The 136,382-nt window shown below is 49.2% G+C and overlaps 5 protein-coding genes, 1 non-coding gene and 1 pseudogene across 15 annotated transcripts; 5 read left to right on the top strand and 2 right to left on the bottom strand.

Moving 5' to 3' along the window:
• Positions 1-2,626: 2,626 nt before the first annotated feature.
• CCDC65 (coiled-coil domain containing 65) lies at positions 2,627-29,131 on the bottom strand. Of its 3 annotated transcripts, XM_025403431.1 has the most exons (9): positions 28,771-29,131; positions 28,130-28,297; positions 19,029-19,198; positions 17,724-17,862; positions 16,360-16,557; positions 15,918-16,136; positions 13,406-13,558; positions 13,074-13,323; positions 2,627-3,050 (listed from the first exon to the last, which is right to left on the bottom strand). In XM_025403431.1, the coding sequence occupies exons 1-9, from the start codon at positions 28,900-28,902 to the stop codon at positions 2,989-2,991; spliced, it is 1,491 nt and encodes a 496-aa protein (XP_025259216.1). In that variant the 5' UTR covers positions 28,903-29,131; the 3' UTR covers positions 2,627-2,988. The 3 variants fall into 3 exon arrangements, with proteins under 3 accessions (XP_025259216.1, XP_025259217.1, XP_025259218.1); XM_025403432.1 differs by lacking the exon at positions 2,627-3,050 and having other exon boundaries at positions 12,914-13,323; XM_025403433.1 differs by lacking the exon at positions 2,627-3,050 and having other exon boundaries at positions 12,914-13,323; positions 28,130-28,279; positions 28,793-29,131.
• Positions 8,238-12,530, top strand: FKBP11 (FK506 binding protein 11). Of its 3 annotated transcripts, none has more exons than XM_025403440.1 (6): positions 8,238-9,189; positions 9,371-9,436; positions 9,834-9,921; positions 10,218-10,251; positions 10,624-10,694; positions 12,289-12,530. In XM_025403440.1, the coding sequence occupies exons 1-6, from the start codon at positions 9,058-9,060 to the stop codon at positions 12,504-12,506; spliced, it is 609 nt and encodes a 202-aa protein (XP_025259225.1). In that variant the 5' UTR covers positions 8,238-9,057; the 3' UTR covers positions 12,507-12,530. The 3 variants fall into 3 exon arrangements, with proteins under 3 accessions (XP_025259225.1, XP_025259226.1, XP_025259223.1); XM_025403441.1 differs by lacking the exon at positions 12,289-12,530 and adding an exon at positions 10,881-11,275 and having other exon boundaries at positions 10,624-10,711; XM_025403438.1 differs by having other exon boundaries at positions 8,814-9,708.
• LOC112634204 lies at positions 28,901-29,785 on the top strand (annotated as a pseudogene).
• A 13,451-nt stretch (positions 29,786-43,236) lies between these two features.
• On the top strand, positions 43,237-43,338 carry LOC112635626. Its single transcript, XR_003121971.1, has one exon. It is a non-coding gene; the product is annotated as a U6 spliceosomal RNA (small nuclear RNA).
• A 30,596-nt stretch (positions 43,339-73,934) lies between these two features.
• RND1 (Rho family GTPase 1) lies at positions 73,935-82,694 on the top strand. Its single transcript, XM_025402228.1, has 5 exons — positions 73,935-74,179; positions 74,958-75,045; positions 77,705-77,814; positions 78,695-78,829; positions 81,598-82,694. The coding sequence occupies exons 1-5, from the start codon at positions 74,060-74,062 to the stop codon at positions 81,841-81,843; spliced, it is 699 nt and encodes a 232-aa protein (XP_025258013.1). The 5' UTR covers positions 73,935-74,059; the 3' UTR covers positions 81,844-82,694.
• Positions 82,695-87,580: 4,886 nt separating this feature from the next.
• Positions 87,581-108,249, top strand: DDX23 (DEAD-box helicase 23). Of its 2 annotated transcripts, none has more exons than XM_025401184.1 (17): positions 87,581-87,678; positions 93,337-93,545; positions 95,201-95,311; positions 97,542-97,635; positions 97,742-97,807; positions 99,574-99,712; positions 99,997-100,130; positions 100,260-100,375; positions 100,618-100,761; positions 100,861-101,086; positions 101,389-101,534; positions 103,175-103,352; positions 104,162-104,404; positions 105,432-105,583; positions 105,819-105,927; positions 106,691-106,865; positions 107,315-108,249. In XM_025401184.1, the coding sequence occupies exons 2-17, from the start codon at positions 93,337-93,339 to the stop codon at positions 107,536-107,538; spliced, it is 2,466 nt and encodes an 821-aa protein (XP_025256969.1). In that variant the 5' UTR covers positions 87,581-87,678; the 3' UTR covers positions 107,539-108,249. The 2 variants fall into 2 exon arrangements, with proteins under 2 accessions (XP_025256969.1, XP_025256970.1); XM_025401185.1 differs by having other exon boundaries at positions 87,589-87,678; positions 100,263-100,375.
• An 812-nt stretch (positions 108,250-109,061) lies between these two features.
• Positions 109,062-123,595, bottom strand: CACNB3 (calcium voltage-gated channel auxiliary subunit beta 3). Of its 5 annotated transcripts, none has more exons than XM_025402472.1 (13): positions 123,480-123,595; positions 114,554-114,676; positions 114,217-114,339; positions 113,640-113,755; positions 113,271-113,335; positions 113,035-113,054; positions 112,759-112,839; positions 112,509-112,567; positions 112,233-112,342; positions 111,469-111,620; positions 111,151-111,246; positions 110,882-111,031; positions 109,062-110,416 (listed from the first exon to the last, which is right to left on the bottom strand). In XM_025402472.1, exons 1-13 carry the CDS (start codon positions 123,483-123,485, stop codon positions 110,102-110,104), a joined length of 1,416 nt encoding a protein of 471 aa, XP_025258257.1. In that variant the 5' UTR covers positions 123,486-123,595; the 3' UTR covers positions 109,062-110,101. The 5 variants fall into 5 exon arrangements, with proteins under 5 accessions (XP_025258257.1, XP_025258255.1, XP_025258254.1 ...); XM_025402470.1 differs by lacking the exon at positions 123,480-123,595 and adding an exon at positions 122,309-122,470; XM_025402469.1 differs by lacking the exon at positions 123,480-123,595 and adding an exon at positions 119,050-119,550.
• Between the last annotated feature and the right edge of the window lie 12,787 nt (positions 123,596-136,382).

Raw genomic sequence — 136,382 nt, 5'->3', positions numbered from 1 at the left:
GTCGCCCAGGCTGGAGTGCAGTGGCCGGATCTCAGCTCACTGCAAGCTCCGCCTCCCGGGTTCACGCCATTCTCCGGCCTCAGCCTCCCGAGTAGCTGGGACTACAGGTGCCCGCCACCTCACCCGGCTATTTTTTGTATTTCTTAGTAGAGACGGGGTTTCACCGTGTTAGCCAGGATGGTCTCGATCTCCTGACCTCGTGATCCGCCCATCTCGGCCTCCCAAAGTGCTGGGATTACAGGCTTGAGCCACCGCGCCCGGCCTTGTATTGTATTTTTAATAGAGATGGGTTTCTCCATGTTAGTGAGACTGGTCTTGAACTCCCGACCTCAGGTGATCTGCCCACCTCAGGCTCCCAAATTGCTAGGATTACAGATGTGAGCCACCACACCCGGCCAGGTGTTTTATTTCTATATTAGCAAATAGATATCTTTCAGAGCTACAACCTCTCATAATGATAATGGAGAGAACTTTAGCTGAATGGTGGGCCAGTGGGGGGTCTTTGGACCCCTGAACAACTTGGAGAAGAGGATGACCTATTCCCTTTTGTCCCTTAGTACTCAATTTAGAATGCTAGGAAGTTGAGGGGAGCCCTCTTGTGGCAGTTGCTGAAACCTTCCTGTTATTTTGAGGGGATGTGGGATGAAGAGGAGACTGAACCTGGGAGGTAAATGCTTAGCACCCAGCTCTTAGGACAAACAGCAACCGCATCTTCCAGAACATGCATAGCATCAGTCATGGTCTGGCAGAAGACTTGGACCCAGGGTCCACTTCAGGATAATTTGGGCAAGGGAGCTTCCCAAATGAGCCTGTAGAAAGCCAGTGGAAGGGCTTAGGTTGGCTAAGGTGGGATGGAGGGCAAAACCCTCCCCCTTCATTCCAGAGTATAGGGGCAGTGGTAGAGAATGAATGTATGTGTGGGTTTCTCAGTCTTAAGGTATAAGGTCTGAAGGCTCTGGGAATTCACTGCACACACCACTTGCAGTTCAAGTGCCTAGGTTGGTTACAGCAGGAAGTTGACAAGTGTGTATTTAGTATATTTGATGTTTTTAGGCATCTGCTAAAAGTAGGCATCTGCTAAAAGTAGGTCAAACCACTGAACTCAGGGAGGAGTCTGGGGATCCATTTCTGGGATGCTGTGAAATCCTTTTGGGATATCTGTAGTATACCACGTTGGGTAGTGAGAGTTGGGGGACACCCCTTCCATTGCTGCTGCTTAGTGTAGGGAGTGGTGTCTTTGGGCAACAGTCATATTATTAAGAAAAGGTTTTTTTTTTTTTTTGAGACACAGTCTCTGTCACCCAGGCCGAAATGCAGTGGCATGATCTCCGCTCACTGCAACCTCTGCCTCCCAGGTTGAAGCGATTCTTGTGCCTCAGCCTTTCCCGAGTTGCTGGGATTATGAGTGCACACGACAACTCCCTGCTAATTTTTTTTTTTTTTTTTTTTTTTTTTTTTTTTGAGACGGAGTTTCACTCTTGCCCAAGCTGGAGTGCAATGGTGTGATCTCAGCTCACCACAACCTCTACCTCTCAATTTCAAGCAATTCTCCTGCCTCAGCCTCTGAGTAGCTGGGACTACAGGTATGTGCCACCATGCCCAGCTGATTTTTGTATTTTTAGTAGAGATGGGGTTTCACCATGTTGGCCAGGTTTGTCTTGAACTTGTGACCTCAAGTGATTCACCCACCTTGGCCTCCCAAAGTGCTGGGATTATAGGCAGGAGCCACTGTGCCTGACAGAAAAGCTTCTTTTCCAGTTCTGAAGAATGTGAAGGTAGGAGAACCAGAATCCAGTTCTCTCACTTTCCAACTCAGTAGCTAGAGAGAGAAGAGTATCATGCTGGTCACTGGGGAGTGATAGGATCCGGATGCCTGGCTTTAGGTTATAGACAGGAGATGGAGAATCTGTTCTTGTCTTTGCCAAATCTTGCATTGATGGGATGATACCTCCTTGGTTAGAATAGCCATAGGGGAAGAGTGGAGGAAGGAAGTAACTGCTTCATTCTTGGATGAATGTGTGCATAAACATACCTGAAAGAAAACATCTAGTCAGCTGGGGTTATGCATACCCTTGAAAATACAACACCAGGCCAGGCACGGTGGCTCACTTCTGTAATCTCAGCACTTTGGGAGGCTGATGTGGGAGGATAGCTTGAGCCCAGGAGTTTGAGATCAACCTGGGCAATGTGGTGAGGCCCCATCTCTATATGAAAAAAAAAATATATATATATATATAAAATATATATATAATTATATATATGATATATATGTACAATTATATGCATATATATATTTTTTTTTTTTACTTTTATTTAAAAATATAGAGATGGGGTTTCACTGTGTTGCCCAGGCTGGTTTCAAACCCCTGGGCTCAAGCAGTCCTCCCACCCCAGCCTCCCAAAGTGCTGGAATTACAGGCGTGAGCCATTGTGCCCAGCCAAAAAAAATGTTTTTAATTAGTTGGGCATGGTGGCACGTGCCTGTGGTCCCAGCTACTCAGGAGGCTGAAGTAGGAGGATTGCTTGAGCCTGAGAGGTTGAGACTGCAGTGAGCCATGTTGCGCCACCGCACTGGTGACACAGCAAGACCTGTCTCAAAAAAAATCAAATTTTAAACCCAGATTTGTATATGCCGACTCAGGCTTTTACTTTATTAACAACCTGTTATAAATAAATACTTAAGAACATTTAAAGAGCAGTGTTCTGCTTACTCTTTGGCACATAATAGGCATGCAACCTTGATGAACAAATAGATGAATTAATAAACACCATTGTCTTTAATCAAGCTGGGCATGGTGGGTGCCCCATGAGTCTTGGAAGCTGGGGTACTGTGGTAGGGTTTCTTCTACACACTGACAGAGACACCTTTGAGGGTGGAGGCTTTTCTAGGAATGGTTCTGTGATTAAGTTGTATCTCCAGCCAGGGGTGGGTCAACTCTCCTACTTTTCCAGGAATCATGTCACCTTTCTCTGTTGTTTGGATTTCTTCTAACTTGATCCAAGGAAAAAACTCCTCTGGTCCCTCCAGGGTGCAGGTGGGCTTGTGCTGCCTGTGGGTGGATATTGTCTTTAATAGTTTTGCCCTTTCCATTTTTACTACCAGCCTCTCCTACTCTACTCCTCTTCCCCTTCAGGTTCCTCTTCCCCTTCAGAACAGAGCCTCAGACCTGGATGAGACAATAGCCTTCCACCTTCACGACACTGTTAGAGTCAGCTGATACATCAGTGCAGTATGCTGTGTCATCCTTCTGCTTAGAAACTTCCAATGTGTTCCCATTGCCTTAGTCTGACATTCAAGGTTCTTCATAACTAGCCCTTAATTCCCTCTCCAACCATCTCGCTCTAGACTCTGGCCAAATCCCTTACTTTAGACAAATCAGTCCATTAATTTTTCCCAAACATCTGGCCCTCTGCCTTTACCTCCTTTCTCACTTGTTTAAAAATCCCACTCCAAGATCTAGCTCGTTTCACCTCCTCCACAAAGCTGCCTGTGCCCCCTGCAACCACAAGGACTTTTATAGTTTTTCCCCACGTTGGCTCCTTTAGCTCTGTTAGCACAACTCATTTAACACCTCCCACTCATTCCCCTGTATCACTATATATCTTGTTTATCCATATAATATTTAATATTAAAAATTATTTTCATAACCTGAGAAGTAACACCTGAGCAGGAAAAAATTTATTTTTATAACCAAAGTAATTTTTATTGTAAAAGATCCAAACAATACAAAAATATACAGAGCAACATATGGGACATTCCCCTCTACTAGTCTTTCATGCCCAAACGTAACCATCCTCAGCTATTTGATGTGCATCCTTCTAGTTCCTTTTCTAAATGTATGTGCTGATACATGTTTGTGGAGGGGTTAAAATATAAATGGGCTCATATCGCATCTGTTATTCTGCTACTTGCTTTTTTTTACTTAGGGTATATATACATTTGTCTTAGATATTTTCTATATTAGTATAATTAGATCTTTTAATGCCTTCTCAGTATTTCATAGTATAATTTCTTCAAAATAAAACATACTGTCTAGAATCTATTATTCGGAGGGTATCGTGTAGCTAGTACTTAGCTCCAGACATGATTGCAAGCTTGACCTTGCCATCAGTTAGCTGGCTCTGGGAGAGATAGGAAGGGAGGAATGGGGCATACACAAATAACTGCAACAAAAGGAAAAATATAATAATATCCACAAGTGTATGCCTGGAGCTCCTAGCTAAGAGAATCAGGACTTCACAGAGGAAATGATATTCGAGCTTAGCCTGGAGGGAGCTTGATAGGTAAAAGAAGTGTATGTGTGCAGGCACAGAGATGGAAACAGAAAGATGTAGGTTTGTCTGATGCCAGACCACAGTCCTTGAGCAGGAAGGGAGTTTGGCTTAATTCACAAACATTTACTGAGCATTTATGTGTCAGACATTAATTATACTAGCAATGAAGATTTAGAAATGAGAAACATGAAGTTCCTGTCTCTAAAAGGGATTCAGTTTAATGGAATAAAAGCCAAGTTTGGAAAAGCAGATTAGGGCCGGATGACAAGCTTTCAGTTGTCATGTCAAGGAGTTGGAATTTTATTCACATGGGCAATGTGAAGCCATGGTAGGCTTTTTAGTGGGCAGATGATGGGACTGAAACTGTAGATAGCAGCAGTGTACACAATGGTCCAAAGTAGGGAGAGGCTAGGGATGAGGGGCTTATTTTTTGAGAGGAGGTCTCTGTCACCTAGGCTGGAGTGCAGTGGTGTGATCATGGCTTACTGCAGCCTTGATCTCCTGGGCACAAGTGATCCTCCCACCTTAGCCTCCTGAGTAGCTAAGACCACAGGAGCACACCACCATACCTAGCTAATTGTTAAATTATTTGTAGAGATAGGGTCTTGCCATGTTGCCCAGGCTGGTCTTGAGCTCCCTGGCCTCAAGCAATCCTCAAGTGATCCTCCTGCCTCAGCCTCCCAAAAATGTTGGGATTACAGGTATGAGCCACCACGCCAAGACTTTTCTTAAACAAGATAGAAGTTTAAAGGCCAGATGTGGTGGCTCACGCGTGTAATCCCAGCACTTTGGGAGGCCTAGGCAGGCGAATCACAAGGTCAGGAGATCAAGGCCATTCTGGCTAACACGGTGAAACCCCATCTTCGCTAAAAAGAAAAATACAAAAAATTAGCCGGGAGTGGTGGCGGGTGCCTGTAGTCCCAGCTACTTGGGAGGCTGAGGCAGGAGAATGGCGTGAACCCAGGGGGCGGAGCTTGCAGTGAACCGATATCGCGCCACTGCACTCCAGCCTGGGCGACAGAGCAAGACTCTGTCTCAAAAAAAAAAAAAAAAAAAGAAGTGTCTTTCTGCCTCAGTTAAAAGGTGTCTGGGGCTGTGCATGGTGGCTCACACCTGTGATCCCAGCACTTTGGGAGGCCGAGGCAGGTGGATCACCTGAGGTCAGGAGTTCGACACTGGCCTGGCCGACATGGTGAAACCACATCTTTACTAAAAATACAAAATTAGCCTGGTGTGGTGGCACACACCTGTAGTCCCAGCTATCCGGAGGCTGAAACAGGAGAATTGCTTGAACCTGGAGGCAGAGGCTGCAGTGAGCCACAATCGCAGCACTACACTCCCGCCTGGGCAAGACAGAGTGAGACTTCATCCAAATAAATAAAAATAAATAAAAATTAGCCAGATATGCTCGCTTGAACCCAGGAGGTGGAGGTTGCAGTGAGCCAAGATCACACCACTGCACTCCACCCTGGGCAACAGAGTGAGACTCTGTCAAAAGAAAAAAAAAAAATGGTGAGCTGGGCGTGGTGACTGACACCTGTAATCCCAGCACTTTAGGAAGCCGAAGTGGACAGAGATCACTTGAGTCCAGGTGTTCAAGGCCAGCCTGGGCAATATGGCGAAACTGCATCTCTACAAAAAATGTAAAAATTAGCTGAGTGTGGTGGCATGCCCCTGTGGTCCCAGCTACTTGGGAGGCTGAGGCAGGAGGATCACTTGAGCCTATGAGGTGGAGTTTGCAGTGAGCCAAGATTGCACCACTATACTCCAGCCTGACTGACAGAGACCCCCATCTCAAAACAAACAAAAAAAGTATCTAGCAGCTGGTCTGAAGATAGGCATCTCAATTGTTCACAGCCATTTACAGATCGAACTCCTCTTTCCCCCTTCTCACTACTGCACTTGACTAGACTTTTTTCCCCCCACAAAGAATGGGGCTTCAGATACAACTGAAAAATAAAAGTGTCTGGTGGTAGGCAATCCAGAACTGGCATGGTGGCTCTGCAGTTAACAAGGACTTATGCTTCTTTTTGCTTCACCATCCTAGCATGCAGCTTCCACCCTAATGGTCATCTCATGGTCTAATATGTCTTCTAGAGCTTAATTCATCTTATCTGCATTTCAGATAGCAGACAGAAGGAATGAAAGATGATTGGGGGAGGGAGAGGAGCACAGAAGGATGCTTCCTAGTTAACTCTTTAAAGGGCCTTCTTGGAAGTCCAAGACAATACTTCCAACACTTCGTTTATGTTCTCTTGGCCAGAACTTAGTCAGTTAGCCATATCCAGCTTTAAGGGAGACTTGGAGATGTAGTTTTGTGGTTTTTTTGTTTAACTTAAAAAATATTTTGATACGTAATTTGCAAACAGTGAAATGCACAGATCGTAAGTATACAGTTTGATAAGTTCTGACAAATGCATACACCCATGTAACCCACATCCCTCTGAAAATATAGAGCATTTCATCACCCCTAGAAATTCCCTCCTGCTGAGGGGCCTTTTTTTTTTTTTTAAACAATACAAATGAGAGATAATGAAGGCTTCTTATCCTGAGGTGGGAGGGTTGTAGCTATGGGAATAGAAGGGAGGAGCTGGAGAGACTGTGGAAGGAGAATCCAGAGTAGACCCGTTGGATGTGGGAGATGAAAGAAGAATGAATGCTGGTAGCAGAGCCACTAACAGAAACAGCAGATAGGGAGGAAGTCCGGGTTGTTACAGATGGATTGGAAGAATGAGTGCAGTTAAGACTGTTGGCCGGGCGCATTGGCTCACGCCTGTAATCCCAGCACTTTGGGAGGCTGAGGCGGCCACATCATGAGGTCAGGAGTTTGAGAGCAGTCTGGCCAACATGGCAAAACCCCATGTACTAAAAATACAAAAATTAGCCAGGCGTGGTGGTGGGTGCCTATAATCCCAGCTACTTGGGAGGCTGAGAAAGGAGAATCGCTTGAACCCGGGAGGTGGAGGTTGCAGTGAGCCAAGATCATGCCATTGCACTCCAGCCTGGGCGACAGGAGTGAAACTGTCTCAAAACAACAACAACAACAACAACAAACTGTTTTAAAAAGTGGGCTGGGCATGGTGGCTCACACCTGCAATCCCAGCACTTTGGAAGGCCGAGGCGGGTAGATCACCTGAGGTTGGGAATTTGAGACCAGCCTGACCGACGTGGAGAAACCCTGTCTTTACTAAAAATACAAAATTAGCCAGGCGTGGTGGCGCATGCCTGTAATCCCAGCTGCTCGGGAGGCTGAGGCAGGAGAATTGCTTGAACCCGGGAGTTAGAGGTTGTGGTGAGCCGAGATCGCACCATGGCACTCCAGCCTGGGCAGCAAGAGCAAAACTTCTCCTCCTAAAAAAAAAAGTGAAGTCTGGCCAGGCGTGGTGGCTCACGCCTGTAATCCCAGCCCTTTGAGAGACCGAGGCAGGCGGATCACCAAGATCAGGAGTTTGAGACCAGCCTGGCCAACATGGTGAAACCCTTATCTACTAAAAATACAAAAATTAGCCAGGCATGGTGGCGGGCGCCTGTGATCCCAGCTACTTGGGAGGCTGAGGCAGGAGAATCGCTTGAACCTGGGAGGCGGTGGTTGCAGTGAGTGGAAATCGCTCCACTGCACTCCAGCCTGGGCCACAGAGCGAGACTCCGTCTCAAAAAAAAAAAAAAAATGTGAAGTCGGCTGGGCACAGTGGCTCACACCTGTAATCTCAGCACTTTGGGAGGCCGAGGTGGGCGGATCACGAGGTCAGGAGATCGAGACCATCCTGGCTAACATGGTGAAACCCCCTCTCTTATAAAAATACCAGATTAGCCGGGCGTGGTGGTGGGCGCCTATAGTCCCAGCTACTCGGGAGACTGAGGCAGGAGAATGGCATGAACCCAGGAGGCGGAGCTTGCAGTGAGCCGAGATCGTGCCACTGCACTCCAGCCTCGGGGACAGAGCGAGACCCCGTCTCAAAAAAAAAAAAAAAAAGTGACGTCTTTACACAAACATAAAGGGGTTATGTGTGCTGTCCTTTGAGAAGTTTGTTGATGAAAGGAGAAAGAAGTAGTAGCACCAGAGGAAAAGGTCAGGGGTTTACCCTGTTCTTACAGGAAAACAGCGCCTTGCTCTTTTCAGCTAGCTTTTCAAAGGATAGGGATAGGACAGCTCCCTGCCCTCTTTCGGATATTTGGATCTATAACCTCCAGAAATTCAGGCTGAAGTAGTTGGAGGTCGGAGAGGAATGAGACAACTGCCTGGGTGGGGTGGGCCAGCCAGACACTGCCAGGATAGCCACAAGGAGACATAACTTAGAGGAAAGAGCAGACAGCAACCACGTTGGACTCAGGCAGTCCTGGGTTTGAATCCTGTCTGTATCACCACCTAGCCTGATGACCTTGGGCACATCCTGAGCACCCTGTGCCTTATCTGTAAAATGGAAACAATTATGCTGACCTTTTAGGTTGGTTTTGAGGATTAGAGACTAGCTCCTGACACACAGTAGGTAATCGTAAATGGGTGCTATTATTTGGCCCAACCCACATTATAGGACAGAACGTCTAATGAACGGGTCAGAACCTGCGCCCTCCGGATCTTGGAGGGTACAGAGGGCGCCCCTCGGCCTCCTCTCTTTCGGAGGTGGGGACAAGGTGGAGGAAGGGCTGCAGGAGGAGGAGCTCTAGCATCGCGACCCGCCCCGTCCCGTCCAGTCTGGCCTGGGCGCTGCGGGAACGCTGTCCTAGCCGCCGCCACCCGAACAACCTGTCCTGGTGCCCCGGCTCCCTGCCCCGCGCCCAGTCATGGCCCTGCGCCCCTCACTCCTCCCGCTCCATCTGCTGCTGCTGCTGCTGCTGCTCAGTGCGGCGGTGTGCCAGGCTGAGGCTGGGTTTGAAACTGAAAGTCCCGTCCGGACGCTCCAAGTGGAGACCCTGGTGAGGAGATAGTCCCAAACCTCAGCACCCGTGGGCCGAGCCTTGTGGGGTAACACAGGGATCTCAACGAATCTGGGAGCCGGGAAGGAAGTGCGGGAACTGAGTTGGGGGTGGTGCTGGGTCTAAGAGCGAGAACGGGATCTTTGGAAGAGCATCCGTGACCCCTGTAGTCCGATCGTAGGTGGAGCCCCTCGAACCATGTGCCGAGCCAGCTGCTTTTGGAGACACGCTCCACATACACTACACGGTGAGGGGTCTCGGGGGCCGGGGCGGGGCCTGGGAGGGGGTGGCGCCCTGCTGAAACACGTCAGCTTTGGCTTGGACACGTGGCAAGCGGTTCGGGAGAAGAAACTCGGGGCTCTGGGGTTGTCGAGCACATGGCGAGGGGAGAGGCGTTGCTCTTCCGTGCCTCTTTTTCCTCCTTGCTTTTCTGCCAGTTCCTACCTGGCACGGAGAAGTGCAGGGTGGAGAGATCTCCGAGAAGCGCCAGCCCTCTGGGGCTTCCTGTTCCTTACAGCGGTAAGGGGAAGGCTAGGCTGCCGCCCTAAGGGGGCTGCCGCCGCCCAGCGGTCCAGGTGTGTGTTGCGCGCCTGCTGGGAGGGAGAGGGTGCTAGGTGTATGCTCTTGATGCTCTCTCCCCCCAGGGAAGCTTGGTAGATGGACGTATTATTGACACCTCCCTGACCAGAGACCCTCTGGTTATAGAACTTGGCCAAAAGCAGGTGATTCCAGGTATGTGACCTGTGCCTCCCATTCTACCTCTTCACAACCTAAGCCCTTTCTTAGCCTCTTCAGCTCCAAAGCTGCCCTGGAAATTCCCCCTGAAATGAGTAAGACCCTAGGGCTCTACCAGTTACCTTCTGAGGTTCAAACCTCACTTCTAATACTCCACTTGTCCCAATTGGAAGCCAGAGATTTAAGAAGTGGGGGCAAGGCCTATTGAGGATGGAGGAGGAAGACTGGTGTTCATGTCATGGGATTTGGGGAAGGTGGATAGCTTCCAGTTCAGTTGTGTCTTCTTCCTCAAGGTCTGGAGCAGAGTCTTCTAGACATGTGTGTGGGGTGAGTATCTGGGCAGGGGTGGGCCTGGGTACCCTCTTTGCATGGGAAGAGGTTTTCTCTGCCATCCTTGCTCCTTAAGAAGCAGGAGAATGTGGAATAAAGGACCCTGCTTCCCACTGGACAGGTCCAGGTCAGTGGGAACCCTGAGGGCATCCAAAGCCTCTGTGCTTCTTGCGCTGTTGCTTTTGTTGGGGAGTTGAGGCACATGGGGAGATGGACACCTTTGCTGGCCAGCCTGTTTGGTGTTCAGGTGGAAAAGTTCGTGTTTTGGGTGTGAAGATCCAGAGGGTTTTGCTGGAGGAGCTTCAGCTGGACTGAGGCTGCTGGCCTAACTCTCCTGCCTCTGGCTGTGACTGACATTCCTTCCCTCAGAGAGAAGCGAAGGGCAATCATTCCTTCTCACTTGGCCTATGGAAAACGAGGATTTCCACCATCTGTCCCAGGTAATCTGACTAGGCCTGTCTCTCAGGCCATCGAAATACCCAGTCCCTAAGAGCTGTAAGGAGCTATATACTTTGTCTAATGCTTGAGAAGGTCCAGACCAAGTTTGTTTAGACAGACAGGAGTGGCTGGCGCCTCCATCTCCAGGGCCACTTTTTTCTTCCTCATATCACCAACAGGGACTAAAGACAAATAACCTGATGAGGCCACCTGGTGTGACCTCTAGCAGCCAGTAACTTGTTAGGGAAGAGAACTGCCTGTGCCACCACCTTTCCCAGAACACTGGGCTTCTTTCCTGCCCTTTTCTACAACTCTACGCTGTGTCAGCTGTACAGCTGCCCCCCGCCACCCTGCTTCCTTTCAGCCTCCATCAGGGAAGAGATAGTAAAAATAATCACAGTCAAGTAATTCAAAACAAAACAAAATGCAACTGTTAAAGCCAAGTCTACCCCATAACTTTAAAGGCCATCATAGGTCACTGCCAGTGTCTATTTTTGAAGGGTTGAGATGGACAGATTTCCCAAAATGCGTATCTTTTGCTTTCAGTTCTAACAAATGTTCTATTAGCTAAAATGTGTTGTACTCCACAGAGTGTTGGGCTCGTAATTCTTCTTCTTCTTCTTCTTTTTTTTTTTTTTTTTTTTTCTTTGAGACGGAGTTTCATTCTTGTTGCCCAGGCTGGAGTGCAGTGGCGCAATCTTCACTCGCCACAACCTCTGCCTCCTAGGTTCAAGCGATTCTCCTGCCTCAGCCTCCCGAGTAGCTGGGATTATAGGCGTGTGCCACCACGCCCAGCTAATTTTGTATTTTTAGTAGAGATGGGGCTTCTCCATGTTGGTCAGACTGGTCTCAAACTCTCAACCTCAGGTGATCCGCCTGCCTTGGCTTCCCAAAGTGCTGGGATTACAGGCATGAGCCACCGTGCCTGGCTGGGCTCATAATTTTTATTCTAGTTCCAGCTTAGAGGAAGGCCTGGAAGGAGGGTAGGGCAACCAAGGAGAAACTATTTTACCTAAAGCCCTATACCTCCCCATTCCCAGTGCTGCTTATTTGCGCCTCTTCCGCCCACTCATTTCTGTTCCACCTGCCCCTTTACTTCTTAAGCAGCATCCTCATCCTTCTTCCTCTTCAGTTCTTATGCTGAAACTCCTGTTATCTCATAATCACGTTGAATGTGCTCATTGGTTGGTTGATTTTTTGAAGTCTAGTTTAAATCCATTTAATTTCAGACCTGCAAAGACTCTATCCATGTGGTTATTTGGAAATACGATAAGTTAGTAGTTAGTATAGAGGGTTCTCCCACTTACAAATAGAGAAGAGTCTTACATTTCATATTCACAGAAAGTTTTCCTGCATTCAAAGACTTGTCACTGGACCCAAGCCACATGTGTAGTTGGGGTCAACATGACTATCACTGAACTCTGCTCATAATCCTCCTCTACTCTTGTCTAAAGGAATTCAACCCCACATTTAAATCTTGTCAGCTTCATAGTTGTTGGCTTTGCTGTGGCCTACCCTCCCTATTTTCATTCAGATTCTGAGCCCTGGATAAAATGCACTGAGAGTCTAACCCTCTCCACCCCTCTGCCTCTCTAGCGGATGCAGTGGTGCAGTATGACGTGGAGCTGATTGCACTAATCCGAGCCAACTACTGGCTAAAGCTGGTGAAGGGCATTTTGCCTCTGGTAGGGATGGCCATTGTGCCAGCCCTCCTGGGCCTCATTGGGTATCACCTATACAGAAAGGCCAACAGACCCAAAGTCTCCAAAAAGAAGCTCAAGGAAGAGAAACGAAACAAGAGCAAAAAGAAATAATAAATAATAAATTCTAAAAAACTTCTTTGCATTCTTCATCTGATACTTTCTGAGACTGCCTTTGAAAGTGGGAATGAGGTAAAGGGCTGAGGAAAAAAGCATTCTTAGTTGCATCTTGCCTGGCATGGGGGTGCTTGGAGGCCCTGGATCACCTCTTCCCCTGGCCTCTTCTTGCTGTCCTAACTGACTTTAAGGATCTGGTCTTGAGTCTTCCCATAGGATCTCTAAGTCCTTAAGGTATGGGTTTTGGCTCTCATGGCGCCCTGATTCTGAGGAGGGATGCTTAATTGAGCAGTGAGCCTCCTGGTAGTTGCCTGGCTGTTCTCTCTATTCCCTGGGACCACAGTGTTCCTAGTGTCCTCAAAGAGGACTGCTCTGTCCAATATGGAAAAGATACAAGGAGCTCATAAACTCCATGGAAATTTTTAATAGCAACATCCATACATCTCTCAAAAAAAAAAAAAAAATCTCAAGGAGTTGAAAGATTTTTTTCCTTAGATCACAGGTTGTGGAAGATCACGTGGGCTGCTTCAATTACATTTTAAGTGGTTGGATGTTGTTTATCACCTGGATGGGCTATAGGTATGGACAAGGGCTGGGGTAAATTGCTTTGATAGTTGACTATAAAGAGTGGGTTGAGCTGGCTCAGCACTTCGTCACTCACTGAGATGCCATCCAAGTACTGCTTCAGCATCTCCCGCAGCTTTCCATTGATATCTAGCAGCTGGGCTCGTCTGTGTTGGAGGCTCAGTTGCTCCAGTTTCACTTTGTTGTACCTTTTCCAGAAATTCTCCATTCCTGTGTAGTCCACCATCACCTGGGAGTGGAGTTGTAGGGAGGTGTGCAGCGAGACCCACTAGCAAATGCTGCCCAATGCCCCACCATCCCCCAGCCTTTACCTTGGCAAGCTCCTCAGTAAGCTCTTCTAGATTATTCTCCTCAATCCCCTCCTGCTCCTTAGGAGTCAATACTGATGAATAAAAAGGCAGCACCTTTTCTTCCTCAGTTTCAAATTTCCTACATATTTCAGCAAGTTTAAGGATCTTTTCACCCTATTTGAAGCAGGAAGAGAGTTTATATTAGGAAAGGGAGTGGAGAGGGAAGCTAGTGGAGTTGGTTCCCCTGTTTGAACCCAGGGAAGCTACTCATCCAAGTGGGAAACAATAGCAATAAATACATATAGCAAATAGAGGTTACCATGTAACACACACTATTCCAAGTATTTTCTATTCTTATTGTAAAATTAATTCATAGCCTGGGAAACATAGGAAGATCCCATCTCTACAAAAAAATTTGCAAAAGCCAGGTGTGGTGGCACATGCCTACAGTCTCAGCGACTGGGGAGGCTGAGGTGGAAGAATCACTTGAGCCCAGGAGGTAGAGGCTGGAGTGAGACGAGATGGTGCCACCACACTCTGGCCTGGGCAACTGAGTGAGACCCTGTCTCAAAAAAAAAAAAAAAAAATCATTCTTTCTTTTTAATTTCTTTTTTTTAAAAAAAAAAAAAAACTCCCTTTTTTTTTTTTTTTTTTTTTTTTGACAGAGTTTCACTATTGTTGCCCAGGCTGGAGTGCAGTGGTGCAGTCTTGGCACACTGCAACCTCTGCCTCCAGGGTTCAAGCGATTCTCCTGCCTCAGCTTCCCGAGTAGCTGGGATTACAGGCATGCACCACCATGCCCGGCTAATTTTGTATTTTTAGTAGAGATGGAATTTCTCCATGTTGGTCAGGCTGGTCTCGAACTCCCAACCTCAGGTGATCCGCCTGCCTTGGCCTCCCAAAGTGTTGGGATTACAGGTGTGAGCCACTGTGCCCAGCCAAAAACTCATTCATTATTAATTCATTTCTTTTGTCTTTTCTGTCCTTTTTTTTTTTGAGACAGGGTCTTACTCTGTCACCCAGGCTGGGGTACAGTGGTGCAGTCATAGCTCACTGCAGCCTCGATGTCCCAGGCTCAAGTGATCCTCCCATCTCAGCTTCCCAAGTATCTGGGCTCACAGGCGTGTGCCACTATGCCCAGCTTTTTTTTTTTTTTTTTTTGGTAGAGATGGGCTCTCCCTATGTTGCCCAGGGTGGTCTCAAACTCTTGGGCTCAAGCTATCCTCCCACCTTGGCCTCCCAAAGTGCTGGGATTACAGGCATGAGCCACCACGTCTGGCCAATTCATTTCAATTTAAAATGTAGACCAGACGCGGTGGCTTACACCTGTAATCCCAGCACTTGGGAAGCCAAGGTGGGTGGATCGCTGAGGTCAGGAGTTGGAGAATATCCTGGCCAACATGGTGAAATCCTGTCTCCACTGAAAATACAAAAATTAGCTGGGTGTGGTGGTGCGCACCTGTATCCCACCTACTCAGGAGGCTGAGGCAGGAGAATTGCTTGAACCGGGGAGGTGAAGGTTGCAGCGAGCCAAGATCATGCTACTTCACTCCAGCCAGGGCAACAGAGTAAGACTTCATCTCAAAAATAATAATAATAATTAATTAATTAAAATGTAAGAGGGGGCTCGATGCAGTGGCTCATGCCTGTAATCCCAGCGTTTTAGAAAGCCAGGGTGGGCCATGCGCAGTGGCTCAAGCCTGTAATCCCAGCACTTTGGGAGGCTGAGACGGGCAGATCACGAGGTCAAGAGATCGAGACCATCCTGGCTAACACGGTGAAACCCCGTCTCTACCAAAAAATACAAAACACTAGCTGGGCGAGGTGGCGGGCGCCTGTACTCCCAGCTACTCGGGAGGCTGAGGCAGGAGAATGGCATAAACCCGGGAGGCAGAGCTTGCAGTGAGCTGAGATCCGGCCACTGCACTCCAGCCTGGTCGACAGAGTGAGACTCCATCTCAAAAAAAAAAAAAAAAAAAAAGAAAGCCAGGGTGGGAAGATTGTCTGAGGCCAGGAGTTTGAGCCAGCCTGGGCAACATGGCGAAACCCCCTCTCTACAAAAAATACGAAAGTTAGCCATGCATTGGGGAGGCTGAGGCAGGAGGAACGCTTGAGCCCAGGAGGCAGAGGTTGCAGTGAGCCAAGATGGCGCCACTGCACTCCAGCCTGGGAGACAGAGTGAGACCCTGTCTTCACCAGAAAGAAAGAAAGAAAAAAAAAGTAGGAAGGGGCTCACCAGGGTGGCTCACACCTCTAATCTCAGCACTTTGGGAGGCCAAGGCAAGAGGACTGCTTGAGGCCAGGAGTTCATAACCATCCTGGGCAACACAGTGAGACCCCATCTGTAGAAATACATAAATAAATAAATTAATTTAATGTAAGAGGGGAGGAAACATGGAATAAAAAAGGTATTCCAAGTGTCCACTCAGCCGGGAAGCAGGAAGAAGCCTTCGCTATCCTTTCCAAATCCCTTTAACCTTGCAGGGAGCCAGGTTCCTTGACTTTGTTCTGACTGTCCTCTCCCTTATGTTACCTTATCAACAATCTTTCTCAGGGCCTTGAGGGTGGCATTACTTTCCAAGGTGAGTTTGACTAAGTTCTTCTGGGATGCTGCCCGGGCCTGAGTCCTTTGGGCCTTAAGTTTTCGCAGTTGTACAAGGACCAATTCCTTGTCGTTACGGATATACCGGTTCTCATCTTCACTCTCACGGCTGTGTATCATGATCTTGCCTTTTGAAATAGTTATGGCATCCTAGAGGAACAGATTAGGGGAAACACTTGGCCAAATGAGGGTCTTCAGTGAGACAGGTAAAAGGGCTGCCTGGGGACTGAAATCAGAGCATATCATCTTTTCCCAACCAATCAGTGATGAGGCCCAGGGGAAATGAGGGGAAGCAGAAGAGGGGATAATAGAGCAGTTAGAGCAGTGAGTATTTCACTGTGAGTAACTCACAGGTTAGTGAGTATACACTAACCTGTAGTTTCTGTATTTTTTTCATCTGTACTTCAATCTCTTTGGAGCTCTTCTCATCCTTCACCTGCAGGGTCTCAAAGGCAGCCTTTCGATCCTCTGTGGCATCAGTGTAATTCTTGAGTACATCCTGGAACTTTCTCCACAGATCTTCTACTATGTTCTCCAGGTGCAGCCTTAGAAAGTGCTTCTCTTCTAAATTCTAGCAAGTGACCCCAAAATAGCAAATGTTTGGAATTACCTCATTAGTGCCCTTTCACTTCCACCAGCAACCTCACCCTCTTGAACTGTTTGTAGCATAGTTTAGTACAGAGGTCTTCAATGAAAATGCCTACACAAGACCAGGCAGATGATATAAATAAGTTTTGTGGGCCGGGTGGGGCCTGTGGTGAACTGGAGAGGAAATGCTGCATTTGGGAAGAGGAGGGGCAGCCACTGAGCTCCACATGAGCCTTGCCATTTGGAAATGTGGCCCAGTGTTGCCAGATCTTTAAAATTTTCAAGGGAAGCTGAAAATTTGGATGTTTTTATGAAATCTCCAATTTTCAAGTGTAAGATGCTTATTCAAAAAATTTTATAAAACACTATGGGATAAATAAAAACAAAGAACTCCATACCCAAACCTAGGTCTGTGGGCTGCCTAAGTTTGCAACCTCGAGGACAATGGAAAGCACTTTGGATCAAGGGGCAGGAGACCTAGATTCTCCTGGTTCTACCACAGACCAGCAGCATGACTTTGGCAGGTCATTTTACCTATTGGGCCTTACTTTCTTCATCTGAAAATCACAGGGGTGAAGCCAGATGATCTCCTTGGTGCTTTTTAGCTCTAAAATGCATTCCCTTGACATTTTAGAATGGTCCTCCCTCCCAACCAATTTTCACAAAATTACAAAAAGCAGTAGGGATACCTACAGTGGCAATAGATATTTTATTCACTGTGTTGGCTAAAGGGGTCTCTTCTACCTCTAGTAGCCTTGAGCATTTTAATTTTTTAATTTTTTAATTTTTTTGAGAGAGGGTCTCGCTCTGTCACCCAGGCTGGAGGGCAGTGTTGCTATCACAGTTCACTACAGCCTCCGGCTTCTGGGCTCAAGCGATCATCCTACCTCAGCCTCCTAAGTAGCTTGGACCATAGGCACACACTACCACGCCTGGCTCTTTTTTTTTTTTTTTTTTTTTGGTTGGGGGGTAGAGATGGCAGTCTCTCTGTGTTGCCCAGGCTGGTCTTGAACTCCTAGTCTCAAGTGATCCTCCTGCCTTGGCCTACCAAGGTGCTGGGATTACAGGTGTAAGCCACTGTTCCCAGCCTCCTTGAGCATTTTTCTATCACCTCCTTCCACTTCTTGTCTATCTACTCTCCCTCCGTACCATGTTTTTGAGATCATTCCACATGCTCTGGAACTCCAGCTTGCTTTCATACTCAGAATCTATATAGTTCTGCTCCATGGCCATGAAGATATCTTGTAGATAGTGAATCTCTTTCTCATGTTGGTCAATAATTGTCTTCCTGTAGGAGACAAGACACTGTCCCTGCTCTGAGGGATACAGGATATTGACCAATAATGACAATTCAAAGCAGTATGTAATAAATCTATGTGAATGGTACAAACTCTCAGGTACTGATGGAGAACAGAGAGAGGGAAGGCTCTATTCTTTTTAGGACTAGAAAGAATGAATACAGTTATTTTATTTTGATTTCTGAATGGGTAATACATTCATGTACTTTCAAAAAAGTACAAAAGGTTACAGTGAGAAGTCTCTCTCCCATCGCTGTTCCCTGCCAAATGGGTAGGATTTTGATAGTTGAAAATAGGTAGTTGGGGCCGGGCGCGGTGGCTCAAGCCTGTAATCCCAGCACTTTGGGAGGCCGAGACGGGCGGATCACGAGGTCAGGAGATCGAGACCATCCTGGCTAACACAGTGAAACCCCGTCTCTACTAAAAATACAAAAACTTAGCCGGGCGAGGTGGCAGGCGCCTGTAGTCCCAGCTACTCGGGAGGCTGAGGCAGGAGAATGGCGTGAACCCGGGAGGCGGAGCTTGCAGTGAGCTGAGATCCCGCCACTGCACTCCAGCCTGGGTGACAGAGCCAGACTCCGTCTCAAAAAAAAAAAAAACAAAAAAAAAAAAAAAAAAGAAAATAGGTAGTTGGTAAAAGGAATTTGAGGAGTTAAACTTAAAAAGAAGAAAAAAAAAAGAGTTATTTTAAAAAAGTAAAACAATAACTTAGCCAGGTGAGGTGGCACGCACCTGTAGTCCCAGCTACTGGGGACACTGAGGCAGGAAAATTGCTTGAACCCAGGAGGCAGAGGTTGCAGTGAGCTGAGATCGCACCACTGCACTCCAGCCTGGACGGCAGAGCACGACTCCGTCTTGAAAAAACAAAACACAATAAAAATAAATAAAGAAAGAAAAAAATAGTGAAAGAAAAAAGAAGAAAGTGGGTGGTGAAGGCACACAGATAGGGGGCCTGATGTAAGTAAAGGGAAGCTAGAGCTGCAAACTTAAGCCAGAGTTTGTTTAAAAGGAACCAAGATATTCTTTGCTGGGGGTCCTGTGATAATCAATGTGGGATGCTCCAAGATACTAGCCACTTGCTTACAGGCAACTCCTTGACACAGACTCTGGACACTCCCCTGGATTCAATTCCCCATCTTCTCTTAGGCCCCCATACCTTTCTGTCTCAAACTCCTTGGTTAGGGCTTCCAGCTCCATGTTGTAACTTTCCTCCAGGAGACTGAGCCGGTGCCTCTGCAGGGCCAAAAGCTGGTCAACATTGTGCAAGTGGCTGCGCAGGGCACGGGCATACTGCTCCTCAGCTTCGGACAGATCTTTAGCTAAAGACTAGGCCAAAAAGAGAGAGTTACCATTCCAGCTGAATGGCATCTGTGTGAGAAAATAAAAATATATTCAGCTTGCAGTTTTTTATTTGTTCCTACTGCCAATTTGGCTTTAAGAATGCTAGTTGTCCTCCTCACTCGTGTAAAGCAAGAGTGATGGCAAGAGCTGAGCAAGGTGGCTCGCATCTGTAATCCCAGCATTTTGGGCAGCCAAGGTGGGAGGATTACATGAGCCTGGGAGCTCAAGACTAGCCTGGGCAACACAGTGAGACCCCCCAATCTCTACAAAAAAAAAAAAAAACAAAACACATAAAAATTACCCAGGCTGTAGTCCCAGCTACTCACAAGACTTGGGCAGGAGGATTGCTTAAGCCCAAGAGATCAAAGTTGCAGTGAGCTGAGATCATGCCACTGCACTCCAGCCTGGGTGACAGAACAAGACCCTGTCTCAAAAAAAAAAAAAAAAAAGGCCGGGCACAGTGGCTCACACCTGTAATCCCAGCACTTTGGGAGGCCAAAATCCCAGCACTTTGGGAGGCAGGCAGATCACAAAGTCTGGAGTTCAAGACCAGCCTGACCAACATGGCGAAGCCCCGTCTCTAGTAAAAATACAAAAATGCCGGGCGCGGTGGCACAAGCCTGTAATCCCAGCACTTTGGGAGGCCAAGGTGGGTGGATCATGAGGTCAACAGTTCGAGACCAGCCTGGCTAACACGGTGAAACCCCATCTCTACTAAAAATACAAAAAAAAAAAAAAAAATCCGACCATGGTGGCAGGCGCCTGTAATCCCAGCTACTTGGGAGGCTGAGGCAAGGAGAATTGCTTAAACCTAGGAGGCAGAGGTTGCAGTGAGCTGAGATTGCGCCACTGCACTCCAGCCTGGGTGACAGTGCGAGACTCTGTCTCAAAATAAATAAATAAATAATAAAAATACAAATATTAGTTGGGTGTGGTGGCGCGTGACTGTAATCCCAGCTACTCGGGAGGCTGAGGCGGGAAAATTCCTTGAACCCAGGAGGCCGAGGTTGCAGTGAGCTGAGATCATGCCACTGCACTCCAGCCTGGGCAAGAGAGCGAGACTCCGTCTCAAAGAAGAAGAAGAAAAAAAAAAGTGATAGCAAGGAGCCCCATGAAGCCAGCCAGTGTCCTGTGGATGACTAACATTTACAGTGATGTAGCCACCCCTGAAAGGGATCAGGGATTCTTGGAGAAATGAGTGCTTTGAGGTCTGATGCAGAAAATGAGTTGACCCTGGGGTATCTTTTTTTTTTTTTTTGAGATGGAGTCTCGCTCTGTCACCAGTCTGGAATGTGGTGGTGTGATCTTGGCTCATTGTAACCTCAGCCTGCTGGGTTCAAACGATTCCTGCCTCAGCTTCCTGAGTAGCTGGGACTACAGGCACCTGCCACCACGCCCAGCTAATTTTTTACATTTTTAGTAGAGACAGGGTTTCACCATGTTGGCCAGGATGGTCTTGATCTTATGATCCGCCTGACTCGGCCTCCCAAAGTGCTGGGATTACAGGCATGAGCCACCGCTCCAGGCAGAACCTGGAGTATCTTATCATAAAAGATAGCAAAGAAGCTATCAAAGACCAAAAGGGTCATGTCAGAAGGACCCAGGAACCAACATGAAGTGCCTCACTGAGGCAGATTTTCCAAAGAAAATCACAGCAATATCTCCCATCCTACGATTCTCTGCTATGTGACCTTGCCACTCCCCTATCAAAAGGTGGTGTCTCTTCTTCCAGCTCCTTGAATTTGGGCAGACCCTATGACTACATGGGTCAATAGAATACGGTGGAAGTGACACTATGCCAGTCCCAGGCATAACCCTTGGCTGGCCTGGCAGTTTCTGCTTCCTGCCCCTTAGAATGCTTGTTCTTAGGATGATCCCCCAGGAGCCTAACAGTCATTCTGTGAGAAGCCAAGTGCAATGAATTTTTATTTATTTATTTATTTTTATTTTTTATTTTTTATTTATTTATTTTTTTGAGATGGAGTCTTACTCTGTCACCCAGGCTGGAGTGCAGTGACACCATCTTGGCTCACTGCAACCTCCGCCCCCCAGGTTCAAGTGATTCTCCTGCCTTAGCCTCCCGGAGTAGCTGGAATTACACACTACACCCAGCTAACTTTTTGTATTTTTTAGTAGAGATGGGGTTTCACCATGTTAGTCAGGCTGGTCTTGAACTCCTGACCTCGTGATCCACCCGCCTCGGCCTCCTAAAGTGCTGGGATTACAGGTGTGAACCACCGCGCCCAGCCAGAAGGTTTTTTTTGTTTTGTTTTTTAATCAGTTATCACTGGAGGATACCAGACAACCAATTTTTTAAAAAACTGTTAAATAAAGGCAAGAGAAATAATCAAGCATTTATCTTGCTTTTCCTGTATAAACTATAGCTTTGAGTAATTGAATAGAAAATGAGGGGAAGTATCTCTTTTCAGAAATACTCAAGCTAATGAACAAAAAATGGGCCGGGCGCGGTGGCTCAAGCCTGTAATCCCAGCACTTTGGGAGGCCGAGACGGGCGGATCACGAGGTCAGGAGATCGAGACCATCCTGGCTAACACGGTGAAACCCCATCTCTACTAAAAATTACAAAAAACTAGCCGGGCGAGGTGGCGGGTGCCTGTAGTCCCAGCTACTCGGGAGGCTGAGGCAGGAGAATGGCGTGAACCCGGGAGGCGGAGCTTGCAGTGAGCCGAGATCCGGCCACTGCACTCCAGCCTGGGTGACAGAGCAAGACTCCGTCTCAAAAAAAAAAAAAAAAAAAAAAATGAACGATACTATTAGAAAATCAGGCCAGACACAGTGGCTCACACCTGTAATCCCAGATCTTTGGGAGGCTGAGGCAGGAAGATCATTTGAAGCAAGGGTTTGAGGCCAAGAGTTTGAGAATAACCTGGGCAACAGAGTGAGGGCCCTATCTCTATTTCTTTCTCTCTCTCTCTTTTTTTTTTTTTTTTTTTCCTTACTGGATCACTACATCTAGACCCCATCTCTATTTCTTTTTGTTTTGAGTCAGGGTCTTGTTCTGTCATCCAGGCTGGGTCAGGTGTCATGATCACAGCTTATTGTAGCCTCAATCTCCCAGGCTCAATTGATCCTCCACCTCAGCCCCCTGAGTAGCTGGGACTACAGGCACACACTACCATGCCCAGCTAATTTTTAAGTTTTTTTTAAACAGGGTTTCACCATGTTGCCCAGGCTGGTCTCGAACTCCAGGGCTCAAAGGATCTGCCTGCCTCAGCCTCCCAAAGTGTTGGGATTACAAGCATGAACCACTGTGCCTGGCCCCATCCCCATTTCTAAAATACAATTTAAACATTTTAAAAATAAGCATTTTTGCATCTCCCAATGATTTAATGGATCAACAGCTGCTAACATCACAAAAAGAGAGCTAGACAATATGTGTCTCTTGATACAACATCGCTAAGCATCTAAATCCAATTACCCAAATAAAAATACAGAGGAAAAAGTAATGTGGTAAACTGCAATACAGAATACTATGCAGTTGTAAAATAAGAAGCTCTTTACAGGAAAATATGGAACAATCTCATATATATGAGCACAATCTTGGCTCACTGCAACCTCTGCCTCCCAGGCTCATGTGATCCTCCTACCTCAGCCTCCCCAGTAGCTGGGACTATAGGCACATGCCACCACACCCAGCTAATTTTTATATTCTTAGTAGAGACAGGGTTTTACCATGTTGCCCAGGCCGATCTCGAACTCCTAGGCTCAAGCAATCCACCTGCATTGGCCTCCTAAAGTGCTGGGATTTCAGGCATGAGCCACCGTGCCCAGCCTCCAAGATACATTATTAAGTGAAAAAACCAAGGGGCAGAATAGTATATAATATGATCATTTATGTAAAGAAAAAAGAAAAAAGATTTCCTTATGAAACTAGAATTATTGGAAGGAACACTGGGTACCTGGAAGGCACTGGTGGGGAGGAACTTTTCTCTATATAACCTTTTTTTCTTTTGGATTTTGAATAATGTGAATGTACTACCTTCAAAAAAGTAAAACAAGATTAAACAGAAAAGCATTTATGGAATTGCCCACATGATCCAGGCACCTTGAGTCCACTCACTGTAAACTACCATGACCTCTACACAGAGATAGCTTTTACCTTATATGTTTACAATGATAAAAGGATCCTATGAAATAGGTTCTGATGATGGAAGACTATTCACTCACTGAGCAAATGTTTACCTAACCCCTGCTATGTACCAGCACTGTGCAGGATGTTCAGGATTCAGAGATAAAAAGATATGCCCACTGCTCCCAAAGGAGCTTACAGTCTAGTAGGAAGAGTTACATAAATAGAAAATCACAACATAACATGGAAATTGCTATAAGGTTGATGATTTATTGAGTGACAATGAATATAAAGGATTGAGTGCCTACATATGACTAAGCACTGGGAAAGCCTTCACCAAAGAGATGTCGTTTGTATCAACTCTTGAAGGAGGAATGAAAGTTTACCAGGATGGTCGGGCTCACTCCTGTAATCCCAGCACTTTGGGAGGCTGAGGCAGGTGGATCACCTGAGGTCACGAGTTCCACACCAACCTGACCAACATGGTGAAGCCCCATCTCTACTAAAAATACAAAAATCAGCCAGCATGGTGGCGCACACCTGTAGTCCCAGCCACTCAGGAGGCTGAGGCAGGAGGATCACTTGAACCTGGGAGGTGGAGATTGCAGTGAGCAGAGATTGCACCACTGCACTCCACCCTGGGCAACAGAATGAGACTCCATCTCAGAAAAAAAAAAAAAAAAAAAAGGGCAGAGTGCAGTGTGGTGTATAATCCCAGCATTTTGGGAGGCTGAAGTGGGCAGATCACTTGAGGTCAGGAGTTCAAGACCAGCTGGCCAACACGATGAAACCCTGTATCTACTAAAAATACAAAAATTAGCCGGGCGTGGTGGCGTGCACCTGTAATCCCAGCTACTTGGGAGGCTGAGGCAGGAGAATCGCTTGAACCCGGTAGGTGAAGGTCACAGTGAGCCAAGATCGCTCCACTGCACTCCAGCCTGGGAGACAGAATGAGACTCCGTCTCAAAAAAAATAAATAAATAAAAATAAAAATAATAAGAAAGTTTGTCTGGACGACTGGAGAAGAAATGGAGATGAGAATTCCAGACACAGGGAATAGCATATGCAAAGGCACAGGTAAGAAACAAGGCTGGCTGTATGAAAAGTACAGGTGGGCAGAGGCCGGGTGTGGTGGCTCACGCCTGTAATACTCAGCCTGGGCAACAAGAGCGAAACTCCATCTCAAAAAAAAAAAAGTACAGGTAGGAACCAGATCATGAAAGGCTTTGATGTTCTTACTATGGAGTTTGGATTTTTTCCTGTAGATGGGGGAACCACTAAGATTTAAGCAGTGGAGTGACAGGATTAGATTTCTGCTTTAGAAAGATAACCCTAGTACTCATGCCTATAATCCCAGCACTTTGGGAGGCCGAGGTAGTTGGATCACCTGAGGCCAGGAGTTAGAGACCAGCCTGGCCAACATGGCGAAAACCCGTCTCTACTAAAAATGCAGAAATTAGCTGGACACGGTGGCATGCACCTGTAATCCCAGCTACTCAGGAGGCTGAGGCAGGAGAATCACTTGAACCTAGGGGGCAGAGGTTGCAGTGAGCCAAGATTGTGCCACTGCACTCCTGCCTGGGTGACTCTGTCTAAAAATAAAATTAATAATAATAATAATAATTGTAGTAGTTCTGCAGAGAATCTAGAGGCAGTTGAATGTGAAGGGTGGAAAACAGGAAACAAATAGTTTAGGTTAGAGATGATGCCCAGGTCTCAACTACAGGAGGACAGTGGAAAAGGACAGCAGGGTATAGCTTTGAAAACTACTTTAAAGTAGACAACTTATACAACACTTAGTAACAGAGGTCAGGGTCAGATGCAAAATCTAGGATGGATTGGGCCCAGTGGCTCATGCCTGTAATACTAGCACTTTGAGAGGCCAAAGTGGGAGGACTGCTTGAGGCCAGGAGTTCAAGACCAGCATGGGCAACGTAACGAGACTACATCTCTACAAAAAATGTAAAAATTTGTTAGATGAGGTGGTGTGCACCTGTGGTCCCAGCTACTCCAGAGGGTGAGGTGGGAGGATCAGCCTGGGCAACACAGTGAGACCTTGTCTCTACTAAAAATTAAAAAATAATTCTAAAATTTAGCAATCATAAGCTGGGCGCGGTGCCTCACGCCTGTAATCCCAGCACTTTGGGAGGCCGAGGCGGGCAGATCACAAGGTCAAGAGTTCAAGACCAGCCTGACCAATATAGTGAAACCCCGTCTCTACTAAAAATACAAAAGTTAGCTGGGCGTAGTGGTGTGCGCCTGTAATCTCAGCTACTTGGGAGGCTGGGGCAGGAAAATCACTTGAACCCGGGAGGCGGAGGTTGCAGTGGGCCAAGATGGCACCACTGCATTCCAGCCTGGGCGACAGGGTGAGACTCCATCTCAAAAAAAAAAAAAAAAAAAAAAAAAAATTTAGCCAATCCTAGTGAGAGCCTGTAGTCCCAACTGCTCAGATGGGAGGATCACTTGAGCCCAGAAGCTTGAGTGTAGTGAGCTATGATTGTGCTATTGCACTTCAGCCTGGACAACAGTGAGACTGTCTCAAAAAATAAAATAAAATAAAATAAAATAAAGTCAGGGTAATATGTAAGATTGTCTAGCCCTAGAAAACTGGTTAAAGGGTGAGATGGCCAGACTCAGAAATCTGGGGAATGCTGAAGTTCAGAGGATGGAGAGAGGAAGATAAACTCACTGGAGTGAATGGTTTATGTCCCAGAGGTAGAAAAAATGACAGAATGGTGTCTTGCAAGCCAAAGGAGAGTTTCAAGACCCAGGGCATGACCAAGAATGTCAGTGCCATAGAGAGGTTAGGTTAGATAAAGACTAAATGATGAAAAGTAGTCACAATTCTGAACCGGTGGCCTTTACTTGAGCAGTTTCCTAGAGAAGGGTAGAAATCAGATGTTGTGGGATGCAGGGTAAAAGGGAAGTGAAGAAGTAGAGATAGTGAAGATCACTAACATTTCCACATTTAATATGTGTAGTCTTACTCAGGAATGACCCTGAAGGTGGTTAACATTAACAGTGTGTGATTTACCTAAGCAAGAACTGTTATCATAAGCTGAGAGGCTGCTGTGTAGGAAGAAGTTAATTGTGTCGGGGTGAACCTGGTCAACTACTCAGCTTCCCTTAACCCATTCATGCCTGAGGTTGCAAATATTTTTTGTGAAAAATCAGACCTTGGTGATGACCTTGAGCAGTACAAGATACATAACTCCCCAAAACTTAGCATTCCAATAATGGAACACTAGGCAATGAACACTGCTGTTCTTATCAAGTGTTTGATAACTTCCAATAAGTGTCTGAAAAAGCCTCTTAAAAATCCATAAGTTATGGGCCGGGCGCAGTGGCTAACGTCTGTAATCCCAGCACTTTGGGAAGCTGAGGTGGGTGGATCACCTAAGGTCAGGAGTTCCAGACCAGCCTGGCCAACATGGTGAAACCCTGTCTCTACTAAAAATATAAAAATTAGCTGGGCTTGGTGGTGGGCGCCTGTAATCCCAGCTATTCAGGAGGTTGAGTCAGGAGAATCACTTGAACCCAGGAGGCAGAGGTTGCAGTGAGCTGAGACCGGGCCTTTGCACTGCAGCCTGGGCAACAAGAGTGAAACTCCATCTCGAAAAAAGAAAAAAATCCGTAAGGTATAACTGGTGGGGTGTGAACTTCTAATGAATAATGGTTATTGCAAATTTGAGGACTCTTAATATATATCTCTGGAAGCTGCCCAAGGTCTGCTGAGCTTTTTCCCCAGGGGTTAGGCTATGAAAGAGAAATGTGTGTTTTCTAGAGGGGGAATACCATGTTGGCAATGTATATTTTGCTGTTACTGTGGGCTTTGTTTTGTTTACAATTGAAAAGACTCTGGCTGGGCGCAGTGGCTCACACCTGTAATCCCAGCACTTTGGGAGGCCAAGGCAGGTGGATCACGAGGTCAGGATATCAAGACCATCCTGGCCAACACGGTGAAACCCCATCTCTACTAAAAATACAAAAATTAGCCAAGCATGGTGGCACACGCCTATAGTTGCAGCTACTCGGGAGGCTGAGGCAGGAGAATCACTTGAACCCGGGAGGTGGAGGCTGCACTGAGCCGAGATCACAGCACTGCACTCCAGCCTGGCGACAGAGCAAGACTCCGTCTCAATAAATAAATAAATAAATAAATAAAAAGACTAAGGAGAAGGCAGTAAATGGAGGTAGACTATTAAAAGTAAGAAAAAAGAAGGGGTACAGAAAATCCCTTAGAAGAAAAGATAGGATGGAATCAAGAACTCAAGAACCTCCCAAGAGCATAAGGATGGCTGATTGAATTGCTTAGAAATCCAGAACTGCTCTTACCCATGGAGATCTTCTCAACCTTATCCAGGGCCACCGAAGTTGAATCAAGAGGCCAAACAATTTGGTTGAATGGAGCACTGCAGTGGGAATCAATAAACACAGGCTGGAGTCCTGGCTCTCTCACTGACTAGGTATGTGACCTTGGGCAAGTCAGTTCCCCTCTGGAACTGAGCCTTCTGACATTGAAATGAAGGTGTGGGACTCATTTCAAGTCACTGGGTGATGTCTACTGTGCCTTACAACTCTACTATTGGATAGTGCTGGTTTGGGGCAGCAGATTACAAGGAGAGTGGCTCCTCTAAGGGAGAGAGGGGTGAAAGATAGCCCCATATTCTATTTTTTATTTCTGTGAAAACCGTTGTTACCAATAGCCTGGCTTTCTCACAGCCTGTGTCTTGTGAGGGCTTAAAGATGGATTAATTCACTAGGATCATTCTATTAAGAGGTCAGGAAGCCATACTCAAGGTTTCCTTGGAAAGAGTGCCTACCTTGATGACATTGTCCTTACAGTCCACCACTCGTTCAAATGTTTGGCTGAGGATCTCAATGTCCTTATGAAGCTCTCTGGTCTTGACTTCCCTAAGGACAGTTCTCCACTGTGTGTTAATCTTATTAAGGTTCAAAGCACTGTTGTGTTCCTCCTTGGCCAGCTTGTCCTGTGTGAAGGAATAAATATACCTCCAGGAAGTCAGGGCCTTTCAGTACAACAAACAAGATCACTCTTAATTTATCAGCTGACACCTTACCCCTTTTCGATGGGAACGGCCTGATGGCATTTAGGGAGGGCAAGGGTGAATTTCCTTCAGGGTGGGAGCATCAGAGTAGGATGTTGTTTGTAATGACCCATCTCCAGGGAGAATATCAGCATTCCAGACAGCTGGGATAGCGGACAGGACCTAAGGTCCCAGTTCTGTGATTCAATAGAGACCGCCAAGCTGTATACCACGCACCCCCTCCATGCTTCGCGAACACCCCCGCCTCCCAAACAATGTTGCCTGAAATCTAAGTATATCTGGGTCTCAGGATTTCCGGAGGAGGGGAGGTCAGGATGAAAATGAGGTTTCCTCAGTGACAGGCCAGCGCAGCGGGTGGATGGGGTTGAGCAGGACATAATGCAAAAGGCCATCACCTTCAAGAACTGGCTGAGGAGCCTCTCTTTCTTTTTGGCCATCTCCTCCTCTGCCAGCAACTTCTGTTGAAACAAAAGCAGCTGCTCCTCATCGGACAGGGGGGTCTTGGCCTTTTTTTCTTTCTTAGGCATGGCGGGGCAGGGGATTGGATCCGGGAAAGAAGCTTCGGCCTGTCTCGACCCGCGTTACAGAGCGTAGAAGAAAAATGTCCCTAGAAAGGGGCCTTCCAGAACTGCCCCTGGTTGTGGGCGGTTGTGGGACCTGAGATCTCAGCTCTCGCACGAGAGAGACCCCGGACTATCAGTGAGGCTGAGCTCTCCCACGGTAAGACGCGTCTAGTCTCCTAGCAACGAGGATCTCGCTAATATAGAGAGGCAACGGCTAGAAGAGTCCATGTCTTGGAGCGCCCCCTACCCAGTGGAGGACCGCGGTCGATTTTTGAGAGGGTCCTTTTACCTCTCAAAAACCTGTCTCCTCAGTGCATTTTTTTTTTTTTTTTTTTTTTTTTGAGACCGAGTCTCGCTCTGTCGCCTAGGCTGGGCATGACCTCGGCTCACTCAACCTCCGCCTCCCCTGTTCAAGCAATTCTCCTGTCTCAACCTCCCCTCAGTGCACTTTTATAAACCTTCCTCAGACCCCGTGGGAAGCCCAAGATCGTCAAAAACAGAACCAAGAAGTCTGACCGATATGTCAAAATTAAGTGTAACTGGCGGAAACCCAGAGGTGTTGACAACAGAGTTCGTAGAAGGTTCAAGGGCTAGATCTTGATGCCCAACATTGGTTATGGGAGCAACAAAAAAACAAAGCACATGCTGCCCAGTGGCTTCCGGAAGTTCCTGGTCCACAACGTCAAGGAACTGGAAGTGCTGCTGTTGTGCAACGAATCTTACTGTGCTGAGATCGCTCACAATGTTTCCTCCAAGAACCGCAAAGCTATCGTGGAAAAGAGCTGCCCAGCTGGCCATCAGAGTCACCAACCCTAATCCCAGGCTGCACGGCAAAGAAAATGAGTAGACAGCTCATGTGCATGTTTTGTGTTTAAATAAAACTGTAAAAACTGAAAACAACAACAACAACAACAAAAACCTTTTTAAAAAAGGTAAGTGTTGGAGAGAATGTGGAGAAACGGGAACCCTCATATATTGGTGGTGGAAATGTAAAATGGTGTAGCCACTTTGGAAAACAGTTTGGCAATTTTTTTAAATGTTAAACATAAATTTACCATGTGACCCAATAATTTCACTCTTAGGGATCTGCCTAAGAGAAATGAAAGCATACATACACACAAAAACTTGCACAAGAATTTTCTTCTCTGTCTCACTCATAATAGCCCAATTGGAAAAATTAGAGACAACCTAAATGTCCATTAACATGTGAATGAGTAGACAAAATATGCTGTGTCCATACAATGGAATATTATTCAGAACAAACTACGGATACCAGCTACAATGTAGGTGAACCTCAAAAAGAATATGCAGGCTGGGCGCTCTGGCTCACACCTGTAATCCCAGCACTTTGAGGGGCCAAGGCGGGAGTATTGCTTTAGCCTAGGAGATCGAGACCAGCTTGAACAATGTGGCGAAATCCCTTCTCTACAAAAAATACAAAAGAAGTTAGCTGGGCGTGGTGGTGCACACCTGTTGTCCCAGCTACCCCAGGAGGCTGAGGTGAGAGGATCACCTAAGCCCCAGAGGTCAAGCCATAATCAAGCCATTGCGCTCCAACTGGGTGACAGAGCAGTCCTGTCTCAAAAAAGAAACAACAAAAACAAAACAAACAAACCCTTTTTTAGACTGGAGTCTCACTCTGTCACCTAGGCTGGAGCAGTGCATGATCTCAGCTCACTGCAACCTCCACCTCCCGGGTTCAAGAAATTATCCTGCCTCAGCTTCCCGAGTAGCTGGGACTACAGGTGTGCACCACCAAGGCTGCCTAATTTTTGTATTTTTAGTAGAGATAGGGTTTCACCATGTTAGCCAGGTTGGTCTCAAACTCCTGACCTCACATGATCCACCCACCTCGGTCTCCCAATGTGCTGGGATTACAGTCGTGAGCCACCATGCCCAGCCAAAAAAACCCTATGCTCGGCCGGGTGCGGTGGCTCAAGCCTGTAATCCAGCACTTTGGGAGGCCGAGGCGGGCGGATCACAAGGTCAGGAGATCAAGACCATCCTGGCTAACATGGTGAAACCCCGTCTCTACTAAAAAATACAAAAAAACTAGCCAGGCGAGGTGGCGGGCGCCTGTATTCCCAGCTACTCGGGAGGCTGAGGCAGAAGAATAGTGTAAACCTGGGAGGCAGAGCTTGCAGTGAGCTGAGATCTGGCCACTGCACTCCAGCCTGGGTGAGAGAGCGAGACTCCGTCTCAAAAAAAAAAAAACAAAAAAAAAACAAAATAAAAACTCTATGCTCAGTGAAATAAGCCAGATACAAGTGATTACATATTGTATGGCTCCATTTATATGAAATATCTGGAAAAGGCCAAGCTATAAAGACAGAAAGTAGATTACCTTCTTTCTTTTTTTCTTATTTTCTCTCCTTCTTTCTTTCTCTCTCTCTCTCTCTGTCTCTCTCTCTCTTTCTTTTTTTGGCTGAGTCTTGCTCAGTTGCCCAGGCTGGAGAGCAGTGGCACAGTCTCGGCTCACTGCAACCTGCACCTCCCAGGTTCAAGTGATTCTCCTGCCTCAGCTTCCCAAGTAGCTGGGATTACAGGCACTTGCTACCACGCCCGGCTAATTTTTGTATTTTTAGTAGAGATGGGGTTTCACCATGTTGGCCAGGCTAGTCTCAAACTCCTGGCCTCAAGTGATATACCTTGGCCTCCCAAAGTGCTAGGGTTACAGGTGTGAGCCACCGCACCCAGCCAGATTACCTTCTTTCTAACCCCCTAACCCCCAGTGGGAAATCCTAACCCCCAGTGGAATGATATTAGGTGGGGCCTTTGGGAGGTATTTAGGTTTAGACAGGTCATGAGAGTGGAGCTCCCATTATGGGATTAGTGTCCTTAGAAGAAGAGAAAGAGACTAGCATTGTCTCTCGGCTTTGTGAGGATATTGGGGAAAGACAGCCATGTGCAAACCAGGACGAGAGCCCTCACCAGACACCAGATCTGCCAGCACCTTGATCTTGGACTACCCAGGCTCCAGAGCTGTGAGAAATAAACATCTGTTGTTTAAGCCACCTAGTATATGGTATTATGTTATGGCAGCCTGAACTAAGACAATTTTCTATTATCTGTGGGAGGGGAGAGGAAGATAGTATAATAGTAAATGTGTATAAATATATATAGTAAATGTGCTTGAGGGATAATACTGGGATGTTGAAAATGCTCGAAAATGTATTTATGTTAAACAAGTTGATGAATTTGGTTTGAAAAGTCATTGAGCCAGATGCCATGGCTCACCCCTATAATCCTGGCACTTTGGGAGGCCAAGGAAGGAGGATCACTTGAGCCCAGAAGTTCAAGATCAGCCTGGGAAACATAGCGAGAACTTGTTTGTAAAAAATAAAAATAGTCTGGGCATGGTGGCTCACGCCTGTAATCTAAGCACTTTGGGAGGTTAAGGTGGGTGGATCACCAGCCTGGCCAACATGGTGAAACCCTGTAGCCAGGCGTGGGCATGGTGGCTCACACCTGTAATCCCAGCACTTTGGGAGGCCAAGGTGGGTGGATCACCTGAGGTCAGGAGTTCAAGACCAGCCTGACCAACATGGAGAAACCTTATCTCTACTAAAAATACAAAATTAGCTGGGCGTGGTGTCGCATGCCTGTAATCTCAGCTACTCAGGAGGCTGAGGCAGGAGAATCACTTGAACCTGGAAGGCAGAGGTTGCAATGAGCTGATATCGTGCCATTGCACTCCAGCCTGGGCAACAAGAGCAAAACTCTGTCTCGAAAAAAAAATAATAATAAAATAAAATTTAAAATAAAAATAAAAAGCCTGGTTGGGTGTGGTGGCTCATGCCTGTAATCCCAGCACTTTGGAAGGCTGAGGTGGGTGGATCACTTGAGGTCAGGAGTTCAAAACCAACCTGGCCAACATGGTTAAACCCTGTCTCTACTAAAAACACAACAATTAGCCCAGGTGTGGTGGCACACATCTGTAGTCCCAGCTACTTGCGTGGCTGAGGTATGAGGATTGCCTGAACCCAGGAAGGAGGTGGAGGTTGCCGTGAGCTGTGATCATGCCACTGCACTCCAGCCTGGGTGACAGAACAACCTAGTCTCAAAAAAAAAAAAGTCATCAAATTATACACTTTAAAAAAGTGAACTGGCCGGGCGCGGTGGCTCAAGCCTGTAATCCCAGCACTTTGGGAGGCCGAGACGGGCGGATCACGAGGTCAGGAGATCGAGACCATCCTGGCTAACACGGTGAAACCCCGTCTCTACTAAAAAATACAAAAACTAGCCGGGCGAAGTGGCGGGCGCCTGTAGTCCCAGCTACTCGGGAGGCTGAGGCAGGAGAATGGCGTGAACCCGGGAGGCGGAGCTTGCAGTGAGCTGAGATCCGGCCACCGCACTCCAGCCTGGGCGACAGAGCCAGACTCAGTCTCAAAAAAAAAAAAAAGTGAACTGGCCAGGTGCAGTGGCTCACGCCTGTAATCCCAGCACTTTGGGAGGCTGAGGAGGGCAGATCACCTAAGGTCGGGAGTTCGAGACCAGCCTGACCAACATGGAGAAACCACGTCGCTACTAAAAATACAAAATTAGCTGGGCGTGGTGGCGCATGCCTGTAATACTCATGACAATCATAGTCCTAGGTTCCGTAACTGGTCACGTGGTCATAGCTGGTATTAATAGCTACCTTTTTCTACTACTATCCTGTATTCCCTTTGCCTTCAGCAAGCACCTTAACAGGTGTTTACCTGTTTCTTTTCTTTTTTTTTTTTTTGAGATGGAGTCTTGCTCTGTCGCCCAGGCTGGAGTGCAGTGGCCGGATCTCAGCTCACTGCAAGCTCCGCCTCCCAGGTTTACGCCATTCTCCTGCCTCAGCCTCCTGAGTACCTGGGACTACAGGCAACCGCCATTATGCCCAGCTAATTTTTTTGTATTTTTAGTAGAGACGGGGTTTCACTGTGTTAGCCAGGATGGTCTCGATCTCCTGACCTCGTGATCCGCCCGTCTCGGCCTCCCAAAGTGCTGGGATTACAGGCTTGAGCCACCGCGCCCGGCCTTTACCTGTTTCTTTACCTGATGGACTGACTCAAAGCTTCATTTCTGAAGGCTCCGGGCCATTAGTAGTCCTGGATTGGTTTGTTCTAGTTTTCCATTTGACCTTAATCACAGGTCACAGTAATACTGAGATGACCTAAGGAATCGCCTGTAGTCTTGATATACTGATACTTACCTACACTGTGAGGTAATATTCCAATTTTTCTTTTTCTTTCTTCTTTTTCTTTTTTTTTTTTTTGACGGAGTCTCACTCTATCACCCAGGCTGAAGTGCAATGGTGCAATCTCAGCTCACTGCAACCTTGGTCTTCTGCTTCAGCTTCCCGAGTCACTGGAAATACAGGCGTGCACTACCATGCCTGGCTAATTTTTGTATATTTATTTATTTATTTATTTTTGTTGTTTGTTTGTTTCTTTTTTGAGACGAAGTCTTGCTCTGTCACCCAGGCTGGAGTGCAGTGGTGTGATCTTGGCTCATTGCAACCTCCACCTTCCCAGTTCAAGCGATTCTCCTGCCTCAGCCTCCCGAGTAGCTGGAATTACAGGTGCGCACCACCACGCCCAGCTAATTTTTGTATTTAGTAGAGATGGGGTTTCACCATGTTGGCCAGGCTGGTTGTGAACTTCTGACCTCAGGTGATCTGCCCACCTCGGCCTTCCAAAGTTCTGGGATTATAGGCATAAGCCACCACGCCCAGCCTCCAATTTTTCATTGCTAGTTAGGATCAATCACCCCAGCCAGCACAGTAACTTCTTTCTTCGCCTGCTGACTCAGAGCCATGAGGATCCCAAAGTGGCCTGGCTTCAGTCTATTCCACTTCAATGGAATCACTGTGTCTGTCTCCTGGTGGAAGCATTCTTCCCTTTGGAGCTAAGACCTCTAGGCCAGCAGAGCATGAGACTGGAAGAACAGGAAACAAAAATGTTGCTAGTGGGCCTCTAGTGGTGATTGTGCATTGTGCCATTCCCATTTCCATCCTTTAATTCCTGGACCTATGAATCCTGGCTGTGGAAGAAACAGCCCTATGTATTGAACACTGATTCAGAACATAGATAGTCTTCTAGAGATCCATGCTAAAAAAAAAAAAAAAAAAAGACGAGATCCATGCTCCAGCCTTGCAAGGTGTTGTGACCTAGCTGATAGCATAAATGTGTCTTCAAAAGGTCATTCCAGGCTGGGCGCGGTGGCTCACATCTGTAATCCCAGCACTTTGGGAGGCCGAGGTGGGTGGATCACCTGAGGTCAGGAGTTCGACACCAGCCTGACCAACATGGAGAAAACCCGTTGCTACTAAAAATACAAAATTAGCTGGGTGTGGTGGTGCATGCCTGTAATCCCAGCTACTCTCGAGGCTGAGGCAGGAGAATCATTTGAACCCGGGATGCAGAGGTTGTGGTGAGCTGAGATGGTGCCACTGCACTCCAGCCTGGGCAACAACAGTGAAATTCCGTCTCAAAAAAAAAAAAAAAAAAAAAAAAGCCATTCCATCATTCTGTCAAACCAGCTTCAAGTTGGTGGGGAACATGGTAAGACTAGTGAATTTATAAGCATGGGCCCATTGCCACACTTCATTTGCTGTAAAATGAATTCCTTGATCAGAAGCAATGCTGTGTGGAACACTATGAAGGTGAATGAAACATCCTGTAAATCCATGGATGGTAGTTTTGGCAGAAGCATTGTGTATAGAGAAGACAAATCCGGATTTGCTCGTTCTCATGTTTATTTGCCATTTGAACATCCTCTTTTGTAGTGTATCTAATCAAGTTCTTGCCAATTTTTATGTTAGATTGTATATCTTTTACTGATTTATAGGAATTCATTTTATACAGTATTCTGGATGTAAGTCTTTTATCAGTATATGTGTTTCAAATTTCTTTTCCCAGTCTATGGCTTACCTTTTCACTTTATTTTCTTTTTCAAAAATTTAATTCACATACCATAATATTCAACCTTTTTTTCACCTTTTTAATAATGTTTTGTTTGGTTTGGGCCAATAGAATATTTAAAACTTTTAATGTAGTAAATTACATGACTGTATTAGAACACGTCATGTACCCCATAAATATATACACCATGTACCCACAAAAATTTAAAATAATAATAATTTTTAAATGTAGTCAAGTATATCAGTCTTTTTCTTTAGGCTTACTATTTGGTTTTTGTATACTGTTTAAGAAATCGTTCCCAAAAAAAGATGTCTTTTTTCTATCCTAAGGTCATGAAGATAGGTTTCTACCTTATTTCTAGAGGCTTTATTGTTCTGCCTTTTACATTTATATATACAATTCACCTGGGTTGATTTTTGTTATTGTGATTTTATATATGCCTTCGAGATACTTCCTCACTGCTCTGCACTGTCGCCCCTTTTGTCATAAATCAAGTGTACATCTATGTGTGGGTTTGTGTTTGGATTTTTTATTCTATCCCATTGACCAACTTTTTTTCTTTTTTCTTTTTTCTTTCTTTTTTTTTTTTTTTTTTTTTTGAGACAGAGTCTTGCTCTGTTGCTCTGGATAGAATGCAATGGTGTAATCTTGGCTCACTGTAACCTTTGCCTCCTGGGTTCAAGAGATTCTCCTGCCTCAGCCTCCTGAGTAGCTGGGACTATAGGCACACGCCACCACGCCCAGGTAATTTTGTATTTTTAGTAGCAACGGGGTTTCACCATGTTGGTCAGGCTGGTCTCGAACTCCTGACCTCATGATCTGCCCGCCTGAGCCTTCCAAAGTGCTGGGATTACAGGCATGAGTCACTGTGCCTGGCTTTTTTTTTTTTTTTTTTTTTTTTTGAGACAGAGTATCACTCTTGCCCAGGCTGGAGCACAGTGGCAGGATCTTGGGTAACTGCAGCCTCCACCTCCTGGGTTCAAGCGATTCTCCTGCCTCAGCCTCCCAAGTACCTGGGATTACAGGCGTGCACTACGCCCAGCTGATTTTTGTATTCTTAGTAGAGATGGGGTTTCACCATGGTGGCCAGGCTGGTCTCAAACCCCGGATCTCATGTGATCCACCCACCTTGGCCTCCCAAAGTGCTGCGATTACAAGCATGAGCCACTGCGCCCGGCCTGTTAGAAAGTTTTTCTTTTTCTTTTTCTTTTTAATTTTTTGTTTTTTGGGTGTTTTTTTTTTGTTTTTTTTTTTTTTTGAGACGGAGTCTCGCTCTGTAACCCAGGCTGGAGTGCAGTGGCCGGATCTCAGCTCACTGCAAGCTTCGCCTCCCGGGTTCACGCCATTCTCCTGCCTCAGCCTCCCGAGTAGCTGGGACTACAGGCGCCCACCACCTCGCCTGGCTAGTTTTTTTGTATTTTTTAGTAGAAACGGGGTTTCACCGTGTTAGCCAGGATGGTCTCGATATCCTGACCTCGTGATCCGCCCGTCTCGGCTTCCCAAAGTGCTGGGATTACAGGCTTGAGCCACCGCGCCCGGCCGGGTTTTTTTTGTTTTTTGAGACGGAGTCTTGCTCTTGTCGCCCAGACTGGAGTGCAATGGTGCAATCTTGGTTCACTGCAACCTCCGCCTCCTGGGTTCAGGTGATTCTCCTGCCTCAGCCTCCCGAGTAGCTAAGATTACAGGTGTCTGCCACCACGCCCAGGGTAATTTTTGCATTTTTAGTAGAGACGGGGTTTCACCATGTTGGCCAAGTTGGTCTTGAACTCCTGACCTCAGCTAATCTGCCTGCCTTGGCCTCCCAAACTGCTGGGATTACAGGCGTGAACCACTGCCAAGCATGGTAAAGTTTTTCTTTATTTTTTTTCTTCCTTTCTTTTTTATGAGATGGAGTTTCACTCTTGTTGCCCAGGCTGGAGTGCAATGGCATGATCTCAGGTCACCGGAACCTCTGCCTTCCGGGTTCAAGCAATTCTCCTGCCTCAGCCTCCCGAGTAGCTGAGATTATAGGCATGTGCCACCATGCCTGGCTAATTTTGTATTTTTAGTAGAGATGAGGTTTCTCCATGTTGGTCAGGCTGGTGTTGCCCGGTAAAGTTTTTCTGCTAGATATCTTAAACATATTTTGTTAGAATTATTCTAAGGTACTTGATATTTTTATTCAAATGTAAATGGTATCTGTACAAAGTTCTGTTTGTTGCTGACATATGAGAATAAAATTGGCCAGGTGCAGTGGCTCACGCCTGTATTCCCAGCACTTTCGGAGGCTGAGGCAGGCAAATCACCTGAGGTCAGCAAATCACCTCAGTTTGAGACAAGCCTGACCAACATGGTGAAACCCAGTCTCTACTAAAAATACAAACATTAGCCAGGTGTGGTGGCGAGTGCCTGTAATCCCAGCTACTAGGGAGCCTAAGACAGGAGAATCACTTGAATCCCGGAGACAGAGGTTGCAGTGAGCCGAGATGGTGCCATTGCAGTCCAGCCTGGGTGACAGAGACTCTGTCTCAAAAATAAAATAAATAAAATGAAATAAAATAAAATAAATATAAAATAAAATGATATGAAATTGAAGCCAGCAAGTGAATCTGCCTATCTGAATGTGTTTCTGCAGAAATTTTTATTTATTTATTTCACTGTTTTGAGATAAGGTCTTGCTATCATCCAGGCTGGAGTGCAGTGGCATAATCACAGCTCAGTACCATCTAACTTCTGGGCTCAAGAGATCCTCCCGCTTTAGCCTCCCAAGTAGCTAGGACTATAGACTTGAACCTAAAAATATTTTTTATTTTATTTATTTTCTTTTTTTGAGATGGAGTCTTGCTCAGATGGAGTCAGCGCAATCTCAGCTCACTGCAAGCTCCGCCTCCCGGGTTCACCCCATTCTCCTGCCTCAGCCTCCCGTGTAGCTGGGACTACAGGTGCCTGCCACCACGCCCGGCTAATTTTTTTGTATTTTTAGTAGAGACGGGGTTTCACCGTGTTAGCCAGGATGGTCTCTATCTCCTGACCTCATGATCCATCTGTCTCGGCCTCCCAAAGTGCTGGGATTACAGGAGTGAGCCACTGGGCCTGGCCTAAAAATTTTTTTTTTTTTTTTGAGACGGAGTCTTGCTCTGCCGCCCAGGCTGGAGTACAGTGGCCGGATCTCAGCTCACTGCAAGCTCCGCCTCCCGGGTTCACGCCATTCTCCTGCCTCAGCCTCCCGAGTAGCTGGGACTACAGGCACCTGCCACCTCGCCCGGCTAGTTTTTTGTATTTTTAGTAGAGACGGAGTTTCACCATGTTAGCCAGGATGGTCTCGATCTCCTGACCTCGTGATCCGCCCATCTCGGCCTCCCAAAGTGCTGGGATTACAGGCTTGAGCCACCGCGCCCGGCCGCCTAAAAATATTTTTAAATTGGCTAATTAGAAAAAAAAAATCTTTTGTAGAGATGAGGTCTCACTATGTTGCCCAGGTTGGGAACTCTTGACCTCAAGCGATCCTCCTGCCTAAGCCTCCCAAAGTGCTGGGATTACATGTGTGAACCATTGTGCCCACCCCTCTTTCTTATAATGTCTTTATTGGATTTAATATCAAGGTTATGTTTGTCTAATAAAATGAATTGGGGAGAGTAGCCTTTTTTTTTTTTTCTGTCTTCTTTCTTTTTGTTTTCATTTTTCTTTTTGAGACAATCTCACTCTGTCACCCAAGCTGGAGTGCAATGGCACAATCATGGCTCACTGCAGCCTCAACCTCCCCTACTCAGGCACTCCTCCCAACTCAAGCCTCCCAAGTAGCTGGGACTACAGGTGCATGCCACCTGGCATGGCTAGTTCTTTGTATTTTTTTGTAGAGATCAGGTTTTACCATGTTGCCCAGGCTGGTCTCAAACTCCTGGGCTCAAGTGATCCACCTGCCTTGGCCTCCCAAAGAGCTGCTATTACAGGCATGAGCCACTGGGTCCAGCTGTTTATTTCTATTATTTGCAAGCATTTATGTCCAGTTGGCATTATTTCTTCCTTAAATGTTTGGTAGAATTCACTGGTGCCACATCTGGGCCTGGGATTTGATTTGTGTGAATTTAAAAAATAACAGCTGTATTGAGATGTAATTCACATGCCAAGCAAATCACCCACTTAAAATGTACGATTCTCGAACTTGTCTCAGAGGCGTGAAAAAAATGTACAATTGAATGATTTTTAGTTATTCACAGACTTGTGCAACCATCACCACAACCAAATTTACAACATTTAGAACATTTTCAAAGTTAGGACATAAAGAAAGCTTAGCCGCCGGGCGTGGTGGCTCACGCCTGTAATCCCAGCACTTTGGGAGGCCGAGGCGGGCGGATCACGAGGTCAGGAGATCGAGACCATCCTGGCTAACATGGTGAAACCCCGTCTCTACTAAAAATGCAAAAAATTAGCCGGGCGAAGCGGCGGGCGCCTGTAGTCCCAGCTACTCGGGAGGCTGAGGCAGGAGAATGGCGTGAACCCGGGAGGCGGAGCTTGCAGTGAGCCGAGATCGCGCCACTGCACTCCAGCCTGGGCGACTAAGCGAGACTCTGTCTCAAAAAAAAAAAAAAAAAAAAAGAAAGCTTAGCCATTAGCAGTCATTCCCCTTCTGTGGGATTTTTTTTTTTTTTTGAGACGGAGTCTCTTTCACAAAGGCTATTAAATCTATAATTAAAATATATTAATATTAAACTATTTATATATATATTAAAAATATTCCTGGTTGGGTGCAGTGGCTCATGCCTGTAATCCCAGCACTTTGAGAGGCTGAGGCAGGCGGATCACTTGAGGTCAGGAGTTTGAGACCAGCCTAGCCAACATGGTGGAACTCTGTCTCTCACTAAAAACACAAAAAATTAGCTGAGGGTGGTGACAGGCGCCTATAGTCCCAGCTACTCAGGAGGCTGAGGCAAGAGAATTGCTTGAACCTGGGAGGCAGAGGTTACAGTGAGCTAAGACTGCACCACTGCACTCCAGCCTGGGTGACAGAGCGAGACTCCGTCTCAAAAAACAAAACAAAAAAATTATAGATTTAATTAAGCATTTTCTCCTTCCTTCATGGTCAAACCCAAGTGCCTACATTTCAGGATTAGCTCTTCCCTGAGAGGTCTGCTCCACAGAATCAATGCCACCAAACAATGAGGTGCTGACTGGCACCAAACAATGATGAGGTGCTGACTGTTTGTGGCACCATGCTGGAAACAGAGACAGAGAAAGGATATAAGTTGATGGGGCACTGAATTCTGGCTCTATAGAACCCTAAAATTTAGCACCAGTTCAGAGACAAGCCTTTGAACAAGGTTAAATTCTGAATTTCTATCTTCATCTGCAAAGTGGGGTGAGTAATCCCTTCTGTATTTTTCAGGATTGGAGTGGGCCAAATGAGAGAATATGTGTAAAAGCACCTTGAAAATTGTTGTTTTTGTTTTTGTTTTTTTGAGACAGAGTCTCTGTCACGCAGGCTGGAGTGCAGTGGCACGATCTCAGCTCATGGCCACCTCTGCCTCCCTAATTCAAGCGATTCTCCTGCCTCAGCCTCCTGAGTAGCTGGGATTACAGGCCCATGCCACCACGCTCGGCTAATTTTTGTATTTTTTAGTAGAGACGGGGTTTCACCATGTTGGCTAGGCTGGTCTTAAACTCTTGACCTCAGAGATCCACCCGCCTCAGCCTCCCAAAGTGCTGGGATTACTGCACGCGGCCACACCTTGAAAATTGTAAGCCTAGGCTACAGGAGGAAACCCTGTCTCTACAAAAAGCACAAAAAATTAGCCAGGCATAGGGGCGTGCCTCTGTAGTCCCAGCCTCTTGGGAGGCTGAGGTGGGAGAATCACCTGAGCCTGGGAGGTCAAGGCTACAGTGAACCATGATAGCACCACTGCACTCCAGCCTGGGTGATAGAGTGAGACCCTGTCTTTAAACAAAGAAAGGGGCCAGGTGCCGTGGCTGCTGCCTGTAACTCCAGCACTTTGGGAGGCCGAGGCAGGAGGATCACAAGGTCAGGAGTTCGAGAGCAGCCTGGCCAACATAGTGAAACCCCATCTCTACTAAAAATATAAATTTTTTTTTTTTTTTTTTTGAGGCGGAGTCTCGCTCTGTCGCCCAGGCTGGAGTGCAGTGGCGCGATCTCGGCTCACTGCAAGCTCCGCCTCCCGGGTTCCCGCCATTCTCCTGCCTCAGCCTCCCAAGTAGCTGGGACTACAGGCGCCGCCACCACGCCCGGCTAATTTTTTTGTATTTTTAGTAGAGACGGGGTTTCATTGTGTTAGCCAGGATGGTCTCGATCTCCTGACCTCGTGATCCACCCGTCTCGGCCTCCCAAAGTGCTGGGATTACAGGCTTGAGCCACCGCGCCCGGCCTAAAAATATAAAAATTATCCAGGCATGGTGGCACGTGTCTGTAGTCCCAGCTACTCGGGAGGCTAAGGCAGGAGAATCACTTGAACCCTGGAGGTGGAGATTGCAGTGAGCCGAGATCACACCACTGCTCCACCTTGGGCAACGGAGTGAGACGTCATCTCAAAAAAAAAAAAAGATAAGAAAAGAAAAGAGGCCAGAGGCCAGGGCCGGGTGCAGTGGTTCACACCTGTAATCCCAGCACTTTGGGAGGCCAAGGCGGGCAGATCACGAGGTCAGGAGATCGAGAGACTATCCTGGCTAACACAGTGAAACCCCATCTCTACTAAAAACACAAAAAATTAGCGGGGTGTGGTGGCAGGTGCCTGTAGTCCCAGCTACTTTGGAGGCTGAGGCAGGAGAATGGCGGGAACCCGGGAGGCAGAGCTTGCAGTGAGCCGAGATCTGCGCCACTGCACTCCAGCCTGGGGGCAGAGCAATACTCAGTCTTTAAAAAAAAAAAAAAGAAAGAAAGAAAAGAAAAGAAAAGAAAAGAGGCCGGGTGTGGTGGCTCATGCCTGTAATCCTAGCACTTTGGGAGGCTAAGGCAGGTAGATCACTTGAGGTCAGGAGTTCAAGACCAGCCTGGCCAGCATGGTGAAATGCTGTTTCTACTAAAAATGTGAAAATTAGCTAGGCGTGGTGGCACATGCTGGTAATCCCAGTTATTTGACAGGCTGTGACAGGAGAATCACTTGAACCTGGGAGGCAGAGGTGGTTGCAGTAAGCTGAGATTACACCACTGCACTCCAGCCTGGTGACAGAGCAAGAGTGTCTCAAAAAAACAAGGAAGGAAGAAGACAGAGAGAAAAAACGAGAAAGAGAAAAAGAAAGAGAGAGAGAGAAAGGAAGGAAGGAAGGGAGGAAGGAAGGAAAGGAAGGAAGGAAAGGAAGGAAGGAAGGAAGAAAGGAAGGAAGGAAGGAAGGAAGGAAGGAAGGAAGGAAGGAAGGAAGGAAGGAAGGAAGGAAGGAAGGAAGGAAGGAAGAAAGGAAGGAAGGAAATTATAAAGTAGTGCTCACTTGGGCAGCACATATTCTAAAACTGGAATGATACAAAGAAGACTAGCATGGTCCCTGCACAAGGATGACATGATTTAAAAAATTCTAAAGTATGCCGGGCGCGGTGGCTCAAGCCTGTAATCCCAGCACTTTGGGAGGCCGAGGTGGGTGGATTACCTGAGGTCAGGAATTTGAGACCAGCCTGGCCAACATGGTGAAACCCTGTGTCTACTAAAAATAAACAATTAGTTGAGTGTGGTGGCATACGCCTGTTGTCCCAGCTACTCAGGAGGCTGAGGCAGGAGAATCACTTGAACTCAGGAGGCAGAGGTTGCAGTAAGCTGAGAAAAAAAATTCTAAAGTATTATTAAGGTATTATTATTGAAGAGCTGGCAATTGATTCAGCAGAGGAAAAATATAGAAATAACAGAAATCATTACTAAAGATACACAAGCATGTACAACCATAACTACATTTTTGAGCACTCGCTATGTGCTAAGCACTGTATTTTTTTTTTTTTTTTTTTTTTTTTTTTGAGATGGAGTCTCGCTCTGTCGCCCAGGCTGGAGCTCAGTGGCGCAGTCTCGGCTCACTGCAAGCTCCGCCTCGGGTTCATGCCATTCTCCTGCCTCAGCCTCCCAAGTAGCTGGGACTACAGGCACCCGCCACCACGCCCGGCTAATTTTTTTGTATTTTTAGTAGAGACAGGGTTTCACCGTGTTAGCCAGGATGGTCTCGATCTCCTGACCTCGTGATCCGCCCGTCTCGGCCTCCCAAAGTGCTGGGGGATTACAGGCGTAAGCCACCGCGCCCGGCCGCTAAGCACTGTATTAAGTGCTGTATATGAATCACCCCTCATTGATTTTTACAATAACCCTGTAGAGTGTTGCTATTATTTTTATTTTACAGATAAGAGAAGTGATGCTTAGAGGGGCTAAGTCACTCACTAAAGGTTACATGGCTACTAACTGACAGTCGGTGAGGAGGTTTGCACTATGAGAGGACTGCATTTATGGTCTGTCAGGGAAGTTGACCCTCTCCACAGGGTACCAGTTATTCAATAACCCTTATAGGCCGGGCGCGGTGGCTCAAGCCTGTAATCCCAGCACTTTGGGAGGCCGAGACGGGCGGATCACGAGGTCAGGAGATCGAGACCATCCTGGCTGACACGGTGAAACCCCGTCTCTACTAAAAAATACAAAAAACTAGCCGGGCGAGGTGGCGGCGCCTGTAGTCCCAGCTACTCGGGAGGCTGAGGCAGGAGAATGGTGAGAACCCGGGAGGAGGAGCTTGCAGTGAGCTGAGATCTGGCCACTGCACTCCAGCCTGGGCAACAGAGCGACACTGCGTCTCAAAATAAATAAATAAATTAATTAATTAATAAATTAATAAATAACCCTTATAAAGCAATCCCGCCCCTTCACCCAGATTTCTTTCTCTCTCTCTCTCCATATTTTCTCTGAACCTTTTCCCTTTTGCCCTTCGTTTATCTCTCTGTCCCCCCCCAACACACACACACACACACACACACACACACCCCTCCAGATTCTTCTCATAGCTTCACAGATCAGCTCTGGGATGGATGCAGAGGCTCCTGTTTCCATGGTGACGCGGGGAGGCTGGTACACCGCACGCCAAGTGTAGGCGAAGCAGAGAATTGGCCGAGGATCCAAAGGTGCCGGCAGTAACCAGGCTCTGGGAAAAGGGATCGATGAGAAAGCCAAGTCTGGATGACTGGACCTCCCTTGAGCTCCAGAAGGACCTCCACCCCCACCACGCCCCCTGCCCTCCCTAAGCTCCTAATTTGGAAGTCGAAGACGGGAGAATCGGGAAGAGAAGTGAGGGGGCTCCAAAGCAGAAGCCACCTCTAACTTGCTTTGAAGACAAAGCCTAATCGTCGGTGGGAAGGCTGCCCAGTGGGCGACGGCCCCCTCCCGAGGCGCCTCCGCCTCGCTCCCACCCTCTCCCGGCTCTGACCTCAGTCGGAGCCACTGGGCTCTCGGCCGGTCGCTGAAGGGGAGCTGGGTAACCAGCAGGGGGCAGAGCCCCCCGCATTAAAGGCGTGTGTGGGCCTGCTTCTCTGCTTCCACCTCGCCCCTGCCTTCACTGGGATTATTTTCAGCTGACAGGCTGCAAAGGCGCAGTAGGTGGATTTCAGAGCGGGAGATGGGTTCTGGCAGGGGCTGTGAGCTTATGAAGCGTTGGTCTTAAGCTGTGGGCCCCATTGAGGAGCCGCCTATTAAGGACCACAGAGTCAAGGGCTGAAGCAAGGGGCACTTTAACTTTTTCTGGCAAAGGTTTCTTCTGAGGTTTTTCTCGATCCACTGAAAACATTTAAAACACTCTAATTGTGAAGAGGAGGCTTATTCATTCGTTCAATAATGTTTATTGAGTATCACCTATTATTGTCATGATGGATGCATCCAGTCAAAAAAGAGTATTTACAGAAAGCTTACACACACTGATTCTTAACCTTTTTTAGGGGGCAGGGGTGTCACATATCCTTTGAGAGTATGATATAAAAAATACAGATTATATCCCAAAAAGAATGCACTATAAGCATACAAACATTTTCATGTGATTTTGGGAGCGTCATGAACCCCTGGCAGCTAATCCACGGGCCCCAGGGCATAAACCCTGGTCTATTTTGAGCCAAGCTCTGGGCTAGGCACTAGGGATGCAACAGCAAATTAGATAAGCATAGTCCCTGCCCTGCCTGGGTTCTGTAGGCAAGTGGGAGGCACAAAGAGATGCTTAAAATATAGCGCCAGTGCCTGTGCTGGAAGACCCCAAAGGAGGGCCACTTACCTAGACCCAGGGGCTTCATGGAAGGCTTCCTGGAGTGACAGGTAAGCTGAGAGACCTGAAGAAGGAGTAGGAGCTGGCCAGGCGAGGACCTGGGGAGGAGCACTTTGGGCAGGAGGGAAGCACCTGGAAAGGCCCTGAGAGGGAACAGCAGACCTGAGAAGCTGACAGCAAGCCCTCGTGGCTGGCTCAGAGATGCCAGGAGCAGGACTGGTGAGAAATGAAGCTAGAGCCATAAGTGCCATATGTAGGCCCTGGGATGCAACAGAGAACAGGCAGACAGCTGCTCTCCTCAAGGACACTGACGAGAAAGCCGGTGGTTATGATGCAGAAGTGTTAAGCTCCACATCGGGAATGAGCATTGGGTGGTATGGGAGTATGTGGATGAGCACCGAACTCAGCCATGGGGATCAGGACCAAGGCTCAGAAAGCGGGGCTCTAGATGCAGGTGAATTAGTGATATATTTAGTGTATTCAGAATACTCTCAGCCTCTGAAAACAGCTGGAGGGAAGAGGTGAGGGGAGAGGAGGAGGGAGAGAGAAGGAAGGGGAGTCACCAATACACCTTGATTTGACTGCAACCAACCATTAGGAACATCTTTTATTCTGGTGGTGAGGAGGGCTGAGTGGGGATGAGCTCAGCTCTACCTATTCCCTCTTTTATGTTGCCCAGGCTAAACTCAAACTCCTGGGCTCAAATGATCCTCTCCACTTAGCCTCTTGAGTAGCTGGGACTACGGGTGCATGCCACCACACGTGGCTGTTTTTTTTAAGTACCAGAGTTGTGACCAGAGGAAGCCTTGGACAAAAAAATGGGTGAGTAGAAAGAACAGCAAGCTGGGCCTCTTGCTCCCTGCTGTAGACCTAGGGGTGGGACTGGGAGAGCATGGGATGAGCTAGGAAAATAGGAGATGTTGTAGTGATTTATTGCTGGTGATTTCATTTAAGAAACAGTCTGAGTCGGGCACAGTGGCTCATGCCTGTAATCCCAGCACTTCGGGAGGCCAATGCAGGAGGATCACTTGAGCCCAGGAGTTTGAGACCAGCCTGGGCAAATAGTGAGATCCTGCCTCCAAAAAAAAAAAAAGAAAAAAAAACACTCATAAACAGTAGCCCCTTCTTGTCCATGGTCTTCTCTTCCATAGTTTCAGTTACACGGATGAAAAGGGGCTACTGGCCGGGCGCAGTGCCTCACACCTGTAATCCCAGCACTTTGGGAGGCCGAGGCGGGTGGATCACAAGGTCAGGAGATCGAGACTATCCTGGCTAATACGGTGAAACCCCGTCTCTACTAAAAAAATACAAAAAAACTAGCCGGGCGTGGTGGTGGGCGCCTGTAGTCCCAGCTACTCAGGAGGCTGAGTCAGGAGAATGGCGTGAACCCGGGAGGCAGAGCTTGCAGTGAGCCGAGATCGCACCACTGCACTCCAGCCTGGGCGACAGAGCGAGACTCTGCCCAAAAAATAAAAAAAAAAATAAGAAAAGGGGCTACTGTATGTCTATGTATGTGGTCTCACCTTCTGTGGTCAATCACGGTTTGAAAACATTAAATGAGGCTGGGCACCGTGGCACATGCCTGTAATCCCAGCACTTTGGGAGGCTGAGGCAGGTGGATCACCTGAGGTTGGGAATTCAAGACCAGCCTGACCAACATGGAGAAACCCTGTCTCTACCAAAAATACAAAATTAGCTGGTGTGGTGGCGCATGCCTGTAATCCCAGTTATTTGGGAGGCTGAGGCAGGAGAAAGGCTTGAACCCGGGAGGCGGAGGTTGCGGTGCGCCAAGAATACGCCATTGCACTCCAGCCTGGCCAAGAAGAGTGAAACTGTATCTCAAAAAAGAAAAAAGAAAACATTAAATGGAAAATTCCAGAAATAAACAATTCATAAGTTTTAAATTGCCACCATTCTGAGTAGTGTGATGAAATCTCACACCATCCCACTGCTGCCCGGAATGTGAATCATCTCTTTGTCCAGCGTAGCCACACTTTAGATGCTACCCACCCATTATCACTTAGTAGCCATCTCAGTTATCAGATCCACTGCCTTGGTATCGCAGTGCTTGTGTTCAAGTAACCTTTATTTTGGCCAGGCGTAGTGGCACACACCTGTAATCCCAGCTAATCCGGAGGCTGAGGCACGAGAATCACTTGAACCCAGGAGGCGAAGGTTGCAGTGAGCCAAGATCGCACCACTGCACTCCAGCCTGGGTGAAAGAGCGAGACTCTGTCTCAAAAAAAAAAAAAAACAACTCTTATTTTACTTTATAATGGCTCCAAAGCACAAGGGTAGTGATACTGATATGTCATCATAATTGTTCTAGTTTATTATTAGTTATTGTTGGTAATCTCTTACTGTACCTAATTTAAAAATTAAACTCTAAGCCGGACATGGTGGCTCATGCCTGTAATCCCAGCACTTTGGGAGGCCAAGATGGGCAGATCACAAGGTCAGGCATTTGAGACCAGCCTGGCCAACATAGTGAAATCCTGTCTCTACTAAAAATTCAAAAATTAGCCGGGCATGGTGGCACGTGCCTGTAATCCCAGCTACTCAGGAGTCAGAGGCAGGAGAATCGCTTGAACCCTGGAGGCAGAGGTTGCAGTGAGCCAAGATCACGCCACTGCACTCTAGCCTAGGCGACAGAGCAAGACTCCGTCTCAAAAAAAAAAAAAAAGAAATTAAACTTGGCCAGGCACGGTGACTCAGGCCTGTAATCCCAGCAGTTTGGGAGGCCAAGATGGGCAGATCACGAGGTCAGAGCAAGACCATCCTGGCCAACACGGTGAAACCCCGTCTCTACTAAAAATACAAAAAATTAGCCAGGCGTGGTGGCACACACCTGTAGTCCCAGCTACTCGGGAGGTTGAGGCAAGAGAATCACTTGAACCTGGGAGGTGGAGGTTGCAGTGAGCCGAGATTGCGCCACTGCACTCCAGCCTGGGCAACAGAGTGAGACTCCATCTCAAAAAAATAAATAAATAAAATTAAACTTTATCATAGGTATGTATGTATAGAATGAAAAAAAACATGGTCCATATATAATTCGGTACTATCTGCAGTTTCAGGCATCCACTGGGGGTCTTGGAATGTATCCCCTGAAGATAAGGGGGGATTATTCTAGTACTTATATGCCAGGCTCTGTCCTAAACACTTAGCAAATATTACCTTATAACACTCCTAGGAGATAAGCATGGTCCTCATTTTACATATGAGGCATGGTCAGTAACTTGGCAAGGTCAAGCAGCAAGTAAGTGACAAAGCCACTATCTGAACACAGGCAGTCTGGCTCCAGAGTTTGTGCTTTCACTACCAAACTGCACTACCTCTTGAGAGGGAAGGCCTTTGCAAAGGCAATGAATTGAACCTGAATGTCCCACACAAGACATGAGAATTCTACCACTCCACCTCCTGGGGACACTCATAAGGTACAAGGAGCACCTGCTACTATGAAGAGGTCCTGGGGAAGTGGCAGGAGCCATGGGGGAATGGTTGAGGCCTAGCAACTGCAGGGAGCTGCTGGAGACCAAGGCCTAGAGGCCTAGGACTGGAGAGGGGCAGCTAGTTAAGAGACAAGGTCAGGCCGGCGTGGTGACTCACACCTATAATCCCAGCACTTTGGGAGGCCAAGGCTGGTGGATCACCTGAGGTCAGGAGTTGGAGGCCAGCCTGGCCAACATGGTGAAACTCTGTCTCTACTAAATACAAAAAATTAGCTGGGCGTGGTGGTGAGTGCCTATAATCCCAGCTATTCAGGAAGGAGGCTGAGGCAAAAGAATCGCTTGAACCTGGAAGGTGGAGGTTGCGGTGGGCCAAGATTGCGCCATCGCACTCCAGCCTGGGCAACAAGAGTGAAACTCCGTCTCAAAAAAAAAAAAAAAAAAAAGAAACAAAAAAAGAGATAAGGTCAAGTTGGGCATGGTGACACATGCCTGTAGTTCTAGCTACTTGGGGGCTGAGGCAGGAGGATCGCTTGAAGCCAGGAGTTTAAGGCTGTAATGTGCTATGATTGCACCTGTGAATAGCCACTGCATTCTAGCCTGGGCAACACAGTGAGACCCTCCCCCGACATTTCCAAATATTAAAAAAAAGAGAGAAAAAAATTGTCAGGGTATTAGGCAGCATGGAAGCTCCTACTGTCACCTATGAGATCTAGCCCTGCCTCACTTGTCAGTGTCATCTCTTGCTGCTCTCCCCTCACTCACAATTTTCCAGTCACACTGTTCTTTCCTGCCCTGGGGCCTTCTTCCTTGACGTTGCTTCTACCCTGAACCCTTCCCTATAAACATAAACATACACCTGCCCTTTTCCAGGCTGACCCCCCTCATCCTCCAGATCTCAGCCTCACTGTCAGTTCCTCAAAGAGTCTCTCTAGATTAGATCCCTTCTCTTAGTCTCTCACAGTAGTGCCCTATTATTTTCCACTGTACTCTGTATCACAATTTGAAATTATGCATTTAGTTGTGGGCTAGGTGTGGTGGCTCATGCCTATAATCCCAGCACTTTGGGAGGCCAAGACAAGAGGATTGCTTGAGGCCAGAAGTTTGAAACTAGACTGGGGAACATAGCCAAGACCCCTGTCACTAAAAAATAAATACGTAAATATAAAAATGTATAGGCCGGCACAGTGGCTCAAGCCTGTAATCCCAGCACTTTGGGAGGCCGAGACGGGTGGATCACAAGGTCAGGAGATCGAGACCATCCTGGCTAACATGGTGAAACCCCATCTCTACTAAAAAATACAAAAAACTAGCCGGGCGAGGTGGCGGGCCCCTGTAGTCCCAGCTACTCAGGAGGCTGAGGCAGGAGAATGGCATAAACCCGGGAGGCAGAGCTTGCAGTGAGCTGAGATCCGGCCACTGCACTCCAGCCTGGGCGACAGAGCAAGACTCTGTCTCAAAAAATATATATATATATAGATATAGATATAGATATAGATATTTTCAGTTGTGTTTATTCAATGCTTGACTCTTCCATTAGACTATAAGCTCTATGAGGGGAAGAATCCCTGCTATAAGCTTTGTTTCTGGCATAGTGCTGGGCACATGTAGATACTATATAACATTTTGCTAAATGGGCTTATAAATTTAGAGAAATCTTAGAAGTCTACTGGTCCAATGCTTCTTTCTTTTCACCATATGTTCAATAGGCTATTTACCTTCTCCTTGAATATTCCCATAAGCAGAGCACTCACTACTTCATCAAGAGGCTCATTTACTTTTGGAGACATTTAATAGTTAGAAAGTTCTTCTTATTGAAGAAAACTCTGATCATCTGTCACCCCTCAGTCCTAGACTGGCCCTCTGGAATTGTGTCCTTGAAATGGATGCAGACAGCTGTCCTGCTGGCCTCTCCCTCTGCCCTCAGCTTTCACTGTGCCATCTCAATAGTTCTTTCAGCTTAGGAAGGCTTGGATTCTCAACCCTTTCCTTCCCTTCTCAAGAAACTCCCTTCTCAACCTTTCTTGTCGTTCTTTTTTATTTTATTTTTATTTATTTATTTATTTTGACATGGAATCTCGCTCTGTCGCCCAGGCTAGAGTGCAGTGGCACGATCTCGGATCACTGCAACCTCCACCTGTAGGGTTCAAGCAATTCTCCTGTCTCAGCCTCCCGAGTAGCTGCGACTACAGGTGCCTGCCACCAAGCCTGGATAAATTTTGTATTTTTATTTTTATTTATTTTTATTTATTTTTTTTTTTTTGAGACGGAGTCTCGCTCTGTCGCCCAGGCTGGAGTGCAGTGGCGCGATCTCGGCTCACTGCAAGCTCCGCCTCCCGGGCTTACGCCATTCTCCTGCCTCAGCCTCCCGAGTAGCTGGGACCACAGGCGCCCGCCAACTCGCCCGGCTAGTTTTTTTTTTTTTTTTTTGTATTTTTTAGTAGAGACGGGGTTTCACCGTGTTCGCCAGGATGGTCTCGATCTTCTGACCTCGTGATCCACCCGTCTCGGCCTCCCAAAGTGCTGGGATTACAGGCTTGAGCCACCGCGCCCGGCCTAAATTTTGTATTTTTAGTAGAGATGGGGTTTCACTGTGTTGGTCAGTCTTGTCTCAAACTCCTGACCTCTGGTGATCCGCCTGCCTTGGCCTCCCAAAGGGCTGGGATTACAGGCATGAGCCACCGCACCCGGCCTCTACCCTTCTTATTTACCCTTCTCAAGAAACCCCCCGCCGGGTGCGGTGGCTCAAGCCTGTAATCCCAGCCCTTTGGGAGGCTGAGACGGGTGAATCACGAGGTCAGGAGATCGAGACCATCCTGGCTAACACGGTGAAACCCCGTCTCTACTAAAAAATACAAAAAAAAAAACTAGCCGGGTGAGGTGGCGGGCGCCTGTAGTCCCAGCTACTCGGGAGGCTGAGGCAGGAGAATGGCGTAAACCCGGGAGGTGGAGCTTGCAGTGAGCTGAGATCTGCCTACTGCGCTCCAGCCTGGGAGACAGAGCGAGACTCCGTCTCAAAAAAAAAAAAAAAAAAAAAAAGAAACTCCCTTTGGTCAGCACCAGATTTGCCATCTATTCTTATTTCCCCAGGCACTCCAGCAACTGCAATACAGATGTGGCAGGATAAGGGAGGAGAAAGTGAGAAAAGAACGCTGTTTCTTTCTCACTGTCTAACCAGATATATTTCCCAGAAAACACTATTAGTACTGACGGTTGGGTCCCCAGGCTATTCCTGAGCTAGATGTAGCATTGTTGGTTACATCCTGGGTCAAGTGGCCTTTCTGGACCCATTTAACATTTTTTTTTTTTTTAGATGGATTCTTGCTCTATAACCCAGGCTGTAATACAGTGGTACGATCTCTGCTCACCGCAACCTCCACCTCCTAGGTTCAAGCGATTCTCTTGCCTCAGCCTCCCGAGTAGCTGATATTACAAGTGTGTGCCACCACTCCTGACTACTTTTTTATATTTTTAGTACAGACGGGGTTTCATCATGTTGACCAGGTTGGTCTCGAAATCCTGAACTCGTGATCCGCCCACCTCTTAGTGGTGGATCTCAAACTCCTGACCTCAGGTGATCCGCCTGCCTTGGCCTCCCAAAGTGTGGGGATTACAGGCGTGAGCCACTGTGCCCGGCCCATTTAACATTTTGTCTCTGGGAAAAATGTGTATGGGTTCCAAACAACCAAGTTATATATAGACCCTTTAAATAACCAGCTTGCAAATTGGGAACTGCTTCTAGAGAAGTATTTAGGTAACACCGAGTGGGAGAGGGAAGGGAGAGAACAGAGTGGGCTCTCTCAGAAAAGTTTCCAAGAAGTTTTTGAAGCAAATGTAGGAAAAATGGGAAAAGTCAGACAAACCTGGGTTTAATCCCAGCTCTTCCACTTACCAGCTGTGAGTGCGTGCCTGATTTACCTAAGTTCCCCTCAGATTCCTCTCTCTAGTAAAAGAGGACAGTCATTTTTACCTCACAGAGTTGTAGGGGGCATTAAGCTAGAGACTGTATTGCCTTCAGCACAGTGCCCGGCATGTAAGTGAATGATCTGTGTTGTGATGTTTTCCAAATGAGGGTCTCTCCTCTCAAAGTGAGGTAACAGGATCTATGACCTGACGTCCCTGAACCCTGCATGCAGCTCTGGGAGCCCACGCTCATGAAAGAGAGGACTGTCCTCTGCCTTCCATAAACATTCCAAAGAAGGGAGACTAACGGGCTCCAGAGGAGAGGCTGGGAACAAAGGAGCAGGGGATCTGAGTGTCTTCAAAGACCATTGTTTCTGTAGGAACACCTATGTGTCCTGTGTGATCACTGTGACTGTGTGTGTCAGTGTGGCAATGTATGCAGGCCTGCTGCATGTCCTGCCTGTCAGTGGGACCACGGAGATTCCCCTCGTCTCTGGGGCTCCATTACTCAGCTCTCTGCGGTCCCAGGCCTTATCACTTAGCCGTCTGCCCTCTGGCCTCTTCCCTTTGTTTACCAACTTGGCTGGCTTTCTCCTCTGGAAACAAAGGAGGTGTTTAGTTCTGGGCAGTGCCTGGCTCCAGCTCCCCGCCCCCATCACCTCCCCTTTCCAGGAGGGTTGCTCCTGTCTCAGACCCCTTGGCTCTGACAGGCCCCTTCCCACAGCTCCAGGAGAGAGGAGGCTGAGCTCCTCAGTTGGCACCCCCTTTTTTCTCACCCTCTGGCCCCATTCCTGTCCCCAGAAAGGCCCCTGAAGCTTCACTCCTCTAGGCTGGAGACAGCTCCTCTCCCCATTGTCTGGCCAGGATTTGGAAGCTCTGGTTTCCATAGCAACCCCTGGGCATTTAATTAAGGGAGGAGGCCTTCATCCCTTCCAGGCTGGGCAGTTCCAAATCTCAACCCGAAAAAGGATACCCTGAGGGGGTGAGGAAGAAGTGTGTTCCTCCAGTATAGCACAATTCCGGCTTCCCCACAAAGTCTGTTATGGCTTTCCCAGCCCACCCCCTCCCAGCTGCCACCCCGATCACCACCTCATGCCAGAGCAGGCTGGGGAGGCCTTTCAAATCAGCTAGGGCAAAACCCAGGTCCCAGGCCAATAGAGGTTTCAAGGAAGGGATGCTGTGCAATTGCTGTAAGTGCCCCCCATATGCACTGTTGCTTTGTTTACTGGACTGTGGGGTCAGGGATAAGGGTGGGAGATCATTCAATGCTGGCCTACAGTCCAATTTCTTTGCCATGGAATGGGCTTTGGGGCTCTTTGATCTCCCTGAAATTGAATGTAATATGTGTAAGTTCATTATAAGGCTTTTTCCTAGGTACTGGGTACATAGCTTTCATTAGATCCTCAGGAAAGGGCTCTGTGATATCAGAAAGGCACAGCCAGCCATTTGCTGGCTGTGAGACCTCAGTCAAATTGCTTGACCTCTCTGTGTCTCTGTGTCCTCATCTATAAAGTGGAGATGATACTACTTCACAAGACTGTTGGCATCTTAGTAAGGGGTTGTTGTTAAGATAGTTATGATTACTCTGAGTGTGGGCTAAATAGTGGGTCCCCACCTTATCCATCCTATACCTACATTCCCTGGAGGTGACAGGTCTGCTCTCTCAATCGGGTGCATTCACCTCCTCCTGACTCCTTCCCTTATTCCCTCTCTGCTCCACCTCAGGCTGCTGGAAAGAGCTCCAGACACTGATGGGAAGCAGTTGCTCTCCAGAGACTCGTCACACGGTGGAATTTCCAAGCTCAGGTCACCGAGTTATCCCAGTTCCTGAAATTCTTGTCTCAGATTTCTCAGCTGTCGCTGTGACCACTTTTCCCCATTTCTGGTTAGGTCAGTTTGTGTGTGTGTTTCCTTTTCACTGTATTTTTAGTCTTTGGAAAAAATAAACACATTTCACATGCTAGCACCTTACTGATGTTTCAGTTCTCCGCAGGCGGCGGGGTGGGGCCACTTCTTCCCCTGACCTTTCTTCAACCCTGTCTCCTGTTCCCAGACTTCCACCCTCCAGCACACATCCTTACCTTCTGTTGAGAATTCCAGGACTTACCCCACCCTCCTCCCATCTCTCTGTCTCTCCTGTCCCCTCAGTACTGAGTATATCCCTACGTAAGCTGGACTGATATATGCAGATTGTGACACAATTCTGAGTCTCTGGGTTCCTTATCCTTTTTTTTTTTTTTTTTGAGACGGAGTCTTGCTCTGTCGCCCAGGCTGGAGTGCAGTGGCGCAATCTCGGCTCACTGCAAGCTCTGCCTCCCGGGTTCACGCCATTCTCCTGCCTCAGCCTCCTGAGTAGCTGGGACTACAGGCGCCCGCCACCACGCCCGGCTAATTTTTTTTGTATTTTAGTAGACACGGAGTTTCACCGTGTTAGCCAGGATGGTCTCGATCTCCTGACCTCGTGATCTGCCCGCCTCAGCCTCCCAAAGCGCTGGGATTACAGGCGTGAGCCACCGTGCCCGGCCCCTTATCCTTTTTATCTTGTTTCCCTTCTAGAAATTCCTCCTCCTTTTTCACTGTGACATTTTCCCCCTGTTTCAGAAAAGGCAACTCTATCTCTGCGGTTCTGGCTTGTCCCACTGCAGTAGCACCCTGATTCAAACGAGCTGTGAAGTTGTTGCCGGAAAAAGGGGTCCTCATCCAAACCACAAGAGAGGATTCTTGGATCTCGTGCAGGAAGGAATTCAGGCAAGCCACAGGGCGCAGTGAGAAGAGATAGTTGATTGAAAGCTACTCAGTTACAGAGTAGGGCATCCTTAGAAGGCAAGAGGAGGAGGCAATCCCAGCACTTTGGGAGGCCGAGGCGGGAGGATCACGAGGTTAGGAGATGAAGACCATCCTGGCTAACATGGTGAAACCCCGTCTCTACTAAAAATACAAAAAAATTAGCTGGGCGTAGTGGCGGGCGCCTGTAGTCCCAGTTACTTGGGAGGCTGAGGCAGGAGAATGGCGAGAACCCGGGAGGCAGAGCTTGCAGTGAGCCGAGATTGCGCCACTGCACTCCAGCCTGGGTGACAGAGCCGAGACTCCCTCTCAATTAAAAAAATAACAAAAAATTGCCGGGCGCGGTGGCTCAAGCCTGTAATCCCAGCACTTTGGGAGGCCGAGATGGGCGGATCACGAGGTCAGGAGATCGAGACCATCCTGGCTAACACGGTGAAACCCCGTCTCTACTAAGAAATACAAAAAATAGCCGGGCGAGGTGGCAGCGCCTGTAGTCCCAGCTACTCGGGAGGCTGAGGCCGGAGAATGGCGTGAAGCCGGGAGGCGGAGCTTGCAGTGAGCTGAGATCCGGCCACTGCACTCCAGCCTGGGCGACAGCGCCAGACTCCGTCTCAAAAAAAATAAATAAATAAAAAATAAAAAAAAGACAAAAAATTAAAAAAAAAAAAAAAAAAAAAGAAAGAAAGAGGAGGAGGAATGTGCTGACTCTTCTTCTTCTTCTTCTTTTTTTTTTTTTTTTTTTTTTTTGAGACCGAGTTTCACTCTTGTCACCCAGGCTGGAGTGCAGTGGCCTGATCTCGGCTCACTGCAACCTCCACCTCCCGGGTTCAAGTGATTCTCCTGTCTCAGCCTCCCAAGTAGCTGGGATTACAAGTGTGCATCACCACGCCCAGCTAATTCTTTTCGTATTTTTTGTAGAGACGGGGTTTCACCATGTTGGCCAGGCTGGTCTTAAATCCCTGACCTCAAGTGATCCGCCTGCCTCAGCCTCCCAAAGTGCTGGGATTATAGGCATGAGGCACCACGCCCGGTGGACTCTTCTTATATAGGGATCTTATCTATGTAAAAACTAAGCTATGTCTACCTATGGGTGGGCTGATAGCATGGCAAAATGTGTTATTCTGTTGATTTAAAGAAAACTATCCTTATTATTATTACTTTTTTAGGGCATAAGTACATAAAAGCATAACTATGACTATCTTACAAGCATAATTGTTATGCAGTCTCAGGGTATCCAGATATTCTGTTGTGATAGGAGTTTGTCCTTGCAGGCATTATTAAGCTGCTTCCTTAGTCATAAACATCTTATGACCATGGGTTGTGACTGGCAAGGAATGTGCCTTAATAGTTTTATTTTTATTTATTTATTTATTTATTGAGACAGGGTCCATTCTGTCATTCAGGCTGGAGTGCAATGGCGTGATTTTAGCACACTGCAGCCTCTGCCTCCTGGGTTCAAGTGATTCTCCTGCCTTAGCCTCCCAAGTAGCTGGGATTACAGGCGCCTGCCACCACGCCCGGCTCATTTTTGTATTTTTATGGAGATGAGGTTTCACCATGTTGGCCACGTTGGTCTCTAACCTCTGACCTCAAATGATCTGCCCCCCTTGACTTCCTAAGGTGCTGGGATTACAGGTGTGAGCCACCGCGCCTGGTCCATGCCTGGCTAGTTTTAATATGGAGTTGATTTTAAAATGGTGTCACCCTGGTTCTCCTATGCTGTTTCCCTAACAGAGTCAGATGAACCCAGAACCCTGTACCCCACCAATTATGTTTAGGTTTCATCATTAATACAATAGTATTATATTTAGTAGAGTTGCAGAAAGGTATACATGAGATCATACAAGGAGGGCACTGTAGGGGCTACGAGAAACTTTTCCCTTCTTCCTCTAAGGGTTCGCTGAAAAATCAAATCACAAAAGGCAAATTAATTGGAGGAAAAGCATACAAATGTATTTAACACATGTACATGAGGAGAATCATGGTGATTGCCCACTCCCTGATGGGATTCAGGAGCTTGTATACCATCCTGGCAAAAGAGGATGGGAGGCAGAAGAGGAATTCTGTTGAGGAGATTTCTACGGAGAAGGAATGCATCCGGGAAACAGAAACTAACCTGTACATTATCTTGCGAAAGGGTCTGTTCAGGTGTGGTTACTTACATTCTTGTTCTTACAGAAAGGGGAAGAAAAAACAGTGGTTCCTTTTGGTGGGTCTGGATCTTAGGCAGATAAAGGAAGTTCACTTTGGGAGACAGTGGGTGGGGAGAGGGTCAGAGACACCTTGAAGCTTCTTCGGTTCAGCATGACAAAACACTGTATTTTGGGATATTGGTTTCTGAGCCCCAAGAGCACTTAGCACAATGCCTTCCAGGTGGCAATGACCTCAGGAATGGAGCCCATGATTCCCTGGACCTGAGAGGTCTGAGGGACACAGGGTTATTTCTCAGCCCTCTTGCTCAATTCAGTTCAAACCCCAGCCAAAGGGGTGAAGCTGGACTTGGTGTTGTCAGTGTCAGAAGACACAGGTGATACAGAGAGGTGGCAAAGGACAGATGTGGGAAAGGACTGAGAGAATTAGATTTGTGAGAGGAAGAGAGGGATTTTTTGGCTGGGCGCAGTGGCTCATGCCTGTAATCCCAGCACTTTGGGAGGCCAAGGCAGGAGGATCATCTGAAGTCAGGAGTTCAAGACCAACCTGGTCAACATGGTGAAACCCCATCTCTACTAAAAATACAAAAATTAGCCAGGCGTGGTGGCAAACACCTGTAATTCCAGCTACTCGGGAGGCTGAGGCAGGAGAATCGCTTGAACCTGAGCCGAGATTGTACCACTGCACTTCAGCCTGGGCGACAAGAGTGAAACTCTGTATCAAAAAAAAAAAGAAAAAGAAAGAAAGAAAAAGGAAAAAAAAGAAAGGGTTTTCATTATTCAACCTGGAGAAAGTTGGAAGAGGGAAAAAAAAGTTTTTTTTTTTTTTTTTTTTTGAGACAGAGTTTCACTCTTGTCTCCCAGGCTGGAGTGCAATGGCACGATCTTGGCTCTCTGCAACCTCCACCTTCCCAGTTCAAGTGATTCTCCTGTCTCAGTCTCCCAAGTAGCTGGGATTACAGGTGCCTGCCACCATGCTTGGCTAATTTTTGTATTTTTCGTAGAGAGTAGAGATGGGGTTTCAGGTTTCACCATGTTGGCCAAGCTGGTTTTGAACTCCTTCCCTCAGGTGATCCAGCCACCTCGGCCTCCCAAAGTCCTGAGATTACAGGGATGAGCCACCAAGCCCAGCAGATTTTTTTTTTTAAAAAACAGGGTCTCACTCTGTCATCCAGGCTGGAGTACAATGGTGCCATCATGGCTCACTGCACTCTCAACCTCCTGGGCTCAAGTGATCCCCCTGCCTCAGCCTCCTGAGTAACTGGGACCACAGGTGCTCACCACCATGCCTGGCTAATTATTTTATTTTTTGTAGAGACAAAGTCTCCCTATGTTGCCCAGGCTGATCACAAACTCCTGGGCTCGAGCCATCCACCCGCGTCAGCCCCTCAAAGTGTTGGAATTAAGAATCTTGGCCAAGCCACTACTCCTGGCCAAGATTCTTAGTGATAACAGAGTTAGGGCTCTTTGTGGCAATTCTGTTTCCTCTCCTTCAGGGAAGAGAAAATGTTGAGGTAGGGGAGACTGAGGCTGGCTGTCAGAACATTCCAGCTATGGATAAAACCCTGGCTCAGGAAATCCTAAGTCCTTGTAAGAAAACTGAGGTTCCCAGAGGTTGTGGCTTATCTAAGGTCACAAGTTAGATAAGTGCTGATCTCTGGACTCAGAACTCAGCTTTGAGCCTTCCAATTGGCAAACTGTACTCAGAGGCCAGCAGCCCACGGGATGGAAGCCAATGGGAGATTCCAAGTTTGTTTAGCATTACTAATCCCCAGGAAAGCTTTCCAGAAATGTGCCGGAAAGAGCATGAGTTAATGCAAAATGCAATGAATGCACCCCCATTAAGACATAAGAAAGCTCAGGCTGGGTGTTGTGGCTCACGCCTGTAATCCCAGCAGTCTGGGTGGCTGAGGTGGGCAGATCACTTGAGGTCAGGAGTTCGAGGCCAGTCTGGCCAACATGGCGAAACCCCATCTCTACTAAAAATACAAAAATTAGCTGGGCGTGGTAGTGCTCACCTATAGTCCCAGCTACTTGGGAGGCTGAGGCATGAGAATTGTTTGAACCTGGAAGGTGGAGGTTGCAGTGAGCTGAGCTCACACCACTGCACTCCAGCCTGGGTGACAGAGTGAGTGAGACTCCATCTCAAAAAAAAATAAGTAAATAAAATAAAAAAGAAAAAAAGAAAAAAGACATAAGAAAGCGTAGTGAGGACTGGCGTGGTGGCTCACGCCTGTAATCCCAGCACTTTGGGAGGCCGAAGCGGGTGGATCACAAGGTCAGGAATTTGAGACCAGCCTGGTCAACGTGGTGAAACAATGTCTCTACTAAAGATACAAAAAATTAGCCGAGCGTGGTGGCATGAGCCTGTAATCCCAGCTACTCGGGAGGCCGAGGCAGGAGAATAGCTTGAACCCAGGAGACGGAGGTTGCAGTGAGCTGAGATCACACCATTGCACTCCAGCCTGGGCAACAGGGCGAGACTCAGTCTCAAAAAAAAAAGGACGGTGAGAGGTTGAGTGATTTACTCAAAGTCATATAAGTAGTAACTGGCAGGGCTAGGATTCAAACCCAGGCATTGTGGCCCAAGCCTGCATTCTCCACCTGTGCAAGTGTTGTAGTCAGGTTTTGAATCTGATCTGGCTGACTTCGGAGCCAGAATGCATCATGATGTCCGGTACCACCTCTTCCACCCTCAGAGGACCAAGCATTGAATGAGACGATGCAGGCAGAGCACACAGGAAGTACATCAACACGGTTGTCTTCATGATGTCCGGCTGGCTCCAGTTCTGCCTTTCCATTCTTTGTTTTGTGCCTGGGTTTATATCCTTGGCCTTCAGCAGCCTGGAAGCAAGGCCCCCTCTCAGTATCTGGCCTCAGTTAACTGCTTGGCCATCTCTGTCCCACCTACTGGCCCAACCCTGGGTTTCTGGAGCACATCCTCTGGTGTTTCTTGGAAAACTGGATTGATAGAGCTGGAGGGGCTCTTGGGGAGTGGCTCCGACCTCACACTGTATAGAGGAGAATGCCGAGGCCCAAAGAGTGCAAGAGTCTTGACTAGGCCCATTCCCACAGTCTACTAATAATACTGAATACCTGCTGTTTCCAGGCACTGTTCTAGTTATCACACCAAAGTGAGAAGGTCACTGCACCTACAGAGTCCACCTTATCATAGCGAGGGAGAAAGACAATCAACAAAAAAATAGGTCAACAAAAAAAATAAAGTAGAAAAATATCAGAGTGATAAAGACCACACTGAGCAGATGAAAGAGAAGGATCAGGTGGCTACTTCAGGCTGGGTGACTTCTCTGGGCAGGAGACGCTTAACCTGAGATCTAAAGGATGAAAAGGTGCCAATGGGGGCAGTCAAGGGGAAGGGCATTGTTGGTAGAGGGAACAGCCAGTGAAAAGGCCCTGAGTATAAGCTTGGTGTGTGAGCACAGTGGATAGTGAAATCGATTTAGTGAGTCCTGACAAGCATTCAAAAAATGAAGTGGCTGGGCGCAGTGGCTCACACCTGTAATCCCAGCACTTTGGGAGGCTGAGGCAGGCGGATCACGAGGTCAGGAGATGAAGACCATCCAAGCCAAAATGGTAAAACCCCGTCTCTACTAAAAATACAAAATTTAGCTGGGCATGGTGGCGCACTCCTGGAGTCCCAGCTACTTGGGAGGCTGAGGCAGGAGGAGGTTGCAGTGAGCCAAGATCGTGCCACTGCACTCCAGCCTGGTGACAGAACAAGACTCCGTCTTAAAAAAAAAAAAAGAAAGAAAATAAAAAGAAGTAGAAAAGAAAACATCAGTGTGCATTGTAAAGGTAAATGAGGAAACTTTAGGAGATATATATATATATGTCTGTGTGTGTGTATATATATGTATGCAGAGATACATATAGCATGATGCATGATATATATTGGTATATCTATATCTGTAAATATAATATGAGTGTATGTTTTGGTTTGTGATATAACATGAATTTCTGACTGTGGCTTGTGAACAGAAAAGTTTTAAAGCCATTATTGGAGGAATTTTAAAAAGTTCAATGTGGTTGGAGACAGAAGAACTGCAGGAGATGAGGTCAGCCAAGGGGCAAGCATAGGTCATGTAGGGCTCTAGGAACCAGGATAAGAAGCTGGATTTTGTTCAAAATGGACTTGATGGCTGGGCTTAGTGGCTCACGCCTGTAATCCCAGCATTTTTGGTGGCCGAGGTGGGCAGATTGCTTGAGACCAGGAGTTCAAGACCAGTCTGGGCAACATAGGGAGACCTCTGTCTCTACAAAAAATACATTAAAAAATGAGCCAGTCATAGTGGCTCATGCCTTTAAGTCCCAGCTACTCAGGAGGCTGAGGTAGGCAGATTGATTGAACCCAGGAAGTTGAGGCTTCAGTGAGCCATGATCGCACCATTGGACTCAAGCCTGGATGGCAGAGTGAGACCCTGTCTCAATTGAAAAAAAAAAAAAAAAGCCAGGCAAAGTGGTTTAGGCCTGTAATCCCAGCAATTTGGGAGGCCAAGGTGGGAGATCCCTTGAGCCCAGGAGTTCAAGACTAGCCTGGGCAACATAGTGAGACCCCATCTCTACAAAAAATACAAAAATTAGCCAAGTTTGCTGGTGCACGTCTGTGGTCCCAGCTGCTTGGGAAGTTGAGGTGGGAGGATCACTTGAGCTCAGGAGGTGGAGGCTGCAGTGAGCCGTAATCAAGCCACTGCACTCCAGCCTAGGTGACAGAGTGAGACTGTCTGAAAAAAAAAAGTTGATACCACAGGAAGACTAAGCAGAGGATGAACATTATCTATGTAGTTTCTTGTGCTTTGTTTGTTTGTTTGTTTGTTTGTTTGAGACAGAGTCTTGCTCTGTCACCCCAGGTACAAGTGATTCTCCTGCCTCAGCCTCCGGAATAGCTGGGATAACAGGCACATGCCACCATGCCCAGCTAATTTTTTTTATTTTTAGTAGGGGTTTAGCTGGGATTATAGGCATGAGCCACCGCGCCCAGCCTCTTGTGTTTGTTTTTACCTAGCCATTTAGAAATAGAGAAACTACCTCTCCTTATAGTCATTTTCCTATCATAACTAGTTTACCTCACTTTTGCAGGCGAAAAATCCAGGGATGGGCAGGGGAGGCTTAGACTTATGTCCACCTTGCCAGATCAAGAAAGACCTCCCAGAGGGGCCCAGGAGAGTAAATGCAAGAACATCCCCAGGAAGGCTGTCACAGGTAGTGAGAAGGAGAAGGATCAAAAGAGAGTAAAACAGAAGCTGGGCGTGGTGGCTCACGCCTGTAATCCCAGCACTTTGGGAGGCCAAGGTGGGTGGATCACCTGAGGTCGGGAGTTCAAGACCAGCCTGACCAACATGGAGAAACCTTGTCTCTACTAAAAATACAAAATTAGCCAGGGTGGTGGCGCATGCCTGTAATCCCAGCTACTCAGGAGGCTGAGGCAAGAGAATCGCTTGAACCCGGGAGGCGGAGGTTGCGGTGAGCCAAGATCGCGCCATTGCACTCCAGCCTGGGCAAAAAGAGCGAAACTCTGCCTTAAAAAAAAAAAAAAAAAAGAAGGTAAAACAGGCCGAGCACGGTGGCTCACACCTGTAATCCCAGCACTTTGGGAGGCCAAGGCAGGTGGATCACCTGAGGCGAGGAGTTCAAGACCAGTCTGGCCAACATGGTGAAACCCCATCTCTACTAAAAATACAAAAATTAGCCGGGCGTGGTGGCGCCTGCCTGTTATCCCAGCTACTGGGGAAGCTGAGACAGGAGAATCGCTTGAACCCGGGAGGTGGAGGTTGCAGTGAGCCAAGATTGTGCCACTGCACTCCAGCCTGGGCGACAGAGCGAGACCATCTGAAGAAAAAAAGAGGGTAAAACAGGCTGAAGGAATTGCTGCTACCTGGGAGGATGAGGAGGAGGGAACTGGAGAGGAAGCAGGCCTGGCTCAGGGTCCACATCATTTCCCAACTCACTCCTGTGCTCCTGAGGTCCTTTCATGCCTTGGAATTACTGTTTCCCACTCACCCAGCAAGTGTTCACCTTAGTCTTGGCCAAGCCCTGGGGTAGTGGCAAGAGATGGCAGGAAGGCCTGCATGTGTGGTCTCCGGTCTCCTGACTCCAAGTGTGGCTACTCTAAGCTCCCTTCAGCTGCCCTCTGCTCCTCTCTGTGCTTCCATTCCCTACCCCCAACTGAGCTGGAACCAGACAGAATACAGGCTTCTTCACCACCACTATCTTCACCGCCTTCTTCTGTTTTTTTTTGTTGTTGTTGTTTAATTTAATTTTATTTTTTGAGACAGGGTCTTGCTCTGTCACCCAGGTTGGAGTGCAGTGGTTCTATCACAGCTCACTGCAGCCTCGATCTCTTGGGCCCAAGTGATCCTCCCACCTCAGCCTCCTGAGTAGCTGGGACTACAGGTGCATGCACCACCATGCCGGCAAGGTTTTCATTTTTTAATTTTGTAGAGACGGGTCTTACTAGGTTGATCAGGCTGGTTTCCAACTCCTGGGTTCAAGCGACCCTCCTGCCTTGGCCTCCCAAAATGTTGGGATTACAGGCGTGAGCCACTGCACCTGGCCCCTTCCTCTATTTTCACTCTGGCCCCATCCTTGGCCACCTCTGTACCTCCCTCCTGATTCTCTCTCTCTTTTTTTTAGTTTGAGAAGGCTCCAGTCTTCCCTCCTCCCCCTTCTCCTCCTCCTCCTCCTCCTCCTCCTCCTCCTTCTTCTTCTTCCTCTTCTTCTTCTTCTTCTGAAACAGAGTCTCACTCTATTGCCCAGTCTGGAGTGCCGTGGTGCAATCTCAGCTCACTGCAACCTCTGCCTCCCGGGTTCAAGGGATTGTCCTGCCTCATCCTCCGGAGCAGCTGGGATTACAGGCGCACACACCATACCTGGCTAATTTTTGTATTTTTAGTAGAGACAGGGTTTTTCTGTGTTGGCCAGGTTTTAAACTCCTGACCTCAGGTGATCTGCCCGTCTTGGCCTCGCAAAGTGCTGGGAATACAGGTGTGAGTCACCGTGCCCAGCCTCCCTCCCCATTCTTAGTCCAGCTCAGGTGGCTTGTTTTGTTTTGTTTTTTTCTCCTCCTATTCACACATGCATACATACACATGCACTGGTCCTCTTCCCCAGGCCTCCTCCTGCTTCCAAGCTGCCCCATTCTCCTAGAACATTCCCTGTACTCTGGCCCAACTCTCAGCCTTCTATTCTTGCTTTGCCTCATAGCTCAGTGCTACTTTTTCCAGAAAGTTTTCCTGGAAAAATTCTCTTTCTTTTTGTTTTTCCTTTAGCTCTCTCACCACTTATGTAACAATGCCCAGCTCCCAGGAAGAGGAGCAGAAGAGGAGCTGAGAAGGAGAAAGCAGCTCCCGGCAGTCAGGAACTTGCCTGGCACTCTCAGCAATGCTTTGGTTTTCTCATAAGCATTTCACAGAATACCAGCATCAGGCAAGGCCACACTGTGACCGACCTCAAGAGATCCAGACAGAAACAAGATCTCTCAGTAATCATATCTGAACAAAGACAGAAACAAGAACATTGTCCAAACCACAAGAATAACCAACCATCCATGCATCCAAGCTAACATGAGCCCATGCTGCTTCTTTACCACACTTAGCCTTGCTTCATTCCTCCCACCTTGTACAGGACAGAAGATTTATTGATACTCCACTTTCTTTTTCTTTCTTTTCTTTCTTTCTTTCTTTTTTTTTTTTTTTCTTGAGTTGGAGTCTCGCTCTGTTGCCCAGGCTACAGTGCAGTGGCACAATCTCAGCTTACTGCAGCCTCTGCCTCCTGGATACTTAACTTTCTGACCAGCATCCAATCCTGAGAAAAGCCTCACTTCCTTGACCTCTTCGCCAAATCACCAAATGTAAGCTCAGATCCTAAGTCCTTTCTAACACTCATTTATTGGATGTGCCACAGTTCCACCATGGCAAATGTTCTTATTGAAATTAGTCTGCCAGGCACAATGGCTCCCACCTCTAATCACAGTACTTTGGGAGGCTGAGGCAGGAGGATCACTTGAGCCCCAGAGTTCAAGGCTGTAGTAAGCTATGATCTCACCACTGCATCACTCTAGGCTGGGCGACAAATTGAGACCCAGTTTTTTTTTTTTTTTTTCTTCAGCTAAAAGAGCGGAAGAGGTGATTTATTTTAGGGTTGTTACACTCGGCCACAAATAAACACAGAAATAGTCCAGAATGTCACAAGTCCAGGGCAGAGGACCAACATGGGTAGTTTCGTTTATGAGCAAGGTGGGTCTCAGAGGTGATCGGCGATCAGAGGGCGATGAAGTTCTAGATCCATTGAGACAAGCTCTAGACAGTAGCATGCAGTCCCACAACTTGTACCAGCATCCCCAGCGCCTGGCATTCCACGTTTCTGCTCCTGTGGCCTCCACGATGCAACAAGCTAGCGGTTTACTTGGACCTCTGCCTCATCTTTCTTCTTTTGCGCTTCAGCCTGCGCATTTGCTTCTTCCTCCACTTGGCTCTCATGGCGCAGAGGTTTCCAGAAAAATGGCGCTAAGGCCGAGAGCCCAGTTTTTGTTTTTTGTTTTTTTTTTGAGATGGAGTCTCGCTCTGTCACCCAGGCTAGAGTGCAATGACACGATTTTGGCTCACCGCAACCTCTGCCTCCCGGGTTCACATGATTCTCTTGCCTCAGCCTCTTGAGTAGCTGGGATTGCAGGCAAGTGTCACCAGGCCCGGCTAACTTTTGTATTTTTAGTAGAGACAGGGTTTCACCATGTTGGTCAGGCTGGTCTCGAACTCCTGACCTCAGGTGATCCGCCTGCCTCAGCCTCCCAAAGTGCTGGGATTACAGATGTGAGCCACCACGCCCAGCCTTTGAAGTGCTTTTACAGATATTTTAGCCAGTCGCAGTGACTCACGCCTGTAATCCCAGAATTTTGGGAGGCTGAGGCGGGCGGATTATCTGAGGTTGGGAGTTTGAGACCAGCCTGACCAACATGGAGAAATCCCGTCTTTACTAAAATTACAAAATCACCGGGTGTGGTGGCACATGCCTGTAATCCCAGCTACTTGGGAGGCTGAGGCAGGAGAATCACTTGAACCCGGGAGGTGAAGGTTGTGGTGAGCCAAGATCGTGCCATTGCACTCTAGCCTGGACAACAAAAGCAAAACTCCGTCTCAAAAAAAAAAAAAAAAAAAAAAAATTACAGTAGATTTTTTTTTTCTTTTCTTTTCTTTCTTTTTTTTTTTTTGAGAGGGAGTCTCTCTCTGTTGCCCAGGCTGGAGTGCAGTGGCGTGATCTTGGCTCACCACAACCTCCGCCTCTTGGGTTCAAGTGATTCTCCTGCTTCAGCCTTCCAGTAGCTGAGACTATAGGCATCTGCCACCATGCCTGGCTAATTTCTGTGTTTTAGTAGAGAAAGGGGTTTTACCATGTTGGCCAGGCTGGTCTCGAACTCCTAACCTCAAGTGATTCACCCGCCTTTGCCTCCCAAAGTGCTAGGATCATAGGCGTGAGCCACTGCTCCTGGCCTGCTTCTTTCTTGTCTCCCTGCTTAACTGTAAACTCCCCCAAGGCAGGACTGTGTCTTAGAGTGCTCAGTTAAAAGATCAGCAGTCAAAAGGTCAGGTGTTCCCAGGTGCCAGGGACCAGAGACCCCTGAGATCACAAGTTATTGCTTAGGACTGAGGAGTGCAGCACCTGCGTCATATGAAGGGAAGGGGATAATGGGCCTTGTTCTGGGAGATGCAGGTGGCAGTGTGCCTGGGGGCTCTTTGCAAAGAATCCCTAGGGCAGAGAAAGTATGAGGCTTGTGTATTCTCTAGTACAAGTCAGCATGAATTTTAATTTGTTACAACCCTGAACATCTTTGTATATTATGCCACTGTCCCAGATAGGGAATTTATCAGAGTAATCAGAACCAAAAAAGATAGGGCAGCCCTGAACTTTGAGCATGTGGTATACACACACATATTTGTGCTAGAGGGTATTATCCAGACCAGTAGTTTTATTTTATTTTATTTTGAGACAGGGTCACACTTGGTTGCCCAAGCTGGAGTGAGGTGGCATGATCACGGCTCACTGCAGCCTCAACCTCCCCAGGCTCAAGCAATCCTCCCTCCTTAGCCTCCGGAGTAGCTAAGACCACTGGCACATGCCACCACGCCCAGCTAATTTTTGTATTTTTTGTAGATCCAGAGTTTCACCATGTTGCCCAGGCTGGTCTTGAACTCCTGAGCTCAAGCAATCTGCCTGCATCAGCCTCCCAAAGTGTTGGATTACAAGCATGAACCACTGTGCCTATCCTGAATTCACCGGTTTGAACTATACAATTTGATGATTTTTCAGTCACTCCCCGTTTCCTCCTCAACTCCACAGACCTAGGCAACTATTAGTCTACTTTCTGTTTTTTCAGATTTGCCTATTCTGGACATTTCATATAAATGGACACAGTCTATATGGTCTTTTGTGGTTGGCTTCTTTCACCTTGGCATAATGTTTTCAACTATAACCTTATTTTAAATTTTTCTGATCTTGATAGGGAAGAGCCACCTTTGCTTTTTTTGTTTGTTTGCTTGTTTGTTTGTTTTTTTGAGACAGCATCTCCCTCGGTCGCCCAGGCTGGAGTGCAGTGGCGCAGTTTCAGCTCACTGCAACCTCTGCCTCCTGAGGTTCAAGCTATTTTCCTGCCTCACCCTCCCGAGTAGCTGGGATTACAGGCACCTGTCACCAGCCTGGCTAATTTTTGTATTTTTAGTAGAGATGGGGTTTCACCATGTTGGCCAGGCTGGTCTCGAACTCTTGATCACAAGTGATCCACCCACCTCAGCCTCCCAAAGTGCTGGGATTACAGGTGTGAGCCACTGTGCCTGACCCAGAAGAGACACTTTAATGTATTAATCTGGCTACAGACTTTTATTTGATTTTTTTTTTTTTTTTTTTTTTTTTTTGAGACGGAGTCTTGCTCTGTCGCCCGAGCTGGAGTGCAGTGGCCGGATCTCAGCTCACTGCAAGCTCCGCCTCCCGGGTTTACGCCATTCTCCTGCCTCAGCCTCCCGAGTAGCTGGGACTACAGGCACCAGCCACCTCGCCCGGCTAGCTTTTTGTATTTTTTAGTAGAGACAGGGTTTCACCGTGTTAGCCAGGATGGTCTCAAACTCCTGACCTCGTGATCCGCCCGTCTCGGCCTCCCAAAGTGCTGGGATTACAGGCTTGAGCCACCGCGCCCGGCCTTATTTGATTTTTAAATTTTTCTTGTAGAGATGGGGTCTCACTCCATTGCCCAAGCTGGTCTTGAACTCCTGGTCTCAAGTGATCCTCCCACCTCAGCCACCCCAAATCCTGGGATTATAGGTGTGAGCCACCACACCTGGTCTTGGCTATGGAGTTTGAAATAAAGTTATTTAAAAGAGGTTTAAACAAATTTGGAGAAGCGAGTCTAACCGCTAAATAATAATAATAATAATAACAACATCTAGACTAAGCGTGCTGGTTCACACCTGTAATCCCAGCACTTTGGGAGGCCAAGGCTGGTGGATCACCTGACGTCTGGAGTTTGAGACCAGCCTGACCAACATGGAGAAACCCCATCTCTACTAAAAATATAAAAATTAGCTGGGCGTGGTGGTGCATGCCTGTAATCCCAGCTACTCAGGAGGCTGAGACAGGAGAATTGCTTGAATCTGGGAGGTGGAGGTTGCAGTGAGCCAAGATCGTGCCATTGCACTCCAGCCTGGGCAACAAGAGTGAAACTCTGTCTCAAAAAAAATTAATTAATTAATTAAATAACATCTAAAAACTCCTTCTCTAGTTAAATCCATCACACTGCATTTAAGGAAATAGGCACCCAGAGAGGGAAGTAACTTACTCAAAGGCACACGGTTTGTTAAAGGCAGAGCAAGGTCCAAGGCCTAGACCCGCTAAACTTTAGTTCCATCCTTTTCCTGTTACATCCCTGCCACTTGATCTAACACACACACTTTCACACACATAACACGTTTTCCACCAAAACTCATAAACATATGACCCACAAAATATCTTTGGAGACACATCTTGGGCCTCGGCCGTGGTGGAGGCTGCTCTGTATAATGGTTCGGGCCTTCTGCTACTTGACCCTGAAATGCAGTCACCCAGGGAAGAATCAGTGTTGGCACCAGCTCTCAGAATTTCTGTCTGGGAGGAGCTCAGGAATGGCAATGTTCTTAGAAGCCAGAAGAAGCTGTTTGTTTAGCAGGAACAGTTTTTACTTATTCTGAAAGTTTATTTGGAGTAGTGGATGAATGGTGTGTGTAGGGGGAGGCTGGTAGAGAACATGGAGAGAAGGCTAACTCCTGTGGGGCTGTGATTGGAGGGAACTCAGTTAAGAGTTAAGAGGATGTATGGGGGACTGGGCGAGGTGGCTCACGCCTGTAATCCCAGCACTTTGGGAGGCCGAGGTGGGCGGATCACAAGGTCAAGAGTTTGAGAGCAGCCTGGCCAACATGGTGAAACCCTGTCTCTACTAAGAATACAAAAATTTGCTGGGCGTGGTTGCATGTGCCTGTAATCCCAGCTACTTGGGAGGCTGAGGCAGGAGAATTGCTTGAACCCAGGACGTGGAAGTTGCAGTGAGCAGAGATCATGCCTCTGCACTCCAGCCTGAGCAACAGAGCAAGACTCTGTCTTGAAAAAGAAAAAAAAAAAAAAAAAAAAAGAGTATGTATGGGAACTCTACTGATGCTTCCAGAACTAAGTCCAGATGAGACTGAAGGTAGGGGACAGGAGGATACAGAAGGAGAAGGTCAGGCTGTGGGAAAGGATTCCAGATTGAGGCAGTTCATGATCTTATAGCTGTTCCTGGAACTCTCCCAAACCCCACTTATATACAGCTCAGAGAGGCTGTCAGGCTGCTGGAAAAGGGCAAGAAGAGGACGAATTCTATCAACAGAACATTATCTGAGGGCGGAGGATGAGGGGAGGTAAAGGGCAGAAACCTTCAGAAAGCCTGGGAGAAGAGGCAGCCAGCTAATGGCAACACCTGGATAATGCCCTTTCCACCCTGAAGTTTCCCTCAGGCCATTACCCATCCCAGGAAGTGAATGGAGCTTAGGATAGGGGTGGAGAGCAGGTGTAGGCCTTGGCCCCAGAGGTACGAGGTTTGACTGGAGGAACACTGGCTAGGCTGTATTCTCAAAACAACATCCACTCTCCTACTGCCTATAGTGGGCACTGGAAATCTCACTCTTACAGATCTGTCCCTTTGGGTCTGTGGAAGGCTTTCAGGCATCCTTTATCATAGGGAAACTATCCCTGGGTGGGGCAGCAATGACTATGAATTAAGAGTAAAGCTCAGGCTGGGGCACAGTGGTTCATGCCTGTAATCCCAGCACTTTGGGATTTGAGGCAGGTGGATCACCTAAGGTCAGGAGTTTACGACAAGCCTGGCCAACATAGCGACACCCCATCTCTACTAAAAATACAAAAATTAGCCGGGCATGGTGGCAGGCACCTGTAATCCCAGCTACTCGGAAGGCTGAGGTAGGAGAATCGCTTGAACCTGGGAGGCAGAGGTTGCAGTGAGCCAAGATCACGCCACTGCACTCCAGCCTGGGTGACAGAGCAAGACTCTGTATATATATATATAAAAAGTAAAGCTCAGGTGAAACAAGGCCCAGGTCATGCTCCAGAGACACTGGGCTTGACAAGGGAAAGGGACTACTCTCAATTTTGCCCAAAGTTGGTCTTCCTTCAATCACAAATCCCTTGGAATCCTTATTTGGACAGTCTTGATTCCTGGACAATCAGTGGTTTATTTAAGCTGTGGACAGCCCATAGTTCCCTCTAGTAGAGAGCCTCCCCAAAATTCAGGGGCCCCACGGGACAGGGCTGTTAAGAAGTTATGAAGCTCAGCTGGGCGCGGTGGCTCATGCTTGTAATCCCAGCACTTTGGGAGGCTGAGGTGGGTGGATCACCTAAGGTCAGGAGTTCGAGACCAGCCTGACCAATATAGTGAAACCCTGTTTCTACTGAAAATACAAAAATTAGCCAGGCATGGTGATGTGTGCCTGTAGTCTCAGCTACTCAGGAGGCTGAGACAGGAGAATTGCTTGAACCCAGGAGGCAGAGGTTGCAGTGAGCTGAGATTGAGCCACTGCACTCCAGCCTGGGTAACAGAGTGAGACTCCATCTCAAAAAAAAAAAAAAAAAAAAAAAAAAAAAGTTATGTAGTTCATCTCAACCTTAGATTGTCCTCCAGCTTCTAATCCCAAAATCCTGGGTCCAGTCTGAACTTTAACCAGGTGACACAATTAGTGCGTCAGTTTCAGTGGGCGTTAACATGGAACTGGACCTGTGCCTGATTCATCCAGGAAGCTGAGCCTAGGCCACAGAACAAACACCCCTAAGCAGCTTCTGCTAGGCATGGGTGAGAGGCTGTCTGGCCAAACAGTGAGTGTGTTTGCTTTGTCTTCTTCCTCTCTCCCATCCCCACTTGCCAGAGTCCCTCATTTCTCTCTACCCATCACTGCGTCAGGTGCTGTGTGTTTTTTTCTGGACGACTCTAGAAAGCTTTCTTTCTTTCTTTTCTTTCTTTCTTTCTCTCTCTCTGTCTCTCTCTTTTTGGTGGCGAAGGTGATTCTTGAAGAAGAGAAGGCTTTAAAGGGGGCACTGGCCAGGCAGGCATGGTGACTCACACCTATAATCCCAGCACTTTGGGAGGCCAAGGTGGGCGGATTACCTGAGGTCGGGAGCTTGAGACCAGCCTGACCAACATGGAGAAACCCCGTCTCTACCAAAAATACAAAAATTAGCAGGGCATCGAGGTGGGTGCCTGTAATCCCAGCTCCTCAGGAGGCTGAGGCAGGAGAATTGCTTCAACCAGGGAGGTGGAGGTTGCAGTGAGCTGAGATCGCGCCATTGCACTCCAGCCTGGGCAACAAGAGCGATACTCCATCTCAAAATGAATGAATAAATAAACACACAAATAAAAATAAAAATAAAAGAGGTACAGCAGGAGCTGATATTGGGAAGGGAAATAAGGGGAAGCAAGAACTAGTTTGGATGGGAGTTAGAAAAAACAAAAAAGTCAGACATCAGGCCAGATGCTGTGGCTCATGTCTGTAGTCCCAGCACTTTGGGAGGCTGAGACAGGCGGATTGCTTGAGCCCAGAGATTCAAGACCAGTCTGGGCAACATGGTGAGACCCCTGTCTCTACTTAAAACAAAAGATGTAAGGAAAAAAAAAAGAAAAAAAAAATGTCAGAGAAGCTCTGGGCCACCTCCCCCACCCCCCACTCCTCCAACACACACACATGCACCTGTCTATAGTCTAAGCAGGTCCTGCTCTTCTAACCCACCCGGGACAGTCCCTGCAACTCCAGCCTGACCTCACTTCCTGCTTCCATAGCTAGTTTGTTTTTTTGACACTTATTGGTAGACACTCCAGATCATTTCATTTTGCTTCCAGTATCCTTTCCCCTTCCTAATACAAATGCAAAACAACGTGGGAATCCCCTTTCTGGGGGAAGCAACGGTGCAGCTTTAAGAGAAAGGGAAGGGAGGAAGGGGGCGCTGACTCAGATCCTCAGATCCATTGGCTGCTGGAGGGAATCCCACCTCAGGGATTGGGCGTAACAGAGTCCGCCTCCTCTTGTGATTGGCTCAACCAGAGAAATAAAAGGCGGCTGTGCCGGCCTCCTCCACAGTTGGAGGGAGGCAGGGAATCCGGCTGGGTTGGCGTGCCGAGACGCACCTGGCGCAACCCTCCCTTCTGAATCGAAATTCAAGTCCCGCGGACACTGCAACCATGAAAGAGAGACGGGCCCCCCAGCCAGTCGTGGCCAGATGTAAGCTCGTTCTGGTCGGGGACGTGCAGTGTGGGAAGACCGCGATGTTACAAGTGTTAGCGAAGGATTGCTATCCGGAGGTGAGCTGCCCGCCCGCCCGCTGGCCGGCTTTTCTCCCTGCCAGCCCGACTTGGGGTAGATTTCCACCTGCCCAGGAGACGTGGCTCCCCCAGCCCCAGCCCATCCTCAGCCGCTTTCTGAGGCTTTCCCATCCTCCGCTGCTTTTTGGCTGGAGGACTGCCCTGCCTTAGCTTCCCCTGAGACCTGTTCCACTTCTGCCGCCCCGCTGGCTCCTCCTCACCTCTTCACCCAAAGGCCCCATCAGATCCCCTCCACCTTCCTGCGTCCCTGGAGTCTGCTCTCAGGAGAGGGCACTGGAGGCATTTGAGTCTGGGGTTTCTTCTTGACGTAATCCCTGCCTATCCGCTCACCTGCTCCTCAAAGGCTCTATGCCAGTGCCTCCAGGCAGGCTTCTGCAGCCCTCTGTTCACCATGCTGGAGGGGTTTGAGAGGAGATGAGCTAGGATTGGCTTTGGCCTGTGGCTCTCTCAAATTGGGAAACACAAATCTGGGGATGGGAAGAATCTGTGTGTGTTTGTGTGTCCCTAATCGTCTAGGATATGAGGGGATTACCCCTGGTGCGGTGGTGGTGGTGGGGGGTGTCATTCACATTTCTCACTGCCACAGAGCAAAGTGCCCGGTCCCCCACATTCCCTTCCCTCCTGACCCAGGCATCTCCTCTGGTTTCTTGTCTCCTGTGACTTTACTGTCTCTCTGGTGAGTGCGCGTGTAGCCAGCACTAACCAGGGTATCTGAGGGTAGGGGGGCCCGGGGTGAATGTTTCCTCTCTTTTCACAGACCTATGTGCCCACCGTGTTCGAAAATTACACAGCCTGTTTGGAGACAGAGGAACAGAGGGTGGAGCTTAGTCTCTGGGATACCTCAGGTAAGAATTCGGCTCCAAATGCCCCTTTCCCACCCCCACTGGTCTGCTGTGTAGCTGCTGTCTTCTAGAAGTTGTTTTCCCCTTTGGTGGGGAGAAGTGAAAGAAGAGAATCTGAAGACTCCTTAGTTGTGGGGAAGGGTGACAGTTGGTCGACTCAGTTGCATGGTCCAAGGGTGCAGAGTAGGTGAAGCCCAGGAGCTACTCTCTTCCCTGCGTCTAGTTCCACCCTTTAGAGGGCTGGGATGGTGAGGTGAAGGGATCCATGAATATTCCTGGGGTGGGAGGGCAGTAAAACAGGACTTCTTTTCCTTCCCTGCCACCCAACGTGTGGGGGCGCGCGCGCGCGCGCGCGCACACACACACACACACACACACACACACACACACACTTTTTACTTCCCCAGAGCAAAGCCAAATAAGAGGCAAGAGGCAGTGCTGCTGGAGGCAGTGTGGTTGGGGCGGGGAGACAAGTCTGCTTTGGGGAAAGATTGCTCAGACTCAGTTTCGTCTCCTGCATTCATTCCACCTTGGGCCACTGCTGTCCTCCTGCCGCAGCTCAGCCCCACTCGTCACACCGCTGCAGCTCAGGGATGAAGCGATGCATCATCGATGTTTTGGAGGGTGGGGGAGATGGCTTAATATAGGGCATAGTCAGTTGTGAATAGTGGCCAGCAGGGCAGAGGGGAGGTTGGCTCTGCCTGTTTTCCCTCTACTGGGGTGAGGTAGAAGATGCCCTGTCTCTCTAGAATGTAGAAACAATGTTTTTCCAGCCTCTCAGCCCCAAGCCCTTAGTGCTAGGCTATCCTTTGCCTTAATTCTGACCCCTTCCCATTATCTCTTTACCCCGTATCATTTTCAAAGGACTGGCTCAGAGTCATAATAAAGGAGTAAAAGCCAGGAATAGGAGAAAGAAAATAAAATCTGCCCCTCCCCAAAAATGCATATTCAGGCTGAGTTTTAAAAGGGACCATAAATCACTGGGTGTTTCCTGCTACATAATAAATATGCTGTCCTGCTCCTCCAACAGTTGTTGTTCCCATGCTCCAGTTCTGAGGTCTGAAAAGATTGGGGCTAGGGGATGGTTAGACAGACAATGAGCCTTTCCTCCCCAAACAAAAATTCCCCAACCTGGTGTGCTTTTCCCCTGTTGCAGTTTCAGGGCTTGGGAGGCAGGGTTCTGGTTCTCCTGGGCTGTGCTACGCTGGCTAGATTGGACTAGAATGCAGTTTGACTGCATGATGTATAATTTTTTGGTTTTTCATCTGCTGTACCCTCCCACCATCCAATCTTCCCAGAATCTTACTGCAGCTCATCTCTTTTCACTACCACCGCCCAAACCCCCTCCCCCCACCTCCTCCCTCCTTCCACAGTCAGAATGCAGCCCTCAAATCCCAAACCAGATCATGGAAAATCAGCAAGTATAGTCTCTATTCCCTGTGTCACACCTCCAACCCCCAATTTCCAAAAGGATAAAGGCTGTCAGTTATTCTCAAACTCCCTCTTTCAGATTAGGTTCCCATAAGGAAGGAGGAAGTGGCCATGGTGTGTGGGATAGGGTTTCCCAATGTTGGGGTCAGGGTTGACCCTGTTCCCATTATTCACTTGCTGGTCTTAAGGGAGGGGGATTGCTTGGAGCCAAAATGGAGGCCTCCTCCCCTCCCCCTTCCCCAATGCTGCAGTGCTTCCGCTCCTCAGTGCTGCAGTGGTAAGACCCCACCTCAGAAAGGGATGGGGGAGGCTTGCTAAAGGAGCAGGCAGCTATCCCAACTCCCCTGTATTCCTTTTTTTTAATGATCAACATCCCCCCACCAGCTTGGATTCCCCCCAGTTTCCATGGCGATTGCGGTGCAGGGAGAGGGGCTGCTTGCTATTCTGAGCACGGATTGTCTGGGTTCCAAATCCGCTACTGCTCCTTCCCCAGGGTGGAGGGGGTAGGCTCAGCCCCTAGCATTCTCCCATACGGGACCAACTGGGTCTGCATTGCCTGTTTCCCCCCCAACGAAGGACTCTTGCTCTAGCCTCTAAATCCCCAGCCATCGGTGCTGCTGTCTTTGAGACTGCCTTTCTGAGATGTGGGGGGGTCAGGGGGTACAGCTTTCCTTTTGCCCTTTTCAGTGTAAGCCGATCTGGGTGGGTGGAGAAGTGGGGCACTGAACCCTTGATTCTTTCCCTCCCCTGCTAGCCTCCTAAAGTTCTGACCCCATGGCAAAGCAGCAGCCAGGTTACGTAACAGGCAGGTTTGTCTCTTCACTGGGGAGACCCTGGAGCAGAGGGGAGTGAAATTGGGCAGCAGGCAGGCTCTAGAAGAGAGGAACCCTGAAATAAGCACTGTCTCTCTGCAGGGCTGGAAGCATCTTCTGGGACTCAGAAAACTAGTAGATGTCCAATTAAGCTGCTGTAGGAGACCCGGACAGGGCCAAATTATACTCCACCCACTTTATTTTGCCTTCTTTCCCTTTTTCTGGACCAAGGGGGATGATATTCTTGCATGACCTTCTGGCAGACGGTCAGGTCTCAAGCTTCCAGCCATAGCACATTCCCCCGGGAGATGAGTGGATCCTCAGGGATCGTGGGTGGTATTCCCAGGGCTTTAGGGCTTAGGCCTATTGGGGAAGGAAAGCACCGTGGCTCACCATCAACTTTTTCTGGCCTACACCAGGATCTCCCTACTACGATAATGTCCGTCCACTCTGCTACAGCGACTCGGACGCAGTATTACTATGTTTTGACATCAGCCGTCCAGAGACAGTGGACAGCGCACTCAAGAAGGTAAGACTAGATCAACTCTCCAATCTCTAACTCAGCATGAGGACCAAGAAGGAATCGTGGGGACCTTGTCATGAATGCCCTCTTGTATAACATCAAGAAACGGAAGCCCAGGAAGGAAGAGATTTGCCCAAGGCCACACCATTAGCTACAGCTCTGGGACTGGAACTTGGGTCTGCTTACCCCGCTGCCTCCCACCCTTTTTGTTATCCCATGCTGCCTTGCCAGAGGCCCCACAGGGGAGGGTGGTGTTGAAGACTCAGGAAGCAGAGGACAGAGAGTCAGAGAACCTTTAAGTGATATGGTATGAGGGTCAGGCATGGGATCTTTGGAGGCAGCTTCTATAGACCCTGGTCCCAGTCCCACTGAGAATGGGCAAGCTAGGCAGGTCTGAGCTGAGCTGCTGGTATGAAATGCTTGGGTCTGGGCAGATCCGCCAATGCTGAGGAGTCCTAGGAAACCTTGTGTATCTAGTAGAGTATAGAAGATGCTGGGATCACCTTCTTCCCTTGGGAAGAGACTGGTTGGCTTCCCCCTGGCATTCTGGACTTGTGAGGCCCTTTGGGGTGAGGGGGCAGATCCTTGCTCTGTATGCTTGGCAGAGAGTGGGAGGAGAATTGCCCTTGCGCTCTCTCTGGTGACTGGGCCATAGACTGGGGGAACAGGCTCCTGGGTCAGCACTCTGGGGGCCCCAAAGGCCTCATGGGCAGGAAGATGATGTAATTAGTGCAGTGGCGATGCTGTGACTCATAGGGAGGACTGGGCTGGTGATAAGCGAGGTGATGTGTGTAATGTTGCCAGCCAAGCTTCTCCTGGTATCTGTCTACCACTAACTCTCCTCCCTTCCTCCTTCTCCTTCCCTTCTTCCTGCTCAACCCCTCAGTGGAGGACAGAAATCCTAGATTATTGTCCCAGTACCCGCGTTTTGCTCATTGGCTGCAAGACAGACCTGCGAACAGACCTAAGTACTCTGATGGAGCTGTCCCACCAGAAGCAGGCGCCCATCTCCTATGAGCAGGTATGTGCATGTGCAAATGCGTGTTGTAGGTTGAAGTGAGGAAGGCTAGAGGCAGACAGCTTGAAATATGGCCCTGGCTCAAACTCTTCCACTATGGCAAGAGACAACTGCTGTAATAATTAGCAAATGAGTCACCTGGAGAGAGGTGGTGGGTACCTGCTTACCCAGATGTATGCTGTCAGTTAGCAGGCGAGTTATTCCTGTGTGTGCCCACATTTCTAAGACTGTATTCTGACCACCTGCATTAGAATCATTAGAGGTGTTCATTAGAATTTCACACACACACAAAAAGAGACCCTGTCTCAAAAAAAAAAAAAAAAAAAAGGAGGAGGGGCACTGTGCACGGTGGCTCACACCTGTAATCCCAGCACTTTGGGAGGCTGAGGCCGATGGATCACTTGAGCTCAGGAATTCAGGACTAGCCTGGCCAACATGGCAAAACCCTGTCTCTACTAAAAATACCAAAATTAGCAGGTTGTGGTGGCATGCACCTGTAATCCCAGCTACTCGGGAGGCTGAGGCAGGAGAATTGCTTGAACATGGGAGATGGAGGTTGCAGTTAGCTGAGAATGTGCCACTGCACTCCAGCCTGGGTGACGGAATGAAAGACTCTGTCTCTAGGGGAAAAAAAAAAAAAAGAGCCAGGTGTGGTAGCTCACGCCTGTAATCCCAGCACTTTGGGAGACCGAGGCAGGTGGATCACTTGAGGTCAGGAGTTCAAGACCAGCCTGGTCAACATGGTGAAATCCCGTCTCTACAAAAAATACAAAAAATTAGCCAGGGATGGTGGTGCACACTTGTAACAGAGTGAGACTCGGTTTCAAGAAATAAAAGAAGTGATCTGCCTAGGCTGGAGTGCAGTCACATAATAGTTGTTTATGCAGCCTTGGCCTCCCGGACTCAAGTGATCCTCCCTCCTGTCTCCCTAGTAGCTGGGACTATAGGTACGGGCCCCATACCTAGCTAATCTTTAACATTTTTTGTAGAGACAAGGTCTCATTATGTTTCCCAGGTTGTTCTTGAACTCCTGACATCAACTGATTCTCCCACCTTGGCCTCCCAAAGTGCCGGGATTACAGGTGTGAGTCACCACACCTGGCCTGGAATCTGCGTTTTTGATAAGACCCCTGGATAATTTCTTTTTTTTTTTTTTTTTTTGAGACGGAGTCTCGCTCTGTCGCCCAGGCTGGAGTGCAGTGGCCGGATCTCAGCTCACTGCAAGCTCCGCCTCCCGGGTTGATGCCATTCTCCTGCCTCAGCCTCCCGAGTAGCTGGGACTACAGGCGCCCGCCACCTCACCCGGCTAGTTTTTTGTATTTTTTAGTAGAGACGGGGTTTCACCGGGTTAGCCAGGATGGTCTCGATCTCCTGACCTCGTGATCCACCCGTCTCGGCCTCCCAAAGTGCTGAGATTACAGGCTTGAGCCACCGCGCCCGGCCAACCCCTGGATAATTTCTTATGTGCATGAGAGCATAGGGTTGGGGGACGGAGTTTCGCTCTTGTCACCCAGGCTGGAGTGCAGTGGTGTGATCTCAGCTCACTCCAACCTTTGCCTCCTGGGTTCAAGCGATTCGCCTGCCTCAGCCTCCCAAGTAGCTGGGATTACAGGTGTCTGCCAACACACCCGGCTAATTTTTGTTATTTTTAGTAGAGATGGGGTTTCACCATGTTGGCCAGGCTGGTCTCGAACTCCTGACCTCAGGTGATCCACCTGCCTTGGCCTCCACTGCACCTGACCTGGGGAGCTCTTAAGAATACTAATGCTGGCTGGGTGCGGTGGCTCACACCTATAATCCCAGCACTTTGGGAGGCTGAGGCGGGTGGATAACAAGGTCAGGAGATCGAGACCATCCTGTTTAACATGGTGAAACCCTGTCTCTACCAAAAATACAAAAAATTAGCCGGGCGTGGTGGTGGGCGCCTGTAGTCCCAGCTACTCAGGAGGCTGAGACGTGAGAATGGCGTGAACCCAGGAGGTGGAGCTTGTAGTGAGCTGAGATTGTGCCGCTGCACTTCAGCCTGGGCACAGAGCAAGACTCTGTCTCAAAAAAGAAAAAAGAAAAAGAATACTAATGCCTTGGCTCTATACCCAGAATTTTTTTTTCCTTTTCCTTTTTTTTTTTTTCTCCCAGAGACAGGGTCTTACTCTGTCACCCAGAATGAAGTGTAGTGGTATGATCCGAGCTCACTGCAGGGTAGAACTCCTGGTCTCAAGGGATCCTCCCTAGTATTTGAGACTATAGTTTTGTGCCCACTTCCAGCGAATGTTTAAACATTTTTTAAAAGTTTTTATTATTTTATTATTTTATTATTTTTATTTTTGAGATTTATTTTTGTAACCCCAAAGTGCTGGGATTACGGGTATGAGCCACCGCGCCTGGCCGCCTAGGCTGGTCTTGAACTCCTGGCCTCCTCAAGTGATCCTCCTACCACAGCCTCCTGAGTAGTTGAGATTAGAGGCACTAGCCACTGCCCCAGCTATCCCCAGGAATTCTGATTTAGTTTGGCATCAATATAGTTTTAAGAGCATTCCAGGTGATTTATAATGTGCAGTCACACATCGTCTTAAGAAAAAGAGGCATCATCAGACAGGGTGTATGCCAAAAAAAAAAAAAAAAGACAAGACAATCGAATAATCGGCAGAGGGTGGTATTTGGAGATTGGCAGCTGGGTCCCCTCTGGAGTGGCCCTGGGGAGTGACACACAAGAGGCAGGGTCTCAGAGCCATTGTGGCCCACTGCATTAATGCCCTCATCCCCTCCTGCAGGGCTGTGCAATAGCCAAGCAGCTGGGTGCAGAAATCTACCTGGAAGGTTCGGCTTTCACCTCAGAAAAGAGCATCCACAGCATCTTTCGGATGGCTTCCATGGTGTGTCTGAACAAGCCTAGCCCACTACCCCAGAAGAGCCCTGTCCGAAGCCTCTCCAAACGACTGCTCCACCTCCCCAGTCGCTCTGAACTCATCTCTTCTACCTTCAAGAAGGAAAAGGCCAAAAGCTGTTCCATTATGTGAAGTGGAAATTGGAGGGGGGAGACAACCCCCTACTTCCTCCCTTGGGGTGCAGAGGCACGGGGAGAGGGAGGATGAGACAATTTAGGACACTGGACATGAGTTTTTCAGATGGCCACGGTGAGGGCTTGGAAGGAGACAGGAATGGGGCGAGGAAGGAGCCAGGCCCGGCATGAGGACCTGATGCTGAGATAGAACCATCATACCCCAAGCTAGGCACTAGGTTGTGGAGGGGGCGGCTACCCCAGTGCCCCCCCGCTCCAGAGGAAGGAAAGCTGTGGGGGACGGGGGGCATGCTGGCCTCCTGGGCTTGGAGGCCTACAGCAGCCTCACCTTCAGCATCATGCCTCTTCCACACAGCGTTTCCATGCAGGCCAGGGGATGGGAGGGGTCCCAGAGCCCTTCCCTTCCCCTCTAAGGAGGCAGCAGTTGAACAGAGTGGGGAAGCCGAGTGGCAGCTCCCTTGGGGGTTTAGCCCAGGTGCTTCGTAAATGCAATTGGAAGTGCAGGAGCTGGTCAGAGCCAATGAGAAGGAAACCTCATCTTTGCATAGCCCATGCCTCATGGAGAGGTGACATCATACATTCACATGCTTCTCACCTAAGTCCCCAGGGTCCAAGGGAGAAGCCCCAGACCCCCTTCTCTTGCAGAGTGTGGGGGTGGTGGTGCTGCAGGGGCAGGGCTGGGTGGGGGTCACCAGACTTTTTCTGCCCTTAGGGCAGTACAGCTGGCATTTGTTTTATAGACTCTTGTCTTTGGAATTGGGGGGAGGGGGGAGTGTTTCAATCTGTTATATGTTCTGTGTTTAATGAAGAAAACCTATTTATTAATGAAAAATATAATACATATAAAGAGTTTGGCTCCGCATTTTTTTCTGTTTTCTTTAGTTGTTACAATCGGTATTTTTTTGTGTGTGTCTTTTTTTTTTTTTTTTTCCTTTTCGTGGAGCACGGGGTCTCCCTATATTGCTCAGGCAGGTCTCGAACTCCTGGGCTCAAGCTATTCTCACATCTCTGCCTCCCTAAGAGCTGGGATTACGGGCATGAGCCACTGTGCTGAGCCCTCTGATTGATGATAATGAGAGAAAAGCTGTCCTGGGGCCCTTTCTGTGGGTTGCAGAAGGGCTGCCTCTACCATTCCCCAGCTCCTCCAAGAAGGAGCTTCTCTCCTCCCCCATCCCCCTACCCTAGCCCCGCCCAAGACCTGCCAAACCAAGGAAGGGTTCCTTAGCCCTAGAGCAGGGGTACAGGGGTTCTCAACCCTGGAACTATTGACATTTTGAACTGGATAATGCTTTGTTGTGAGGGACTGTCCTATGCAGCCCAAGATGTTTAGCAGTGTCCCTGACATCTGGTGGATGCTAGAAGACAGCACCCCACTCTCCAGCTATCACACCCAAAAATGTCTCCAGACATTGCTAAATGACCCCTGTGGAAAAATTCTGGTTGAGAACCACTGCCCTGGAGAGTCTAGAGGAGAGAAAAAGGTTTGATGAAATAATCAGTAGACAATCCAAACTGCTGAGATCCCACTCCACATAGGTGGACAGACTAAGCCAAAGCTGGGGGAGGCTCCTGGGATTCTGGTTTCCTCTGAGTTCGAGGAGAGGTGACATTGCCTTCATGACCTTCCAATTCCGATGCCTACTGATGGCAGCTCAGGGACCTTAACTCTTCCTTTCTCAGTGACTTATAGCTCTTGTTTTCCAAGTGCCATAGTGTAGTGCTAGTGCTAGAAATAAAGTTAACATGTACTAGGTCGGGCGCAGTGGCTCACGCTCATAATCCCAGCACTTTGGAAGGGTGAGGCGGGTGGATCACAAGGTCAGGAGATCGAGACCATCCTGGCTAACACGGTGAAACCCCATCTCTACTAAAATACAAAAAATTAGCTGGGCATGGTGGCATGTGCCTGTAAGCTGAGGCAGGAGAATTGCTTAAACCCAGGAGGCAAAGTGCAGTGAGCTGAGATGGCACCACTGCACTCCAGCCTGGGCAAAAGAGGGAGACTCTGTCTCTAAATAAATAAATAAAGTTAGCATGTACTTAATGAGTGTTCAGCACTGTGCACTGTGTTGAGGGCTTTATATGATCATGTTTAGCCTCATAAATGATAAGAGCTAACATTTGTTCAATGTTTACTATGGGTCGGGGGCATTTACGAGATTTTTATTTTTTTTGGAGACAGGGTCTCACTCTGTCGCCCATGCTGGAGTACAGTGGCATGACTACTGCTCACTGCAACCTCACCCTCCTGGTTCAACTGATCCTCCTATCTCACCCTCCTGGGTAGCTAGGACTACAGGAGTACCACAGTAGTCTATTTTTTGTAGAGATGGGGTTTCACCATGTTGTCCAGGCTGTTCTCAAATTTCTGGGCTCAAGTGATCCTCCTGCCTCGGCCTCCCAAAGTGCTGGGATTACAGGCATAAGCCACGGTGCCCGGCCCCACTTATGAGTTCTTTCTATGTTATTTATTCCTGTGATAACCCTACGAGCCTATGAGGTGCTATTTTTTTTTTTTTTTTTTTTTGGATGGAGTTTCACCCTGGCTGGAGTGCAATGGCGTGATCTTGGCTCACCATAACCTCTGCCTCCTGGGTTCAAGTGATTCTCCTGCCTCAGCCTCCCAAGTAGCTGGGACTACAGGCACGCACCACCATGCCTGGCTAATTCTGTTTTCTTTTTTCTTTTTCTTTTCTTTTTTTTTTTTTTAGTAGAGATGAGGTTTCTCCATGTTGGTCAGGCTGGTTTCGAACTCCTGACCTCAGGTGATCCACCCACCTCAGCCTCCCAAAGTGCTGGGATTACAGGCGTGAGCCACAGTGCCCGGCCACTATCTACTTCATTTTAAAGAAAAAGAAGACCGAGGTTCAGAGAGATTAGGTAATGTGCACAAGGTCACACAGCTAGAAAGTGGCTGAACATGGATACAAATCCAGGCAATCTGGCTGCACATCATGCACTCTAACCTGCTCTGCTGTCCTGTCCTGTGAGGGAAGTGGTACTATCTCTGTTTTGTAAATGAGGAAAGAGAAAAGCCAGAGATGCCATATAATTTGCACAAGATCACAGTACTAGTAAGTAATTGAGCCAAGATTCAAACCAGATCTCACTGTTAACCAAAATGCTATGGACCCCTTACTGGTAGGCATGTTGTACCTAAATAGGTATCTCCAGTTATGGTTCTTACTAGAACACCATTCCTCTGTCTCCATCTCCAAAGATGATGGTTTGGGTGCGGTGACTGATGCCTGTAGTTCCAGCACTTTGAGAGGATGAGCCGGGCGGATTGCTTGAGACCAGGAATTTGAGATCAGACTGGACAACATTGCAAGACCCTGACTCTACAGAAAATAAAACGATTAGCCAGGCGTGATGGGGTGCACCTGTGGTCCCAGCTACTTGGGAGGATGAGGCAGGAGGATCGCTTGAACCCAAGTCAGGGCTGCAGTGAGCTGTTTGTGCCACTCCACTTCAACCTGGGCAACAAAGTGAAATCCTGTCTCAAAAATAAATGAGTAAATAAGCTGGGCGCGGTGGCTCACACCTGTAATCCCAGCACTTTGGGAGGCTGAGGCAGGTGCATCACGAGGTCAGGAGATCGAGACCATCCTGGCCAACATGATGAAACCCCTTCCCTACTGAAAATACAAAAATTAGCTGGGCATGGTGGCACATGCCTGTAATCCCAGCTACTTGGGAGGTTGAGGCAGGAGAATCGCTTGAACCAGGGAGTTGGAGATTGCATTGAGCCGAGATTGCACCACTGCACTCCAGCCTGGTGACAGAGCGAGACTCCATCTCAAAAATAAATAAATAAAATAAAATAAAAATACAAACAAATAAGAAAACAAAGATGCACGTTTATGAGAAAACTAGTGGGGCAAGACAAATAACAAGTATCCTTGAAGCCCTACATGTGTCATGAGAGGTGTGCACACGTACTAGAGGAACTCTGCCACTATGAACTGGGACAAGCTTTATCACCCTCCAGGAGCTCAGTTTACTCATCTTTAAAGAGAGTTAAGATGGCAGTCTGAAAACGGGGAAAGGTAATGGACTCTGAAGTTAAATGAACCTGAATTTTGGCTCCATTCTTTTCTTTTTTCTTTCTTTCTTTTTTTTTTTCCAGTCAGGGTTTTGCTCTGTCACCCAGGCTGTAGTGCAGTGGCACAAGCATGGCTCACTGCAACCTCGACCTCCTGGGCTCAAGCGGTCCTCCTGCCTTGGCCTCCCAAAGTGCTGAGATACAAGCGTGAGCCACCTCACCCGGCCCATTCTTTTAACTATGTGGCCTTTGAAGGCATAATTACTCTTTCTGGGCCGCAATCTCCTTAGCAGTAAAATGGAGATAGCACTCATCTCATACTGCTATGAGAACTAAGTAAAACAAATAAGGTAGATTAAGTGTCCAGCCCAGAGTTGAGCACTTAGAAGATTCTCAACAAAAAGTGGCTGCAGTTTTTGAAGATTCTGGCCTACCATGGTTGGTCTGATTTTTAGTTGAATCTGTGAATCTGTGAGTCGAGCGCCCTCTCGTGCTTTCGTGGTGACTTACACCTAACAGATCTCAGAGCTCTCTTCTTTCCCTTCCGTTCTCTCTGGAGTAGAAGCAGGGAGGTGAAAGGCTGCAGGTTCTAAGAGAAGTGTATGTCTCCAAGGGTTACTTCGGGCCAGTGTGCATGATGCTCAGGGCTTTAGGATTACTTGCGTCTATCCTGAGGCTCTGCTTGAGAGCTTAAGGCATATTCGGAGAGAAAAGCCAGACCTACAGCCATGTGGAATTCAAGCAACAAACCTGCTGCTGGGAAAATGGGAAGGGAGGTCCAAGATACTTCCGGTTATCTAAACAGTTTCCGCAATTGCAGTGTTTTGTTTTGTTTTGAGGGAAAGAGTTATGAACCCATAAGAACAAACAGAAACACAAAGTTAACTTACGATTTGGGGTTAAAACAACAACAAAACTCAGTGGAAGACTGAAGTAGGGGAATCTGGGGGAAGAAAGAAGCAAATATACCAAGACAGCTCAACAATTGGTCACATTCCAAAGGGAAAAAAATTGAGGAAACCAGGGTTCTATCTGGAATGTTGAGAAAACAGGTGCTAGAGCCCAGGAGATACCATCCTTCCGGGAGGACTTTAGAGTCCATTGTGTGGGCTCATTTGGAGCTGTAACAATAACTGGGGGTTGTTACGGCATTCACCCGGCTGCAGGGGCCAAGGTTGCTAAAAGGTCCTCCTAAGCCTGGGATAGTTCCACACACAATGGAGAATTGCAACACCCTCCTTGTGAACCTACTCCTGTAACCTAATCTTTAGTTTGTCCAACTGTAAAATGGGACTAGCCCCATTCTCACAGAATTGTTATAAAAACCGCTTTTCCACGAATGGTATTTATTGTTGTTACTGCAGTTATTAGCTATAATTACATGCTACAGATATCTCAGGATGCCCTTAAATTCCTCCACTGTAAGCCACGGGCAACGACTGTCATCGACTGTAGTTTCTAGGAAGACCAGCCAATTCCAAGAAGGATGCTCGGCGGGAGAACCTAATGCCGGAAGCCTATTCGCGAAAAACTCTTCCTTCCCGGACGCTAAAGTCTGGCAAACCACATTGCCCGGCAGACCCCGCAGCCTAGGGCCGGCGCTCAAGCCGTGCATTCTGGGATTGGTAGTTCCCGGGCCTCAGTGTCGGCCTGCGCGCCCAGCTTCAGGAACTCGCCTTCCCAGCTTGCCTTGCGGCCGGGGGGGTTCATTGCCGCGACCAGGAAACGGGAAAGATGGCGACGGCTCCTCGACGTTGAGGCCGCGTTGGGCGGTTCAGACTCAGGGTGGTGAGTCCCGGGCGGTGGGGGCGGTTCCCACGAGCTTACAGAGAGGGCGAGAGTCGGGGCACAGCGGTGGCCCCTGCCTCCTGGACGAGGCGGGAAAGAACGCCTCAGAAAAGGGGCATGAACCCGGGAAGCTCGGGCGGGCAGGAGTGAAGGGGCGCAGGCCCCAGGGGTAGTGTTGGCTCCTCCGAGCACAGGCCACGTCCCTGCACGATATTTTCCTCCCAGGACTCTGCCCATGGGCGCAGCGCCTCTGATACCCCCAGTCTGACCTTATTCTTTCATGCTTCAAGTAGCCTTTGCTGCAGCCAAACTGAAACTTAGGCTTTTCTCTCGCAATCAGTCCATGTTTTCCCGCCTCTGCTCCGCCTCTATTATTTCTTTTGCCGGGAATGACTTCTTTTCCGCGTCCTTAATTACATATCTTCAAATTCTACTTATACTTAAAGGCTCAAGCGTCACTTCCTCTACCAAGCCTTCCACGTCACCTTTTACAAGTGAAAGGAAACGCCTTTGAACACCTGTATTACTACATCTGAGCCTTGATACTCTTCTTGGTATGTGTCTCATACCCCCTATTGTTCTTTTTTTTTTTTGAGACGGAGTCTCGCTCTGTCGCCCAGGCTGGAGTGCAATGGCGCGATCTCTGCTCACTGCAACCTCCGCCTCCCGAGTTCAAGCGATTCTCCTGTCTCAGCCTCCCGAGTAGCTGGGATTACAGGCGCACGTCGCCACGCCCTGCTAATTTTTTGTATTTTTAGTAGAGACGGGGTTTCACCGTGTTCCCCAGGCTGGTCTCGAACTCCTGAGCTCAGGCATTCCACCTGCCTCGGTCTCTTAGTGTTAGGATTACAGGTGTGAGCCACCGCGTCCGGCCTGATAACCCCTGTTGTTCTAAAAATTTCCTGTGAACAGAATTTGTTTTTGTGACTCACATAGCACCTAGCACTGTGCCTTGCATACAGTAGATGCTTGGTAAATATGTCATTGAATGAAAAAAAAGAATGTGCCCCTGCCCTGCAAGAACTGAGGACCTGAAGATCTGGAGGTTTGAGAGAAGGCTGCTGGAAAGCATGGCCAGAGTCAGCCTGGTTATTTGGCCTTTGTGATAATAGAACCTGTGATAAAAGTTGCCTGTATTTACTGTCTCCTCATTCTTCATTCTCTTCCAAACTCATTCCACTTGGGCTTCCATTACCTCAATGCTACTGAAACAGCTCTTGTCAAGGTCACCAGTAATCTCCATTTTTCCAAATTCAGTGGTTGCTTCTCTGTCCCTTATTCCCTCTCCACTTCGCTGGTACTTGATTCCGTTGACCCCTCTCTCCTTGAAACATGTTTTTGGCTTCTTCGTTGCCATACTTTTCTTTGTCCTTTCTCGCTGGCTGCTGGTTCTTTCCATTCTTTTTCTGTGGTTCATCCCGTGGCTAACTCCTGTTAAAGTGTTCCAGAGCTCAATCCTGGAGCTGCTTCTCTATTTTTTTCTTTCACTATGCTGCCTACTTAGGTAATATCATTTAGTGTCCCATGGCTTTAAAAGCTATCTGTGTATTGGTGACTCAGGTTTTTGTCTATTGACCCTCTTCCCTAAGTTCCAGATTTGCATTTCTACTTGCCTTCTGGGAATCTCCACTTGGTTGTCTTACTGACATCTCACATTTAACCTGGCCAAAATGAAACGTTTGATTTCTTCTTAAATCTATTCCTTCCCTAGTCTTTTCCAGTTTGTTTGCTATGGCACCGCAAACTATTAGGTTGCTGAAACTATAAATTTAGGAGCTATCTTTGTGTCTCTTCTTTCTGTATCTCCCTTCAGTAAGTCCTGTCAGCTTTGCCTCCAAAATATGCTCTGACACTGCCTACTTCTTTCCATCTCCATTGCCACCTTCCTAGAACAAGCCACTGCCATCTCTTGCCTAGAGTACCATAATAGCACTCTCAGTGGTTTTGTTTTCACTCTGCCTCTCTGCTATATATTTTCTTGCAAGTCACCAAAGTATTAGATTGCTTCCTGTATAAAGCTCTTCTAAGATCCCCATTGCAGTTAAAATCCAATTTACTCTGACCTGTAACACATTTTCGTTATCTGACTCCTGCCCAGCTCACTGAACTCATCTTGAATCAGTATTTCCCCTGCATCAGTGCTTCCCAGGCTCAAGAAGTCTTCCCACCTCAGCCTGGGCTCAGGTGATCCTCCCCAGGTAGGAGCAAAGGAGCATGGGCCCCATAGGTAGTATTGGCTTCTAGGGGTACAAGCCGTGTTCCTGGATGATATTTTCCTTTATTTTCCTCCGAGGCCTCTGCCTATGAGCTCTTGAACACTTTTGAACTCAAGCATTCCACCCACCCTCAGCCTCCCAAAGTGCTAGGATTACAAGTGTGAATCACCACACCTGGCTGATTTTTCTTTTTTTTTCCTCGAGACAGAGGGAGTCTTGCTCTGTCACCCAGGCTGGAGTGCAGTGGCGCTATCTTGGCTCAAAACAACCCCCACCTCCTGGGTTCAAGCAGTTCTGCCTCAGCCTTCCGAGTACCTGGGATTACGGATGCCCGACACCATGCCTGGCTAATTTTTGTATTTTTAGTAGAGATAGGGTTTCACCCTGTTGGCCAGGCTGGTCTCAAACTCCTGACCTCATGATCCGCCTACCTCAGCCTCCCAAAGTGCTGAGATTACAGGCGTGAGCCACTGCACCCAGCCTCTGGCTGATTTTTATAAATGTAAAATTTTATTTTTCAAAATAGACGGGTAGTCTTACTATACTATCCTGGCTGGTCTTGAACTCCGGAGCTCAAATCCTCCCGCCTTGGCCTCCCAAGGTGCTGGTACTACAGGCATGAGCCATCAGGCCTGGCCACACAAATATGTTTTTAACTGACAAACGTGCAGTTGGGCTCACACCTGTAATACCAGCACTTTGGGAGGCTGAGGCAGAAGGATCCCTTGAGCCCAGGAGTTCAAGACTAGCCTGGACAACAAATTGAGACCTTGTCTCTAATAAAAATTTTAAAAATTAGTTGGGGGCGGGCACAGTGGCTCATGCTTGTAATCTCAGCACTTTGGGCACTCAGGGCGGATCACCTGAGGTCAGGAGTTTGAGACTAGCCTGGCCAACATGGTGAAACTCCGCCTCTACTAAAAATACAAAAATTAGCCAGGCGTGGTGGCACGTGCCTGTAATCCCAACTACTCGGGAGGCTGAGGCAGGAGAATCACTTGAACCTGGGAGGTGGAGGTTGCAGTGAGCTGAGATCGTTCCATTGTGCTCCAGGCTGGGCGACAGAGCAAGACTCTGTCTCAAAAAAAAAAAATGGGTCGGGTGTGGTGGCATGCGCCTATAGTCCCAACTACTTGGGAGGTTGAGGCAGGAGGATGGCTTGAGCCTGGGAAGTCAAGGCTGCAGTGTGCCATGATTGTGCCCTGCCCTCCATCCTGGGTGAGAGGGTGAGACCCTGTCTCAACAACAACAACAACAACAAAAAACAAACCTGACGAACATGCTAAGCTAGTTCCTGCCCCAGTTTCCTAGTACTCACATCTCTTCTATCTAATAAGGGTTTTTTACCCTGATCTTTTCATGGCCCTCTTTCCCATCATTCAAGTCTCAGCTTAAATGTCAACTAAAACTTCTACCCTGAGCCATCTATCTGTTGTTTATACCCTTACCAATCATATCACTCTTTTATTCTCTTCATTAGCATTCATTACTATTTAAAATCCTTTCTGCTACACTAGAATTTATGTTTTATGAAGTAGGAGACTTTGTTTTCTTTACTGCTTTGTCTCCATTACCTACAACAATTTCTGGTACCTTGTAGGTGCTCAGTGAATATTTGTTGAAAGAATGAATGATATCCAGGATGCTGTACAGAGAAAATAGCCCTCCTTTGGGATTATTTTCTTAGGGCTACAAGTGTTCTTTTTTTTTTTTTTGAAACAGGGTTTTGCCCTGTTGCCCAGGCTGGGGTGCAGTGGCGTGATCTCGGCTCACTGCAGCCTCCGCCTCCCAGGTTCAAGCGATTCTCCTGCCTCAGCCTCCTGAGTAGCTGGGACTACAGGCACGCACCACCACGCCCAGCTAACTTTTTTATTTTTAGTAGAGACGGGGTTTCACCATGTTTGCCAGGATGGTCTCGATCTCCTGACCTCGTGATCTGCCTGCCTCGGCCTCCCAAAGTGCTGGGATTACAGGTGTGAGCCACCACGCCCAGCCTAAGACATAGCTATTTCTATGTGATATGCATGATGTACTGATACAGAACAGTCAGTCACTTCTCAGGTGATTGTGAGATCAAATGGGTTGTCCTCACATTTTGAAAGTGCTTCTTGTACATTTTTCTTTTCTTATCTTTATACAATCTTCCTTAAGGATATATGGCGAGGAATGGCATAAGAAAGGGGACTTGTAAGCTAAAGCTTAAGGAACTATTTGAGCTGAACCATCTGGGGATAAAATAAGTTGCGAGAAATGTATCCCAAGTCTTTGGGATGATGATGAGGTGGTTGCAGATTCAGGATTGCTGCAGTTTTAGCTCCTGGCTGAACTAGATTTCATAGTCCAAAGAATAGTTGACAGTGTGGGAGTGGTGTTCGGTGTCTCCCAGGTAGGAGGGAGACAGAAAACATTCCTGCTGAAACCTTTCACAAAACTGGGTTATGCAGATGACCAAGGTTGTGAAAATCTGAATAGGGAATGTCAGTCAGGACTTCTGCAACCTTTAGTTTTGGATATTTAAAAAATATATATTTTGAAATAATTATAGTTTCACAGGTGTTAAAAAATGTGTGTAGAGGTCCTGTGTACCCTTCACCAAATTTTTCCCATTGCATAACTAGAGGTACATTTCTTTTAATCTGAGTAAAAGTATGTTTCTCCACTTAAATTCAGGTTTTCCTTGTGGTGCTAATTATAATATGATCCAGATCTCAAAGTTAAACTTTTTTCTCCATTGAGCTCTCTTTATGAGCTGGAGGAACGTCTCTCTCAGATGTGTGTGTGCTGACTGATCCTGGTGGGTTGGCAGACCTAATAAACTTCAAAGTAAGCAATGTAGGATGTTTCTAGAAGCGGTACACTCTTCATACACTAACACTTCTTTTAATACTCTTTTGCAGTCTAATTACAAAAATATGGTATATTCACTGTACATATCTAGAAATGAATATATAAAAAGGAATCGGCCAGGCACTGTGGCTCACGCCTGTAATCTCAGCCTTTTAGAGGCTGAGGCAGGAGGATTGCTTAAGGTCAGGAATTTAAGACCAGCCTGGGCAACATGGTGAGACCCTGTCTCTACAAAAAATAAATTAGCCAGGTGAGGCAGGAGGATGGCTTGAGCCCAGGAAGTTGAAGCTGCAGTGACCTATGATTGCACCACTGCACTCCAGCCTGGGTGACAGAGTGAGACCCTGAAAGGAATTACAGGGAGACAGTATAGTATAGTGAGTAACAATGGTCTGTGGAGCCAGACTGCCTGCAACTCTGCCACTACCTGTCTGCCCTCAGACAAGTTCCTTTATATACCTGAGCTTCAGTCTTCTCATCTGTAGACATACTAATATATCCACCTCATAGGATTTTTTTGAGGGTAAGTGAATTATGTATAAGCAATTTACAGCACTGCCTAGTACATTGTAAGTACTCTTCCTACTCATTACAGATGGCAGGAGAGCTGGTTGACAAAAAGGACCGTGATGCATCACCTTCCAAGGAGGAAAGGAAGCGATCACGGACTCCTGACAGAGAGCGGGATAGAGACCGGGACCGGAAGTCTTCCCCATCTAAAGATAGAAAGCGGCATCGTTCAAGGGATAGACGTCGAGGAGGCAGCCGTTCTCGCTCTCGTTCCCGTTCCAAATCTGCAGAAAGGTAAAGTAACTTTGTTACATGGAAAGGGAGAGTACATTTCAGATTTTTTCCTTGTTGGTTCTTCTGATGCCTCCAGTATTAGGCATTTTTTTTTTTTTTTTTTTTTCCTGAAACGGAGTCTCGCTCTGTCGCCCAGGCTGGAGTGCAGTGGCTTGATCTCAGCTGACTGCAAGCTCCACCTCCTGGGTTCACACCATTCTCCTGCCTCAGCCTCCCGAGTTGCTGGGACTACAGGCACCCGCCACCATGCCTGGCTAATTTTTGTATTTTTAGTAGAGACAGAGTTTCACCGTGTTAGCCAGGATGGTCTCATCTCCTGACCTCATGATCCGCCCACCTTGGCCTCCCAAAGTGCTGGGATTATAGGCGTGAGCCACTGCGCCCGGCCTTTTTTTTTTTTTTTTTGAGACGGAGTCTCGCTCTGTCGCCCAGGCTGGAGTGCAGTGGCCAGATCTCAGCTCACTGCAAGCTCCGCCTCCCAGGTTTATGCCATCCTCCTGCCTCAGCCTCCCAAGTAGCTGGGACTACAGGCGCCCATCACCTCGCCCGGCTAGTTTTTTTGTATTTTTTAGTAGAGACGGGGTTTCACCGTGTTAGCCAGGATGGTCTCGATCTCCTGACCTCGTGATCCGCCCATCTTGGCCTCCCAAAGTGCTAGGATTACAGGCTTGAGCCACCGCGCCCGGCTGTTTTTTTTTTTTTTTAAAAGATGGAGTTTCACTCTTGTTGCCTAGGCTGGAGTGCAATGGCACGATCTTGGCTCACTGCAACCTCTGCCTCCTGGGTTCAAGCAATTCTCATGCCTCAGCCTCCCGAATAGCTGGGATTACAGGCACCCACCACACCCAGCTAATTTTGTAATTTTAGTAGAGACGGGGTTTCTCCACATTGGTCAGGCTGATCTCGATCTCCTGACCTCAGGTGATCCACCCACCTCAGCCTCCCAAAGTACTGGGATTACAGTGTGAGCCACTGTGCCCGGCTAGGCATCTACTTTTTGTACATTAATCTACTCCTATCCCAGTTGGACCTGCAGGTGTTTTCAGTTTTCCTCAGTGACCCAACTCTTAAAAGTTGAGAGGGAACTTGTAAGAGGAAGGTCCGGGTTATCAAGGAAGGTTCATTTGTGGCTGGGTGTGGTGGCTCATACCTGTAATCCCAGCACTTTGTGAGGCCGAGGTGGGTGGATTACTTGAGGTGAGGAGTTTGAGACCAGCCTGGCCAACATGGCAAAACACTGTCTCTTCTAAAAATATAAAAATTAGCCAGGTCTGGTGGTGCATGTCTGTATTCCCAGCTATTCGGGAGGCTGAGGCATGACAATTCCTTGAACCCGGGAGGCGGGGGCTGCAGTGAGCCGAGATCGCACCACTGCACTCCAGTCTAGGCGACAGAGCGAGACTCCATCTCAAAAAAATAAAAAAGGAAGTTTCATCTGTTCACATAGTCAATGACCTGTCATTGCCATTAATACTTAACAGTACATCTCTGATCTATAGAAGCTTCTTAGAATTCCCTCGTTATTTCCGTGAGAGATACATTCTCTAATTTGTAAAACATTACTTTGGCACAAGAGTATAGGAACTTTCTCAGGGCTGCAGTGAAGCAAGATACTTTGGAAATACCAGTGAATTCTTAAATTTGTGGTCTTCCAGAGAACGACGGCACAAAGAACGAGAACGAGATAAGGAGCGGGATCGGAATAAGAAGGACCGAGATCGAGACAAGGATGGACACAGACGGGACAAGGACCGGAAACGATCCAGGTATATGAAGGAATGAGGGGGCTTTAGGGGAATGCTCCCATTTCTTCTCTGCACCTGAGTTGACTCAGCTTCTTATGAAAGTAGATTTCTCTTAACAGATTCTGTTGGTAGTTATTACAGAGCTCTTTTTCTTATTTATTTTTATTTTATTTATTTTTTTAAAGCAGAGTCTCACTTTCTTGCCCAGCCTGCAGTGCAGTGGTGTGATCACAGCTTACTGCAGCCTTGACTTCCCCAGGCTTAGGTGATTCACCCACCTCAGCCTCCTGAGTAGCTGGACTACAGGCATCTGCCACCAGATTTTGGTTTGTTTTTGTTTTTTTTTTGAGACAGAGTTTTTGTCCTGTTGCCCAGGCTAGAGTGCAATGGCACGATCTCAGCTCATTGCAACCTCCGCCTCTTGGGTTCAGACAGTTTTCCTGCCTCAGCCTCCCGAGTAGCTGGGAATACAGGCATGCGCCACCACGCCTGGCTAATTTTTGTATTTTTAGTAGAGACAGGGTTTCTCCATGTTGGCCAGGCTGGTCTCAAACTCCCGACCGCAGGTGATCCACCCACCTCGGCCTCGCAAAGCAAAGTGCTGGGATTACAGGCATGAGCCACCGTGCCCGGCCTCTTTTTTTTTTTTTTTTTTTTGAGACGGAATCTTTCTCTGTCACCCAGGCTGAGTGCGGTGGCACAATCTCACTGCAACCTCCACCTCCTGGGTTCAAGCGATTCTGCTGCTTCAGCTCCCCGAGTAGTGGGGATTACAGGCACACGCCACCACACCTGGCTAATTTTTGTATTTTTAGTAGAGACGGAGTTTCGCCTGTTGGCCAGGCTGGTCTCGAACTCCTGACCTTAGGTGATCTGGCCACCTCGGCCTCTCAAAGTGCTGGGATTACAGGCATGAGCCACTGTGCCTGTCCTGTATACAAAGTTCTTATCAGGCCCTGAAAGTATAGGTTAGAATTCAAGGCAGAGGACAGAATGCTCCTAACAGAAACTCAGTGGGGTTGTTTGAATTCTCTTGTAGATTAAGCTTAGATCAGGTATGGGGAAAGATTGTTGGGATTGATGGGAATGAAAAATGATGAGGGAATATAGATAACAATATCTTCTTGGCTCGTGGTGGGGTGGCCATGTAGGCTAAATTCATTGTGTATGAAAGAGTTAAGGAGGGACGGGCACCGTGGCTCACACCTACAATCCTAGCACTTTGGGTGGCCGAGGTGGCTATATCACCTGAGGTCAAGAGTTCGAGACCAGCCTGACCAACATGGTGAACCCTCGTCTCTACTAAAAATTTTAAAAATTAGGCCGGGCGCGGTGGCTCACGCCTGTAATCCCAGCACTTTGGGAGGCCGAGGTGGGCAGATCACGAGGTCAGGAGAGTGACACCATCCTGGAGAACATGGCGAAACCCCGTCTCTACTAAAAATACGAAAAAAAATTAGCTGGGCATGGTGGCGGGCGCCTGTAGTCCCAGCTTCTCGGGAGGCTGAGGCAGGAGAATGGCGTGAACCCGGGAGGCGACAGAGCTTGCAGTGAGCAGAGATCACGCCACTGCACTCCAGCCTGGGCGACAGAGTGAGACTCTGTCTCAAAAAAAAAAAAAAAAAATTAGCCAGTGGTGGCAGTACGAACCTGTAGTCCTAGCTACTCGGGAAGTCCCAGCTACTCAGGAGGCTAAGGCAGAATTGCTTGAACTCAGGAGGGAGAGGTTGCAGTGAGCTGAGATCACACCATTGCACTCCAGCTGGGGCAACAGAGTGACACTGCGTCTCCAAAAAAAAAAAAAAATTTTTTAAACAGCCACACCTGGCTAATTTTTGTGTTTTTAGCAGAGACAGGGTTTTGCCATGTTGGCCAGGCTGGTCTTGAACTCCTGACCTCAGGTGACCCACCTGCCTTGGCCTCCCAAAGTGCTGGGATTACAGGCATGAGACACTGCGCCTGGCCTAGAGGAAATATTTTTGACATCAGTAGTAAAGTCCCACTTCCCAAAGGAGATTAGTCTCAAAAGGAGATTTGGGTAGAAAGGGGCCAAGACAGGGCCATAATTAGGTTTCAGAGCTGGCAGAATGACCATGCCTGCTAAGAGAGTTTCAAGACATGATAGATGACTGTGAGCCAGTCTTGTTGAGTCATGGGGAAACTTCCATTCTGTTTTTGGGGCTTAACTTGAACCTCATCCAGGGGCTGAAGTAAGAGTGATGTGGACCTTTCTTGTTCCTTTTCCTCAAAGCTTATCTCCTGGCCGAGGAAAAGACTTTAAATCTCGGAAGGACAGAGACTCTAAGAAGGATGAAGAGGATGAACATGGTGATAAGAAGCCTAAGGTGAAGGAGAGGAAGGATATTTTTCATCTTCAACTCGTGCGTTGCTTTGTTGATCTTTAAAGCGAAGAGAGCCTTTATAGACTAAAGTTCTGTGTTTTATCTTCAGGCCCAGCCATTATCCCTGGAGGAACTTCTGGCCAAGAAAAAGGCTGAGGAAGAAGCTGAGGCTAAGGTAAGTACGTGGGGGTCTCCATTCATCTGCTCAGGCTGCCATAACAAAATACCACAGACTGGGTGACTTCAACAACAGAAATTAATTTTCTCATAGTTCTGGAGGCTGGAAGTCTGAGAGCGGAGTGTCAGCAGGGTTGTTTCTTCTGAGGCCTCTCTCCTTGGCTTATAAGACTGTCTTCTTCCTCGGCTCTTCACATGGTCTTCCTTGTGTACACATGTACCCCTTGTGTTGGATTAGGGCTCACCCTAAAAGGCCTTTTTTTTTTTTTTTTTTTTTTTTTGAGACAGAGTCTCACTCTGTCACCCGGGATGGAGTACAGTGGCGTGATATTGGCTCACTTCAACCTCCGCCTCCCAGGCTGAAGCAATCCTCCCACCTCAGCCCCCCAAATATCTGGGACTACAGGTGCGTGCCACAACGCCCAGCTAATTTTTGTATTTTTTGTAGAGTCAGGATTTCACCATGTTGCCCAGGCTGGTCTCGAACCCCTGGGCTCAAGTGATCTGCCCTCCTTGGCCTCACAAAGTGCTGGGATTACAGGCATGAGCCACTGTGCCCAGCCTAATGGGCTCATTTTAACTTAATCACCTCTTTACATGCCCTGTCTCCACATACAGTCACATTCTGAGATACTAGGGGTTAGGGCTTCCACATATGAATTTTGAGCTGGGTACAGTGGCTCACACCTGTAATCCCAATACTTTGGAAGGCCAAGATGGGAGGATCACTTGAGCCAGGGATTTTTAGACCAGCCTGGGCAACGTGGTAAAAACCCATCTCTATCAAATTTAAAAAATTAGCCATCTGTGGTAGCATGCATGTGTAGTCCCAGCTACTTAGGAGGCTGAGGCAAGGATATTGCTTGAGCCCAGGAGGTTGAAGCTGTAGTGAGCCATGATGACACCACTGAACTGCAGCTTGGGCAACAGAGCAAGAGTCTGTCACAAAAAATATATATAACATGTGTATTTTTTGTTTGTTTGTTTGTTTTGAGATGGAGTCTCACTCTGTTGCCCAGGCTGGAGTGCAGTGGCACGATCTCGGCTCACTGGAACCTCCGTCTCCCAGGTTCAGGCAGTTCTCCTGCCCCAGCCTCCAGAGTAGCTGGGACTATAGGCATGCACCACCATGCCCGGCTAATTTTTTGTATTTTTTAGTAGAGATAGGGTTTCACTGTGCTGGCCAGGCTTGTCTCGAACTCCTGACCTCGTGATCTGTCCGCCTCGGCCTCCCAAAGTGCTGGGATTTATAGGCACAAGCCACTGTGCCCGGTCACATTTTTTTTTTTTTTTTAGAGATAAGGTCTTGGTTTTTTGCCCAGGCTGAAGTACAGTGGTGCAATCACAGCTCACTATAACCTCAAACTCCTGAGCTCTTATGATTTTCCTGCCTCAGCCTCCTGAGTAGCTGGGACTATAGGCACATGCCATCATGTCTGGCTGAGTTTTTTTATTTTTGTAGAAACAAGGTCTTGCTATGTTGCCCAGGCTGGTCTTGAATTCCTGGCCTCAAGCAATCCTCCCATCTAGGTCTCCCAAAGCACTGGGATTACAGGCATGCGCCACCACGTCCAGCCTGAAAAAACACAGAATTCTGTAGGGGACGTAGTTCAGTCCATAACCGAGTCCAAGGCCTATTTATGTTTTCCTCAACAGGCTTAATGCTTGAGCAAATATTTTTGGGTTCCATGCCATCTCCCCATTAGTGACGTGATTGTACCCTGCTCCCAGATCCTTTGTTGACAGTTCCAATCTGTTTTGTAGCCCAAGTTCCTCTCCAAAGCAGAACGAGAGGCTGAAGCTCTAAAGCGACGGCAGCAGGAGGTGGAAGAGCGGCAGAGGATGCTTGAAGAAGAGAGGAAGAAAAGGAAACAGTTCCAAGACTTGGGCAGGAAGATGTTGGGTTCGTTATTCTACCCTGTGTAGCCACTAGATGGAAGAGGAAAGAGTGGGATGAGATACGGTGTCTCTTAGGAGAGATAGAAACCTGTTCACTCTGGAGTTTGGAAAAGGGAAGGATGGTGGGAGTTTATGAGAAAACATTTTTCTGTTAGATCTCCATTTACCCCATATCATAAGTCTAGCCCTTTTTTTCTTCATTTGATGTTCCTCATCTGGATTCCCTCCATTCCCTCTCCTCTTTTCTTCCATGAGCTCTTCTGCAGCTTTGCTTTCTTTGATCTGCAGAAGATCCTCAGGAACGGGAACGTCGGGAACGCAGGGAGAGGATGGAACGGGAGACCAATGGAAATGAGGATGAGGAAGGTCGGCAGAAGATCCGGGAAGAGAAGGATAAGAGCAAGGAACTGCATGCCATTAAGGTGCAGGCCTTGGATCCATCTTCATTTCTCTCCCACACACAAAAATGAGGTTTAGTTATTTGGCCATTGTGATCTCTGCATGTGAGAATTGGGCCTCAAGGCTCATGTGCTTTGTGTTCCCTCCCTGAGCAGGAACGTTACCTGGGTGGCATCAAAAAACGGCGCCGAACGAGACATCTCAATGACCGAAAATTTGTTTTTGAGTGGGATGCATCTGAAGACACATCCATCGACTACAACCCCCTGTGAGTGGCTTCAGGCCTGAATTCTAGGTCTTTTCCACTAGACAGTCCTAGAGAGCTGATGACTACAGAGGTGGAGGAAGTAAGACAAGCCGGGATGGAAAATTGGTAGACTGGTAGTCAGCCAGCCCTCTGGTGGAAGAAAGACCCTGTCCAGGAGGAACTGTTTCATATTAGTAGTCTGCCCTTCCCTCCTACTGCTGTAACAGCTCCTTCTTTTTTCTTTTCCTCTGTCTCAATCCTAGGTATAAAGAACGGCACCAGGTGCAGTTGTTAGGGCGAGGCTTCATTGCAGGCATTGACCTCAAGCAGCAGAAACGAGAGCAGTCACGTTTCTATGGAGACCTAATGGAGAAAAGGCGAACCCTGGAAGAAAAGGAGCAGGAGGAGTGAGTGATCAAGGCTAGGGTGGCTGGACAGAGCCCAGAGACTCTACAGAAAGGAGTTGGAGGGCACTGATTCTACTTACTCCTCACATCCTGCTCCAGGGCAAGACTCCGTAAACTTCGTAAGAAGGAAGCCAAGCAGCGCTGGGATGATCGTCATTGGTCTCAGAAAAAGTTAGATGAGATGACGGACAGGGACTGGCGGATCTTCCGTGAGGACTACAGCATCACCACCAAAGGTGGCAAGATCCCCAATCCCATCCGATCCTGGAAAGACTCTTCTCTGCCCCCACACATCTTGGAGGTCATTGATAAGTGTGGCTATAAGGTAAGGAGGGGTAGATTGGCCCAAAAGATCTGAAATGTTCCTGCACTAGTTTGGGAATAGAGAACTTTGTTCCTTGACTATTTGGAGCCATCCCTGCTATTGGGTACCAATGTGACCTTTTCTGTCACTTTCTAGTAGAAGCGTCAGCTTTTAGTGATTATGTTTCTTCTTGGGGTCCCCATTTCTGTGCACTGTACTTGGCATCCTTCCATTGCACTAGCAGATATGCTTACTACTATCAGTGGTAGCCCAGGTTGTATAATTCTGCCTGTACCTATTACTCTTTCTCGGGGTCACTGCAGGAACCAACACCTATCCAGCGTCAGGCAATTCCCATTGGGCTACAGAATCGTGACATCATTGGTGTGGCTGAGACTGGCAGCGGCAAGACAGCAGCCTTCCTCATCCCACTGCTGGTCTGGATCACCACACTTCCCAAAATTGACAGGTGGGGTCAGCTGGCACCAGCTGGAGTGGGTTTGTCTGGGTAGGAAAGGTGAAAGTGGCAAAAGAATGTTTGTTTTTTGTTTCACGTCTATAATCGGAAGCTTGCTTCTTTATTCTTGGTTCAATATTAGGGAATAATTGGATCATGATATCAAAGAAGTATATGTTGCTGGCAAAGACCTGGAGAACTTTGCTATCCTGGAGTCTCTGATTTTTATTTTTTTATTTTATTATATTTATTTTTTTGAGACAGAGTCTCACTCTGTCACCCAGGCTGGAGTGCAGTGGCACGATCTCAGCTCACTGCAACTTCTGCCTCCCAGGTTCAGGTGATTTTCCTGCCTCATCCTCCTGAGTACCTGGGAATTACAGGCATGTGCCACCACACCCAGCTAACTTTTGTTTTTTTGTTTTGTTTTGTTTTTTTGAGATGGAGTTTCGCTCTTGTTGCCCAGGCTGGAGTGCAGTGGCGCAGTCTCGGCTTACTGCAACCTCCTCCTCCCAGGTTCAAGTGATTCTCCTCCCTCAGCCTCCTGAGTAGCTGGGATTATAGGCACCCGTCACCACGCCCGGCTAATTTTTTTGTATTTTTAGTAGAGATGGGGTCTCCATGTTGTTCAGGCTGGTCTCTTAACTCCTGACCTCAGGTGATCCACCTGCCTCAGCCTCCCAAAGTGTTGGGATTACAGGCGTGAGCCACTGCGCCTGTCCTTAATTTTTGTATTTTTAGTAGAGATGAGGTTTCACCATGTTGGCCAGGTTGGTCTCAAACTCCTGATTTCAAGTGATCTGCCTGCCTTGGCCTCCCAAAGTGCTGGGATTACAGGCGTGAACCACTGCACCTGGCCGAATCTCTGATTTTTATTTATTTATTTATTATTTATTTTTGTTTTTTTGAAATGGAGTCACGCTTTGTTGACCAGGCTGGAGTGCAGTGGTGTGATCTTGGCTTACTGCAACCGTTGCCTCCCAGGCGCAGATCCTCCCACCTCAGCCTCCCAAGTAGCTGGGATTACAGGTGTGTTCCAACATGCCCAGCTAATTTTTGTATTTTTTGTAGAAAGAGAGTTTTACCATGTTGCCTAGGCTGGTCTCAAATTCCTGGGCTCAAGTGATTCACCCACCTCAGCCTCCCAAAGTGCTGGGATTATAGGCTTGTACCATCTTGCCTGGCCTCTGGACTTACTTTCTTTTTTTTTTTTTTTTTTTTTGAGACAGAGTGTCTCTGTTAGGCTGGAGTACAGTGGCACGATCTCAGCTCACTGCAACCTCCATCTCCTGGGTTCAAGCGATTCTCCTGCCTCAGCCTCCCGAGTAGCTGGTATTACAGGCGCCGGCCACCACCCCTGGCTAATTTTTGTATTTTTATTAGAGGCAGAGTTTCACCATGTTGGCCAGGGTGGTCTCAAACTCCTGACCTCAGGTGATCCGCCTGCCTCAGCCTCCCACAGTTCTGGGATTACAGGTGTGAGCCATAGCGCCCAGCCCTGGCCTCTGATTTTTGAGTGAGATCATGGCATTCTTTTCTCATCATCCTCCCCATTCCCATCGCTTCCCATAAGAGTGACTTTGTCTTGCTCTGGCTTGTGGTTGGATAAGAACCAAAGCTCACGAAGCTGTGGGATGCCCCATTTACCACAGAATCGAAGAGTCAGACCAAGGCCCTTATGCCATCATCCTGGCTCCCACCCGTGAGTTGGCTCAACAGATTGAGGAAGAGACCATCAAGTTTGGGAAGCCGCTAGGTATCCGCACTGTGGCTGTCATTGGTGGCATCTCCAGAGAAGACCAGGGCTTCAGGCTGCGCATGGGTTGTGAGGTTTGTTTTTCTATCTAGCAGCCAGCCTGCTGTCTGGGAAGGCTATCCTGGGGCTTTGTTTCTAGTTTCTGGAATAGATGTGCAGTAGAATGAAGAAAGGAGCTGGTTTATATGTATGTGCTATTTATTGAGAACTTAGCACCAAAGTTTATATTACAAATAGTATATATCGTATATATTAGCTCATTAATTCTCACAATAATGTGTGAGAGTAGGTAGTGATATTTCCTTGTTATAGATCAAGCTGAGGTTCAGGTTAATAACTGCCTGAAGTCACAAACAGCTGGCAATGGGCAGAGCTGAGATTCTTATCCATAGCCTGTGCTTTTAGTTACTCTTTACTCTGCCAGACCAAATCTTTGACTTTGTGCATTGCGTTCATCTCGGGAAAGTGGAGGAGAGCTTTTTATGAGAAATCTGCTGTAGAAATTTAGAGTTTTTACATTTTTTTTTTTTTAATTTAGTCTTTATACAACCCCCTTCATGGTATCCCTTAGTCTCTCCCATCTAAGAAAGTTCCTTCTTCAGGATCTGAAATGATTTGCCAAAAAAAAAAAAAGTTTCTACTGATTTTGCCTCCTCTGTCTAATCCCTGCATCTTACTCAGAGACCTCATTCGTTCCTGAGAAAATCCAGGCAACAAGTGATTTCATGCTGGTTTGCAGGAGCCTTTACTGCTAAACATAACCAGAGGTTGGGGTCCAAGTTCCTCAGCATTGGAGGTCTGTCACCCAAGTGGGTGGATAGTTCACAGGAAAGAAAAGAAGGGGCACCTGCTGGGCTGTAAATGATTATACTGTACTACTCAGATTGTGATCGCTACCCCTGGGCGTTTGATTGATGTGCTGGAGAACCGCTACCTGGTGCTGAGCCGCTGTACCTATGTGGTTCTGGATGAGGCAGATAGGATGATTGACATGGGCTTTGAGCCAGATGTCCAGAAGATCCTGGAGCACATGCCTGTCAGCAACCAGAAGCCAGACACGGATGAGGCTGAGGACCCTGAGAAGATGCTGGCCAACTTTGAGTCGGGAAAACATAAGTACCGCCAAGTAAGGCAGCTTCTCTGGGCTGGGAAAAGTGGGACAGGCCAAGGCGGGTGGATCACTTGAGCTCAGGAGTTTGAGACAGCCTGGGCAACATGGCGAAACTCCATCTCTACAAAAATTACAAAAATTAGCTGGGCATGGTGGTGCGCACCTGTGGTCCCAGCCACTCCGGAGGCTGAGGTGGGAGGACCTCTTAAGCCTGGGAGGCCGAGGTTGCAGTGAGCTGAGGTCGTGTCACTGTTCCACTCCAACCTGGGCAACAGAGTGAGGCCCTGTCTCAAAAAAAAAAAAAAAAAGGAAAAGTTGTACAAGTTTGCCAACCTCCTGTTGGGCCTTTCTTGCCTTAGGTGGGCTCAGAGTACATGTTTCTAGAATGAAGTGTGCCTAGGTATGGTCCTCTGACAGTCCTAAGGGTGGAGCCGTTTAGCTTAGCCCTGGAAAAACGATTCCAAAGACTTACGCTGCTACCGGGACCACAGGTGCTAGCAAATGCTCTCAGGCCTTCCTGTCATCATAAGATGGAAAGTGCCTTGATGAACGGGTACTGGGGAAGGATGGGAATTCAGAGGACACTATTTTCTTTTTTTTTTTTTTTTTTTTTTTTGAGACAGAGTCTCGCTCTGTCGCCCAGGCTGGAGTGCAGTGGCCGGATCTCAGCTCACTGCAAGCTCCGCCTCCCGGGTTCACGCCATTCTTCTGCCTCAGCCTCCCGAGTAGCTGGGACTACAGGCGCCCGCCACCTCGCCCTGCTAGTTTTTTCTATTTCTTAGTAGAGACGGGGTTTCACCGTGTTAGCCAGGATGGTCTCGATCTCCCGACCTCGTGATCCGCCCGTCTCGGCCTCCCAAAGTGCTGGGATTACAGGCTTGAGCCACCGCGCCCGGCCTGGAGGACACTATTTTCTAAGGTGGTGGCTATCAAAGCCTATACTGCGGCACATTTTAGATTCTTTCGTCTGGGCTGGGTTGGTGACAGTGGGATATGTAATTATGCCTGCCTGGGTGCAGGGCTGAGCCTCTTGTTTTCGTAGACAGTCATGTTCACGGCCACCATGCCCCCAGCGGTGGAGCGTCTGGCCAGGAGCTATCTTCGGCGACCTGCTGTGGTGTACATTGGCTCCGCAGGCAAGCCCCATGAGCGTGTGGAACAGAAAGTCTTCCTCATGTCAGAGTCAGAAAAGAGGTACGAGGGCACCTGAGCCAGGGGAAACAGGGTGGAGAATGAAATGGCTCTCAGAACTTTTTTCAGTGCAAGTGCAGGGCAGGGCAATTGCTTTGCTGTGTTGAGCTGCTGTTTTCTTGAGCAGAATGTCATGGGCATTGAAGACCCTGAAAGTAGTGTTCACAGATCAGGGTTGGGCATTTCACTTGGAGCGGGAGGTATTATGCATCTCACGTCTTTCTCCTCTTCCCTCCAGGAAAAAGCTGCTGGCAATCTTGGAGCAAGGCTTTGACCCACCCATCATTATTTTTGTCAACCAGAAGAAGGGCTGTGACGTATTGGCCAAATCCCTGGAGAAGATGGGGGTATGTCTGGCAGGGGAGAACAAAATCTGGCCTCTGTGGCACTGCTTTCTGAATCTAGCAAGGCCCCCTAGGCTCTTCCTTTCGATTCTCACCCTTTCTTTAACCTGTCCAGCAATCAACAAGTCAGGACCAGGGTAAAGGGTGGTTTGAGGGAATAAAAAGAATGGAGTCAATTGCCGGGACTCCCTGTCTGCTGCAGTAATGCCAGCCAAAGCTGCCTTAGGTCTTCATCCTGGTGAGGTGGAGCCAGGGAAAGGTTTGAGACCCATATCCTGGCAGAGTCTGAGGATCTAGAAAAGAGTAGGTGAAAACTGTGCTTAGATATGTTGAGGAGAGGAGGTGATGGGGTCAGAAGGGAGCTGATAATCAGTGTCCTTTACTCCTGTTACTGGTGCTTGAGGGGAAGGGTGTGTCCCCGCCACTCAGCTCTTCAACTTCCTTAAACTTCTTGATCCCTGCTTTCTACCCTGATCTTGCCCCTAATTCTCTGAGGACTTCTCATCTGTCTGGCTCCACAGCTCTCCCAGCTGCTTTGCTTTTGACCTTACTCTGTGTGTCCCTGCCACACCACACCTTTTTCTCTCGTCCGTCTCTTCAGCTCGCTTGTTCTCTCCTTCCTTTCACTGCAGTCATTCTTTCTCTTGCCTCCTTCCCTTTCTCCTACCCTGCTGCCCTCTCTAACCCTCCTCTGTGTCTGTCCCATTCCTCTGAACTCCTGTGTCTCTCCTTGATCGCATTGCTCACTCTACCATTCTTCCAACAGTACAATGCTTGCACACTGCATGGTGGAAAAGGCCAGGAGCAGCGAGAGTTTGCATTGTCCAACCTCAAGGCTGGGGCCAAGGATATTTTGGTGGCTACAGATGTAGCTGGTCGTGGTATTGATATCCAAGATGTGTCTATGGTTGTCAACTATGATATGGCCAAAAATATTGAAGGTAAGTTCCAGGGAAAGCAGCTTCAATCCAGGGTGAAGTCAGATTCCTTATGGTGTCCCACTCAAAGTCAGGGTGCTGTCCATGGGGGGCTGTTACTGCCTTCCTCAGCTCCAAGTCTGGGATTGTTTGCTCCCATGAGAAGCGCTCCTGTCTTTTATCTTACCTGGGTTTGTTGTCCCAGCAGCTGGGATGACACTTGTGTCCTCAAGAGTGTGAAGAATGAAGCTAGGCAGCTGTGGGTCTTAGTGTGGTGGGGACTACAGTCAGTAGGAGGACAGGGGAGATGGGCACCTGGAGAGGGCACTGGGGGCACCTCAGGTTCAGGCAGGACGTGCTGTATTCCCGCCTTTGGAGATGGGGTGGGAAGGATGCCTCTAGAAGTGGAGGCATCAGACACGGCTCCCCCGGGCATCTGGGCTGTGCTGAGTGACATTCTTCCCATTCCCCAGATTACATCCACCGCATTGGCCGCACGGGACGAGCAGGCAAGAGTGGGGTGGCCATCACCTTCCTCACAAAAGAGGACTCTGCTGTGTTCTACGAGCTGAAGCAAGCCATCCTGGAAAGCCCAGTGTCTTCCTGTCCCCCCGAACTAGCCAACCACCCAGATGCCCAGCATAAGCCAGGCACCATCCTCACCAAGAAGCGCCGGGAAGAGACCATCTTTGCCTGACACAGCACTCTTCCTGTGGTCTGAGGGCATCTCCAAAGCTGCCTGATGCCTGTTCTTCAGAAACCTCACATCCCTCTTTCCAGGTCCTCACTCCTGGGTTACGGGGGCTTAGGAAAACAGTCAGACTCCCTAGCCCAGACCCTCAGGTCGGGAGGCCTGCATGTGGGGCTGCAAAAGGAGAGGACGATGCTGTCGGAGGCAGGGAGAGGAAATTACCACAGCTTTTTGGCTCAGCTCTGCCCTTCTTTGCTTTGGGATTGCACTGGGCCATCAGCTCATGCCAGGCTATGGGGGCAGCCAGTTGGCATTGCTCCCCAGACTGAACAGAAACCTGGCTGCCTGATGGGACCTCCTTTGGCACAGACTTGACTGTGTAACTGTATAAACTGCAGCAGCGTCGTTGCCCTAGATGCCCCAGGGGACCTGGCACCATGAGGATTACAGACAGTGGAATCTTACTGTCATCTGGACAGCTGTTTTCCTGTTTGGATGGTAAAGAAAGTCGAGCGCCTTTAGACCTGTGCACAGTCCCGCACCAAGGGGTGCTGTGTGCTCTAGGCATCCCCTCCCCCAGGGGATTTTCTGAGTAGATGGAGGGACAGGGTGAACTGGCTGTGTCCATCTTTGTCACTGAGTGAAATCTCTGTTTTCTATTCTCTGAGAAGATAAGTTTGTATGTTCTGAGAATAAATACGTGAATACTAAGGCTGTGTCTAGTTCTAGCTTATTTCCCAGCTTCTCCCTGGCAGGGGGGACACCACTGGGTGCAGGGTGGGTTGGCTTGGAAAATGAGACAGTCACATTAAGAGCAGAGCAGAGGGTCTCTGCTGATGATCTTGAGAGCATAGGCGGACTTGAGGGGAGATGCAGAAGCCATGCAGGACTGTAATGCATCTTCCGCCCCTGTTGTAGCCTGGCGGAATGTGTGGCCCTGGCCTGGACACCCGCTAGGAAGCTTTAGGCCAAGGTGAGAAAGGAAAGCAGTTGTGAAATTTTGGCAGGTGAGGCAGTTGGAACCACTCTGCCACTGTGTGCCCAAGGCCTGGTCTCAGCATCTTTGCTTGCGGCTCCCTAGTTGGACCCATTGCTCCTGGGAGGGGATGGTGCAGGACGGGTGGATTCAGCTGTATCAGGCTGTGGTGATAGGAACGCAGGGCTGCAGTCCTCCCCCCGTACCCCTCTTGTTCACATGCTCTTCTTACCCCACAGAAAGAGTTGGCCTAGTACACGGAGTTCAAGTTGTAGCTGCTTCTAGGGCCTTTTTGGCCTGGCACAAGGATAGTGTAAAGCCGTGACCAAGTGTCTTCTTCCCCACATCCCAGGACAAGCTCCTTTCATGCTGCTGGATGTCTCCCTCTTGACACCTGGGCATGAGGAGTGGGGATGCCTGGGAGTGGAGTGCCTCCCCAGCTCTGCCTTTGTCCCCTTCCCGCTGGACAGATTCTCTGAGAGAAGGGCGGCCTGAACACATCTTTCCCTCCATCAGACTTGGGCCGCATCACAGACAGAACAGAAGCCTGAGGGACTGTGTATGATGTTTATTAGTGATGACAGTGAGGTGAGGCAGGGGCTTGTGGAGCATGCTCTGTAGGTCACACACTAGAGCCATAAGGCGAGAGTAGCCAGGGAGACAGGTCCTCTGTGCCCTGTCTCTCCCCATCTAACCCTAACCTAACAAGCGGCAGCTGAGTCAGGCAACAAAGTCTGGAGCCCGGTTCTCCCAGGATGTATGAGGGACAAGAACAGAAATGACAGGATGCAGGGCAAAAGAATGAGAAAGGCAAGGAGGCCCCCGTAAGTTCTCTGCTACACACACCCTCCTTCCCCAAACCCCCATCCAGGTTAACTCCCGTCTGCCACTTGGCTTCACCATGCTCCTGGCCCCTGGTCCCGTCACATGTTAAGAAGCTTCCTGGCAGAGTGAGGAGAGCCCTTCCCTCCAAGAGCTTCGGCTGTGAGCTCTCTCTGGCCCGAGTGTGGCCAGCCTGCTGCTCCAGTCTTGGATGTGGATGCCCCACCCCAGCAGACGGATAGGTGTGCCACCCCGGGGGGACTTTGATTGTCTCATTTCTAATATGTGGCAGTGAGGTGACTGGAGGCCCTCGGATGCCAAAGCAGTCCCTTGACTGTCAGGACTTGCACCTGCTCAGGGACCTTGTTTCTTCCTCATGCCATGGTGCCCACACCCCACCTTTTTGTCACTTTGATGGGGCATCCCTTCCCTGAGTCTGGTGGGAAGGCCCCTGCTAAGGGGATCCTGGCTTGAGGGCACTGCCCAGTGGGCAGCTTCCTGTGTGGGAGAAGAGGAAGGTGCCAGGGGTACAGAACACACAGCTAGTACCTGGAATGGGAGCCTAGTAGGGGTCACTGCCCAGGAGGTGAGGGGGCCCCCTGTTTCTCCCAGAACCTTGGGACCACAGGCAGCCCTGAAGCTGGGGCTGAGCAGGGGGTTTTGGGGGCTGAGCCTAATGCCAGCCTAATGCCAGTCTAACGCCACCCTGCCTGGAGTGGGCCCCCCAGCCAGCTGTGCCTGTGCCTGCCAGGGTAGGGCAGCAGGAGGCTGTCAGTAGCTATCCTTGGGCCAAGGCCGGTTGCGCTGCCAGTTCCGGTCATTGTGGTTGTGCTCCGAGTCCTGGGCTAGAAGCCGGTCTTGGGGGTCATGCCCGTTAGCACTAGGCAGCCCCGAGGTGTGTTGGCGGTGAGGCTGGTACAGGTCCTGGTAGGCATCCGCATAGTCCTCCTCCAGGTGGCGGGAGCTACGCTGTGAAGATCCTGTCCAGGCTTGGCGGGAGCTCTCGCTGGCCTCATCGGAGGGCATCAAGCTGTCCCGCTCGAGGGGGGAGTGCTCCTCGCCACGCTCCCCGAGCAGCTGCTGGTTCTGGGGGCCACACAACAGCTCTGAGTGAGGCAGTACAGACCTCACCTTGTCCTCTGGTGAGGTGTGAGATTCTTCCCCCCTCACCTCTCAATTCCCCGGTACAGGAATCAGTGCAAGGAAGAAGCATGCTGGAGCATTTTTCCTCTTCCAAGAGAGAAAACTGGAGCTTCGACTCCCGCAAAATTCAGGCTTGGCCTTCAAGGCAGCCTGGGAGAAGATTTGGAGATTGTGTTTCTTTTGACCCCTAGGAAACTAATCTCTGATGTATCCATCTCATTGATTGATTCCCTCTCTCCTCAGGAAGCTCCTTTGCCCGTCTGCACTAGCTCTGTACAGCAGAGCTGAGAGTTCTACAATCCTTTGGCATGCTGAACTGGAGGCCAAGGACAGTCCTCTGAGCAGGGAGGGGCAGGCAGTGCTTTGGCTGGCTTAGCTTGAGCATCTCTGCCCACTGGAAATGGTTACCTGAAGTCCGGGGATGACACTGGGAGGACCCAGAAGTCCAGGGCCAGGGGCTGGGTGGTGCGTAGCCCGCCAGTAAACCTCCAGGTACTCGGCCAGGTGCTCACAGGCATCCTCCAGCTGGTTCTCATCCAGAATCACATCAAACGACTCCTGAGGAGGGGGAGGAAGGTGCAACATTGGTTTCCCCTCAGCAGCAGCCCCCAACCCATCTCTGTCACTGCTGCGGCCCTGGGGGAGTGGGCACAGGAGCAGCTGACCCAGGCACTCACCGGTGGACACTGAACCAGCTTATCGTATGCCATCATCTGTACGGTCAGGTGCTTCATCTGTGACTTCCCCCGGGAGCGAATGAGACGCTGGAGTACCTAAGCGGGGAGGGCAGAGCTAGGCCTAGAGTCTCTCAGGACTCTGGGTAGAGCTAGGCATTTCCTCCACTTGTGGCATCAGTAGCAGGTGAGGATGACTCAGAGTCATGTTAAGGGCAGCAGGAAAAGGGAACTCAGGTGCCAAGCAGGGACCAAGTAGAGTCGTGCCACATTCTAGTAGGGTAGCCCTGTGGGCCTCCTCCATGACCCCAGCTGACTTACCTTTGGTGAGGACACTTTGACAAAAACGATGATGGGGGCCAGCGAGGTCTTGGCCAGCTGTGCTGGGTGGTTGATGGTGTCAGCGTCCAACACTACTAGCTGCAGGGATTTGGCCAGCTCAAATATGCGCTCGATCTCACTCTGCACTTCCGCTATGGAGGGAGGCAGCAGCAGTGCTCACCAGGAGCTCTGCCCCACTGCTCACTCCAGCAGACTTTGAGGGCTCCCAAATGGTGGACAGGAAGGAATTGGAGAGAAAGGGCATTCATCGAAGCCTGGGCAGGCAGAAGAATGGGAATTGAGGAGGAGGGGTGTGTTCTTGCCAATCCTGGGGGCAGGTAGAGGAGTTGGGCAGAAAGACAAGGAGGCAAGGAAGAGAAAAGGAGGAGGGGCCAGGCATGGTGGCTCATGCCTGCAATCTCAGCATTTTGGGAGGCGAAGGTGGGCCAATCACTTGAGGTCAGGAGTTAGAGATCAGCCTGGCCAAACCCTGTGTCTACTAAAAATGCAAAAATTAGCCAGGCATGGTGGTGGGCACCTGTAGTCCCAGCTACTCAGGAGGCTGAGGTGGGAAGATTGCTTGAACCCAGAAGGTGGAGGTTGCAGTGAGCCAAGATCTCACCACTGCACTCCAGCCTGAGCGACAGAGTGAGACTCCATCTCAAAAAAAAAAAAAAAAAAAAGAAAGAAAGAAAGAAAAGGGAGGAAGAAGGTTCTCACTGGTGCTTGAGTGGGCACAGAAGCAGGTGGCGGGGACTTCTCACCGATGCTAGAGCGGGCAGAGGAGCGCTCAATGATGGTCCTCTTGCCAGGATTGTTGAGCACAGATCGCTTTGCCAGGGAGAGGTCAGCTGTGACTCGAGTGATGGAGATCCTGGGGTGGGAGTGGAGAATCCCAACTAGCTTCTAAACCTGTGCCTCAGCCTCTCCTTACCCAGCTCCCACTAACTCTTCCCTTAAAGAAGACTTGCTACAGCATCTGGAAGTAGGCCATGAGCTTCTCCTTGGTTCTCAGGCCACCTCAGGCCAGGGCAGCTTACCTGCCATCAAATCTGTGTTTGAGGAAGTCAAAGAGAGCCTTCTGCATCATGTCTGTGACCTGGTAGGAGGGCATGGCACTGACGAAGGGCCCTTTTGGAGAGAGGCAGCCTCCCCATGCATGGCCCCAGAGTCGACGTCCTCCACATACAGACCCTGGAGGGAGGATATAGACCCCTTCCACTTCCCCTAGGGACTTCCTGTGGCAGGCTTGGTAGAGGTGACTCTTTGGGGTCAAGGACCTTCCCTCACCTCATAACCTTTCAGAGAGGGTCCGACCAACACCACAGGCCGCATGGAGGGCACCACGTCATATGGGGGAACATGTTCCGCCTGCAGAATGGACATGAAGTCAGTAGAAACCATGGCCCTAGTGCCTGTCTCATGCCTGGTTGGTGTCAAGGCAGATCCAGAGGTTCTGGGCTCCCTCCCTTCTCTGTTCTGCCCTCCAACAATGACTGCCTAGAACACTGTCCCCAGAGCCATAAGCCATGATCCCCCCCAGCCCAGGTCCCTTCCTTGACTCACCTGCTTTTGCTTCTGCTTGGCTTTTCGGAAAAGGAAATACAAGATTAAAGTTGGTGAAGGGGGAAAGGTCCCTGGGGGCACGGTATCCCCATCCCCAGGGAGATACTGGCTTCTCCCCACCCCTTCTGATGCCTCCACAAAACCCCTTCCCACACAGTTCACTTGGGCAGAATCCCCCCTTTCCCTGTGTCTTAGCTACCCACCTACCCAAAATGGGTGGGTTGAGGGGAGGCTACCTAGAGATGGTGGAGGGGAGCGTCGGTTGCCAATGTCACTCAGGCTGGAAGGGTTCCCGGATCTCCTGAGAAGAAAGGGAGGCGAGAGAGAGGTAGAGAAGAATGTGTCTCTGTGTACGTATGTTCTATGCATTATTTAATAATTGTACACATTTCCATATGCTTTATCTAGTGAGACAGGTGTACATGCAATATGTGTGCATTCGTGTGTGTGTTTGTAGATTTGTTTAGTGTGAGTGTGTAGAGCCGGGCATATGTGCATGTGTATTTCAGGGGGATATGCATGTGTGTGGCATGCATGACGACGTGTCCTGTGGGTACAGTTCAAGTGTTTGGGGTGTGTTTACTGAGTCACAGCCCAACTCTCACCTGGCCTTCTGCTCCTGTTTGAGCCGGATGCTCTCCAGGCGCTGGGGGCTGGGGATGAAAGCGATGTCCCCGCCCTCTTTCACTAGCCGCCCGATCCACCAGTCATTGCTGTACTTCTAGGGGTGGGTGGAGCAGGAAGGGTGGTGAGAGGAGCGCCCTGCCCAAGTCCTGGTTCTTCAATGTGAAGAAGCCAGCGAGGCGGTCACTGAGCTGGTCTAAGGAATGCAATGCAAGGGGCGGTGGGCAGAAGGGGCCAGGGGAAAGGGCAGCCAAGTTCGGGCCACCCAGGATTTCTGAGTGAGGCACTGCAGCTGTCATAGGGGACCTCGGAGGCAGCTAATCTAACTGCTCACTTGATGGACATGGAGACTGAGGCCCAAGCCAGGTCTCAGAAGGATGGAGACCCTGGGGATGAGGTCTTAGATATGAGGGGTGGACAGGTGTGTGTTAAGGAGAAGAGCTGATTAGCTTGGGGAGTTAGACTGAGGACTGAAGTAAGAAGCATTGGGATCTGGGGCAAGAGCAAGAAAATGAAGTGTCAGAGGCTTAGAAGTGTTAGAGCACGGGGGTCGGTCACCTCTTTAATGTGCAGAAAATCTTTGGCCTCAAAGTTGACTCCAGAGCCCTGGACGGGGCACTCCTCATCCAGTACGCCACAGTAGCTGACATTGGTCCTCACCGCAAACGCCACAGGTTTGTGCTGGAGAATTTGGCCATTAGTGCAAGTGAGAGAAGCCTCGGAGCACCCCTTCCAGCTTCAGTGCCCCAACAGCAGAAGGCCGTGGCCTCTGCCCCTCACACGCACCCTCTCACACTCAAGGACATCCTGCCCAAGGAACCCTTGGGACTTAGGACCAAGTGCAGGTTTCCACCTAGTTTGGCCTCCCGTCTTGCCCCATGCCCAGAAAGTATACCTTGGCCCTTTCGAGCTGCTGCTGAGCCTGGCTCTCTACTTCACGCCGGGCACTTTCCCGGTCCTCCTCCAGGGAGACGTCTGAGTCCAGAGATGGGCGGCTGGTGTAGGAGTCAGCTGAACCCTGGGTTGGGAAACAGGCTGTGACTCCCAGGCTCCGGCGTGAAGGACGCTATGGAGGCACCCTCCTCACCTTACAGTGTTGCCTCTATTGCCCCGTTTCTCCATCTCCAAGGGGGTGGCTGGGTCCCTATGGCCCCTCCTATCCCCTGAGAAGGGCCCCGGTGCCTCTGAGGCTACAGGAAACCTGGCCCCATCTATAGGTGCAAAGATCTGGGCCCCTCCTCCCCCAAGCCTATTAATACTACAGCTTTGAATAGAGCCTTCACTTCTCTCTTTCCTCCCTTTTCTCCCCTCTAACATGTCCTCTGAGCTGAGGGAAGGGAGGAGTGCTGAAGATGATGTATTAGAGATGATTCTGGATCCAGGAGACCCAGCCCTCTTGTTCACAGCAGCCTGCAAAGCAGCCTGGACATCATCCCTTTAAGATGCCTGGCAGGAGTCCAGCCAGCAGTAACAGTCAAGAGATGCTGGTTGGCACAGCACCAGTCCTGAGTGTGGGGATCCAGCCATCTGCCCCCTAAGATCCTGCTTTCCCTACTCCAACAAGGCTCTGAAGGCTCTCAAATGGTGAGCCCTTACCCTTCCAGGGTGAAGAGGAGGACACAAAGCTGCCAACTCCTAGAAGTTACCTCCCCTTTGCTCTCCCCACCCCCTACTTTTCTTCCTCCCACACCTGCTGGGGCAACTGGCCAGATATAGGCAGCAAACAAGACACAGACCGAGAAGAACACAAAGCTGTCTCCTTGGACGCAGGACGCAGGTGAGGCTGGGCCATGCCTACCACTTGGCCTACATCTCCCCAGTCCTTTCCCAGGCCCAGGGGACATTGGCCCTAGAAGAAGGCTATGCTAGTGCCAGGCAACTCAGCTATGGAGCAGGACCCTGGGGATGTGGGGAGTGGGTAACATGAGCAAGGAGAGTCTCTGAGTCCTGCCCATAGGAAAGGTCATAGGCAATGAGGGTGCATTTGAGGGTCACAGAGCTCAGCTTCAAGGCCATGAGGGAGAGGCACAAATGAGTAAGGGATGCTGGACTTCGAGACAAGAGCCCAGAGGTTAGGATGTCTGGGTTTCCTCCTCTGCCTAGGGAAAGAGTCTTTCGTTTCCTGCCTCAGTATTCCCTCTCTGTGGGGAGAAGCCTCAAGTGATACTTCCCACAATTCTGAGATGCCAGTGGCAGAGAGAAGGGATAAACCTAAATAAGGGGTTCATGCAGGAGTGTGTGTGTGTATAGGGGAAGGGGCTTTAGAATGTCCTTGGGTGGAGGAATATTCTCGCAAGCTCACTGGGCACGACAACCTACAGAAGGCAGCAGAGGCCAGACTCTCAGAGAAGGCAAAATCACACACCTGCTGTCCACTGTGCCCTCTACCCCCACCCTGCCTTGAGCAAGAGGGCTGTTCAGCTGGGGGTCAGCCCAGGCTCTCGAGTCTTAGGCTAAAGACAGTGTCTATAGTACACCAAAGGCCTGAAGATAGCACAAGGGGGAAAGTTCTTTCGTTTTACGGAAGAGTAGAGTCTGCCCGCTGTTCCTCATCTCTCCTGAGAACAAAATGAGGCTGGATGGCAGCAGGAAAAGTGGGGGTTGAACCCCAGAAATAATCTTGGCACAGGGTGAGGGACCTCCTTCCTAGGGGTCTTAAGACACAAGAGAAACCTCTGTGGGATGTTAGTATCTGAAGCGACCAGACAGGGGCCAATAGGCTGGGAGGCAGAAGGCAAGGCAGATGACCACTCACTTTGGTACAGATACATCGGGTACCTCCCAGAAGCCCAGCACCATGCTAAAAGAGGAGTCTGACCTTTTCTGCCTGCGCTCCAGACACTCAGCCCAATTTAGTAATCTTTATTTTTATTATTTTATTTATTTACTTAGAGACAGGTCTTGCTCTGTCGCCCAGGCTGGAGTGCAGTGGCACAATCGTGGCTCACTGCAGCCTTGAACTCCTGGGCTCAAGCGATCCTCCTGACTCCTGAGTAGCTAGGACTACAGGCATGCACTACCATGCCTACTAGTTTTTTGTAGAGACAGGATCTTGCTATTTTGCCTAGGCTGGTCTCAAACTCCTGGGCTTAAGCCATCTTCCTACCTTAGCCTCGCAAAGCACTGAGATTATAGGCATGAGTCTCTGTGCCTGGTTTAATTTAGTAATTTTTTTTTTTTTGAGACGGAGTCTTACTGTGATGCCCAGGCTGGAGTGTAATGGCGTGATGTTGGCTCACTGCAACCTCTGCCTCCAGGGTTCAAGCATTTCTCCTGCCCCAGCCTCCTGAGTAGTTGGGACTACAGGCATGCGCCATCATGCTAGGCTAATTTCTGTATTTTTAGTAGACATGGGCTTTCACCATATTGGCCAGGCTGGTTTCCAACTCCTGACCTCAAGTGATCCGCCCGGCTTGGCCACCCAAAGCGCTGGGATTACAGGCCTGAGCCACCTTGCGGCCTAATTTAGTAGTAATAACGCCTGGGGCATCTGGGGTTACCTGACCTCTCACCCTGGGATGGGAATCACAGGATCTCTCCCTAAATAATTAATGAGTTGTGCTCAGAATGGAAGCCCCTCTCCATTACTTCCAAGTCCTCCAGGCTAACTTATCTCTCGTGCTCCGGTATTACTTGGGGAGGCCAGGGCTGCCCTGCCAGGCATGATCTAGGGTCTTACCTTTCCTGTACCCTGCTACGCCAAAAGAGCCAGAGTGTCAGTACTTTGGAGCTGCCAGGAGTTGGCACAGTGCCCTCGTGGTGCCCCCCTTGCCTAGTGAGTGTGTGGGCAGGCTGCAGCTCCTCTCTTGCCTGGCACGGGGGAAGGAGAGGAGGGAGATGAGCCGTTGGATTTATTTAGAGCCTGATCTCCCTCCTACTGCTTCAGAGGGGGCCTCAGGGAGAGCAAGGAGCCAGGCAAGAGAAAGGGAAGTGGGGGAGGGTGATCAGGAGCCAGAGAGCGATGGGAGGGAGCAATGGGTCAGCAGGCTGTCCTCCAACACCATCCACATGTCAGTCTGTTCCTTGCAATAGCCCTTGCCTTCTCACCAGGGATGGGAAGAACCTCCTAGGGCCCTCCAGCCCCACAGAGAGGTTTGTTCTCAAGCTCACCTTGGCACCCTGGGCTATACCAGCTGTCCCTTCAACTGTCAGAAAGAGGTGTCCACCAGAGCCTTGAAAATGATCTGCTCTAGCAGCAATGTAATTACCCCAGAGGCCCCATGGAAAATTGGGCCCAGAAGGAGCCCAGTCCCAGAAAAGGACAGTTGCCTATTCTGAGCATCAGCACTCATCTATCCTGGGCCTGGCAGCAAGTGATGGGAGAAGACTGGAACATACTCCTCTTTCCGACCCAGGGGTGCTCCATCCTATTGGGACCCCTTCCAAGCCATCTATTGGTCCACTCCTAAGGAGGCCTTCTTACAGGACATTTGAGGGAAAGTTGGCAGCTCCAAGGGTCTGAGAAGCTGCTCCGCATTCTTGCCCCATCTTTCCAGGCACTCTCCCTGCTGTCTGAGCTCCGGGAATCACTGCTTAATGAGCTGATTTGTCTCAGCGGGTCAGGAGATAAAAGCAAAGAGGAGAATTAAATATTTATTGGTTTCCTGTTTCTCTGAGCAAAGCGCATCCTCTCCATCCCCAGGCCCTCAGCTCCTCTGGCCTCACCTCCAGGCCCTCCATGCTGGGCAAGAGCTCAGGATGCCCGCTGCTCAGAGGAAGCCTCAGCAGGGGGCTGTGGAATGGACGGGGCTCAGTCACCTGGCCTACCCATGTGCTGGGTGCCCAGGTTTCAGCCTGAGAGAGAAACTGGGCTAGAGAAAGGGTGAGGAGATGAGGCAGTGCGCAGAGATGGAGGGGGTAGAAGGGAATAATGGAGCTCCTCAAGTTTTAGGATCCCTCTGTCTAAAGAGGCTGGTCCCCGGCTCCCTGGTGTCCTCTCAGCTCCCTAATGTGTTGTTTGCTTGAGGCACAAGAGGTCCGGTATGTCTGCCTCCCCAACTACCTCGGCGGCTCTCCTAGCTGTTGTGTTCAGACCCCAGAAATCCAGAATTTGGAACTCCAGACATGGCGTGTTCCCTCTCCAGAGCCTCTGTGCCCTCGGCCTCCAGCCCTGCCTCCTCCCACCCCTTTCCTGGGCCGTGGAGCCACCTGCTTGAGCCCTTCCCCTATACTGCCCCCTCTCTGCACACACCCGATGCCCCAGGGTCTGAGTCTGGGTCGCTGGGGAGCGCTTGGCATGAAAATCCATCTCCCCACGTTTTTAGAGCGCCCCCCTACACACACTGCCCTGCCACTGAGGCGTTTTTCAAAGTCCTGAACTGGGGGAAGGGTTGAAGGGAGAGGAGGTGTCACCCCAACTTCCCCGCCCCCACCCTCACCGTGGGCACTCACCGCCTCCGAGTCCTCAAACCCGGGCACGTAGGAGTCGTCATACATGGGGGAGTCCGGGTGGGGGAAGCGAGCGGCGCCGGGGGCGGGAGCGGCCCGGAGGCAGGGGCGAGGACTGCGGGCCGCGCCCGGGAGATGCCACGGAGCCCCGCAGCCCTGCGGGCGGCGGCGGGGAGCGAGAGAGCGCGAAGGAGGGAGCGAGCCGCGAAGACCAGCTGCTCGGAGCTCAAATCACCGCTCCCCCCACCCCACCCCCCCAAACCCAGCCGGTCCCACCCCGAGCGCGGCTGAGGAATCTGGCGCCCGCTCCTACAACAATAGTGCCCGCCCACCTGACCCCCTCCCTGGGAGAAGGCGGGGGCGGCCAGGGGGCGGCGGCCACCGGGGAGCCCGGGCCAGGCCCGGAGAGGGGAACGGATCCGTGCTGGGTGGAAGGTGGGTCCCCGAGCACCTACGGGGCCTTGGCGGCTGGGAGGAAGGGGAGGAGAGGCTGCGGGCGGGGCGGATCCAGGCAGGGAGGAGGCGGGGCGAGGAGAGATGCGGAGACAGAGACGCTCGGCAACCCAGGAACTACTCCGCCGGGAAACAAAGGGCTGCGGCGGGGGAGGGAGGGGGCGCTGAGACCGCGAGGAAGACGCGACCCGGGCGGAGACTGGAGAGGGCGCAGGTGTCGAGGAAGCCGGAGAGAGAGAGGCAGAGGGAGGACGGAGAGGACAGGAAAATGGGGAGACCCTGGGAGACAGAAGAGGCGCGGGAACAAGCGGCAGACGGGGGAGGGGTCCCAGGCGGCAGCAGTGCGGGTCTGGGCCCGTGCGTCCCGGAGGCTCCGAAGCAGACCCCGCAGTAGTCCCGGGGAGGAATGGGCTTAGTGCCCCCAGGCTAATGCCAGGACGGCAACTCCTGCCCCAACAGGTGCCCGGCCCCCTCAGTACGGGAACGCTGCGGCAAAGGCGGTGTTGCCTAGCCCTTGAGAAGGGGGGAACTTTCCGTGAGCTGGGTAGGCCTCCCCACACCTGTTGCACAGATAGATTTCGTCTTAGTCCGGCCAGGATGGGGGTTCCGTTCCCCACTTCCCTGCCAAGGATCGTGCCAGACAGTGCCAAGGCATCCGTGGGAACTGGGTCAGAAAGGGGCTGTTTTAGGTGAGCCTAAAGGGAGGGGAGAGAAACCAGAGGGTGGTGGTAGGGGATAGTTGTGGGTGGGATCCTGGCTACACTGGGGTTGGGAGAGGAAAGGGCCAGTCTCCTCAGAGTCACTAGGGTAAGGCCAGATTCTCCCCTCAGCAGAAGGGCTTGTACCACTCTGCACCACTCAGTCTCCTTCACAGGAACACTGAGATTTGAGGTAAGAGAGCCGCAGCCCTTATATTGAGGAAACTTTCCCCAAAGATCCACCCATTTGAGCTCTCTCCTTTTTTCATCTCCTGAGCAAAATTCCTTCTTTGATTTTTGACTGCCTACCTTTGTGCCCCACAAGGAGGACGTCCATAGACAGGGGTACACTTGGAGGCCCCCTGGTGCCCATGCCCTTGGCCCTGAGCTCAGTCCTTTTCCTTTCCCAATTTCTCACACCCGGGAGTTCAGCAATCTGCTCATCCCTCCTAGGCTTGAGGAGAATCAGACATCCAAAACTCTGACATAGCTTAATAAGATCTGTGGTAGAAGGCACTGTGCATGGGAGAGAGAAAGCCCACCCAAACCAAGTGGCTTCCCACCTGGGTCACTTATCGGTGTTATCTTAGCAAGAAAAAGAAGAGGCTTCATCTTCAGACTGACATCTTTAGTCTGTCTACTGTGGGTGGCCCAGAGCAGCCCTGCCCAGCACCTTCCTCGTGCTGGGTTTGACAAACAACTTTGTTACAGCCCCTGTGGCTGAAGGGACGTCGCTACTGGGGGAGGCAGTCAGCTTTCACAGTTGCCTCTCCTGGGTCCAGCACCAATTGGGGTTTGGTCATATACTGGATTCGTATTGGAAGTTCCGACACTGCCCACTTTTGTGCCCTCACCCAGTTACTCAGTATTCCTTGTATCCCCCTCTTTCATCCTTTTCAATTCCTTCTGTCTTTCAGGGGCCGAGAGAGGTGTCAGAGAGTAAGACCCTCAAGGTGCTTTTCTCCTGGGAGATGGTTCTAATGAAGAAAGCAGTGGTGGAGGCAGCTGCTTCTCTTCCCATCCCTGCATCCACTCTCTTGGCCTCTCCTTTTGGGACTCTCCCACCCACAGAAGGTCCCGGGGCTGTAGGTAACAGCGGATCTGCCATGGGCAGCACTCCTTCCTCACACTCCTTGTAATCTCCTGCGACAAGGTTGTCTAAGTCTGCTCCTGAGGCATGTGTTGCCATGCCAACCATCCCCAGGAGATGGGTCCAAGTTCCTCATACCTGGCCCTTCCCCTGGGTCCTGCAGGAGCTTCAGAACTTCCCTCCTTCTCCTCATATCTCTGGGTTGCTACCCAATGCCCCTTTCCTTTCTCATCTCACCCACACCTGCCTACTCCAGTTGTAATGCCAACTTGGTGACTTCTTGTCCTGTGACACGACATGTGCCTGTCAGTATCCATGTAGCCCTAACCTCTTTTCTTTTTCATGGCTGGGCATAAAGGGAGAGAGCTGAGGGCAATAAAGGATCAGGGGAGAGGCTCCTCCTGCTGATTCTTTCTAGGAGAGAGTTGTTAGACTGGCAGCTGGCAGGTACCCAAGTCATGGAAGCAAGACATAAGAGGAAAACCCTGAATAATCAGGTTTGGGAGCTGGAGTTCTTGGGAGGTTTCAGAATATATTCTAGCTTCTCCTGTAAGTGCACCAGGAAGCTGGGCAGATCCCTGTCCCTGGGCACTGAATGGGGAAACTGAGGCAGAAGCTAGGCCTTCTGGGAAGACTTAAAGACTCCTCTCCAGCAGTTTTTAAGATCTGGACCAGATAGAGGCCCCTACCATTCTGGCTGCTAGGCTGCCAGGGTACTCGGGGACAGGCACTAGGGGAGCTTGGCAGAGCCCTTCTTGTAATCTAGCCCCTTTTTTCTGGCTTCCCGGTCAGTCCTCTCCTCTCATCCAATCCCAGTACTAGGAAGCTGCCAGCTCTGGCCGCTCCCTCCTCTCTAACCCGGTGCCTCTTCCACCCCTGGTTTCACTTCGTCCGGTTTCCCTCCCTCCCCATCGGTGCAGTCTCACCCAAACGCGTGCCCCCTTCCTAGCTTGGAGCGGAGATCTCCTCCCATCCAGTGGGGAACCCCCCTCCCCCTCCCCCCTCCCCCCACCACGGTTACCTCGTTCAGCAGGAAGGTTGCACTGGAGTCAGAAAAAGACATAGACCAGGCTAGCGGCCTCTCCTCCTCCCCCGGGCCAGGGGCTCCGAGGCGGGAGCAGAACCCGGCCGCTGCTCTGCACGCTGCTCCCGCCTGCACGCCTGGCCTCGCCCCACGCCCGCCCGGCTCCGCCGCCTGCTCCCTTCCCTCTCTCCTGGTTCCCTCCCTCTTTCTCCTCCCTCCTCCCTCCCTCCCTCTCCCTTCCTTTCTCACCGCCTCTGTCAGTCTCTGGCTCTCCCCGACTTTCAGCCCAGCCTCTCTCGCCACTTCCGTCCCTCCTAAGGTCCCCGTTCTGTTTTTCCGTGTGCCTCCCACTGTCCTTCCATCCCCACGTCGCACCCTCGCTCCTCAGCTTCCCCTGCCCCTCTGCTTCTTCCCTAAAGTCCTCCCGAGAAAGGGTAGGGACTCTGGAGCTTCCGCCGCCGCAAGCAGAAGGGCAGGAACAGCTCCAGGGCTGCCCCAGCACCTGAGCTCTTGGCGGAAGCTTCTGCTCCCTCCCGGCCCTGCTCTGCGCGCTGGGCGCGCATCCCCCGGCGGCGACTGCGACCCCGACCTCGGCGGGGAAAAGGACCGAAAAGCAAGAGTGCTGGTGCTCGGCTTGCCTGCCCAAGCGTCAAGGCGCCCATCTACCCCTCTCTGGCTCGGCCCTGTGTCTCCAGCGGGATCGGCATCCCTGTGGAGACAGCCCAGCTGGGATCGCCCCGCACCCGCGGAGTCTCTGCTGTCTCTCCTCTCTCCCAGGTTCTGGTGCCGCGGGTCTCAGCTCCTCGAAGGGGAAGGTCAAGGCGAAGCGACGCGGCTCCCTCTCGACCGGCTGCAGCGCCCTGGGCTCGCTGGCCCGGCGGCTGCACGCGCCCTCCAGGTGGCGGCACCGCCTGGAGTCCGGTCCCGGGGCCGCGGGGTCCGGCCCTGCCAGCAGGCGGCGCTGCTCGGGCCAGAGCAGGGGGGACGCACCCCGGATCCAGACACCGCCCAAGCCCAGGACGAACCCCTCTTCCCCTCCTTTCAACAGGAACTGCAGTCCCATCTCGAGACCCCCAGTAGGAGACCCCAGGCTGCCTTCTACTTATCCCCACCCCGTAGGGCACCTTCGAGACACCCGTGCCCCTCCGGGATCCTAGCCCGTCCCTACCTCCATCCTGGTGTCGAGGGGCTCCCCAACTAAGCCGGGCAGCGTCCTGGCCGGGACTGGGCAGCAGGGAGTACAGAGTCGCGGGACCGCTCCTCGGGTCAGTACCCCTCCCGCCCCTTTCTGCGGGTGCGTCAAACAGGACAAGCCCAAGTTCTGGCGGGGGAAGGGGGAGCGGGGGTGTAGTCCCAGTTGGCTCTCTCTCTGGACCCTTCTGAGCGGACAGACCGCTCATTGGTCCCTTCACATCCCCAACGCCCCCATGCTGGACCCTTTTCCAGACCAAAGACGGCACCTGGGGCGGGGAGAGACGGACCCCCTTCATGGAGACAGACACACGCTAACCCAGGTCCCCAACTTCCCCTCAGCATTAACTAGAACTCTCTCCCCTTTCCAGTGGAGGGCATCCCCACCCTTCTTCCCGGCCCTTCTTTTAACCCACTTCCCCTGGAAGTTCTCGGGACCCCTCCCCTCAATGCTCCCATCCCTGGGATCTCGGGAGATTGTTCCTCTCTGCTCAGCTGACCCTCCACTTGCCCCCATTTCTGAGGGAGCTAAGTTGGGGGAGAGTAAATTCTCTCTCCACTCCCGGCTCCTCCCGAGGCTGGATTTAACCTGGAAAGTGCTTTGGGAAGGCACCTCCTCCCCCATTCCCTCTGTAGTCTAGTCTAGTGGATCACGGAGCCCCTACCACCCACCCATCCCCAAGTTGCTCAGCTTCGACCATTCAGAGGAGAGAAAGAGGTTATGTGTGTGTGTTAAAAATGTGTGTGGAGGTTTTTATGGTTTGGTTTTGTTTTGTTTTGTTTTTTTGACTCTAGTAGAAGGAGCAAACGCTTTGCCTTTCATTTGGCAAGAAGACCTGGAGGGAGAGAGGGCCCTCCCCACCTACACTCCCCTGCTGACCACAGCTAATGGACTAGCTCCTCTGGGCCCTGCGGCAGCTTAAGTTTCCATAGGAGAAGGGAGGTGCGGGGACAGGGGATGTTGGTCCAGGCAAGCAGTTGTCCCTGGCTTCCCGCTCCTTCTCTCCTTCCCTCCCTCCACATTCTCTGCCTGAACCTATAGCCCAGAAAGCATCTCTCCACCTTCCACTTTATTTTTATTTATTTATTTTTGAGATGGAGTCTCACTCTGTCGCCTAGGCTGGAGTGCAGTGGCGATCCTTGGCCCACAGCAACCTCCGCCTCCCGGGTTCAAGCGATTCTCCCCCCGAGTAGCTGGGGCTACAGGCGCGCCACCATGCCTGGCTAATTATTGTATTTTTGGTAGAGACGAGGTTTCAACATGTTGGCCAGGCTGGTCTCCAACTCTTTTTTTTTTTTTTTTTTTGAGACGGAGTCTTGCTCTGTCGCCCAGGCTGGAGTGCAGTGGCCGGATCTCAGCTCACTGCAAGCTCCGCCTCCCGGGTTCACGACATTCTCCTGCCTCAGCCTCCCGAGTAGCTGGGACTACAGGCGTCCGCCACATCGCCCGGCTAGTTTTTTGTATTTTTTAGTAGAGAAGGGGTTTCACCGTGTTAGCCAGGATGGTCTCGATCTCTGACCTCGTGATCCACCCGTCTCGGCCTCCCAAAGTGCTGGGATTACAGGCTTGAGCCACCGCGCCCGGCCTGGTCTCCAACTCTTGACCTCAAGTGATCCGCCGGCCTCAGCCTCCCAAAGTGCTGGGATTACAGGCGTGAGCCACGGTGCCCGGCCCACCTTCCACTTTGAAATAGAAATATCAATTACTTCTCCCTGAGGCTGGCTCCGAGGCTCATGCCTATAATCCCAGCACTTTGGGAGGCCGAGGCGGGCAGATCACTTGAGGCTAGGAGTTCGAGACCAGCCTGGCCAACGTGGTGAAATCCTGTCTCTACAAACAATATAAAAATTAGCCCCCAGGCATGGTGGTGCACGCCTGTGGTCCCAGCTACTTAGGAGGCTGAGGCAGAGAATTGCTTGAACTCAGGAGGCAGGCCTAGACCGTACCACTGCACTCCAGACTCTGGGGGACAGAGTCTCTGTCTCAAAAAAAAAAAAAAAAAGAAAGAAATTACTCCTCCATGAACCTGAGGTGCACAGGGGCAGTTCCACACCCCTTACTTTTCTTATTTCCACCCTAGCTGCTGGACCACAGGCCCCTTCTCCATCTTGCTCCACAGGGAAGGTAGGAACTTCAGAGCTGGAGCCAGCAGCCCAGCCTCCAGGTCCCCAGAATTGCCCTCTCCCAGGCCCTTCTCTGTGACGTGACTGGCAGTATTATCCTTCTCCAGGGCCTGTCCAAGACACATATCCTCTTCCTCCCCACTCAAACTCCCTCAGGGCCCCCATCTCTGGCTCAGACCTCATAGTGTCTGGGCAGGGCACCCTGCTGAGAGGGGCCTCTACCCTGGATCCATTCCAGGGAGCTATGCCTTCTAGCTTGGCCCATATAGGCCCTGAGCTCTAGCAAACAGGCCCCCAGGGCTTCCCAGGCAGCCTTCATCCCTTCTCCCTGCTGACCTTGTCCTCAGACCCCCAGATTGTCAGGACTTGGGATATCTGGCAGAGCCTCTGCAAGCCACTCTGGCTAGTCTGTACAGACACAGCTCTGCAGCAGGAGGTAACTGATCTAGAACTGGATTTCAGTCTCCATTTGCCTCCTCAGCAAGGCATAATCTGCACAACTGTGCTTAGTGGCCTTGGTATTTGAAAGTCTGTATACTACAAAGATAGTGATCACCATGTCCATCCCTTTTTATCTTTTCTACCTAGACCAGAAAAAGGTACCTACCCCTTCTCTTCTGAGAAAATCCTGTGGAAGTAGCTTCCACAGGGAATCCCCATTGCCAGTTCCAGATGTAACATCTGGGGGAAGTTCCTCTAACATCAAACCTCAATCCCTCCTGCTGCAGTGCCTTCTTTTTCTGGACTCTGCCTCTGGACTCATGGTGTTATTTGATGCTTTGAGGCACTTTCAGATTCCATACCCTGATGCAGCATTTGCTATAAATATGTCTGAAGGGTTTCTTGCTGACAGTGCCCAGCAGGATTGCACCCTCCTTCCCAAATCAGGCCTCTGGAGGAACTGGGGAGTCAGCTATGGGTTCAGGACCTAACTCTTGCTCACCCTGGGACAGACAGTATGACTTCTGTGTGCCTTTGAGGGCTCCTCCTGGTACCTGGGAAGGAGGGGAAGGTGAGAAGGCTGAGGTGATTGGCTTCATGTCTGCTGCCCAGAATCCGGCTCAGCCTAGCACATAGTAGGTGCTTGATAATGTGTTTCTTTTAGTCTTAGATCCCAGTTTCCCCTCTGGGTCTGCTGATGCACGTGACAGGTGATTCCAGTCTCACAGAATGGATTGCAGTGAGCAATGAGCCTGGAATATGAGTGGAACTCTAGGGCTGCCCCACATGGAGGAAGGGGCATTGGTGGCAGGATCTCTAGGATGGCCAGGGGAATATGGGGGGGCTGGCCTAGAATTTACCACCTTCTCTCCCTCACTAGAAGCAAGGAACTGCTCTTGCTAAACTCCTAAAGCTTTAGGACTCTGAATCACAGCACAGCCTAAGGGGTCAGTTCAAGTCCTTCCTCCACCCCCACACGTTTATAAGCCTTGTAAACATCAGAGGTTAGTCAGGGAAGCTGGGCTGAAAAGAGATGGAGGTGGGGGTAAGGATCCTTGGAAGAGGTTCTGCGATGTTTGACTCAGATTACAGGCACATGTGGTGGGAGTTCTTTGGGGAAAGAGTTCCTCAAGTGGGGGCAACTGAAACATGCCAGCTGGAGCATAGAGGACTTGGGCCTTTAGGAGGGTGAGGCTGCTGACAAGAGGCTGAGAGTGGCCTTGAGAAGGTCAGAGCCATGAGGGAAGAGGCTGACCCTGGCACGTACAGCTGGAGGGAGTGGGAGTGAGGCAATGTGTTTGGATTCTTCCTCTCTGCCCCTCTAGCTCACGGCAGTTTGTGTGTTCCTTTATCTCACGGGATCCCTGCTCTGAGCCTAGATCACAGCCCCTCTCTAACAAAGAGGTGCCAGTGTCTGGCCTGCAGGCTGAGTACCTTTCTACTTGCTCCCACTAGCCTCTGCCCCACCCTTGACTCCCACCCTTCTCAGTTTAAGGATCTGAGCTGTGGTAGCCATCTCTAGGGTGAGGGCATGGTGCCTGCAACCTCCCTGGGAATGAATTATTGAAGACAGTGTAGTGCTAGCTGTTCACAGCTGCTGCCCCTTGGGCCTACCATTGCCTCTTACTGTGCTTCTCATGACTGTAAGGGGGTATGAGTCCTGGGGCCTGGGAAGAGAGTATTGGGGAGAGGCAGGGACTGAATAAGGTTGAGGAAGTGGGCCTTGGAGAGAAGCCTCCTGGGGTGCAGGGAGGTGGGCTGGCAAAGACTTGTGGCCCCTCATCATGGATCAGGAGGGTGGTCATAGGACAGAGGGAGCTGGCAACCACTTGGTTGCAACCAGGTTGGGAAGTGAGATGGGAAGACTTTTTTTTTTTTTTTTTTTTGAGACGGAGTCTTGCCCTGTCTCCCAGGCTGGAGTGCAGTGGCAGGATCTCAGCTCACTGCAAGCTCCACTGCCCGGGTTCACGCCATTCTCCTGCCTCAGCCTCTCGAGTAGCTGGGACTATAGGCACCCGCCACCATGCCTGGCTAATTTTTTGTATTTTTAGTAGAGATGGGTTTTCACCATGTTAGCTAGGATGATCTCGCTTTCCTGACCTCGTGATCTGCCTGCCTTAGCCTCCCAAAGTGCCGGGATTACAGGTGTGAGCCACCGTGCCCGGCCTGAGACTGGAAGACTTTTGACCGGAATGGTTTCCCAGGGTTGGAGGTCTGGACTCTCATATGCTTCTGGGGTAACACAGAGCCAGAAGGAGTCTGGGTTTTTCCTTGAATGAACTGAAGTTAGCACCGGTAAGGGTCATTCAGGGATGCTCTGTACAGAGAGGCCTCTGTCCTTTCCCTGCAAATAAGGTCTTGCATGTGTGGTGTGAGGAGTGCAGTTAGTGTCACGGTCCTAGACAGGCCTCATCTGGCACCTTGGAAAGAATGCACGATTTAGAGCCTGAAGACCAGAGGGCAAGTCCTAATTCTGTCATTTGCTGGTTGTGGGCAAGCCATTTATTATCTCAGAAACTCAGTTTCTTACTCTTATTTTTTACTTAAAAAGAATTTTGTTTTTTTTTTTGGAGACGGAGTCTCACTCTGTCACCCAGGCTGGAGTGCAGTGGCCGAATCTCAGCTCACTGCAAGCTCCGCCTCCCAGGTTTACGCCATTCTCCTGCCTCAGCCTCCCGAGTAGCTGGGACTACAGGCGCCCGCCACCTCGCCCGGCTAGTTTTTTGTATTTTTTAGTAGAGACGGGATTTCACCATGTTAGCCAGGATGGTCTCGATCTCCTGACCTCGTGATCCACCCATCTCGGCCTCCCAAAGTGCTGGGATTACAGGCTTGAGCCACCGCGCTCAGCCAAAAAGAATTTTTTAAGACTAGTTAATTGCAATAGTGAGAAGGCGGCAAAGGTAGAACAAGGAGTTTGATCTGTAACTGACTGAACAATCAATTCAGATTGCTCACTACCTTTGGACTAGCCTCAGTTTCTTTTTTTCTTTTTTTTTCTTTTTTGAGTTGGAGTCTCACTCTGTCTCCCAGGCCAGAGTGCAGTGGTGTGATGTCAGCTCACTACAAGCTCCACCTCCTGGGTTCAAGAGATCCTCCTGCCTCAGCCTCCTTAGTAGCTGGGACCACAGGCTCCTGCCACCATGCACAGCTAATTTTTGTATTTTTAGTAGAGTTGGGGTTTCACTTGTTGGTCAGGCTGGTCTCAAACTCCTGACCTCGTGATCCGCCTGCCTCGGCCTCCCAAAGTGCTGGGATTACAGGTGTGAACCACCATGCCCAGGCTATTTTTATTTTATTTGAATAGTTTTTGGGGAACAGGTGGTTTTTGGTTACATGGATAAGTTCTGTAGTGGTGATTTCTGAGACTTTCGTGCACCTGTCACCCGAGCAGTGTACACTGCACCCAATGTATAGTCTTTTATCCCTCACCCTCCAACCACCCTTCCCTGTATGGCCCCCGTACAACCTCTTTCTTTTCTTTTCGTTTCTTTTCTTTTCTTTCAGACAAGGTCTCACTCTGTCTGCCAGGCTGGCTGGAGTGCAGTGGCGTGATTTCGGCTTACCGCAGTCTCTGCCTCTTGGGTTCAAGCAATTCTCGTGGTCAGCTTCCCGAGTAGCTAGGACTACAGGTGCGTGCCACCACACCCGCCTAATTTTGTATATATTTAGTAGAGATGGGGTTTCACTATGTTGGCCAGGCTTGTCTCAAACTCCTGACCTCAGGTGATCTGCCTGCCTCAGCCTCCCAGAAAGTTGGGATTACAGGCGTGAGCCACCTTGCCCGGCCCCCACAACCTGTTTCTTACTTTTATTATTTTTTTATTATTATGTATTATTATTATTATTATTTTAGAAGGAGTCTCTGTTGCCCAGGCTGGAGTGCGAGCTTGGCTCGCCACTGCAACCTCCACCTCCTGGGTTCAAGCAATTCTTCTGCCTCAGCCTCCTGAGTAGCTGGGATTACAGGCGTGTGCCACCACATCTGGGTAATTTTTTGTATTTTAAGTAGAGACGGGGTTTCACCATGTTGGTCAAGCTGGTCTCGAACTCCTGACCTTGTGATCTGCCCGCCTTGGTCTCCCAATCTTACTTTTAAAACTGGAAAAGAACAATGGTGGCTTAACAAGAGGTTCTGTGAGAATTCAAGAGGAACACTTGCGCTTCATGAGATGTAAATTGCTGTACCAAAGTTAGTTGTTTTGCAGGTAAGAATATCATAAACAGGGAAGCAGCACGTAGTGGAAAGAACCTGCACAGGGTCAGTGGCCTAGGTTTTGGAACCTGCCCTGTGACTAACCCACGGAAGGACTTCTTAGGTCCCTTCCACTTCTGAGATTAAATGACTTCTCAAAGGCCACAATTAGTCAACACTTGGATCTGGATTCAGACCCAGATCTTCAGAGTCTACCTCCTGGGTTTTTTTCCATTACAGTCTGTGGGCTGGGTACTCCACCCTGACCTTCCATGGGCTCAGCACACTGGGATCTCCCCGGAAAGTCCCCCACACCCAGATGCCACAGTGATTAGCATTTCATTCCTTTTTATTATGCGTGGGAGGCGCATAGTACAGGCAGATCCTCCCACCTAAGCCTCCCTAGTAGCTAGGGACTATAGGCACATGCCACAATGACTGGTTAGATTTTTTTTAATCTGTTATTTAATAAAATAACAAATGGGGATTTACCATGTTACCTGGGCTGGTCTCAAACCCCTGGGCTCAAGCAATCCTCCCGCCTCGACCTCCCAAAATGCTGGGATTACATTCGTGAGCCATAGTGCCTGGCCAATTTTCATTTCATCTAATCCTAGTCTATATTTAAATCTCCCTGGTTGGCCCCAAAATGTCTTTTTTTTTTGAGACGGAGTTTCACTCTTGTTGCCCAGGCTGGAGTGCAATGGCGCCATCTCAGCTCACTGCAACCTCCGTCTCCCAGGTTCAAGCCATTCTCCTGCCTCAGCCTCCTGAGTAGCTGGGATTAGGCGCGCACCACCATGCCTGGCTAATTTTTGTTATTTTTAGTAGAGACAGGGTTTCACCATGTTGGTCAGGCTGGTCTCGAACTCTTGACCTCGTGATCTGCCCTCCTCGGCCTCCCAAACTGCTGGGATTACAGGCATGAGCCACCATGCCTGGTGGGCAGCCTACTTTTAAGGAAGAGAGAGAAAGAGCATAGAAGTCACAGTCTTTTTGTAACCTAATTTTGCAAATGGCATCTGATCACTTTTGCTGCATTTTATTTCTTAGAAGTGAGTCACTAGACCAAGCCCATGCCCAAAGTGTGGGAGTTACACAAGGGCCTGAATATCAGCAGTCAGAGATCATCGGAAGCTATTTCAGAGCTGCCTACCAGTACATTATAGGTAATATTCCATATTTTATCACATGGGAAGATACATAGCAATTTATTTATATTATTAGTATTATTATTATTTTTGAGATGGAGTTTTGCTCTTGTTGCCCAGGCTGGAGTGCAATGGCGTGATCTTGGCTCACTGCAACCTCCGTCTCCTAGGTTCAAGCGATTCTCCTGCCTCAGCCTCCTGAGTAGCTGGGATTACAGGCATGCACCACCATGCTCAGCTAATTTTGTAGTTATAGTAGTGACAAAGTTTCTCTACAGGTTAGCCACAGAGCCTGGCCTATTTTTATTATTTTTTTTGAGATGGAGTCTTGCTCTGTTGTCTAGGCCGGAGTGCAGTGGCACAATCTTGGCTCACAGCAGCCTCCTGGGTTCAAGTGATTCTCCTGCCTCAGCCTCCCAAGTAGTTGGGATTACAGGCACGCACCACCATGCCTGGCTAATTTTTGTATTTTTAGTAGAGACAGGGTTTTGCCATGTTGGCCAGGCTGGTCTCAAACTCCTGACTTCAAGTGATCCACCTGCCTTGGCCTTCCAAAGTGCTGGGATTACAGGCGTGAGCCACTGTACCTGGCCAGATACATAGCAATTTAAAAGGGCCTTTCATATATATGTTATTTGAACTTTAACAACTCTGTGAAGGCAGATACTGTTACCTACATTTTGTCAATGAGAAAACAGCCTTGAAGAGAGCTTCCTTTTTCACCCTCCCTCAAGTAGGCCCCTTCAGTTACCCTTTATCACACATTAATTTTCTGCAACACAGTTTTTTTTTTTTTTTTGAGACGGAGTCTTGCTCTGTCGCCCAGGCTGGAGTGCAGTGGCTGGATCTCAGCTCACTGCAAGCTCCGCCTCCCGGGTTTACGCCATTCTCCTGTCTCAGCCTCCCGAGTAGCTGGGACTACAGGCGCCCGCCACCTCGCCCGGCTAGTTTTTTGTATTTTTTAGTAGAGACGGGGTTTCACCGTGTTAGCCAGGATGGTCTCGATCTCCTGACCTCGTGATCCGCCCATCTCGGCCTCCCAAAGTGCTGGGATTACAGGCTTGAGCCACCGCGCCCGGCCTGCAACACAGTTTTTTAAAAATAGATTTTTTTTTTTTTGAGATGGAGTCTCGCTCTGTTGCCCAGGCTGGAGTCAGTGGCACAATCTCAGCTCACTGCAAGCTCGGCCTCCCGGGTTCACACCATTCTCCTGCCTCAGCCTTCCGGGTAGCTGGGACTACAGGCGCCCGACACCTCGCCCGGCTAATTTTTTTGCATTTTTAGTAGAGACGGGGTTTCACCGTCTCTACTAAATGGTCTTGATCTCCTGACCTCGTGATCCGCCCGCCTTGGCCTCCCAAAGTGCTGGGATTAAAGGTATGAGCCACTGCGCCTGGCAAAAATAAACTATTTTTTAGCAGTTTTTTTTTTTTTTGAGACAGGGTCTCACTTTGTTGCCCAGGATGGAGTGCAGGAGTGCAATCACACCTCACAGCAGCCTTGACCTGAGCTCATGCAGTCCTCCCACCACAGCCTCCTGAGTAGCTGGGACTAGAGGCTCACGCCATCACATCTGGCTAATTTATATATGTATTTTTTGTAGAGAAGAGGTTTCACTATGTCACTGGGCTCAAGTCATCCTGCCTCAGCCTACTAACATGCTGGGATTGCCATCACTCTTGGCCTATAAGTTTTATTTATTTATTTATTTTTACATTTAAATTTATTTATTCATTTATTTATTTATTTTTGGGACACAGTTTTGCTCTTGTTGCCCAGGCTGAAGTGCAGTGGCGCAATCTTGGCTCACTGCAACCTCTGCCTCCTGGGTTCAAGCGATTCTCCTGCCTCAGTCTCCCGAGTAGCTGGGACTATAGGCACCCGCCACCACGCCTAGCTAATTTTGTAATTTTAGTAGAGATAGAGTTTCATCCTGTTGGCCAGGCTGGTCTTGAACTCCTGACCTCAGATGATCCACCTGCCTTGGCCTCTCAAAATGCTGGGATTAAAGGCGTGTGCCACCGCACCTGACCAGCCTAGAAGTTTTGTTTTTGTTTTTGAGATGGAGTTTGCTCTTGTTGCCCAGGCTGGAGTGCAATGGTGCAACCTCGGCTCACTGCAACATCCGCCTCCCAGGTTCAAGGGATTCTCCTGCCTCAGCCTCCCAAGTAGCTGGGATTATAGGCGCCCACCATCATGCCCAGCTAATTTTCTTGTATTTTTAGTACAGACAGGGTTTCACCATTTTGGTCAGGCTGGTCTCAAACTCCTGACCTCAGGTGATCCACCTGCCTCGGCCTCCCAAAGTGCTGAGATTACAGGCATGAGCCACCACACCTGTTCCTTTTTTTTTTTTTTGAAACGAAGTCTCGCTCTGTCACCCAGGCTGGAGTGCAGTGGTATGATATCAGCTCACCATAACCTCCGCCTCCCCAGTTCAAGCGATTTTCCTGCCTCAGCCTCCCGAGTAGCTGGGACTGCAGCTGCGCACCACCATACCTGGCTAATTTTTGTATTTTTAGTACAGATGGGATTTTACTATGTTGGCCAGGCTGGTCTCGAACTCCTGACCTCGTGATCTGCTTGCCTTGGCCTCCCAAAGTGCTGGGATTACAGGCATGAGCCACCATGCCTGACCTAGAAGTTTTAAATTCACAGCAAAATTGAGCAGAAAGTCCAGAGTTCCCACAAACTCCCTGCCCCAACACGTGCACAGCCTACCCCCTATTAACATCCCACAGCAGAGTGGTAAAGTTGTTAAAATGAATCTACATTGACACATTATTGTCACAAGTCCACAGTTTACACTAGGCAGGGGAGAGTTCTACCGCTGAACCGCAAGTGCTACAGTTATACTAGGGTTCACTCTTGGTGTTGTACATTCTGTGGGTTTGGATAAATGTCTAAATGACATGTATCCACCATTATAGTATCACACAGAATAGTTTCACACTACCCTAAAAATCCTCTGTGTTCTTCCTCTTCATCCCTCCCTATGCCTAACTCTTGGCAACCATTGATGTTTTTACTGCTTCCAGTGTTTGTGTTTTTCAGAGAGTCCTATAGTTGGAGTCATGCAGTATGGTGGTTTTTTTTTTTTTTAAATAGATGGAGTCTCACTCTGTCACCCAGGCTGGAGTGCAGTGGCACGATCTCAGCTCACTGCAAGCTCCGCCTCCCGGGTTCACGCCATTCTCCTGCCTCAGCCTTCCGAGTTGCTGGGACTACAGGCGTCTGCCATCGTGCCCGGCTAATTTTTTGTATTTTTAGTAGAGACGGGTTTTCACCGTGTTAGCCAGGATGGTCTCGATCTCCTGACCTCATGATCCGCCCGCCTCGGTCTCCCAAAGTGCTGGGATTACAGGCGTGAGCCACCAAGCCTGGCCATCATGCAGTATGTTAACCAGATTCTGCAACACACTTTTCAGGCTCTATAATCTCATTCCTTTGTCTGCTTGTTTATTACCTGCCTCCCTGGATGAGACTGTAAGTTGCATGAGGGCAGGAACTTTGTCTTCTTTACTTACCACTATATCTCCAGTGCCTAGAATTGTGCCTGCCAGCTAGTAAGCATTAATGAATGTTTGCTGAAAGGAAGAATGTTTCTGGCTGGGCACAGTGGTTCGCGCCTGTGATCTCAGCACTTTGGGGGGCTGAGATGGGTGGATCATCTGAGGTCAGGAGTTCAAGACCAGCCTGTCCAACAAGGTGAAACCCCATCTCTACTAAAAATACAAAAATTAGCCGGGCATGGTGGCAGGTGCCTGTGATTCCAGTTACTTAGGAGACTGAGGCAGGAGAATCGCTTGAAACCAGGAGGCGGAGGTTGCAATGAGCAGAGATTATGCCACTGCACTCCAGCCTGGGTGACAGAACAAGACTTCATTAAAAAAAAAAAAAAAAAAAAAAAAGTTTTGAAGTTTGTCCTTGTCACATTCCAATTGGTTGGAATCCAGGTCTCCTTGACTTGACAGCCTAGACTGATCTGTTCATTACACCACACTGGGAAGGAAGAAAGGTGTGTGTCAGGGGTTGGATGAGAACAGCCCAGAGAAGGGAGACAGCAGGAGGAGTGACAGCCAGAGAGGAGGAGAGGAGGGCGGAAATGGCTTTTCCATAAAACACCGTTGGCCAAGGGGGCAGCTCAGAAGGCTCTCTTTTCCCCTTGGAATTCTGCCCCAAAGTGGGCATAGTCCTCTTGTTTTGGTCCTTCTCAACATACCGAGAGAGGCTCACTTTAAACAAGTGAGCAAAAAACTTTACCTAATACTAAGGAAACACAAAAAGAAAATAAATAATGAAAATACATGAACTCTAAAACAGCTCAGCGTTGACTGAAGTGTAAAGTTTCCATTCTCACTCCCTGGACTCTCAGACTCAGGTCCTTTGTGTGTCTTGCCTCCTAGATAACTGCTGCCCAATTCCAAAGGGCTTTTTACAATTTTCCAGTCTCCTAGTTTCCCTGCCTCCCAGCTCCCAGCCTGTTTGCCAGGATGGGTATGGGAATACATTAAGACTTTTATTTATTTTTAAAAACATTTATTTTGAGGCAGGGTCTCGCTCTGTCACTCTGGCTGGAGTACGGTGGTGCAATCATAGCTCACTGCAGCCTCAAGCTCCTGAGCTCAGGCGATCTTCCTGCCTCAGCCTCCTGAGTAGCTGGGACTACAGGTGTGTGTCACCATGCCTGGCTAAAGACTTTTAGATGCGCTAAGAACTCAAGAGACTATGATGATCCCCATGCAGTTGAAAATAATTTAATTCAACTGTAAAAAAAATTTAAGAATGCTAAAAATGGCCGGGCGCGGTGGCTCAAGCCTGTAATCCCAGCACTTTGGGAGGCCGAGACGGGCNGGCGCGGTGGCTCAAGCCTGTAATCCCAGCACTTTGGGAGGCCGAGACGGGCGGATCACGAGGTCAGGAGATCGAGACCATCCTGGCTAACACGGTGAAACCCCGTCTCTACTTA

Source organism: Theropithecus gelada, chromosome 11, assembly GCF_003255815.1.
Source record: "Theropithecus gelada isolate Dixy chromosome 11, Tgel_1.0, whole genome shotgun sequence".
NCBI lineage: Eukaryota > Metazoa > Chordata > Mammalia > Primates > Cercopithecidae > Theropithecus > Theropithecus gelada.
Note: the sequence above shows the minus strand (reverse complement) of the source record. Positions and strands in the feature narration are given on the sequence as shown.

Bases quoted from the DNA above. Each gene is read 5' to 3' on its own strand.
- FKBP11 (XM_025403438.1), top strand. From the start codon at position 9,388: ATGTGCCGAGCCAGCTGCTTTTGGAGACACGCTCCACATACACTACAC. The intron at 9,709-9,833 runs GTAAGGGGAAGG...CTCTCCCCCCAG, and splicing joins GCTTCCTGTTCCTTACAGCG to GGAAGCTTGGTAGATGGACG. The intron at 10,252-10,623 runs GTGAGTATCTGG...TCCTTCCCTCAG, and splicing joins CTTCTAGACATGTGTGTGGG to AGAGAAGCGAAGGGCAATCA.
- CCDC65 (XM_025403431.1), bottom strand. From the start codon at position 28,902: ATGCCTAAGAAAGAAAAAAAGGCCAAGACCCCCCTGTCCGATGAGGAG. The intron at 28,298-28,770 runs GTGATGGCCTTT...TCCTTCACACAG, and splicing joins TCCTCAGCCAGTTCTTGAAG to GACAAGCTGGCCAAGGAGGA. The intron at 13,324-13,405 runs GTAAAGGCTGGG...CTCCACTCCCAG, and splicing joins TTACTGAGGAGCTTGCCAAG to GTGATGGTGGACTACACAGG.
- RND1 (XM_025402228.1), top strand. From the start codon at position 74,060: ATGAAAGAGAGACGGGCCCCCCAGCCAGTCGTGGCCAGATGTAAGCTC. The intron at 74,180-74,957 runs GTGAGCTGCCCG...CTCTTTTCACAG, and splicing joins CGAAGGATTGCTATCCGGAG to ACCTATGTGCCCACCGTGTT. The intron at 75,046-77,704 runs GTAAGAATTCGG...GGCCTACACCAG, and splicing joins TAGTCTCTGGGATACCTCAG to GATCTCCCTACTACGATAAT.
- DDX23 (XM_025401184.1), top strand. From the start codon at position 93,337: ATGGCAGGAGAGCTGGTTGACAAAAAGGACCGTGATGCATCACCTTCC. The intron at 100,131-100,259 runs GTGCAGGCCTTG...TCCCTCCCTGAG, and splicing joins AGGAACTGCATGCCATTAAG to CAGGAACGTTACCTGGGTGG. The intron at 101,087-101,388 runs GTAAGGAGGGGT...GGGTCACTGCAG, and splicing joins TTGATAAGTGTGGCTATAAG to GAACCAACACCTATCCAGCG.
- CACNB3 (XM_025402469.1), bottom strand. From the start codon at position 119,094: ATGTATGACGACTCCTACGTGCCCGGGTTTGAGGACTCGGAGGCG. The intron at 114,340-114,553 runs GTATACTTTCTG...CAAATTCTCCAG, and splicing joins AGCAGCTCGAAAGGGCCAAG to CACAAACCTGTGGCGTTTGC. The intron at 113,336-113,639 runs GTGAGAGTTGGG...CTTTCTTCTCAG, and splicing joins AAACAGGAGCAGAAGGCCAG to GAGATCCGGGAACCCTTCCA.